This window comes from Thalassophryne amazonica, chromosome 16, assembly GCF_902500255.1.
Source record: "Thalassophryne amazonica chromosome 16, fThaAma1.1, whole genome shotgun sequence".
NCBI lineage: Eukaryota > Metazoa > Chordata > Actinopteri > Batrachoidiformes > Batrachoididae > Thalassophryne > Thalassophryne amazonica.
The window spans coordinates 13,163,716-13,288,040 of NC_047118.1; the positions used below are offsets into that span (position 1 = coordinate 13,163,716).

The 124,325-nt window shown below is 41.0% G+C and overlaps 2 protein-coding genes and 1 long non-coding RNA gene across 3 annotated transcripts; all 3 read right to left on the bottom strand.

Annotated features, from left to right (window-relative positions):
- Positions 1 to 15,082: 15,082 nt before the first annotated feature.
- On the bottom strand, positions 15,083 to 34,154 carry LOC117527513 (protein tweety homolog 3-like). Its single transcript, XM_034189902.1, has 4 exons — positions 33,965 to 34,154; positions 31,916 to 32,089; positions 27,820 to 27,895; positions 15,083 to 17,007 (listed from the first exon to the last, which is right to left on the bottom strand). Exons 1-4 carry the CDS (start codon positions 34,012 to 34,014, stop codon positions 16,906 to 16,908), a joined length of 402 nt encoding a protein of 133 aa, XP_034045793.1. The 5' UTR covers positions 34,015 to 34,154; the 3' UTR covers positions 15,083 to 16,905.
- A 5,128-nt stretch (positions 34,155 to 39,282) lies between these two features.
- LOC117527514 lies at positions 39,283 to 40,538 on the bottom strand. Its single transcript, XR_004565547.1, has 2 exons — positions 40,452 to 40,538; positions 39,283 to 39,336 (listed from the first exon to the last, which is right to left on the bottom strand). It is a non-coding gene; the product is annotated as an uncharacterized LOC117527514 (long non-coding RNA).
- Positions 40,539 to 49,819: 9,281 nt separating this feature from the next.
- ttyh3a (tweety family member 3a) lies at positions 49,820 to 116,785 on the bottom strand. The gene is made up of 13 exons (XM_034189901.1): positions 115,958 to 116,785; positions 89,710 to 89,879; positions 81,907 to 82,018; positions 81,543 to 81,763; positions 77,665 to 77,760; positions 72,712 to 72,784; positions 62,523 to 62,598; positions 61,354 to 61,409; positions 59,855 to 59,947; positions 59,103 to 59,195; positions 56,013 to 56,149; positions 53,964 to 54,137; positions 49,820 to 49,942 (listed from the first exon to the last, which is right to left on the bottom strand). Exons 1-13 carry the CDS (start codon positions 116,081 to 116,083, stop codon positions 49,849 to 49,851), a joined length of 1,521 nt encoding a protein of 506 aa, XP_034045792.1. The 5' UTR covers positions 116,084 to 116,785; the 3' UTR covers positions 49,820 to 49,848.
- Between the last annotated feature and the right edge of the window lie 7,540 nt (positions 116,786 to 124,325).

Here is a 124,325-nt window from a genome sequence, read left to right on the forward strand (position 1 = left end):
GCTGTGGCACACAAAAATAGCTATGGTCTGGGTGGTTGCCTTCCAGGACACAAGATGGTCCATAGCATGCTGGATGCAATCAGTTGTAGCCTGATGACATGGAACAAATGTATCACAGTGGCGGTGTCATAATTTGATATGGGTCTTATCTGGAAAGCCACAGGCTGGGTTGTAATAGGTATGTTTTTAAAGCCCCTGACAAACTGATTCTATACGCTCGTGTTCGTTTTTGTCTAACAAAAGAAATTTTCCCAGCCGCAAAATGCGCACCTTGCCAGCTGAAGTCTGCGTTTTGGCGTGTTCAAAACTTTGGGCGGATATCAGGCGATGAACTTTGCCACTGCTTGCGTGTTTTTTTGTCGTTTTGTCCTCTGCATGTCATTTATTTTTCCTGCTGTTATCCAACAGTTCATTCTGGTGTTCTGATTGGTCAAATGTCCAGCAAGCAGAGAAAGGACCGACACAGTAAGTGCAGGTCCATGTCCGGAAGAAATAGACAGCACAATCTCTTTCTGTCTCTCGCTCGCTCAGTCTTTCTCTCAGGAAACATGACGACATGATTTCAGCAGTGGTGGGCACAGCTAACCAAAAACTTAGCTTCGATAACCGTTAATCCGCTAACTGAAAGGTTAACTCTTATAAAGCTAAACTGATAAATCCCTATAAAATCTACCAAAAGTTACAGAAAAGTTAAACCCATAACAACGGGTCAGCGTTTCTGTCTCATCAGACTTCTCTCAGCAAAAGAGACCTGGTGATCAGAGAGAAAGAGAAAAAAAGGATAATTTCTCTTCACACCATACAGACCTGCCAGTCATTTCACTGGAGTCTTGCGCAGGCAGGCTGTTTTGACTTATGGTTATAATAATAAAAAAAATAATAATAATTCTGGACAGGTTATTGAAATTAACATCATGTCTGTCATTTTACTAAGTGAAAATATCAATCAATCAATCAATCAATCAATCAATCAATTTTTTTTATATAGCGCCAAAACACAACAAACAGTTGCCCCAAGGCGCTTTATATTGTAAGGCAGGCCATACAATAATTATGTAAAACCCCAACGGTCAAAACGACCCCCTGTGAGCAAGCACTTGGCTACAGTGGGAAGGAAAAACTCCCTTTTAACAGGAAGAAACCTCCAGCAGAACCAGGCTCAGGGAGGGGCAGTCTTCTGCTGGGACTGGTTGGGGCTGAGGGAGAGAACCAGGAAAAAGACATGCTGTGGAGGGGAGCAGAGATCGATCACTAATGATTAAATGCAGAGTGGTGCATACAGAGCAAAAAGAGAAAGAAACAATGCATCATGGGAACCCCCCAGCAGTCTACGTCTATAGCAGCATAACTAAGGGATGGTTCAGGGTCACCTGATCCAGCCCTAACTATAAGCTTTAGCAAAAAGGAAAGTTTTAAGCCTAATCTTAAAAGTAGAGAGGGTGTCTGTCTCCCTGATCTGAATTGGGAGCTGGTTCCACAGGAGAGGAGCCTGAAAGCTGAAGGCTCTGCCTCCCATTCTACTCTTACAAACCCTAGGAACTACAAGTAAGCCTGCAGTCTGAGAGCGAAGCGCTCTATTGGGGTGATATGGTACTATGAGGTCCCTAAGATAAGATGGGACCTGATTATTCAAAACCTTATAAGTAAGAAGAAGAATTTTAAATTCTATTCTAGAATTAACAGGAAGCCAATGAAGAGAGGCCAATATGGGTGAGATATGCTCTCTCCTTCTAGTCCCCGTCAGTACTCTAGCTGCAGCATTTTGAATTAACTGAAGGCTTTTCAGGGAACTTTTAGGACAACCTGATAATAATGAATTACAATAGTCCAGCCTCTGAGACAAGACCTTTCTGATTTTAGAGATATTGCGTAAATGCAAAAAAGCAGTCCTACATATTTGTTTAATATGCGCTTTGAATGACATATCCTGATCAAAAATGACTCCAAGATTTCTCACAGTATTACTAGAGGTCAGGGTAATGCCATCCAGAGTAAGGATCTGGTTAGACACCATGTTTCTAAGATTTGTGGGGCCAAGTACAATAACTTCAGTTTTATCTGAGTTTAAAAGCAGGAAATTAGAGGTCATCCATGTCTTTATGTCTGTAAGACAATCCTGCAGTTTAGCTAATTGGTGTGTGTCCTCTGGCTTCATGGATAGATAAAGCTGGGTATCATCTGCGTAACAATGAAAATTTAAGCAATACCGTCTAATAATACTGCCTAAGGGAAGCATGTATAAAGTGAATAAAATTGGTCCTAGCACAGAACCTTGTGGAACTCCATAATTAACTTTAGTCTGTGAAGAAGATTCCCCATTTACATGAACAAATTGTAATCTATTAGACAAATATGATTCAAACCACCGCAGCGCAGTGCCTTTAATACCTATGGCATGCTCTAATCTCTGTAATAAAATTTTATGGTCAACAGTATCAAAAGCAGCACTGAGGTCTAACAGAACAAGCACAGAGATGAGTCCACTGTCCGAGGCCATAAGAAGATCATTTGTAACCTTCACTAATGCTGTTTCTGTACTATGATGAATTCTAAAACCTGACTGAAACTCTTCAAATAGACCATTCCTCTGCAGATGATCAGTTAGCTGTTTTACAACTACCCTTTCAAGAATTTTTGAGAGAAAAGGAAGGTTGGAGATTGGCCTATAATTAGCTAAGATAGCTGGGTCAAGTGATGGCTTTTTAAGTAATGGTTTAATTACTGCCACCTTAAAAGCCTGTGGTACATAGCCAACTAACAAAGATAGATTGATCATATTTAAGATCGAAGCATTAAATAATGGTAGGGCTTCCTTGAGCAGCCTGGTAGGAATGGGGTCTAATAACATGTTGATGGTTTGGATGAAGTAACTAATGAAAATAACTCAGACAGAACAATCGGAGAGAAAGAGTCTAACCAAATACCGGCATCACTGAAAGCAGCCAAAGATAACGATACATCTTTGGGATGGTTATGAGTAATTTTTTCTCTAATAGTTAAAATTTTGTTAGCAAAGAAAGTCATGAAGTCATTACTAGTTAAAGTTAATGGAATACTCAGCTCAATAGAGCTCTGACTCTTTGTCAGCCTGGCTACAGTGCTGAAAAGAAACCTGGGGTTGTTCTTATTTTCTTCAATTAGTGATGAGTAGAAAGATGTCCTAGCTTTACGGAGGGCTTTTTTATAGAGCAACAGACTCTTTTTCCAGGCTAAGTGAAGATCTTCTAAATTAGTGAGACGCCATTTCCTCTCCAACTTACGGGTTATCTGCTTTAAGCTACGAGTTTGTGAGTTATACCACGGAGTCAGGCACTTCTGATTTAAAGCTCTCTTTTTCAGAGGAGCTACAGCATCCAAAGTTGTCTTCAATGAGGATGTAAAACTATTGACGAGATACTCTATCTCACTTACAGAGTTTAGGTAGCTACTCTGCACTGTGTTGGTATATGGCATTAGAGAACATAAAGAAGGAATCATATCCTTAAACCTAGTTACAGCGCTTTCTGAAAGACTTCTAGTGTAATGAAACTTATTCCCCACTGCTGGGTAGTCCATCAGAGTAAATGTAAATGTTATTAAGAAATGATCAGACAGAAGGGAGTTTTCAGGGAATACTGTTAAGTCTTCTATTTCCATACCATAAGTCAGAACAAGATCTAAGATATGATTAAAGTGGTGGGTGGACTCATTTACTTTTTGAGCAAAGCCAATAGAGTCTAATAATAGATTAAATGCAGTGTTGAGGCTGTCATTCTCAGCATCTGTGTGGATGTTAAAATCGCCCACTATAATTATCTTATCTGAGCTAAGCACTAAGTCAGACAAAAGGTCTGAAAATTCACAGAGAAACTCACAGTAACGACCAGGTGGACGATAGATAATAACAAATAAAACTGGTTTATATCAGTTATATGTTTTAGTTTTAAAGTAATGCACAAATTTTGAAGGTTTTAGTGTTTAGACACACGTGCCGCAATGCATTATGGGTACATTAGTTTCCTGACGTCAGTGGCTGGTTGGTCAGTATAACACACAGTTACTGAAACTTGTGCTGGGTTTTACAAATAACCACCACTGGATTTCAGAGCACCAAACTCTGCTCAAATGCAGTATATTTGTCTGTAAACCACGAAAATACTATAGATGAAGAAAATAATAGATGAAGAAAACCATACACAGACACACAAAATGGATTAGGCTAGGTATAGTGCCACTGGATTTTTTTAAGATTAAAGTCATTAAAAGAATTTCTTTGGCACCACTATAATTTTATTCTTTAGCATTTAGATAAGGGATTCATAATATGATATTGTCAGTATGACCAAAATTCATGTTGTCTGTAAATAAACCCCTGAGGGGGGGGGGAATTAAAGGGATCTGATGCTATAACCAACATTTGGTACATTTGGAAGTGATTTTCAAGAAATCTTATGGATGTTAACGTAAGATGGGCCACAGGTAATCTCAAAACCTCACACATGCACACACGCGCTTCCTCCTTTAGTCTGTCTGCATGATGGTGATGAAGTAAAAGACAATATTCACTATGGAATTCCCCCCAGATAAATATGTCTTCTTCAATAAAATGAGCTGTAATTTTGCAACATGTTATGAAAATAAACCTATATTATAATGCTCAGATTTCAGAAGAAACTAAATTTTCTCAGTTTTGTGCAATTTGAAAGGCCCTGTAGCTTTTAAAATAAAAACTGTGCATTAAAAACCATGACTAGAGTTATGGCCTTCAGGAAAAATGGTTTAGATTTTTCCCTGGGAGCAACCCCTTTGGTTGGGTGTGAGGGGGCATGGACATCCAACCCAGTCTCATGTTTTTTCGTGCCCCTGTTATGTAAAGCGCCCCATTTTTGTACCCCCCGGCACAAGCCCATAGATTAATGTACTTTTCATAACCCAGTCTCATGAACAGCCATGATACTGGGTTGGGGCATCCAACCAATACACCAGAACAGAACAGATGCAAACAACACAATCATGAAAGTTCCAATTTGGGATCTGGTTCTCAGATACCCTTGGCTTGCAAATTTAGCTTCAGGGCATTTGTACTTGATGACCCCAAGTTTATAATCTAATACATAACTTCTGCTGGTATTGTCAGGATTTCCTTTGGATGAAGAACTCTAAAGCACTGTAGTTAGAATGCATGGCACGCTGCCTGCGCTGTGATTTAGACTGATGGGTATTTTTAAATGAATGCTCGTTTTGTGCAGCTTTAACTCTCGGCCGTGTCTCCTGCAGCTGCTCGGTAATGAATTGAGAGTCAGAAGGACAGCAGTGGGCCAACCGTCTGGAAGCGAGCCTAGCCAGACGCAGGAAGTAAGCGTGTGTGTGTGTGTGTGTGTGTGTGTGTGTGTGTGTGTGTGTGTGTGTGTGTGTGTGTGTGTGTATGCGTGCGTTCCTGCACGAGGGGGGATTTCAAAGCATGCAAGAACCCCCATGCACCCCCTTCACTCTTCACCTCAAAGCATTAGTGATGCATTCCTACAGTCCAACTACAAGCAGTCATTCAATTTCCTCAGCGGTGACACTGTGTGAAATCTCATTCACATCTCGGCCAGGAGGAAAGACATGGCATCTTTAGACAGAAATTCAAAAATTTTTATTTTCAACTTCCAATAAAAATCTGAGTAAATATGCTGCAGCTAAAGACTACAAGGTCAGAGATCTTTCTGCTTTGGTTTGGAACATGGAATCCTTCATAGTGCAGGGGATAAGAGAATATTTAGAGGGGAATCTTGCAAATGGTGATAAAAGTATCAAATTTGGCAGAAATACTCCTCAGACAATCCTCTTTTGAAAAAAACGATTGGCCACTTGAATTTTCAATCGGTGGTCAGGTAGGGGTCAATTGACCCCTACCTGACCACCGATTGAAGAACACAGAAGTCAAAATTAAAAGATGCTCCAATCATATTGAAGAATATTCCACATTATTTACCTGATCATAACGATTTCAAAAAGGTACAGTTTGGACTATCTGTGACTGAATTCTATGGAGTTACGGGATAAAAACAGCAAGAATGGTGACAAAGGTCAGTTTCATTTTGTACAGCGGTCAAAAGTTAAAGTTGCTCCAATTTTGGTAAAAAGTGATGCAAATTACTAGTTGAATTAACACAGTTTTTAAAAAGGAATAATTTGGACCATGTATCATCCTTACTTATCACATTACAGGGTAACATATGTCACATGTCATAGAATCCAATAAACGTAGACCTTGTTTGACCTTTACTTTGGAGATCAAGCATTCAACACTGTCAAAACTATTCCATTTATTAATCCTATTAGCTCAACCAATAATTTGCATCACTTTTTACCAAAATTGGAGCAACTTTAACTTTTGACCCCTGCACAAAATGAAACTGACCTTTGTCACCATTCTTGCTGTTTTTATCTTGTAACTCCTTAGAATTCAGTCACAGATAGTCCAAACTATACCTTTTTGGAATCTTTATGATCAGGCAAATAATGCAGAGTATTTTCCAATATGATTGGAGCATCTTTTAATTTTGACCTCTGTGTAATTCTTCAATTGGCCCCTACCTGACCACCGATTGAAAAGTCAAGTGGCTAATTGGTTTTTTCAAAAGAGGAGTGTCTGAGGAGTATTTCAGCCAAATTTGATGCTTTTATCACCATTTGCATGATTGTTTCACTTACCTGCTGCACTATCAAATTTCCAGATTATTCTGCCTTGTTCGGATGAGAGCAGTTGGTGGGCGACATGTCGGGGGGGGTAGACTTGTGGTTTGGTGGTGGCACTGATCCCACACCTGCTGTCTGCTCCCAGAGGCCACAGGTGGAAAACTGTCTTTTCTGCGTTGCTTGGAGCTGGTGCTCCATCACAGCAGTACACCAAAACACACGGACATACATTAACAACATACTCGTATGTGCAGTCACATGAATCAAAACCTACTGCTCTGATTTTGCAAAATGTAACTGGGTAGACGTGATGATCCAACCATGGATTGAAAATTTTAGTACTTTGAAGGAATTCTTGAACATGTTGATGTCCATTTTCTATGATTAAGCCTCAGCCAAAACTAGCTTCAATGTCTACAAAATAAAATGATTCTGGTCAACCGAACATCACTTATTGTGTTGTACAAACTAAACAATGGGCTGCTCTGTTCTTTCCGGTCCAACAATGATAACGTTTTACACCTGCTGCCTGAAGGAATGTCCAAAACTGAACATCACCAATGTTCAATGGATTTACAGGAGAATGAAAGCACCAGCTTGCAAATAAGATAAAGGGTTTATGTTTCACTATATATAGATATATACAGTTGTGCTCAAATGTTTACATATCTTAGCAGAATTTTTGTGTGTTTTTTTTTTTTTTTGGCCATTTTTTCAGAGAATATGAATGATAACACAAAACTTTTTTCACTCGTGGTTACTGGTTGGGTGAAGCTATTTATTGTGAAACAACTGTGTTTACTCTTTTTAAATCATAATGACAACACAAACTACCCAAATGACCCTGATCAAAAGTTTACATACCGCTGTTCTTAATACCGTGTGTTGCCCCCTTTAACATCAATGACAGCTTGAAGTCTTTTGTGATAGTTGTGGACGAGGTTCTCTGATGGTAAAGCTGCCACTGTATACATCTTGGACATCAATTATGAAGAAATACAAACAATATGGCACTCTATGGTAAATCTGCATGAAGTAGACAGTTCTCAAAAACTGAGTGACTGTGCAAGAAGGAGAAGAGTGAGGAAAGCCACCAAGACACCCAGACAACCCAGAAGAAATTATAGGTTTATACAACCCCTGGCAAAAATTATGGAATCACCGGCCTCGGAGGATGTTCATTCAGTTGTTTAATTTTGTAGAAAAAAAGCAGATCACAGACATGACACAAAACTAAAGTCATTTCAAATGGCAACTTTCTGGCTTTAAGAAACACTATAAGAAATCAAGAAAAAAAGATTGTGGCAGTCAGTAACGATTACTTTTTTAGACCAAGCAGAGGAAAAAAATATGGAATCACTCAATTTTGAGGAAAAAATTATGGAATCACCCTGTAAATTTTCATCCCCAAAACTAACACCTGCATCATATCAGATCTGCTCGTTAGTCTGCATCTAAAAAGGAGTGATCACACCTTGGAGAGCTGTTGCACAAAGTGGACTGACATGAATCATGGCTCCAACACGAGAGATGTCAATTGAAACAAAGGAGAGGATTATCAAACTCTTAAAAGAGAGTAAATCATCACGCAATGTTGCAAAAGATGTTGGTTGTTCACAGTCAGCTGTGTCTAAACTCTGGACCAAATACAAACAACATGGGAAGGTTGTTAAAGGCAAACATACTGGTAGACCAAGGAAGACATCAAAGCGTCAAGACAGAAAACTTAAAGCAATATGTCTCAAAAATCGAAAAATGTACAACAAAACAAACGAGGAACAAATGGGAGGAACCTGGAGTCAACGTCTGTGACCGAACTGTAAGAAACCGCCTAAAGGAAATGGGATTTACATACAGAAAAGCTAAACGAAAGGCATCATTAACACCTAAACAGAAAAAAACAAGGTTACAATGGGCTAAGGAAAAGCAATTTTGGACTGTGGATGACTGGATGAAAGTCATATTCAGTGATGAATCTCGAATCTGCATTGGGCAAGGTGATGATGCTGGAACTTTTGTTTGGTGCCTTTCCAATGAGATTTATAAAGATGACTGCCTGAAGAGAACATGTAAATTTCCACAGTCATTGATGATATGGGGCTGCATGTCAGATAAAGGCACTGGGGAGATGACTGTCATTACGTCATCAATAAATGCACAAGTTTATGTTGATATTTTGGACAATTGAAAGGATGTTTGGGGATGATGAAATCATTTTTCAAGATGATAATGCATCTTGCCATAGAGCAAAAACTGCAAAAACATTCCTTGCAAAAAGACACATAGGGTCAATGTCAATGAGCAGATCTGATTTGATGCAGGTGTTAATTTAGGGGATGAAAATTTACAGGGTGATTCCATAATTTTTTCCTCAGAATTGAGTGATTCCATATTTCTTTCCTCTGCTTGGTCTAAAAAAGTAACCGTTACTGACTGCCACAATCTTTTTTTCTTGATTTCTTATAGTGTTTCTTAAAGCCAGAAAGTTGCCATTTGAAATGACTTTAGTTTTGTGTCATGTCTGTGATCTGCTTTTTTTCTACAAAATTAAACAACTGAATGAACATCCTCTGAGGCCGGTGATTCCATAATTTTTGCCAGGGGTTGTATGACTGTGACTGGAGAAATTGTGCACTGTGCATGTATTGCATTTTGTATCGCCAGTTATACAGCGTCATGATAAAGAGGTATAGAGGAGGATTTTCTTCAAAAGAAGACCTGAAAGTTTAGCTACAAATTGCCAGAAGGTGCATCTGAGATGCAAGCTTGGATTTGATCTGTTTTGGTGAAAGAAAATCCTTTTCTGCTCTACTCGGTTTTTAGACCGTTGACTTCAGAAGTGTACTGGCATTTGGTGAAAGTGTTAAACTTGTAGAGACATTCATGCCTCTGGGTCCTCGGCCTTTGAAACACCTGATGCCTGGGAGAAGCTTATGGACTCATGAAGTCACTGGACAGAGGTTTTTGGCAATGCTGATATCTTTGCAGGAGAACAAAGGTCCATGCATTTAGGGTCCTGGTACTTCCTTTTTTACTGCACGTTTATGAGACTTCTTGGATGCTAACTAGTGACCTAAGGTGATGACTGAATGTTCTGTCTCTTCAAAGAATCCCTGGGCACTGCTGTAGGACTAAGATGAAGCATACTACTTGTGTTGTGAGGGAGTGTCATTTTGTATGTGTTGTGTTTCTTGGTGCATGATCCAGCACACAGATGCGAGTGTTGTGAACTCCAATGGTTGGAGAATGCCCAGGAGACACCTACAGTAGTGTTCAGAATAATAGTAGTGCTATGTGACTAAAAAGATTAATCCAGGTTTTGAGTATATTTCTCATTGTTACATGGGAAACAAGGTACCAGTAGATTCAGTAGATTCTCACAAATCCAACAAGACCAAGCATTCATGATATGCACACTCTTAAGGCTATGAAATTGGGCTATTAGTAAAAAAAAGTAGAAAAGGGGGTGTTCACAATAATAGTAGTGTGGCATTCAGTCAGTGAGTTCATCAATTTTGTGGAACAAACAGGTGTGAATCAGGTGTCCCCTATTTAAGGATGAAGCCAGCACCTGTTGAACATGCTTTTCTCTTTGAAAGCCTGAGGAAAATGGGACGTTCAAGACATTGTTCAGAAGAACAGCGTAGTCTGATTAAAAAGTTGATTGCAGAGGGGAAAACTTATACGCAGGTGCAAAAAATTCTAAGCTGTTCATCTACAATGATCTCCAATGCTTTAAAATGGACAAAAAAAAAACAGAGACGCGTGGAAAAAAAAAAACGGAAAACAACCATCAAAATGGATAGAAGAGTAACCAGAATGGCAAAGGCTCACCCATTGATCAGCTCCAGGATGATCAAAGACAGTCTGGAGTTACCTGTAAGTGCTGTGACAGTTAGAAGACGCCTGTGTGAAGCTAATTTATGTGCAAGAATCCCCCGCAAAGTCCCTCTGTTAAATAAAAGACACGTGCAGAAGAGGTTACAGTTTGCCAAAGAACACATCAACTGGCCTAAAGAGAAATGGAGTAATATTTTGTGGACTGATGAGAGTAAAATTGTTCTTTTTGGGTCCAAGGGCTGCAGACAGTTTGTGAGATGACCCCCAAACTCTGAATTCAAGCCACAGTTCACAGTGAAGCATGGTGGTGCAAGCATCATGATATGGGCATGTTTCTCCTACTATGGTGTTGGGCCTATATATCGCATACCAGGTATCATGGATCAGTTTGGATATGTCAAAATACTTGAAGAAGTCATGTTGCCTTATGCTGAAGAGGACATGCCCTTGAAATGGGTGTTTCAACAAGACAATGACCCCAAGCACACTAGTAAACGAGCACAATCTTGGTTCCAAACCAACAAAATTAATGCCTCACAGATGTGAAGAAATCATGAAAAACTGTGGTTATAGTAATTCACAGGATTGCTAAAAAAGCAGTTTGAACATAATAGTTTTGAGTTTGTAGCGTCAACAGCAGATGCTACTATTATAGTGAACACCCCCTTTTCTACTTTTTTTTTTTTTTACTAATAGCCCAATTTCATAACCTTAAGAGTGTGCATATCATGAATGCTTGGTCTTGTTGGATTTGTGAGAATCTAATGAATCTACTGGTAGCTTGTTTCCCATGTAACAATAAGAAATATATTCAAAACCTGGATTCATCTTTTTAGTCACATAGCAGTACTATTATTCTGAACACTACGGTATGTTTAACCAGGCTGTTGTAGACACAGATGGTTATTTTTGAGAGGTGGAATTGTGGTGGTTGGCATCCAGAACCCGCGATTCATGAAAAAGAGAAACACAATGTGGGTCAAACCTTTGTGAAGAGCTGGTCCTCACATCAGGGAAGAGTTGATTAAATTTTGGACTAGATATGGATCTGCATTCAAATTTTTAATCTTTATCGCCATCCTTGTGAGCGCTGTCATCCCCCCCACCCCCACCAAGAACCTGCTTTATGATGTCATAAACAGTTTACGTCAGTTGAAGGTTCAATACAACCCACTGTCCAAATACTTATGGACCAATCTGCATGTATTTGGCTCTAAATGTGAAAATGATAAGATCATAATTTAGTATTTAAAAATAAAAACTGTATAGATACACACAGAAGTCCAAACATGCAGTGTTCTGTAGCTGTGATTCAAGAATTCAGCGATTTCGTGATATGTCAAGTGCACCACCTTTTGGTCGGTCTTATTTCCACCATGTGAGGGGCCGAACAGGATTTCTGAATTGAATTGATTTTGGCACACATGTTCTGAACCATGTATGGTGACAAACAGCACTTACAAGCCAAAAAATGTTGATAAAGTAATAGTTTGCATCATCTGCCATGTTTAGTTATCAAAAAATTCATAATGTAATTAAATAAAAGTCCATGATTACATTCTAGCTAAAAGAAGATCCACTCATCCAGATGTGCAGAAACAACCTCATGGCCTAAGAACATGTCCACAATTAGTTTCACAACAATCAAACAAATGGACAAATAAAAGCAACTTGTGTACAAAGAAAACACGTGTTTGTGTGCCATACTGTAAGGTTTCAGACATTTTGGAATTTCGATAACAGTGTTTTTATTTTATTTGCATCAGTGGATCAACAGGAAATTCAACAAAATCTAAAACCAAATGTAACTTTGTTTTCCTGTTTCACGAAATAAACTTAAATGCTAGTAATACTGGGCAACAGTTTCGTCCAACATGATTAAACTGAAGATCCAGTCATCCAGATGTGCAGAGAGCAGAAGACGTGTGTTTGCGTGTGTGTCACACTGTAAGAAAGGTTCAGACACTTTGGAATTTCCATAACAATGTAGCATTTTATTTGCATCAGTGAGTCAACAGGAAAATTCAACATCAAAATTTTAAACTAATTATAACTTTTTCTGTTTCATGAAATAAACTCTTAAGTGTTCAGGTTTTATATCACAGCCTCCACCTAAACAGAGGACTGCTGGGAAATCTCTCACATTGTGAGGTATTTTCCTGCCAAAGAGCCAAAAATAACACAAACACCACCAAAAATATAAATCCTGAACTGTTCTTCATTGATGCCACCTCCTTTTGAAATTTGTCTTTCTGTACTTCCAGCTGCTTTTGGAAGCTGACTTCTCAGTCTTCCAGCTCTTTTTTGGTGGTGGCCTCCTGGGCTTCCAGCTCCCCCCCCCCAAGTTTCCTCTGTGGCTTTCAGGTTTATCTTAATAATTTTTAGTTCTGTTGTGAAGTTACATCTGGCAGCATTCAGCGCCTTCTGAAGATGCACTCATTCCCTTTTTAGCTGGGACAACTTTTGAAGATCAGCTAGTGTTTTTGGGCTTCACAGGGACTTCATTTGGATTTTTCTGCTTTGGTCATTCTCATTCCATCACTTTAGATTAGAATATAGAACATATATCCCCTTTGTTCATCTCATTATTGTGCTGTGTATAAAAAAGGATAACAAATGAATATTTGGATTCCAGTACCAGAGGTCGCACAGAAATCTTAAAAAAAAAAAAAAAAACCCAGAAGAGCGCCCCCTTTGGGATATCAGTCAACAGCCAAGTGTAGCTGCCAGTAGAACGTCTCCCTCAGAGATGCCACTGAGCATCCCAGGAGAGCAGCAACAAGGTTTCTCTCTGGCTTTTGACCTGTGAGAATGTTTTTGCAGGCCTGAGTGTTAATCCAACCCCCAACTCCCAAGAGTTTTCTACAGGCTGGAGAACCACCCATAGTCCTGGATGCACTTTAACATCATGGCCAGAATGTGATCACATAGAAATTAACTTCTAAATTAATCAATAATAAGCTGTTCTCAAATATCAAGACTTGAAAGAAAATGCAGTTTACAACAGATGTAACAGGAAATTAAATGGTGAAATTAGGAAATCTTACCTCTTTCCGAGTTGTCTTGAGACATTTTCTGATCATCGTCCAGACAATCAGTCGTTGACAATTTTAATTTTTTTCAATTTATTTTCATTTATATAGTGCCAAATCACAAGAGTTGCCTCAAGGTGCTTCACACAGGTAAGGTCTAATCTTACTAACCCCCAGAGCAGCAGTGGTAAGGAAAAACTCCCTATGAGGAAGAAACCTTAAGGAGACCAGAATCAAAGGGGTGACCCTCTGCTTGGGTGATAGACATAAATTACAGAATGATTCACAAAACAAATATACAGGAAATGCTGTCGGTAGTAGAACCTTAAAATCAGATCTCACTGGGACAGGAAGCCAGTGAAGAGATGCCAAAATGGGTGTAATGTGGTCGAACTTTCCGCTTCATGTCAGAAGTTTGGCAGCAGCATTTTGAACCAATTGGAGAGCCCTAATGCTAGACTGCGGTAAACCAGAAAATAGAACATTGCAGTAGTCCAATCTAAAGAGATAAATGCATGGATCAGGGTCACAGCATCAGCCATAGACAGGATGAGACGAATCTTCACTATATTTCGCAGGTGGAAGAAAGCAGTTCTCATATTTCTAATGTTAAGGTCAAAGGACAATGTAGGTTCAAAAATTACCCCAAGGTTCCTCACTTTGTCAGTATGATGTATGACACACAAGCCTAGGCTAAGCGTTAACTGGTCAAATTGATGCCGATGTCTCACTGGACCAAGAACCATCATTTCAGTCTTATCAGAGTTTAAAAGTAGGAAGTTTCTAGACATCCAACTTCTCACTGATGCAAGGCAATCTTCTAAGGATTTTATGTCTTCTAAGGATATTACTTATTTATCCAGCAATATGTGCCAGATAAATAAATTCATTCATTCATGTGGATAAGATTACGAGCAATCGTACCAGCAATTATCGGCATGTATAACTATGTATCATCAGCATAGCAGTGAAAGGTAATCACAAAGTGCCACAATATGTGCCCAAGGGGTGTTATATAAAGGGAGAAAAGCAGGGGGCCCAAGACAGACCCCTGTGGAACCCCAAATCTCATGTCACTAAGGTTAGAGGTAGTTATTGTTCATAACAGTGAGAACTACTGTTCAAGTATGATGTCAACCATGCAAGGGCACTCCTAGTAATCCCAAAATGATTACTGGGAGTGATAGATTGCTGATAAATATTTTAGGAAGGTTAACGAAGGTAGATAGTCTAAGCTTTCTCACTGCTGTTTTCAGAATGATCCTATGGCTTTTGTGCACTTGTAACTAACATTTGTTGCTCTTTGCGCTTAATGACATTACAAAGGTCACTATGTTTTATCAGAGGAGGCTAAGCACATATAGTGCTCTGCCCCCCACCAAAAAAAACCCCCACACTCCTGTAATAAGTTACTTACAAGCATTATGATAAACTGAGCCACCCTCAGCCCATATGAGGTAGCGTTGCTTAAATAATTGTTTTTTTTTCCAGTAGAAATATTTATCCAGACATTATCTGAACTGAGAAACCCCACACGAATCCTCTGCTGTTCAATTTTTTATTTTGAAACACAGCATTCAAGCTCAATATAATCACAGGTCTGACATGAACAGTTTCGAAATAGGAAAAATTTTTGAATAAAAAAAGTTTCAATCTACAGTGATTTAAAAAAAAAACAAAACCTTTCATTCAAAACCCTACACACAAATCACGTTTCAAGAGATTTTTTTTTTTATCTTTATAACTGTTTATAGTCTGATCAACAGCCTTGACAAAAAGACTACATCAGTGTAATTACATTTTATGGAGCATAAATGAGTATTATGTGAAAATATCTGGCTCATTCCAATACACAAGCAACCAAAAGCTGTCAAGTTTACAGACAGATCTAAGCAAAAATAATAAAAAATAAAAGATATATAGAAAATAAAAGTGGTTATGCTTCAGTCATTGGCACAGAGAAGCGAGCTGAAGCAGCATGATAAACACTTTAGTGCACGTCTGAAGGATAGTCATGCTTAAACAGGAAAATTAACACAACGAATAAAAACAAACCCCAACTGCAACTCCTTCAGTGCCCACTCTCACCTGCTTCATTTAGTTTTCGAAGAAGTAAATGCTAAAACACATTTTTTAAATGCTGCAGTGCCTGTGCCTTTTTTTTTTGTGAAATGCACGAATTTATCCATGTTGGAAATGACAGGAGTAATCAGCTCACAGGGAACGTTAGTAAGAAAACTGTCTTGCTCAAACCCACCGGATTTGCCGAAGACGTTGTCAGTAAGAAATAAACAGGACACAGCACCTGATCTTTAATAATAATAAAAAAAATCCCTCCTCACCTTCATATGACTGTATACATTGCTGCTCACAGTAGTATAATTTTTAAAATGTTAGGCTGAACATGGTCATCCTGCTGAGACTCCCGTCAGATGTGACCCCAAAGAGCAGCTCATCGGTTTCTCCTCATCAAATCCTCTGAGACGATGTGCCACAATAACATTGACGGAGTTCACAGCTTCAAAATCTGATACAGTCATTGACGTGGAGTAGTGGCTCAACGTATTCATAATAACAACAACAATAATAAATGCCACTTAAAACAACAGTGTCACAAGAAGAAACGTACATTTTTGATTCCAGACCTGCACGACGTGCAACGCTGCAGAAATGCTCACTGACATGAGGTTTAAGACATGCTGTGCTTGTCAACTTTATCTCAGAAACAAAATAAATCTTAACGGTTAACCGCGGCAGCAAGCAGAAAAGCCAGAGGAATTATGAAAATTAATCTACTCAACCAGATAAACAGTGTCGGCTGAGGTTTTCAACTCAACTGCATTCAACTGTGTTCTGGGAGAGATTATGGTGTAAGACATTTTTTTTCCTCATTGTTCCAGAGTGAAGAGTGAGAGCAGTACAGTACTTTATAAAACATGAACAAAACGACAGCCAGTAGTAATCAGCGTTGGCTCAACACAGATATGCCTCATTGGATATGAGACTGTAATTAGCCTGTTACATCGGAGGGTGGAGACAAAGCGGGGAGAGCACAGTTGGAAAACTCAAGAGACAGAAAGAATAAGGCGTGACCATCGGCTCATTATCCAACATAACTGAGTCCATTTACAGCGGCGACCATGTATTCACTGTACTGAAAAAATATGCAAAACTCAAGAGTCCACTAAAAAGAAAAGGAAATAAAAACTAGTTGCACTCCTGATGTATGAGATGAACGTTAACTGGCTCATGGCAATTCTTAAGTTTTGCTTTTGTAAAGTTTGGTTCTCCGACTTTAAGAAAGAAAACAGAGGGAAAAAAAAAAGTAGGGGTGGGGGAACTGCACGGATGGAAAACTTCACAGACGTCACTATTGTGGATGAGGCGTTTCCCGCGCTGCCTCGCTCCCGGCAGAGTTGTTGGCATCTGGTCGGCTGTTGGCCAGATACTTGGCCCGCATGCTGGAAGTGTACTGTGGGTAGAAATGGAAGAGGAAGATAAGCAGGCTCACGAGTTCACACTCCTAACTTAAAATTCTTAAACAAATAATGGAGATTTTTCATGTCTTTCATCATTTTAAACACTTTACATTCAGGATTTTCTCATTATATGACTAATGCCAAAAGGCACACGTATCAAAGACTGGGAAAAGCAGAACCAACATCAGAGAAAATCCAACATACATTTGACTTTTGAAGGGTTTTTTCTCTGAAATGCTGGCAGCTACATGAATCCTAAACACGTCAATAAAAGAGGAACACCACAGCAACAGTGACGGGGCACAAGGATGTCAGAATATAAATAACAGTACAAAAACATACAGTGACTCTACAGCCTGTATCTCACAGAACGGCGAATGCTGAAGAATGTAGCAAATTTTGGATTTGATCAAGGTTTGTAAAAGGTTCCAAAACAGGTTGCAAACAGTACTTGTTGCACATAATTCAAAAATTATGTGCATTCCATTATTTGTTTTTCTGCAAACAGATGCAAACTGTTAGTGCAAAACAGTAAGTTTTACAACTGTTAAACAGTTCTTTTTCTTCCTCTTTTTTTCCTTCTCTTCTGAAGCAGCCAGACAAAGCAATTCTTCCTTAAAGTGCCTTGACACATAACCAAGACGCCTTACGAATGTCATTTTTCTGTCATTCGTAATGTGACTTAACGCATCTGAACAGGTTTCTTAATAGTGCGTGTTGGTGCGTGATATTCTTGATATTCGTGGAGCATGTTTTTGCCTGTTAAAAAATCTTCCACAAATTTCACACACCACCCTCATTTCGTCTCACATCGTGGAGGTCGCAACTGAGCGTATTGATCCGTCTTGATGAGTAGTGATCCTTAATAGAACGTGACAACATTCGTAGTGGTTCCTGTGATGGTTCTTGGAGCCCAAACTGTCACGCGTTATTACGTAGTGACACGGAAACTGTCAAGTTTTGACACAACTTGTAACACAGCGTCACATTTCACTGTGCGCCACGACGAATCAGTTTTCTGTCACGTGCACACAATTAAACTCGGCTCCAAATGTCGTTCCACAGTTCCTGCTGAAGCTCCTCAGGATGCTCCTGCAGGTGTTCCACCTGCTGTTGTAACCGATGAGCGGGAGAACGAGTCTGAGCCAGAGGAGGAGAGGAGCCTCACGTGCAGCCAGACATCTCTGCACCTCCTCCAGTCCGGCGGAGGAAGAAGCAATTAAACCTTGCTGCATCGCATTCAGTTTGATTGCTGACACCAAGTCGGCTAAAAGTCTCATTTCAGTGCTCTTCAGCGCGCTCCTGCAGGTGTTCCACCTGCTGCATGTGCCTGATGCCGCATGAAACCACACATCTGGCTCTGTCCGTCTCCTCCTCGTCTCTGCTCCACTCCATGGCACAGAGCCCAACTACGCATGCAGTCACAAAGTTCTTCTGAAAAACTGGAGTAATCTGAATTCGGTTGGATGAATATGGGTGTGTGGAGACAATTCACCTCATTCACAATGTGACAGAACTTAACGATGTGCTGTTACGCGCAATAGCGCGCAACAACACGGAACACTATTCTTGACCGTGTGGAATGGTTCCTGATAATTCTCCAGCAACACGTGCCATTAATCGTAACGCGTGGTAACAGATTGCAGCAGTTCCTGAGGACACCTGACGCCTCTGCCCTGAATCATCACATTCGTGATCAGCGGCCAAGAATGTGAACTTCGTGGCATTCGTGACTTGTCGTCGTTATGTGTAAATGCAGCATTAAGGGCAACAGCACACTGGGCTTCTTCCTGACATAAATTCATTTAGCATATTCTGGAAATCCATCTTCTACAGTGCCCTCCAAAGGTATTGGAACACTTGGTATTTCACACATTTGAATTTGTTTATGCCATTTCAAATATAAGAAATAAAAATTTCTGTGATTATCTTCCTTTAACTCAAACTCAAAGCAAATCTCTACAACTTACGTTAATTAAAAATATAAAAGTCAAGATGATGGGTTGTATACGTAATGGGCTCCTTTGTTATAATACCTGTAAATAATCAGTTTTATTGCCAGTTTTCTTCAGACAAGTCAGGGGATGGATACATGAACATTTCCAAGTCACTGAATATGTCTTGGTCATTTTTTAAATCAATTATGAAGAAATCCAAACAGAAGTGGTATAGAGGAGGATTTTCTTAAAAGAAGACCTGAAAGTTCAGCTACAATTTGCCAGAAGGTGCATCTGAGATGCAAGCCTTGATTCAATGTTTTGGTGAAAGAAAATATCACTTCATCATGAAGCTGTATAACTGATGATACAAAATGCAAAACATGCACTATGCACAATTTCTTCAATCACAACCAGAGAAGTCTGTAACTTTGTCTGGGTTGTCTGGGTGTCTTGGTGCCTTTCCTCACTCTTCTCCTTCTTGCACAGTCACTCAGTTGTTGAGAACTGTCTACTCCACACAGATTCACCATAGAGTGTCATACTGTGTGTATTTCTTCATAACTGATGTAAATAAAGTCCAAGACATATTCAGTGACTTGGAAATGTTCATGTATCCATCCCCTGACTTGTCTGATGAAAATGGCAATAAAACTGATTATTTACAAGTACTATACCAAAGCATTCCATTACTTATGCAACCCATCATCTTGGCTTTTATATTTTTAATTAACTTATATCAAGTTGTAGAGATTTGATTTCAGCTTGAGTTAAAGGAAGATAATCTTACAATTTTTTTTATTTTTTTGTATTTGAAATACAAAAAATGTGAAATACCAAGTGTTCCAATTCTTTAGGAGGGCACTATAAATCTATATAGCTTCTGTAGGCAAGTCTTTTGAGCCTTCCACAGTGGTCAGGAAAAATCTGAATGCTGGGGAGGGTTTGATTGGCCTGACATTCGCCTAGCATCTTAACAGGAGTTGGCAAAAGGTCCCAAACATTCCCAAACAGCGGCCACAGTGACAGAGTTGCTAATCGTCACAAACACTGTCGCCAACATGCTAATATTCGCTAATGTTTGCACAGTGTTATTCGAAAACACTTTCGTAAACAGTCGCACTAATGTTGTCAACTGTTGCTAATGATAACCCCACTTTTTGCCAACCAAGTTGGCAAATCCAAAAATCGCAATGTTCCTGAGCGTTTGCCACTCCATGAGATACTAACCTACAGGTATCTATGCTGCGCTCAACTTACCTGGGAACTAGGACCTAAATATAAATGCTTTTTTTGTTGTCCTTTGCTCTGATCAAAAATGCATTAAAATGATTGACTTAACACTGGGTCCTTACTTCGATGGCAGATGCAAAAATGACTGATGAGCACCATTTGCTATTTAAACGTTCTGAAATTCAGGTGCCAAACCAGGTGCTGGGGGAAAAGGGGGTTGGATTTACAGTGTACATTACTCTTGTGTGTATGGTAGAAAGACCATACCGATACCCAACCAGAGTGTCACCCCTACCAACCTTTAAAACTGGAAAACTAGTAATGACACTTGCACTGGCCTTTGTACCGGGTGTAAAATTGAGCCTATTACATTTTTTTTTCAAGGTGTATTGGTGATAAAGGAAGATAATCTTACAATTTTGTTATTTTTTGTATTTGAAATACAAAAAATGTGAAATACCAAGTGTTCCAATTCTTTAGGAGGGCACTATAAATCTATACAGCTTCTGTAGGCAAGTCTTTTGAGCCTGTATGGTAGAAAGACCATACCGATACCCAACCAGAGTGTCACCCCTACCAACCTTTAAAACTGGAAAACTAGTGATGACGCTTGCACTGACCTTTGTACCAGGTGTAAAATTTGGCCTATTACTTTTTTTTTTTCAAGCTGTAAAAGGTAAATGGACTGCATTTATATAGTGCTTTTCCATCTGCATCAGACGCTCAAAGCGCTTTACAATTATGCCTCACATTCACCCCGATGTCAGGGTGCTGCCATACAAGGCGCTCACTACACACCGGGAGCAATAGGGGATTAAAGGCCTTGCCCAAGGGCCCTTAGTGATTTTCCAGTCACAAAGTTGTATTGGTGGTAACACATTTGTGAACTAACAGAAGCAGCTCACCTATTAAATTATCCATCTAGTCGGTCTACAGCACCCCCACGGATTCTTAAAAAGTCTTAAAATGCAGTGAATTTGTTAATCTAAAAAACAAAAGACCTTAATTGGTATTAAAATGTTTTAAATCAGTCTTTCAAAAGTCTTAAAAATGCCAAGACATGGGAAGTAGGATTCTATTCACGTTTTCTTCTGACTAAAAGTATGTCCCTTCGGCTGCTCCCTTGTTTGCACTCGGGGTCGCCACAGCAAATCCAAGTTGGATCTGCATGTTGAATTGGCACAGGTTTTACGCCGGATGCCCTTCCTGACACAACTCCACATTACATGGAGAAATGTGGCAGGGGTGGGATTTGAACCCGGAGCCTTCTGAACTGAAACCAAGCGCATTAACCACTTGGCCACCACCCCTGCTATGTTTTCTTCTGACTATGCAAATAAAAATTTCAAAATGAAGGTACCATCTATCATGCATGTCTATAATTTAGTGGAAGTCTCTCATAAGGCTACCCAAAGTGATATAGTAGAATGAACTTTCAACTAGTTAGACGTAATACAGGATTATTGTATTGTTGGTCTTAACTTTCATTCTGAATAGCATTAAAAAAAGACATTTTTTTTAATCCATCTGTCCTTAACTACTGTTAGCAAAATGGGGGCTAAAAATGAACATTTTAAGGTTTTTAACTTCTCAGAACAGCAGGATGTGCTGCTATGTAATAAGTGGAATCAACAACCATGTCTACATGTGAACAATTTCTTTAAGAAAGCAGGACTTTTTTTTTTTAAATGGCAAAGAAATGCTACTTAATTACTTAACCCCAACTGAAAACTGGTATCAGTCACATCTAGCTCAGGGATCTGAAATCTGACTTTTCCCCTTGGAATGTTGACATCACATCTTACTTTTCCTACTCGAACCCTTCAAGTTGAACGCAGCATTATTTTACCATTTGTTGCAACCTTCATGCACAGATACAACTACGTGGATGTCCCGTTAAAGGATGTCAGCGCCAAGTAGTAAAACATGACTTACCTTCACCCGTCAAGAAAAGACTGCACCATTAAACATCTGAGACTACAGGCCCAGTCTGGACGATCAATGGTGCATGGTCTAAAGGGCACAGGGCAAGTGCATTTGGGGTGCATCCAACTGCACAGTGCTATTTAGAGAGCAAGTAATCTGACTGCAAAGTAGGATGCAATTAAGGTTACTTAATTGGTTACTTAATTAACAGACTGTCATGTGCCATCCCCTTTAAGAGCTAGGGTGCACCAGAACCTGTGGACCCAAGTCAGAGGTTTGCTGGTAAGTTAATGGATATCTGTGTTTGCAGCAAAATGAGCAAATGGAGAGGAGCCACCAAAGCTCCCTGAGGTGAAGCAATAAGGTGATATTAATTATTTTTCCATGAATGTTTGCAGGCTCATTCAATTTAATTGTCACTATGTGTACATAAAGAAAGTACATGTATCAGGCACCCACCTCTATAAGGTATACCTGAATATTACACTGCGTAACTACCAGTAATACACTTGGCTCCACTTTAGACCAGGCTTTTCTCAGACCTTGGGACAATTGCTTTCTGCTGCATCACAACAGCAATACACCAACACTGCACCTGACTACACCTCACTTTAAGACCAACACGCCAATGGGTGCACAAATGAGTGCAAGTAAACTTGTCATTCAGAGAATGCGGGGCCTGAGCATGAAAATAACAGACTGCGTAGTGTGGAAACCAGCAAGGACACTTGCACTGTATGCCATTTTGTGCCGAGTGGAAGACAGGGACCTGTAGTTTAATTGTCCCGTAGGACAGTACTGTGCAAACATCTCCAGCATTTCTGTATGAATGTATATTTTGATTATTTATTTTCATTAGAATATTATTAAAAATATCCAAATGTTAACTAAAGATAAACAAAATGTTAAGAAAATTTGTGTGTTTTGCTGAAGAAAAAACATATTACACCAAGAGACATTTTCAGAAAAACCTGGTTAATTTGTTGGTTTACAGGCCAATGTATGATTCCACAAAGACAATAAACAGGGAATATGAATCAGTCAACATGATGTTCCTGTTGGCATGGTTCACCCAAACAAACTTGCTTTGAAAGGTAAAGGGTTGTTAATGTTGAACAATATTGTGTGTATATATATATATATATATATATATATATATATATATATATATACACACACACACACGAGGTCTATTAGAAAAGAAACCAACCTTTTTATTTTTTTCAAAAACTATATGGATTTGAATCACGTGTGATTGCGTCAGACAAGCTTGAACCCTCGTGCGCATGCGTGAGTTTTCTGACGCCTGTCGGTTGCGTCATTCGCCTGTGGGCAGGCTTTGAGTGAGCACTGGTCCACCCCCCTTGTCGGAATTCCTTTGTCTGACTTCTTCCTGAGAGACTGGCGCTTTGCTTGATCAAAATTTTTTCAGAAACTGTAAGGCACATCCAAGTGGACACCATTCGAGAAATTCAGATGGTTTTCGGTGAAAATTTTAATGGCTGATGAGAGATTGAGTGTTACTATCGCTTTAAGGACAGCCCACGGCGCCGGACAGCGCGCCGCGCCCCGAGCCGCCGTCGTCAGCCTGTTTCGAGCTGAAAACTTCCCCAGGATGTCGTGAGAGAACAGAGTTTCAGAAGAGGTCGGCATCAGCAGTTTATCACTGTTAAAGGAGATTTTGTAATGAAAGACGTGCGGACGGATTCGCGCGTCGCCACCCAGCCGCTCATTGCGTGGCGCCACAGCATAACACCTCCGTTGGAAGCATTACAGGACAAATTTGAACATGCACAGCTGTTAAACAATTTCTCGGATACTCACTCGACTGAAAGCCATCGAAAACCGCCTGAATCTTACGAATGGTTATCAACACGGAGCTGCATGGCGCAAAGCAACACCGTGATGAAGCCTCACAGGACATGTTGGGGCATGTCCAGGCTCATCCACAATTTCTCGGACAGTCACACGACTAAAAAGCAACCGACAGCCGTCTGAAATCCATCTCAAAGCCGTCCTGTGAGACCAACACGGAGGTGGTTTTGTCCCGCGCCATGAGCGGCACGGTGGCGCATCCCTCCGCTTCTTTTTCCATGAAAAAACTCCTGTAACAGTGGAATGTACCAAAAAAGTGCTGATGTCCACGCCTTATGCCTTCTTTGTGGAAGGCAGACGACGTCCGGATCAACAAAGCCTTCACGTTGGAAATGATCTGGGTTTCAGCCTGTCGATCGGCGCTTTGAGTGCGCCGCGCTCTCAGACGCTGTGGGCGGTCTTTAAACCGGCTGGATCACTCCTTAATCTGTGTAATCCCCATAAAATGGTCCCTGAAAGCCATCTGAATTTTCCGAATGGTGTCCATTCGGAAAATTCTCCGTCTCTCAGAGTTTCTGGAAAACAATTTGATGCAGCAAAGCTCCAAATTGTTCAGACATTTATTCGCAATAAAAATCAGACGAGAAGGGTGGACCACTGCTTACACAAAGCCTGCTCACAGGCGAATGACGCAACCGACAGGCGTGAAAAAAACTCACGCATGCGCACGAAGGTTCAAGCTTGGCTGATGCAATCACACGTGATTCAAATCCATATGGTTTTTACAAAAAATAAAAAGGTCCGATACTTTTCTAACAGACCTCGTATGTGTGTGTATATATATATATATATATATATATATATATATATATATATATATATACACACACTCAACAAAAATATAAACACAACACTTTTGGTTTTGCTCCCACAATATCACCATTTCCCTCAAATATTGTTCACAAACCAGTCTAAATCTGTGATAGTGAGCACTTCTCCTTTGCTGAGATAATCCATCCCACCTCACAGGTGTGCCATATCAAGATGCTGATTAGACACCATGATTAGTGCACAGGTGTACCTTAGACTGTCCACAATAAAAGGCCACTCTGAAAGGTGCAGTTTTGTTTTATTGGGGGGGGGGGGTACCAGTCAGTATCTGGTGTGCCCACCATTTGCCTCATGTAGTGCAACACATCTCCTTCGCATAGAGTTGATCAGGTTGTCAATTGTGGCCTGTGGAATGTTGGTCCACTCCTCTTCAATGGCTGTGCAAAGTTGCTGGATATTGGCAGGAAATAGTAGACACTGTCGTATACGCCGGTCCAGAGCATCCCAAACATGCTCAATGGGTGACATGTCCGGTGAGTATGCCGGCCATGCAAGAACTGGGACATTTTCAGCTTCCAAGAATTGTGTACAGATCCTTGCAACATGGGGTCGTGCATTATCCTGCTGCAACATGAGGTGATGTTCTTGGCACAACAATGAGCCTCAGGATCTCGTCACGGTATCTCTGTGCATTCAAAATGCCATCAATAAAATGCACCTGTGTTCTTCGTCCATAACAGACGCCTGCCCATACCATAACCCCACCACCACCATGGGCCACTCGATCCACAACACTGACATCAGAAAACCGCTCACCCACACGACGCCACACACGCTGTCTGCCATCTGCCCTGAACAGTGTGAACCGGGATTCATCCGTGAAGAGAACACCTCTCCAACGTGCCAAACGCCAGCGAATGTGAGCATTTGCCCACTCAAGTCAGTTACGACGACGAACTGGAGTCAGGTCGAGACCCCGATGAGGACGACGAGCATGCAGATGAGCTTCCCTGAGACGGTTTCTGACAGTTTGTGCAGAAATTCTTTGGTTATGCAAACCGATTGTTTCAGCAGCTGTCCGAGTGGCTGGTCTCAGACGATCTTGGAGGTGAACATGCTGGATGTGGAGGTCCTGGGCTGGTGTGGTTACACGTGGTCTGTGGTTGTGAGGCTGGTTGGATGTACTGCCAAATTCTCTGAAACGCCTTTGGAGACGGCTTATGGTAGAGAAATGAACATTCAATACACGAGCAATAGCTCTGGCTGACATTCCTGCTGTCAGCATGCCAATTGCACGCTCCCTCAAATCTTGCGACATCTGTGGCATTGTGCTGTGTGATAAAACTGCACCTTTCAGAGTGGCCTTTTATTGTGGGCAGTCTAAGGCACACCTGTGCACTAATCATGGTGTCTAATCAGCATCTTGATATGGCACACCTGTGAGGTGGGATGGATTATCTCAGCAAAGGATAAGTGCTCACTATCACAGATTTAGACTGGTTTGTCAACAATATTTGAGGGAAATGTTGATATTGTGTATGTGGAAAAAGTTTTAGATCTTTGAGTTCATCTCATACAAAATGGGAGCAAAACCAAAAGTGTTGCGTTTATATTTTTGTTGAGTGTATATATATATATATATATATATATATAAAATTTAATACACAAAAGCTTCTCATTATGTTTGATTTTGCCAAGTAATGTACATCCATATTTTGGACAATTTGGTGATAAAATATATTTATTCTTGCTGTCATGTTACTGATTCACTACAGCAATGTCTAATAGCTCATTTAGTGTTGGCATGGCCGCATGACAAAACAGACATCAGGCCAAAATCTGCCCCATGAAGAGTTCCTTCATCTAAACTGGCTTTTATGACAGTCACTCATCCATAAAACCAAACAGCAGCATGTCCTTCTGTGAACAAGTCTTCAATATTGGATCATGGATGCTTTAAAATTAAATACATTCCAACTAAAGAGGAAACACAAAGAAAATACACATCAACAGTTCAGGATTCTTAACCCTTCATTCACTCAGGGCTGAGCTGCAGATTAGATGTTGTTTCCAATACAGTTGTGATGCCGGGGGGGGGGGGGGGGGGGGGGTATGGGGAACAAACGCCAGGTAGAACATTTGCAAGAGTCGGGACAGAGGGGGAGTTGGAGGGGTGAGGAACCCAGCAGCCCTGGTTGGATGTGGAGTAAATTTGGCTTTGGGTAGGTGGTACAGAGGAGAACAGGCCGGTAGGTGAAGGAGGCAGGCATGACTTGTACCTGTTAGCATAGCAGATGAGGTTACCAAAATGATCTTGAACTCTCCGAAGGCTTTAACTGCCAGCTGAGACCGCTGTTACTGTCCGTGGCAGTCAAATACAACTGTATGGATTTGTAAAAAAAATAAGACAGAGTGTAGAAGAGATGCACAAAACAGCGTCTATGTCTAAGCAGACACCAGGAAGGGCAGGAACTCTGGTAGCGGTTCAGACCAACGAGGAGCAGGAAGGAATGACTGAAGTTTCCTTCTAATGTGCAGTCTGTTTAAACCTCCAAACGCTGCCCACGTTTTTATGGGCTACAGAAAACAAGAGTTCAATATTTTTATACTATGCAGTGATGCACCAAAACTGACTGACGCAAGGTATTTTATCTATCTATATAAAAAGAGCTGCAGATGTATTCAATGCTCTTGTGAGCTGCTTCACTCATTTACTGCACTACATTATTAAGTGCCTTAAAATGAAAACATTTGAATTCAAAAGCAGCATCAGCAACGTTACACTAAAATAAAAACATTTAGCAGGTTCAGCGTCATAACTATAGAATAGAAGAACAAAGAAGTCCAATTAGTTCTACACAGTAACATTTGACAATCTGTAAAATTGATATTAGATAATTTATGGCTACAATTCAATTTTTGTTCGTGTTTCATAAGAGGAGGAAAAAAACAAAACAATTTAGATGGATTAGTGCATCGCAGTTTACATGTCATCAATTTAATGGTACAAACTAATGCAGAGGTTCTCGTATCAGCCATTGTTCCTCTAAATGTTCGACTTACAGAGGGGGGAGGAGACTCTCGTCCAATCAGAGGTGTGTTTTCACAGCGGGAGTTCTGAAAGTTGGCGTTCTGAGCCCTGTGGAAGAAAATGCGCATATGTGTAGATAAAACATTCATGCTCAGTTGTGACATTTTTCATCCTTTGTAATGTGCAAGTTATAACAGATCATGATTTTAGAGCTTAACTAGCAAGCCACATTCATACACTGACCAAAAATATAAAAGCAACACTTGTTTTTGCTCCCATTTTTCATGAGCTGAACTCAAAGATCCAAAACATTTTCTATATACAGTAGTGTTCAGAATAATAGTAGTGCTATGTAACTAAAAAGATGAATCCAGGTTTTGAGTATATTTCTTATTGTTACATGGGAAACAAGGTATCAGTAGATTCTCACAAATCCAACAAGACCAAGCATTCATGATATGCGCACTCTTAAGGTTATGAAACAGGGCTATTAGTAAAAAAAAAAAAAAGTAGAAAAGAGGGTGTTCACAATAATAGTAGCATCTGCTGTTGATGCTACAAACTCAAACCTATTATGTCCAAACTGCTTTTTTTAGCAATCCTGTGAATTACTAAACTAGTATTTAGTTGTATAACCACAGTTTTTCATGATTGTTTCACATCTGCGAGGCATTAATTTTGTTGGTTTGGAACCAAGATTTTGCTCATTTACTAGTGTGCTTGGGGTCATTGTCTTGTTGAAACACCCATTTCAAGGGCATGTCCTCTTCAGCATAAGGCAACATGACCTCTTCAAGTATTTTGACATATCCAAAGTGATCCATGATACCTGGTATGCTATATAGGCCCAACACCATAGTAGGAGAAACATGCCCATATCATGATGCTTGCACCACCATGCTTCACTGTCTTCACTGTGAACTGTGGCTTGAATTCAGAGTTTGGGAGTCATCTCACAAACTGTCTGCGGCCCTTGGACCCAAAAACAACAATTTTACTCTCATCAGTCCACAAAATATTCCTCCATTTCTCTTTAGGCCAGTTGATGTGTTCTTTGGCAAACTGTAACCTCTTCTGCACGTCTTTTATTTAACAGAGGGACTTTGCGGGGATTCTTGCAAATAAATTAGCTTCTAACTGTCACAGCACTTACACGTAACTCCAGACTGTCTTTCATCATCCTGGAGCTGATCAATGGGTGAGCCATTGACATTCTGGTTATTCTTCTATCCATTTTGATGGTTGTTTTCCATTTTCTTCCACGCGTCTCTGTTTTTTTGTCCATTTTAAAGCATTGGAGATCATTGTAGATGAACAGCCTATAATTTTTTGCGCCTGTGTATAAGTCTTCCCCTCTCCAATCAACTTTTTAATCAAACTACGCTGTTCTTCTGACCAATGTCTTCAATGTCCCATTTTCCTCAGGCTTTCAAAGAGAAAAAACTGTTCAACAGGTGCTGGCTTCATCCTTATATAGGGGACACCAAAATTGATGAACTCACTGACTGAATGCCACACTACTATTAGTGTGAATACCCCCTTTTCTGCTTTTTTTTTTTTTTTTACTAATAGCCCAATTTCATAGCCTTGGTCTTGTTGGATTTGTGAGAATCTACTGAATCTACTGGTACCTTGTTTTCCATGTAACAATAAGAAATATACAAACAAACCCAGATTAATCTTTTTAGTCACATAGCACTACTATTATTCTGAACACTACTGTACACAAAAGACCCATTTCTCTCAAATATTGATTGCAAATCTGTCTACATCTGTTAGTGAGCACTTCTTCTTCTTCTTACTTATAAGGTTTTGAATAATCAGGTCCCATCTTATCTTAGGGACCTCGTAGTACCATATCACCCCAATAGAGCACTTCGCTCTCAGACTGCAGGCTTACTTGTAGTTCCTAGGGTTTGTAAGAGTAGAATGGGAGGCAGAGCCTTCAGCTTTCAGGCTCCTCTCCTGTGGAACCAGCTCCCAATTCAGATCAGGGAGACAGACACCCTCTCTACTTTTAAGACTAGGCTTAAAACTTTCCTTTTGCTAAAGCTTATAGTTAGGGCTGGATCAGGTGACCCTGAACCATCCCTTAGTTATGCTGTTATAGACGTAGACTGCTGGGGGGTTCCCATGATGCACTGTTTCTTTCTCTTTTTGCTCTGTATGCACCACTCTGCATTTAATCATTAGTGATCGATCTCTGCTCCCCTCCACAGCATGTCTTTTTCCTGGTTCTCTCCCTCAGCCCCAACCAGTCCCAGCAGAAGACTGCCCCTCCCTGAGCCTGGTTCTGCTGGAGGTTTCTTCCTGTTAAAAGGGAGTTTTTCCTTCCCACTGTAGCCAAGTGCTTGCTCACAGGGGTCGTTTTGACCGTTGGGGTTTTACATAATTATGTATGGTCTTGCCTTACAATATAAAGCGCCTTGGGGCAACTGTTTGTTGTGATTTGGCGCTATATAAAAAAAAAATTGATTGATTGATTGATTGATCAGGAATCTTCTGCACTGATGAAGCCCTCATCACTGACCTGCAGCAGCCGGAGGAGGAAAAAAAAAAAGATCTCGAACCCACACCAGATGAAGAAATCGTCACCATCCAGGAAGGAATTACACTTCAAATGGTCCAAACTATTATAATACGGCAAGGTAAGCTGCTTTTAAGTTTTTCTGGTCAACTCAACTCAGATAACTCGCGATCCGATTTTGTGGACCCAAACTCGCCTGAGTTAACGGGGCTCACCTGTAGATGCTAAAAAAAAAATTTCACACTTAAACCTGTTTAAAAATTTAAACTGAAACATGTCATTTTCAAGTGATGCTACCTGTGTTAATGAAGGAAAACAACAACAACAAAATGGGGAACGAGTGCTTGCTATCCATTTTTGGATAGCAAGCATCATTATGGACTCTGATTTTAAACTTGACAAGCTGTCAATGGGGTTGTTAAATTTAGTTTTATCATCTTCGTCTTTTAGCCAAAATTAAATCAACTTTATCCTTCTCAGATTTTGAGCGCGTCATGCATGCTTTTATCTCGTCACGTCTGCACTACTGTAATTCACTCTATCTCGGAATAAATCGAATACCCTTAACAGATTGCAGTTAGTCCAGAATGCTGCTGCGCGCCTTTTAACAAGGAGCAAAAAAAAAACAAAAAAAAAAAAAACATGTTCATATCACACCTATTCTTGCATCTTTGCATTGGCTCCCTGTTAATCTTAAAATCAATTTTAAGATTTTATTATTATAAAGCCTTAATGGATGGGCCCCCACAGTACATTGTGGACCTCCAGCAAATTTATTCTCCGTTGCGCGCTCTGAGGGCCAGTTCCAGCTCATGGTGCCAAAGACCAGGCTTAAAACCAAGGGGGACAGAGCCTTTTCTGTGGCAGGTCTCAGACTTTGGAACGCTGTATCCATCCACGTCCGAACTGCCCCCACAGTGGAGTGTTTTAAGTCTTGTCTAAAGACCCTGGCTTTTAGCTCCGTGTGAGTTGTATGGTCCTCTGTTGTCTTTTAGTGTTTTATCTTGTACTTTTATGATATTTTATTATGGATTTTACCTATGGTTTGATTTTGTACTTTTCTAATGATATAGTCATTTATTTATTCATGGTTTTAATGTATTTATACTATTTTCATGGTAGGAGCACTGTTTACTCAATTTTTGTGCAGCACTTTGGTAACATTCTGTTTGTAAAATGTGCTATAGAAATAAAGTGGAATGGATTGGATTTTTGATTTGAGTCCAAAATTGGAAAATGAGTCATTATCCATTTTTTCATTTTGGTTTTGAAAAGAAATATATATTTAAAAAATGCTTTTCCTGTTTTTGGTTCATATTGAAAAACAAGTGATCCACTGATTCGGCAGCATAAAAGGTTTTCACTCAAGTCCTGTCGTGTGCGTGAAACCAGCCACCTCCCTAGTCGTATAAACTAAGCTGAATACTGGCCTCAGGTTTCACAGTCACTACAGCTGGACAACAACAGCTGCACCCTTCCTCTGGGTGCATTAACGTGACCTCTGAGCTCACAGGAAGCACAAAAACACTGTGTAGGAGAGGTTATCAGCTGCTTCAGTCTTTGTCTGAGTGAAACCTTAAACTGAAGTTATGAAGACTTACATGTACTCTGTGACGGGCGCGTTGCTGACGGTGTGCGCGGCAGCGGGGATGCTGGTCTCGCTGCCATAGCTGCTGCCACAGCTGTACAGACTGGGCATGTGGACCCGGTAGAGGTTATCATGGTTTTGTCTTCCTCCATGACTCAGAGACTCATCCTCACTTTCCTCCTCACTCCTGCAGATAAAACAAACAAACAAAAAGCGTTCGACAACCACCAGGGGGAGCCCCTCTATAATTTAACTAACGGGAAGGGGGGAGCATTAAAGCGCCACATGGTCATGTTTTGATACAGTTTAATGAACAAGATGATCCGAGAGTAAAGGAGATGCAGCTCCTTAGAATGTGTTGTGTTCTGAATAGAGCAGAACAAAGACATGAAATTGTTCAATTCAAAAAAGAAAATGGTCTGTTTTTGCAGAGAGCACAGTTACAAACAGCCTGCCTCCCTCTAGTGGACCCACAGTGGGGTTTTCCTGCATATTTTATTGGTGAAATCATCAAATCCAAATCTACACTACTGTCACCAAAGACATGGCTCATTCTGAGAGTTGTAAGTCAACATTAAAACTGCACTGTGGCTCATCTGAAGCTGCAATTCAAGATTGAGCGAAACAATCTGGTGCTCATTTGTCATTGCAGCACCAAAAGAGAACAAGCTTGGCTGAGAGAAACTACTTGGTAGCATGTAAGTCTCTGCTTTGTGACTGGAAGCTCTGACTGAGATCATAATGAACAACATGCCCCCCTGATGGTTGGCAGAGATTTTGCTAATTATAAGCTGCAGCTGAGATGACGACTGAGCCTGGAAACAACTGTGCTCCCAGTCATTCTGAATACCTCATCAGCTGCTGACAGCAGAACAAAATCTGAATGATTTTACCTGTCTGCTGCACAAAAACTCCAGCTCAGGCTGTAGGCTTGATAGATTTAGGTTTACTTTATCCTAATAGGAGAGATAAAAGTCCATTTCAATTGTTTTATCAACTTTTGTGTTTGTGTACAGAAAAAACCCTGTTGCTGAGCTGTATTACTTACTGTATACACTTGACAACACTCGTGTAGCATAATCACAAACTTATCTTGTCCCTACATGGGGAAAAAAAAAAAACCTCTAAAAGCTGTTCTGTCAACTTCTAAAGATTGCTCATTTTCTACAAATGAACTAACCAGTTCTGCTCACAGTGGACTCATGTCTTTGCAGACATTATTCACATTAAAAAGCGGTGTTTTATTTCTTAAATTGTAAACCTTTGACAAATTACTGTTGGGCTGATAGCATAGTTTATTAATGAGTATCCTGTTAACCATTACTGCTCTCAGTGTGAAGCTAACATTAGCCTGACACAGGCACAGAAAAAAGCAACATTAAAGTGGCACAATGTCTATAGGACCTGCAAGAGATAAACTTCTCAGCTTTTGTAAAACCCAAGTAAGTTAGCCATAAGGGCAGGGACACAACTGTAATTTGATTTGTGGCTGTCAGCCCATCTTATTTTCATCAAAAGTTAATTTCTTAAATGAAAAAACAGCCGAAACCTTGCCACACATTTCAGTAGCTTTTGTCACCATCTAGTGAGCGATGTGAGCATTTCAGGGCTTCTGTACATTTCCTACTTGAAACCCAAAATTCAGTATAAAAGGCATTTATAAATTTCAGAAATGCTTGAGTTTTGGCAGGCAGATCTTTGACATCCCAGCATTAAAGTATAACAATTTAAAGAGTTTTACGGTTCTTGACTTTTAGCATGTGGACTGTTTTACCGTACAGATGGAAGGACAGACAGAAGGACAGCAATATCTCTTGACAAGCACAATTTACAGTTGTGAATAATCCAAGTTGCATCACTTAAACAGAGACTCAGCAGACCTGCAGCTCCTGTCTGTGACCCATCAGCAGCCTTCTGATTTACACTCAGCTAACTTATTCCGAGGCACCGACCCGCGTGACCACGGAAGGTGTCTACAGAGACGCTTCTGCTCGTCTAAAGCAACAACATGGCATCTAATGTGAATGCAGATCAGATGCTGAATAAGAGAGTGTGATCTTACTTCTTGATGTGCCAGGTGTGGGGCACACTGCACACTATTGAGCTGAACATGAGAGCAGTGACAAAGGAGAAGAAGACCAGGTAGATGACGCCTTCCACTCCGTCATAACACAGTCCCGTCAGTGCCTGGACATAGTCCTGGGGAGGAACAAAAAAGAAAGAACAACATAAACCTTGCAGAGCAGCACAAAACTGTCTATCTCGGCTTTCAGTGCTTACCAGTCGAGTGAGTATAAGAGAACTTGTGGAGAGCTAGACATGTCCAAACTTGTCCTCTAACACTCCGAAACAGAGGTGTTCCTTTGTCTCGCTTCATCAGCGAATCGGTCGTGACGCGCGAAGCCTCCGCGCGGCTTTCCATGACAAAATCTCTTGTTAAAAGTGAAATCTGCTGGAAATGGCTGATGTCCAGGTCTTGTGATAACCAGAGAAAGAGCACACGACGGTCTCATATCCACAGAGCCATCAGCTTAGAAATGATCCAGTGGTTTGTGCCGCGACGTCGCAGCTCGGAGCGTGGCGCACCGACTGTCCTTAAAGGGGTCCTTAACCTGTAGTTAAAGTCCTTATTCTCTGTTGAAGCCCGTAAAATTTTCACCAAAAGCCAGATAACTTTTTCGAATGGTTTCCAGGTGCCAGTCTCTAACAGCTTCTGAAAAAATTTCATTCCGCCATTTCCAGACAATGAAAATCCGACGAGGGTGCGGGACCACTCCTTCCACAAGGCGTGCTCACAGGCGAATGACGTCACCGACAGGCGTGGAAAAACTCACGCATGCGCATGAGGGTTCAAGCATGTCTGACGTAAAACATATGAATGAAATCCATATAGTTTTTTAAAAAAAATAAAAAGGACCGTTACTTTATGGACACACCATGTATCTTGTCTTGTGGTGTACTCCATTGAATATAGGTTGAAGAGGATTTATAAATCATTGTATTTTGTTTATTTACATTTTACACAACATCCCAACTTCATTGGAATTGGGGTTGTAGGATCAAATTTGAGCAATCAGGATATAAGACTGTTAGAAAAGCAATCAGAGGAATAAACTTGCTCTCCTCCTATATTATTGTATAAATTGTTTACTGTGGAAATATGTGTAATAACTACCCAATATATTATACCTTTATCTCAAATATTCACCAGATGTGCTTCATTCATTAACAATAACACTTCAAACACAGCAATTAAACCACAGTCTCACTCTATGTGAACCCTGAACCACAAACCCATCAGTAGTCTCATTTCAACTTACTAAAACCATGTCCTCCTCAAACATTCTATTTTGGTAGTACATAGGATAGTGTCACTGATATGTGGTCAGTGTCGCTCCTGCGCTATGCAATGATGTTTTAACATGAGCGATTTGAAAATGGCACCTTCATTTTATTTTATTGCGAAAAGTAACGCACCATCCAAAGTATGGGGTCTGATCACCAGTCAAGAATTGCAGAGAAAACGCTGCACGAACATAATATTAACGCTACACTGGCAAGGTGTATACTAGGGGCTGCCAAGACCGTCATTCAGTTGACCACTTAACTATACTCCTCTGCAATGACATTTTAAGCTTAACATCAGCACAAGCGTGCAAGAGGGGCAGACTCTGTGCGCGCGCGCACACACACACCACTTGCCTCATGTTATACAACACTGGGAAAGCAAAAGGCAAAAACTGACTGGAAAGATTACACCAGCAAGGAGAAGGCTTAAACCTGGCATCACATGAGACAAACCTGTCAGGATGCATAACACCATCAGGTCATGGAACGTGCATTGTGGACATGAGATGGTATTCAATTTTAATTTATTTTCATTTATATAGCACCAAATCACAACAGAGTTGCCTCAAGGCGCTTCACACAAGTAAGGTCTAACCTTACTAACGCACAGATCAGCAGTGGTAAGGAAAAACTCCCTCTGAGGAAGAAACCTCAAGCAGACGAGACTCAAAGGGGTGACCCTCTGCTTGGCACATGCACAGACAAAAATTACAGAACAATTCACAAACGAATATACAGGAAATGCTGTTGGTGCACAGGACAGGAGGGTCACAAGCACAAATACCACACCCATCTCTGGATGGAGCTGCACCTTAAACAGAGAGAAAAAACAATCAGGCATCAGAAAGACAAGAATTACAGTATAATTTACCAGAATTAATCAACAAGAAAACAGGATATACTAAGGTGATTGCCGCTTCACTATTCGACCCAGATTTTAGGTAAAGTTGAGGCCGCGGCACGCTCCGTTTACTAATAAAATTAATAAAAGAGTAAAAAGCATAGAACTATAGTATGCCAATATGCCAGCCATACGAAAGGGAACATAAGTGCATCTTAAGTCTAGACTTGAAAGTCTCCACAGAATCTGTTTTATTGATGCAGGGAGATCATTCCACAGAACAGGGGCATGATAAGAGAAAGCTCTGTGACCCGCAGACTTCTTCACCCTAGGGACACAAAGTAGTCCTGCACCCTGAGAACACAAACCCTGGACTGGTACATAAGGTTTAATTAGGTCAGCTAGGTAGGGAGTGCCAGTCCATGAACAATTTTATAGACTAGTAGCAGAACCTTATTATCTGATCTCACTGGGACAGGAAGCCAGTGAAGGGATGCCAAATGGGTATAACGTGGTCGAACTTTCTTTGTATCAAAAGTCTGGCTGCAGCATTTTGAACCAATTGGAGATCCCTAATGCCTGGAGTGATGATGGTGAACTGTTTTTTTTTTTTTTTTTTGGCATGGGAAACAGCAGACAACAAAAGACTGATTGCTGGGATTCAACTTTCATAATATACTGTCAACTTACAATAAATAAATTCTTTATTCTTTATTTATTTATTTGACAGGGACAATGAAATCAAACATCGTTACAAAACAAAGTTTTGCAGCTGATGCGATTTACACAGAGTATAGCTACTGCTAGTTTTCAACTCCTGTCCCTGGTTGAAATAAATAAAAATAAATGAAGTAGTGCAACCCCTAGTGTGTACCACACAACAAAACAGCACACAGAATCAATCCAAGGCCAGATATGGTACAAGTGCACGCTAAGTGTCCCTCACAGGCCAGCTCACATGTGCAGGCTGCGGCAGTCCACCAAGGCAGTGAGCTGATGTAGGCTGACCTCTGTTATGTTCAGCACCCCCTGGATCTGTTCCAAATTCCCCTGGAAATGACAGAAAAAAACAACTTGTACTGTCACAATAGGCTTAAGTTTGACCTTAACTTTTGTATATGCCATTACACAATTATGTGACCCTTTATAGTTCCTGTATCTCCATGGTCTCCATACATTGCAAAAGAACATAAGTCAGAAGTGAACCAAATTCACAATTAATTACATGTATGCTTTACATGCAACTGACTTTATCTGATATAATTTACTGGATTGTGTCCCTTTAACCCTCCACTTTTCACTACAGGTTGAGCATAAAATAAGCCTGATTGCCTGAGATATTTTCCCCCAACTAAATCAGCACTGTGTGTGGGAGTGTGAAGTAAAATATCTTCCTCTGTTCACAGTGTCAGGGTTCATTTATCCCTCTGTCAAAACAGTGCAAGTACCATGACTAGACAAAGGCACAGCGGTGTATTGTAACAGCCCAGTGTAAGCCGAATAAATAGGTATAATACTGGTCCCAGGTGGGCTATCAGCACATCTTTATGTGGACAGGTGCACTTCAGTAATTTGGTTACAGTCACTGAGCTATTCAGTCACCAGAAACGGTACAATACTGCGTGTCAGCTTGTGTCCTAAGGGAAACATGTAAAGTAACAACTGGCCTGTAAAGGATGGAGAGTGTGGACAGTGCTGAAAAACAAACCTTCGTCTGTGTGTACTCTCTGGTGGCAGAGCGCAGCAGTTCAGACACATCATCCTGCATCTCCACTAATGCTTTGTGGCTCCCAGAAAGCTTCTGAAGTAGAAACAAAACAAAATTAAACCACCTATGTACATTGCATTTGGAAGTATTCACAGTGCTTCTCTTTGTCCACATTTTGCTATGTTACAGCCTTATTCCAAAATGGAGTAAATTCCTTTTTTCCCCTCAAAATTCTACTCACAACACCCAACAATGACAACATGAAAGGTTTTTTGAAATGTCTGCAAATTTATTAAAAATAAAAAGTATTCACACCATTTACTCAATACTTTGTTGATGCACCTTTAAAGAATTACAGCCTCAAGTCTTATTGAATATGATGCCACAAGCTTGGGGCATCTATCTTTGGGCACTTTTGTCCATTCCTCTTTGCAGCACCTCTCAAGCTCCATCGGTTTGGATGGGGAGTGTCGGTGCACAGCCATTTTCAGATCTCCCTAGAGATGTTTCAATCAGATTCAGGTCTGGTCTCTGGCTGGACCACTCAAGGACATTCACAGAGTTGTCTTGAAGCCACTCCTTTGATATCTCGGCTGTGTGCTCAGGGTCATTGTCCTGCTGAAAGGAGGAACCATCCCCCAGTCTGAGGTCAAGAGCACTCTGGAGCAGGTTTTTAGCCAGGATGTCTCTGTACATTGCTGCATTCATCTTTCCCTCAATCCTGACTAGTCTCCCAGTTCCTGCCACAGTAAAACATCCCCACAGCATGATGCTGCACCACCACGCTTCACTGTAGGATGGTGCCTGGTTTCATCCAAACGTGCTGCCTGCCATTCACACCAAGGCTTCAATCTTTGTGTCATCAGACCAGAGATTTTGTTTCTCATGGTCTGAGAGTTCTTCAGGTGCCTTTTGATAACTCCAGATGGGCTGCCATGTGCTTTGTGCTCAGGTTAGATGGGCAGCAAGCTCAAGGAAGAGTCCTGGTAGATTCGAACGTCTTCCATTACAAGATGATGGAGGCCACTGTGCTCATGGAGCCTTCAAAGTAGCAGAAATTTTCCGTACTTTCCCCAGATTTGTGCTCGAGACAATCCTGTCTCGGAGGTCTACAAACAATTCCTTTGACTTCATACTTAGTTTGTCTCTGACATGCACTGTCACCTGTGGGACTTATATGTAGACAGGTGTGTGTCTTTCCAAATCATGTCCAATCAATGAATGTACCCCCAGGTGGGCTCCAATAAGCTGTGAAACATCTCAAGGATGATCAGTGGAAACAGATACACTTGAACTCACTTTTGAGCTTCATGGCAAAGACTGAATACTGAAGTACATGCAAACTCTTAAACAGTTAAAAGTTTGTACACCAATAATGCACAAGTTGAATACCACTGGACAACCATAGATTAATCTCAAGTCAAAGAAAAGAAACGTAGAAATTCTAACAAACTTGAAACAATCAGTTTTATGTGTGACAACTGCTGGAAGGGGTTACTTTGTTCCAAACTGCAAGTAAGGTAGTACTGCAGGATATCTGTGAGAAAACAAGCAAGTCAACACAACAAAAGTTGGATAATGTAGAGGTCTGGTTTGTGTTATTTATCTATATCTCAGCTACATCACCATTGTGTAAGATCTGAGCTGCTGGGCTCAGCAGAAATACAGACTGTACAACACTTCAATGCCCTGACTGACATCCCACAAACGCATCACTGTGGCTGTTTCTGAAGAATGAGGAAGCAGTCAGAGTTCTGTCAGTTGATTCCAGGACAGAACAAGAACAGTTCCCTTTATTATATTGGCGATAACTGCTTACTCGTGTCCAAGAAGCAAGACGACACCCCAATTATAGTCTAAGACCCTGCAGAGTAGTTTTTAAAATTGTTTTAGCTCTTTCTTGCTTTGTACTCCACCGCCTCTGGCACAACTGTAACTGCAGTTACATGTAATGAACTAATCAACTGCTCCAAGCTCACAATTTCTGCAATGCTTTGCATAAACATGTTTCCCCCTTTGATGTAGCCACAACAGAGTGACAACCCCCAAATAACCAACAATGAGAAGATTCACCCTTTTATGATTCAGGATTCAACAGATCCTCCTGAAGAAGAAGAAAAAAAGGTGACAACAGTGGTGAGAGTTATTATGAAAATTACACATGAAGAGACTTGAACGATGCTGGGAGCACACCCTTACACAAAAATAGAGTTTTAATGATGGCTTTTGGCCATCAGTTATTTTTTCTAAAATAAAAATTTTCTCAATCACTGAGAAAAAGTTCAGATGTGAGAGCGTGACTCAGAAGCTTCATCCAAATCCCCAAACATAAACCTGTGAGACACACCAACCACACAAGGTGCAAGTGATGTACACACACAATGCTGCATATGAGCTGCTTTCTCACGCAATGCCTCTCAATCCATAAGGAAATTCCGGCTCAGACAAGCACGTCTCAGCTGTCCCACGTACGCCCACAAACACATGGATGCAGAACTATTAGAAGCAACAGATTTCCTGACGCGTGACTTCGATTATGCATAAGCAATTCATCCCGTCTCTCTGCTCTATGTGAAGTGCTGCAACTCAAACGTGAGCAAACAGCAATGGATGAAGAGCACAAAATGGACACTTTCTGCATACGACTCGCACCTTGATTGAGGACTCCATACTGATCTGCCACTTTGGTGACATATACGTCAGGAGAGACACAGAAGTCACTGGAGGTCTAAAACAAGAAACAAAGACTTTAGACTGACCTTGAAATACAAACGAAGCATTTTTGTGAAAAAATTATATATATATATATATATATATACACTCAACAAAAATATAAACGCAACACTTTTGGTTTTGCTCCCAATTTGTATGAGATGAACTCAAAGATCTAAAACTTTTTCCACATACACAATATCACCATTTCCCTCAAATATTGTTCACAAACCAGTCTAAATCTGTGATAGTGAGCACTCTTTGCTGAGATAATCCATCCCACCTCACAGGTGTGCCATATCAACATGCTGATTAGACACCATAATTAGTGCACAGGTGTGCCTTAGACTGCCCACAATAAAAGGCCACTCTGAAAGGTGCAGTTTTATCACACAGCACAATGCCACAGATGTTGCAAGATTTGAGGGAGCGTGCAATTGGCATGCTGACAGCAGGAATGTCAACCAGAGCTGTTGCTCGTGTATTGAATGTTCATTCTCTACCATAAGCCATCTCCAAAGGCGTTTCAGAGAATTTGGCAGTACATCCAACCAGCCTCACAACCCCAGACCACGTGTAACCACACCAGCCCAGGACCTCCACATCCAGCATGTTCACCTCCAAGATCGTCTGAGACCAGCCACTCGGACAGCTGCTGAAACAATCGGTTTGCATAACCAAATAATTTCTGCACAAACTGTCAGAAACCGTCTCAGCGAAGCTCATCTGCATGTCGTCTCATCATGGGGTCTCGACCTGACTCCAGTTCATCGTCGTAACCGACTTGAGTGGGCAAATGCTCACATTCGCTGGCATTTGGCACGTTGGAGAGGTGTTCTCTTCACGGATGAATCCCGGTTCACACTGTTCAGGGCAGATGGCAGACAGCGTGTGTGGCGTCGTGTGGGTGAGTGGTTTTCTGATGTCAATGTTGTGGATCGAGTGGCCCATGGTGGCGGTGGGGTTATGGTATGGGCAGGCGTCTGTTATGGACGAAGAACACAGGTGCATTTTATGATGGCATTTTGAATGCACAGAGATACCGTGACGAGATCCTGAGGCTCATTGTTGTGCCATACATCCAAAAACATCACCTCATGTTGCAGCAGGATAATGCACGGCTCCATGTTGCAAGGATCTGTACACAATTCTTGGAAGCTGGAAGCTGAAAATGTCCCAGTTCTTGCATGGCCGGCATACTCACCTGACATGTCACCCATTGAGCATGTTTGGGATGCTCTGGACCGGCGTATACGACAGCGTGTACCAGTTCCTGCCAATATCCAGCAACTTCGCACAGCCATTGAAGAGGAGTGGACCAACATTCCACAGGCCACAATTGACAACCTGATCAACTCTATGCAAAGGAGATGTGTTGCACTGCATGAGGCAAATGGTGGTCACACCAGATACTGACTGGTATCCCCCCCCAATAAAACAAAACTGCACCTTTCAGAGTGGCCTTTTATTGTGGACAGTCTAAGGCACACCTGTGCACTAATCATGGTGTCTAATCAGCATCTTGATATGGCACACCGGTGAGGTGGGATGGATTATCTCAGCAAAGGAGAAGTGCTCACTATCACAGATTTAGACTGGTTTGTGAACAATATTTGAGGGAAATGGTGATATTGTGTATGTGGAAAAAGTTTTAGATCTTTGAGTTCATCTCATACAAAATGGGAGCAAAACCAAAAGTGCTGCGTTTATATTTTTGTTGAGTGTATATATATATATATATATATATATATATAAAAAAAGCAAACATCAATCAACATTTATTTCTGTGACCCTTTAGAGCAGCCAGATGTGTCCAAACTGATTTACAGTAAAATCAAAGATCAAGAATTCACAAAATAAAAAAATCATACAATAGAGTTAAAAAGACACAAAAACAAAACATGTCACAGCACCACTAGGTAAAAGCCAGTTTAAATAAATACGTCTTGAGCTTTGATTTAAAAAGTGCTAGGTCAGAAATAGTGCATAAATCAGGAGGCAACTTTTTCCACAGCCTGGGCCAGCTACCGCAAAAGCACGATCACACCAGAGTTTGTATTTGGACCCTGGAACATCTAAGTAAAGCACCAGATGCCCGTAATGTCCTACTGTAAGTGTGGAGAGTTAAAATTTCAGAGAAGTAGGAAGGAGGAGGCCAATAATAGCTTTAAAAACAAACGTTAAAATTTTAAATTCAATTCTAAAACTAACTGGAAGCCAGTGGAGTGAGTAGAGTACAGGTGTGTAATATGCTCACGTCTGGAAGTGTTTGTTAAAAGACAAGCAGCAGCATTTTGCACAAGTTGGAGGCATAAAGGAGAAGACTGGTTAACCCTCTGGGGTCCGAGGGCATTTTTTGGACAGTTCACTTGCCTGGCATAAATGTTTTAATTATTGCTGTTAACAGCTCTCCCTGCATCCCACAATCAAGTGTTATGTCTCTTTTTTGCAGAAAAACCTGTACTTTCAAAATATATATGCTACAGTTGGTTTTATAAGTGTAATAAAGGTTTACAATCAGAAATAATAAAGGATAAAGTAAAGCGGAAAATAATTTCCACACATTTATTCAAAACACACAGCAAACTATAATAAACAACTGTTTTGACACTTAAAGGTTTTGAGGTCTTGGTGAAAGACTGTACCACAAAAAGGTTTTCAAACAATAAACACAAATGCACATACCCCCACGGATTCTTAAAAAGTCTTAAAATGCAGTGAATTTGTTAATCTAAAAAACAAAAGACCTTAATTGGTATTAAAATGTTTTAAATCAGTCTTTCAAAAGTCTTAAAAATGCCAAGACATGGGAAGTAGGATTCTATTCACGTTTCTTCTGACTAAAAGTATGTCCCTTCGGCTGCTCCCTTGTTTGCACTCGGGGTCGCCACAGCAAATCCAAGTTGGATCTGCATGTTGAATTGGCACAGGTTTTACGCCGGATGCCCTTCCTGACACAACTCCACATTACATGGAGAAATGTGGCAGGGGTGGGATTTGAACCCGGAGCCTTCTGAACTGAAACCAAGCGCATTAACCACTTGGCCACCACCCCTGCTATGTTTTCTTCTGACTATGCAAATAAAAATTTCAAAATGAAGGTACCATCTATCATGCATGTCTATAATTTAGTGGAAGTCTCTCATAAGGCTACCCAAAGTGATATAGTAGAATGAACTTTCAACTAGTTAGACGTAATACAGGATTATTGTATTGTTGGTCTTAACTTTCATTCTGAATAGCATTAAAAAAAGACATTTTTTTTAATCCATCTGTCCTTAACTACTGTTAGCAAAATGGGGGCTAAAAATGAACATTTTAAGGTTTTTAACTTCTCAGAACAGCAGGATGTGCTGCTATGTAATAAGTGGAATCAACAACCATGTCTACATGTGAACAATTTCTTTAAGAAAGCAGGACTTTTTTTTTTTAAATGGCAAAGAAATGCTACTTAATTACTTAACCCCAACTGAAAACTGGTATCAGTCACATCTAGCTCAGGGATCTGAAATCTGACTTTTCCCCTTGGAATGTTGACATCACATCTTACTTTTCCTACTCGAACCCTTCAAGTTGAACGCAGCATTATTTTACCATTTGTTGCAACCTTCATGCACAGATACAACTACGTGGATGTCCCGTTAAAGGATGTCAGCGCCAAGTAGTAAAACATGACTTACCTTCACCCGTCAAGAAAACTGCACCATTAAACATCTGAGACTACAGGCCCAGTCTGGACGATCAATGGTGCATGGTCTAAAGGGCACAGGGCAAGTGCATTTGGGGTGCATCCAACTGCACAGTGCTATTTAGAGAGCAAGTAATCTGACTGCAAAGTAGGATGCAATTAAGGTTACTTAATTGGTTACTTAATTAACAGACTGTCATGTGCCATCCCCTTTAAGAGCTAGGGTGCACCAGAACCTGTGGACCCAAGTCAGAGGTTTGCTGGTAAGTTAATGGATATCTGTGTTTGCAGCAAAATGAGCAAATGGAGAGGAGCCACCAAAGCTCCCTGAGGTGAAGCAATAAGGTGATATTAATTATTTTTCCATGAATGTTGCAGGCTCATTCAATTTAATTGTCACTATGTGTACATAAAGAAAGTACATGTATCAGGCACCCACCTCTATAAGGTATACCTGAATATTACACTGCGTAACTACCAGTAATACACTTGGCTCCACTTTAGACCAGGCTTTTCTCAGACCTTGGGACAATTGCTTTCTGCTGCATCACAACAGCAATACACCAACACTGCACCTGACTACACCTCACTTTAAGACCAACACGCCAATGGGTGCACAAATGAGTGCAAGTAAACTTGTCATTCAGAGAATGCGGGGCCTGAGCATGAAAATAACAGACTGCGTAGTGTGGAAACCAGCAAGGACACTTGCACTGTATGCCATTTTGTGCCGAGTGGAAGACAGGGACCTGTAGTTTAATTGTCCCGTAGGACAGTACTGTGCAAACATCTCCAGCATTTCTGTATGAATGTATATTTTGATTATTTATTTTCATTAGAATATTATTAAAAATATCCAAATGTTAACTAAAGATAAACAAAATGTTAAGAAAATTTGTGTGTTTTGCTGAAGAAAAACATATTACACCAAGAGACATTTTCAGAAAAACCTGGTTAATTTGTTGGTTTACAGGCCAATGTATGATTCCACAAAGACAATAAACAGGGAATATGAATCAGTCAACATGATGTTCCTGTTGGCATGGTTCACCCAAACAAACTTGCTTTGAAAGGTAAAGGGTTGTTAATGTTGAACAATATTGTGTGTATATATATATATATATATATATATATATATATATATATACACACACACACACGAGGTCTATTAGAAAAGAAACCAACCTTTTTATTTTTTTCAAAAACTATATGGATTTGAATCACGTGTGATTGCGTCAGACAAGCTTGAACCCTCGTGCGCATGCGTGAGTTTTCTGACGCCTGTCGGTTGCGTCATTCGCCTGTGGGCAGGCTTTGAGTGAGCACTGGTCCACCCCCCTTGTCGGAATTCCTTTGTCTGACTTCTTCCTGAGAGACTGGCGCTTTGCTTGATCAAAATTTTTTCAGAAACTGTAAGGCACATCCAAGTGGACACCATTCGAGAAATTCAGATGGTTTTCGGTGAAAATTTTAATGGCTGATGAGAGATTGAGTGTTACTATCGCTTTAAGGACAGCCCACGGCGCCGGACAGCGCGCCGCGCCCCGAGCCGCCGTCGTCAGCCTGTTTCGAGCTGAAAACTTCCCCAGGATGTCGTGAGAGAACAGAGTTTCAGAAGAGGTCGGCATCAGCAGTTTATCACTGTTAAAGGAGATTTTGTAATGAAAGACGTGCGGACGGATTCGCGCGTCGCCACCCCCCGCTCATTGCGTGGCGCCACAGCATAACACCTCCGTTGGAAGCATTACAGGACAAATTTGAACATGCACAGCTGTTAAACAATTTCTCGGATACTCACTCGACTGAAAGCCATCGAAAACCGCCTGAATCTTACGAATGGTTATCAACACGGAGCTGCATGGCGCAAAGCAACACCGTGATGAAGCCTCACAGGACATGTTGGGGCATGTCCAGGCTCATCCACAATTTCTCGGACAGTCACACGACTAAAAAGCAACCGACAGCCGTCTGAAATCCATCTCAAAGCCGTCCTGTGAGACCAACACGGAGGTGGTTTTGTCCCGCGCCATGAGCGGCACGGTGGCGCATCCCTCCGCTTCTTTTTCCATGAAAAAACTCCTGTAACAGTGGAATGTACCAAAAAAGTGCTGATGTCCACGCCTTATGCCTTCTTTGTGGAAGGCAGACGACGTCCGGATCAACAAAGCCTTCACGTTGGAAATGATCTGGGTTTCAGCCTGTCGATCGGCGCTTTGAGTGCGCCGCGCTCTCAGACGCTGTGGGCGGTCTTTAAACCGGCTGGATCACTCCTTAATCTGTGTAATCCCCATAAAATGGTCCCTGAAAGCCATCTGAATTTTCCGAATGGTGTCCATTCGGAAAATTCTCCGTCTCTCAGAGTTTCTGGAAAACAATTTGATGCAGCAAAGCTCCAAATTGTTCAGACATTTATTCGCAATAAAAATCAGACGAGAAGGGTGGACCACTGCTTACACAAAGCCTGCTCACAGGCGAATGACGCAACCGACAGGCGTGAAAAAAACTCACGCATGCGCACGAAGGTTCAAGCTTGGCTGATGCAATCACACGTGATTCAAATCCATATGGTTTTTACAAAAAATAAAAAGGTCCGATACTTTTCTAACAGACCTCGTATGTGTGTAATATATATATATATATATAATATATATATATATATATATATCACACACTCAACAAAAATATAAACACAACACTTTTGGTTTTGCTCCCACAATATCACCATTTCCCTCAAATATGTTCACAAACCAGTCTAAATCTGTGATAGTGAGCACTTCTCCTTTGCTGAGATAATCCATCCCACCTCACAGGTGTGCCATATCAAGATGCTGATTAGACACCATGATTAGTGCACAGGTGTACCTTAGACTGTCCACAATAAAAGGCCACTCTGAAAGGTGCAGTTTTGTTTTATTGGGGGGGGGGGTACCAGTCAGTATCTGGTGTGCCCACCATTTGCCTCATGTAGTGCAACACATCTCCTTCGCATAGAGTTGATCAGGTTGTCAATTGTGGCCTGTGGAATGTTGGTCCACTCCTCTTCAATGGCTGTGCAAAGTTGCTGGATATTGGCAGGAAATAGTAGACACTGTCGTATACGCCGGTCCAGAGCATCCCAAACATGCTCAATGGGTGACATGTCCGGTGAGTATGCCGGCCATGCAAGAACTGGGACATTTTCAGCTTCCAAGAATTGTGTACAGATCCTTGCAACATGGGGTCGTGCATTATCCTGCTGCAACATGAGGTGATGTTCTTGGCACAACAATGAGCCTCAGGATCTCGTCACGGTATCTCTGTGCATTCAAAATGCCATCAATAAAATGCACCTGTGTTCTTCGTCCATAACAGACGCCTGCCCAATACCATAACCCCACCACCACCATGGGCCACTCGATCCACAACACTGACATCAGAAAACCCGCTCACCCACACGACGCCACACACGCTGTCTGCCATCTGCCCTGAACAGTGTGAACCGGGATTCATCCGTGAAGAGAACACCTCTCCAACGTGCCAAACGCCAGCGAATGTGAGCATTTGCCCACTCAAGTCAGTTACGACGACGAACTGGAGTCAGGTCGAGACCCCGATGAGGACGACGAGCATGCAGATGAGCTTCCCTGAGACGGTTTCTGACAGTTTGTGCAGAAATTCTTTGGTTATGCAAACCGTTGTTTCAGCAGCTGTCCGAGTGGCTGGTCTCAGACGATCTTGGAGGTGAACATGCTGGATGTGGAGGTCCTGGGCTGGTGTGGTTACACGTGGTCTGTGGTTGTGAGGCTGGTTGGATGTACTGCCAAATTCTCTGAAACGCCTTTGGAGACGGCTTATGGTAGAGAAATGAACATTCAATACACGAGCAATAGCTCTGGCTGACATTCCTGCTGTCAGCATGCCAATTGCACGCTCCCTCAAATCTTGCGACATCTGTGGCATTGTGCTGTGTGATAAAACTGCACCTTTCAGAGTGGCCTTTTATTGTGGGCAGTCTAAGGCACACCTGTGCACTAATCATGGTGTCTAATCAGCATCTTGATATGGCACACCTGTGAGGTGGGATGGATTATCTCAGCAAAGGATAAGTGCTCACTATCACAGATTTAGACTGGTTTGTCAACAATATTTGAGGGAAATGTTGATATTGTGTATGTGGAAAAAGTTTTAGATCTTTGAGTTCATCTCATACAAAATGGGAGCAAAACCAAAAGTGTTGCGTTTATATTTTTGGTGAGTGTATATATATATATATATATATATATAAAATTTAATACACAAAAGCTTCTCATTATGTTTGATTTTGCCAAGTAATGTACATCCATATTTTGGACAATTTGGTGATAAAATATATTTATTCTTGCTGTCATGTTACTGATTCACTACAGCAATGTCTAATAGCTCATTAGTGTTGGCATGGCCGCATGACAAAACAGACATCAGGCCAAAATCTGCCCCATGAAAGAGTTCCTTCATCTAAACTGCTTTTATGGACAGTCACTATCCATAAAACAAACAGCAGCATGTCCTTCTGTGAACAAGTCTTCAATATTGGATCATGGATGCTTTAAAATAAATACATTCAACTAAAGAGGAAACACAAAGAAAATACACATCAACAGTTCAGGATTCTTAACCCTTCATTCACTCAGGGCTGAGCTGCAGATAGATGTTGTTTCCAATACAGTTGTGATGCCGGGGGGGGGGGGGGGGGGGGGGGGTATGGGGAACAACGCCAGGTAGAACATTTGCACGAGTCGGGACAGAGGGGGAGTTGGAGGGGTGAGGAAACCCAGCAGCCCTGGTTGGATGTGGAGTAAATTTGGCTTTGGGTAGGTGGTACAGAGGAGAACAGGCCGGTAGGTGAAGGAGGCAGGCATGACTTGTACCTGTTAGCATAGCAGATGAGGTTACCAAATGATCTTGAACTCTCCGAAGGCTTTAACGTGCCAGCTGAGACGCTGTTACTGTCCGTGGCAGTCAATACAACTGTATGGATTTGTAAAAAAAATAAGACAGAGTGTAGAAGAGATGCACAAAACAGCGTCTATGTCTAAGCAGACACCAGGAAGGGCAGGAACTCTGGTAGCGGTTCAGACCAACGAGGAGCAGGAAGGAATGACTGAAGTTTCCTTCTAATGTGCAGTCTGTTTAAACCTCCAAACGCTGCCCACGTTTTTATGGGCTACAGAAAACAAGAGTTCAATATTTTTATACTATGCAGTGATGCACCAAAACTGACTGACGCAAGGTATTTTATCTATCTATATAAAAAGAGCTGCAGATGTATTCAATGCTCTTGTGAGCTGCTTCACTCATTTACTGCACTACATTATTAAGTGCCTTAAATGAAAACATTTGAATTCAAAAGCAGCATCAGCAACGTTACACTAAATAAAAACATTTAGCAGGTTCAGCGTCATAACTATAGAATAGAAGAACAAAGAAGTCCAATTAGTTCTACACAGTAACATTTGACAATCTGTAAAATTGATATTAGATAATTTATGGCTACAATTCAATTTTTGTTCGTGTTTCATAAGAGGAGGAAAAAAACAAAACAATTTAGATGGATTAGTGCATCGCAGTTTACATGTCATCAATTTAATGGTACAAACTAATGCAGAGGTTCTCGTATCAGCCATTGTTCCTCTAAATGTTCGACCTTACAGAGGGGGGAGGAGACTCTCGTCCAATCAGAGGTGTGTTTTCACAGCGGGAGTTCTGAAAGTTGGCGTTCTGAGCCCTGTGGAAGAAAATGCGCATATGTGTAGATAAAACATTCATGCTCAGTTGTGACATTTTCATCCTTTGTAATGTGCAAGTTATAACAGATCATGATTTTAGAGCTTAACTAGCAAGCCACATTCATACACTGACCAAAAATATAAAAGCAACACTTGTTTTTGCTCCCATTTTTCATGAGCTGAACTCAAAGATCCAAAACATTTTCTATATACAGTAGTGTTCAGAATAATAGTAGTGCTATGTAACTAAAAAGATGAATCCAGGTTTTGAGTATATTTCTTATTGTTACATGGGAAACAAGGTATCAGTAGATTCTCACAAATCCAACAAGACCAAGCATTCATGATATGCGCACTCTTAAGGTTATGAAACAGGGCTATTAGTAAAAAAAAAAAAAGTAGAAAAGAGGGTGTTCACAATAATAGTAGCATCTGCTGTTGATGCTACAAACTCAAACCTATTATGTCCAAACTGCTTTTTTTAGCAATCCTGTGAATTACTAAACTAGTATTTAGTTGTATAACCACAGTTTTTCATGATTGTTCACATCTGCGAGGCATTAATTTTGTTGGTTTGGAACCAAGATTTTGCTCATTTACTAGTGTGCTTGGGGTCATTGTCTTGTTGAAACACCCATTTCAAGGGCATGTCCTCTTCAGCATAAGGCAACATGACCTCTTCAAGTATTTTGACATATCCAAAGTGATCCATGATACCTGGTATGCTATATATAGGCCCAACACCATAGTAGGAGAAACATGCCCATATCATGATGCTTGCACCACCATGCTTCACTGTCTTCACTGTGAACTGTGGCTTGAATTCAGAGTTTGGGAGTCATCTCACAAACTGTCTGCGGCCCTTGGACCCAAAAACAACAATTTTACTCTCATCAGTCCACAAAATATTCCTCCATTTCTCTTTAGGCCAGTTGATGTGTTCTTTGGCAAACTGTAACCTCTTCTGCACGTCTTTTATTTAACAGAGGGACTTTGCGGGGATTCTTGCAAATAAATTAGCTTCTAACTGTCACAGCACTTACACGTAACTCCAGACTGTCTTTCATCATCCTGGAGCTGATCAATGGGTGAGCCATTGACATTCTGGTTATTCTTCTATCCATTTTGATGGTTGTTTTCCATTTTCTTCCACGCGTCTCTGTTTTTTTGTCCATTTTAAAGCATTGGAGATCATTGTAGATGAACAGCCTATAATTTTTTGCGCCTGTGTATAAGTCTTCCCCTCTCCAATCAACTTTTTAATCAAACTACGCTGTTCTTCTGACCAATGTCTTCAATGTCCCATTTTCCTCAGGCTTTCAAAGAGAAAAAAACTGTTCAACAGGTGCTGGCTTCATCCTTATATAGGGGACACCAAAATTGAATGAACTCACTGACTGAATGCCACACTACTATTAGTGTGAATACCCCCTTTTCTGCTTTTTTTTTTTTTTTACTAATAGCCCAATTTCATAGCCTTGGTCTTGTTGGATTTGTGAGAATCTACTGAATCTACTGGTACCTTGTTTTCCATGTAACAATAAGAAATATACAAACAAACCCAGATTAATCTTTTTAGTCACATAGCACTACTATTATTCTGAACACTACTGTACACAAAAGACCCATTTCTCTCAAATATTGATTGCAAATCTGTCTACATCTGTTAGTGAGCACTTCTTCTTCTTCTTACTTATAAGGTTTTGAATAATCAGGTCCCATCTTATCTTAGGGACCTCGTAGTACCATATCACCCCAATAGAGCACTTCGCTCTCAGACTGCAGGCTTACTTGTAGTTCCTAGGGTTTGTAAGAGTAGAATGGGAGGCAGAGCCTTCAGCTTTCAGGCTCCTCTCCTGTGGAACCAGCTCCCAATTCAGATCAGGGAGACAGACACCCTCTCTACTTTTAAGACTAGGCTTAAAACTTTCCTTTTGCTAAAGCTTATAGTTAGGGCTGGATCAGGTGACCCTGAACCATCCCTTAGTTATGCTGTTATAGACGTAGACTGCTGGGGGGTTCCCATGATGCACTGTTTCTTTCTCTTTTTGCTCTGTATGCACCACTCTGCATTTAATCATTAGTGATCGATCTCTGCTCCCCTCCACAGCATGTCTTTTCCTGGTTCTCTCCCTCAGCCCCAACCAGTCCCAGCAGAAGACTGCCCCTCCCTGAGCCTGGTTCTGCTGGAGGTTTCTTCCTGTTAAAAGGGAGTTTTTCCTTCCCACTGTAGCCAAGTGCTTGCTCACAGGGGGTCGTTTTGACCGTTGGGGTTTTACATAATTATTGTATGGTCTTGCCTTACAATATAAAGCGCCTTGGGGCAACTGTTTGTTGTGATTTGGCGCTATATAAAAAAAAAATTGATTGATTGATTGATTGATCAGGAATCTTCTGCACTGATGAAGCCCTCATCACTGACCTGCAGCAGCCGGAGGAGGAAAAAAAAAAGATCTCGAACCCACACCAGATGAAGAAATCGTCACCATCCAGGAAGGAATTACACTTCAAATGGTCCAAACTATTATAATACGGCAAGGTAAGCTGCTTTTAAGTTTTTCTGGTCAACTCAACTCAGATAACTCGCGATCCGATTTTGTGGACCCAAACTCGCCTGAGTTAACGGGGCTCACCTGTAGATGCTAAAAAAAAAATTTCACACTTAAACCTGTTTAAAAATTTAAACTGAAACATGTCATTTTCAAGTGATGCTACCTGTGTTAATGAAGGAAAACAACAACAACAAAATGGGGAACGAGTGCTTGCTATCCATTTTTGGATAGCAAGCATCATTATGGACTCTGATTTTAAACTTGACAAGCTGTCAATGGGGTTGTTAAATTTAGTTTTATCATCTTCGTCTTTTAGCCAAAATTAAATCAACTTTATCCTTCTCAGATTTTGAGCGCGTCATGCATGCTTTTATCTCGTCACGTCTGCACTACTGTAATTCACTCTATCTCGGAATAAATCGAAATACCCTTAACAGATTGCAGTTAGTCCAGAATGCTGCTGCGCGCCTTTTAACAAGGAGCAAAAAAAAACAAAAAAAAAAAAACATGTTCATATCACACCTATTCTTGCATCTTTGCATTGGCTCCCTGTTAATCTTAAAATCAATTTTAAGATTTTATTATTTATAAAGCCTTAAATGGATGGGCCCCACAGTACATTGTGGACCTCCAGCAAATTTATTCTCCGTTGCGCGCTCTGAGGGCCAGTTCCAGCTCATGGTGCCAAAGACCAGGCTTAAAACCAAGGGGGACAGAGCCTTTTCTGTGGCAGGTCTCAGACTTTGGAACGCTGTATCCATCCACGTCCGAACTGCCCCCACAGTGGAGTGTTTTAAGTCTTGTCTAAAGACCCTGGCTTTTAGCTCCGTGTGAGTTGTATGGTCCTCTGTTGTCTTTTAGTGTTTTATCTTGTACTTTTATGATATTTTATTATGGATTTTACCTATGGTTTGATTTTGTACTTTTCTAATGATATAGTCATTTATTTATTCATGGTTTTAATGTATTTATACTATTTTCATGGTAGGAGCACTGTTTACTCAATTTTTGTGCAGCACTTTGGTAACATTCTGTTTGTAAAATGTGCTATAGAAATAAAGTGGAATGGATTGGATTTTTGATTTGAGTCCAAAATTGGAAAATGAGTCATTATCCATTTTTTCATTTTGGTTTTGAAAAGAAATATATATTTAAAAAATGCTTTTCCTGTTTTTGGTTTCATATTGAAAAACAAGTGATCCACTGATTCGGCAGCATAAAAGGTTTTCACTCAAGTCCTGTCGTGTGCGTGAAACCAGCCACCTCCCTAGTCGTATAAACTAAGCTGAATACTGGCCTCAGGTTTCACAGTCACTACAGCTGGACAACAACAGCTGCACCCTTCCTCTGGGTGCATTAACGTGACCTCTGAGCTCACAGGAAGCACAAAAACACTGTGTAGGAGAGGTTATCAGCTGCTTCAGTCTTTGTCTGAGTGAAACCTTAAACTGAAGTTATGAAGACTTACATGTACTCTGTGACGGGCGCGTTGCTGACGGTGTGCGCGGCAGCGGGGATGCTGGTCTCGCTGCCATAGCTGCTGCCACAGCTGTACAGACTGGGCATGTGGACCCGGTAGAGGTTATCATGGTTTTGTCTTCCTCCATGACTCAGAGACTCATCCTCACTTTCCTCCTCACTCCTGCAGATAAAACAAACAAACAAAAAAGCGTTCGACAACCACCAGGGGGAGCCCCTCTATAATTTAACTAACGGGAAGGGGGGAGCATTAAAGCGCCACATGGTCATGTTTTGATACAGTTTAATGAACAAGATGATCCGAGAGTAAAGGAGATGCAGCTCCTTAGAATGTGTTGTGTTCTGAATAGAGCAGAACAAAGACATGAAATTGTTCAATTCAAAAAAGAAAATGGTCTGTTTTTGCAGAGAGCACAGTTACAAACAGCCTGCCTCCCTCTAGTGGACCCACAGTGGGGTTTTCCTGCATATTTTATTGGTGAAATCATCAAATCCAAATCTACACTACTGTCACCAAAGACATGGCTCATTCTGAGAGTTGTAAGTCAACATTAAAACTGCACTGTGGCTCATCTGAAGCTGCAATTCAAGATTGAGCGAAACAATCTGGTGCTCATTTGTCATTGCAGCACCAAAAGAGAACAAGCTTGGCTGAGAGAAACTACTTGGTAGCATGTAAGTCTCTGCTTTGTGACTGGAAGCTCTGACTGAGATCATAATGAACAACATGCCCCCCTGATGGTTGGCAGAGATTTTGCTAATTATAAGCTGCAGCTGAGATGACGACTGAGCCTGGAAACAACTGTGCTCCCAGTCATTCTGAATACCTCATCAGCTGCTGACAGCAGAACAAAATCTGAATGATTTTACCTGTCTGCTGCACAAAAACTCCAGCTCAGGCTGTAGGCTTGATAGATTTAGGTTTACTTTATCCTAATAGGAGAGATAAAAGTCCATTTCAATTGTTTTATCAACTTTTGTGTTTGTGTACAGAAAAAAACCCTGTTGCTGAGCTGTATTACTTACTGTATACACTTGACAACACTCGTGTAGCATAATCACAAACTTATCTTGTCCCTACATGGGGAAAAAAAAAAACCTCTAAAAGCTGTTCTGTCAACTTCTAAAGATTGCTCATTTTCTACAAATGAACTAACCAGTTCTGCTCACAGTGGACTCATGTCTTTGCAGACATTATTCACATTAAAAAGCGGTGTTTTATTTCTTAAATTGTAAACCTTTGACAAATTACTGTTGGGCTGATAGCATAGTTTATTAATGAGTATCCTGTTAACCATTACTGCTCTCAGTGTGAAGCTAACATTAGCCTGACACAGGCACAGAAAAAAGCAACATTAAAGTGGCACAATGTCTATAGGACCTGCAAGAGATAAACTTCTCAGCTTTTGTAAAACCCAAGTAAGTTAGCCATAAGGGCAGGGACACAACTGTAATTTGATTTGTGGCTGTCAGCCCATCTTATTTTCATCAAAAGTTAATTTCTTAAATGAAAAAACAGCCGAAACCTTGCCACACATTTCAGTAGCTTTTGTCACCATCTAGTGAGCGATGTGAGCATTTCAGGGCTTCTGTACATTTCCTACTTGAAACCCAAAATTCAGTATAAAAGGCATTTATAAATTTCAGAAATGCTTGAGTTTTGGCAGGCAGATCTTTGACATCCCAGCATTAAAGTATAACAATTTAAAGAGTTTTACGGTTCTTGACTTTTAGCATGTGGACTGTTTTACCGTACAGATGGAAGGACAGACAGAAGGACAGCAATATCTCTTGACAAGCACAATTTACAGTTGTGAATAATCCAAGTTGCATCACTTAAACAGAGACTCAGCAGACCTGCAGCTCCTGTCTGTGACCCATCAGCAGCCTTCTGATTTACACTCAGCTAACTTATTCCGAGGCACCGACCGCGTGACCACGGAAGGTGTCTACAGAGACGCTTCTGCTCGTCTAAAGCAACAACATGGCATCTAATGTGAATGCAGATCAGATGCTGAATAAGAGAGTGTGATCTTACTTCTTGATGTGCCAGGTGTGGGGCACACTGCACACTATTGAGCTGAACATGAGAGCAGTGACAAAGGAGAAGAAGACCAGGTAGATGACGCCTTCCACTCCGTCATAACACAGTCCCGTCAGTGCCTGGACATAGTCCTGGGGAGGAACAAAAAAGAAAGAACAACATAAACCTTGCAGAGCAGCACAAAACTGTCTATCTCGGCTTTCAGTGCTTACCAGTCGAGTGAGTATAAGAGAACTTGTGGAGAGCTAGACATGTCCAAACTTGTCCTCTAACACTCCGAAACAGAGGTGTTCCTTTGTCTCGCTTCATCAGCGAATCGGTCGTGACGCGCGAAGCCTCCGCGCGGCTTTCCATGACAAAATCTCTTGTTAAAAGTGAAATCTGCTGGAAAATGGCTGATGTCCAGGTCTTGTGATAACCAGAGAAAGAGCACACGACGGTCTCATATCCACAGAGCCATCAGCTTAGAAATGATCCAGTGGTTTGTGCCGCGACGTCGCAGCTCGGAGCGTGGCGCACCGACTGTCCTTAAAGGGGTCCTTAAACCTGTAGTTAAAGTCCTTATTCTCTGTGAAGCCCGTAAAATTTTCACCAAAAGCCAGATAACTTTTTCGAATGGTTTCCAGGTGCCAGTCTCTAACAGCTTCTGAAAAAATTTCATTCCGCCATTTCCAGACAATGAAAATCCGACGAGGGTGCGGGACCACTCCTTCCACAAGGCGTGCTCACAGGCGAATGACGTCACCGACAGGCGTGGAAAAACTCACGCATGCGCATGAGGGTTCAAGCATGTCTGACGTAAAAACATATGAATGAAATCCATATAGTTTTTAAAAAAAATAAAAAGGACCGTTACTTTATGGACACACCATGTATCTTGTCTTGTGGTGTACTCCATTGAATATAGGTTGAAGAGGATTTATAAATCATTGTATTTTGTTTTATTTACATTTTACACAACATCCCAACTTCATTGGAATTGGGGTTGTAGGATCAAATTTGAGCAATCAGGATATAAGACTGTTAGAAAAGCAATCAGAGGAATAAACTTGCTCTCCTCCTATATTATTGTATAAATTGTTTACTGTGGAAATATGTGTAATAACTACCCAAATATATTATACCTTTATCTCAAAATATTCACCAGATGTGCTTCATTCATTAACAATAACACTTCAAACACAGCAATTAAACCACAGTCTCACTCTATGTGAACCCTGAACCACAAACCCATCAGTAGTCTCATTTCAACTTACTAAAACCCATGTCCTCCTCAAACATTCTATTTTGGTAGTACATAGGATAGTGTCACTGATATGTGGTCAGTGTCGCTCCTGCGCTATGCAATGATGTTTTAACATGAGCGATTTGAAAATGGCACCTTCATTTTATTTTATTGCGAAAAGTAACGCACCATCCAAAGTATGGGTCTGATCACCAGTCAAAGAATTGCAGAGAAAACGCTGCACGAACATAATATTAACGCTACACTGGCAAGGTGTATACTAGGGGCTGCCAAGACCGTCATTCAGTTGACCACTTAACTATACTCCTCTGCAATGACATTTTAAGCTTAACATCAGCACAAGCGTGCAAGAGGGGGCAGACTCTGTGCGCGCGCGCACACACACACACTTGCCTCATGTTATACAACACTGGGAAAGCAAAAGGCAAAAACTGACTGGAAAGATTACACCAGCAAGGAGAAGGCTTAAACCTGGCATCACATGAGACAACCTGTCAGGATGCATAACACCATCAGGTCATGGAACGTGCATTGTGGACATGAGATGGTATTCAATTTTAATTTATTTTCATTTATATAGCACCAAATCACAACAGAGTTGCCTCAAGGCGCTTCACACAAGTAAGGTCTAACCTTACTAACGCACAGATCAGCAGTGGTAAGGAAAAACTCCCTCTGAGGAAGAAACCTCAAGCAGACGAGACTCAAAGGGGTGACCCTCTGCTTGGCACATGCCACAGACAAAAATTACAGAACAATTCACAAACGAATATACAGGAAATGCTGTTGGTGCACAGGACAGGAGGGTCACAAGCACAAATACCACACCCATCTCTGGATGGAGCTGCACCTTAAACAGAGAGAAAAAACAATCAGGCATCAGAAAGACAAGAATTACAGTATAATTTACCAGAATTAATCAACAAGAAAACAGGATATACTAAGGTGATTGCCGCTTCACTATTCGACCCAGATTTTAGGTAAAGTTGAGGCCGCGGCACGCTCCGTTTACTAATAAAATTAATTAAAAGAGTAAAAAGCATAGAACTATAGTATGCCAATATGCCAGCCATACGAAAGGGAAAATAAGTGCATCTTAAGTCTAGACTTGAAAGTCTCCACAGAATCTGTTTTATTGATGCAGGGAGATCATTCCACAGAACAGGGGCATGATAAGAGAAAGCTCTGTGACCCGCAGACTTCTTCACCCTAGGGACACAAAGTAGTCCTGCACCCTGAGAACACAAACCCTGGACTGGTACATAAGGTTTAATTAGGTCAGCTAGGTAGGGAGGTGCCAGTCCATGAACAATTTTATAGACTAGTAGCAGAACCTTATTATCTGATCTCACTGGGACAGGAAGCCAGTGAAGGGATGCCAAAATGGGTATAACGTGGTCGAACTTTCTTTGTATCAAAAGTCTGGCTGCAGCATTTTGAACCAATTGGAGATCCCTAATGCTGGAGTGATGATGGTGAACTGTTTTTTTTTTTTTTTTTTGGCATGGGAAACAGCAGACAACAAAAGACTGATTGCTGGGATTCAACTTTCATAATATACTGTCAACTTACAATAAATAAATTCTTTATTCTTTATTTATTTATTTGACAGGGACAATGAAATCAAACATCGTTACAAAACAAAGTTTGCAGCTGATGCGATTTACACAGAGTATAGCTACTGCTAGTTTTCAACTCCTGTCCCTGGTTGAAATAAATAAAAATAAATGAAGTAGTGCAACCCCTAGTGTGTACCACACAACAAACAGCACACAGAATCAATCCAAGGCCAGATATGGTACAAGTGCACGCTAAGTGTCCCTCACAGGCCAGCTCACCATGTGCAGGCTGCGGCAGTCCACCAAGGCAGTGAGCTGATGTAGGCTGACCTCTGTTATGTTCAGCACCCCCTGGATCTGTTCCAAATTCCCCTGGAAATGACAGAAAAAACAACTTGTACTGTCACAATAGGCTTAAGTTTGACCTTAACTTTTGTATATGCCATTACACAATTATGTGACCCTTTATAGTTCCTGTATCTCCATTGGTCTCCATACATTTGCAAAAGAACATAAGTCAGAAGTGAACCAAATTCACAATTAATTACATGTATGCTTTACATGCAACTGACTTTATCTGATATAATTTAATGGATTGTGTCCCTTTAACCCTCCACTTTTCACTACAGGTTGAGCATAAAATAAGCCTGATTGCCTGAGATATTTTCCCCCAACTAAATCAGCACTGTGTGTGGGAGTGTGAAGTAAAATATCTTCCTCTGTTCACAGTGTCAGGGTTCATTTATCCCTCTGTCAAAACAGTGCAAGTACCATGACTAGACAAAGGCACAGCGGTGTATTGTAACAGCCCAGTGTAAGCCGAATAAATAGGTATAATACTGGTCCCAGGTGGGCTATCAGCACATCTTTATGTGGACAGGTGCACTTCAGTAATTTGGTTACAGTCACTGAGCTATTCAGTCACCAGAAACGGTACAATACTGCGTGTCAGCTTGTGTCCTAAGGGAAACATGTAAAGTAACAACTGGCCTGTAAAGGATGGAGAGTGTGGACAGTGCTGAAAAACAAACCTTCGTCTGTGTGTACTCTCTGGTGGCAGAGCGCAGCAGTTCAGACACATCATCCTGCATCTCCACTAATGCTTTGTGGCTCCCAGAAAGCTTCTGAAGTAGAAACAAAAACAAAATTAAACCACCTATGTACATTGCATTTGGAAAGTATTCACAGTGCTTCTCTTTGTCCACATTTTGCTATGTTACAGCCTTATTCCAAAATGGAGTAAATTCCTTTTTTCCCCTCAAAATTCTACTCACAACACCCAACAATGACAACATGAAAGGTTTTTTGAAATGTCTGCAAATTTATTAAAAATAAAAAAGTATTCACACCATTTACTCAATACTTTGTTGATGCACCTTTAAAGAAATTACAGCCTCAAGTCTTATTGAATATGATGCCACAAGCTTGGGGCATCTATCTTTGGGCACTTTTGTCCATTCCTCTTTGCAGCACCTCTCAAGCTCCATCGGTTTGGATGGGGAGTGTCGGTGCACAGCCATTTTCAGATCTCCCTAGAGATGTTCAATCAGATTCAGGTCTGGTCTCTGGCTGGACCACTCAAGGACATTCACAGAGTTGTCTTGAAGCCACTCCTTTGATATCTCGGCTGTGTGCTCAGGGTCATTGTCCTGCTGAAAGAGGAACCATCCCCCAGTCTGAGGTCAAGAGCACTCTGGAGCAGGTTTTTATCCAGGATGTCTCTGTACATTGCTGCATTCATCTTTCCCTCAATCCTGACTAGTCTCCCAGTTCCTGCCACAGTAAAACATCCCCACAGCATGATGCTGCCACCACCACGCTTCACTGTAGGGATGGTGCCTGGTTTCATCCAAACGTGATGCCTGCCATTCACACCAAAGGCTTCAATCTTTGTGTCATCAGACCAGAGAATTTTGTTTCTCATGGTCTGAGAGTTCTTCAGGTGCCTTTTGATAAACTCCAGATGGGCTGCCATGTGCTTTGTGCTCAGGTTAGATGGGCAGCCAGCTCAAGGAAGAGTCCTGGTAGATTCGAACGTCTTCCATTTACAGATGATGGAGGCCACTGTGCTCATTGGAGCCTTCAAAGTAGCAGAAATGTTTCCGTACCTTTCCCCAGATTTGTGCCTCGAGACAATCCTGTCTCGGAGGTCTACAAACAATTCCTTTGACTTCATACTTAGTTTGTGCTCTGACATGCACTGTCAACTGTGGGACCTTATATGTAGACAGGTGTGTGTCTTTCCAAATCATGTCCAATCAACTGAATTTACCCCAGGTGGGCTCCAATTAAGCTGTAGAAACATCTCAAGGATGATCAGTGGAAACAGGATACACTTGAACTCAATTTGAGCTTCATGGCAAAGACTGAATACTGAAGTACATGCAAACTCTAAACAGTTAAAAGTTTGTACACCAATAATGAACAAGTTGAATACACTGGACAACCATAGATTAATCTCAAGTCAAAGAAAAAGAAACGTAGAAATTCTAACAAAACTTGAAACAAATCAGTTTTATGTGTGACAAACCTGCTGGAAGGGGTTACTTTGTTCCAAACTGCAAGTAAGGTAGTACTGCAGGATATCTGTGAGACAACAAGCAAGTCAACACAACAAAAGTTGGATAATGTAGAGTCTGGTTTGTGTTATTTATCTATATCTCAGCTACATCAACATTGTGTTAAGATCTGAGCTGCTGGGCTCAGCAGAAATACAGACTGTACAACACTTCAATGCCCTGACTGACATCCCACAAACGCATCACTGTGGCTGTTCTGAAGAATGAGGAAGCAGTCAGAGTTCTGTCAGTGATTCCAGGACAGAACAAGAACAGTTCCCTTTATTATATTTGGCGATAACTGCTTACTCGTGTCCAAGAAGCAAGACGACACCCCAATTATAGTCTAAGACCCTGCAGAGTAGTTTTTAAAATTGTTTTAGCTCTTTCTTGCTTTGTACTCCACAGCCTCTGGCACAACTGTAACTGCAGTTACATGTACTGAACTAATCAACTGCTCCAAGCTCACAATTTCTGCAATGCTTTGCATAAACATGTTTTCCCCCTTGATGTAGCCACAACAGAGTGACAACCCCAAATAAACCAACAATGAGAAGATTCACCCTTTTATGATTCAGGATTCAACAGATCCTCCTGAAGAAGAAGAAAAAAAGGTGACAACAGTGGTGAGAGTTATTATGAAAATTACAACATGAAGAGACTTGAACGATGCTGGGAGCACACCTTACACAAAAATAGATTTTAATGATGGCTTTTGGCCATCAGTTATTTTTTCTAAAATAAAAATTTTCTCAATCACTGAGAAAAAGTTCAGATGTGAGAGCGTGACTCAGAAGCTTCATCAAAATCCCCAAACATAAACCTGTGAGAACACCAACCACACAAGGTGCAAGTGATGTACACACACAATGCTGCATCATGAGCTGCTTTCTCACGCAATGCTCTCAATCCATAAGAGAATTTCCGGCTCAGACAAGCACGTCTCAGCTGTCCCACGTACGCCCACAAACACATGGATGCAGAACTATTAGAAGCAACAGATTTCCTGACGCGTGACTTCGATTATGCATAAGCAATTCATCCCGTCTCTCTGCTCTATGTGAAGTGCTGCAACTCAAACGTGAGCAAACAGCAATGGATGAAGAGCACAAAATGGACACTTTCTGCATACGACTCGCACCTTGATTGAGGACTCCATACTGATCTGCCACTTTGGTGACATATACGTCAGGAGAGACACAGAAGTCACTGGAGGTCTAAAACAAGAAACAAAGACTTTAGACTGACCTTGAAATACAAACGAAGCATTTTTGTGAACAAAATTATATATATATATATATATATATATACACTCAACAAAAATATAAACGCAACACTTTTGGTTTTGCTCCCAATTTGTATGAGATGAACTCAAAGATCTAAAACTTTTTCCACATACACAATATCACCATTTCCCTCAAATATTGTTCACAAACCAGTCTAAATCTGTGATAGTGAGCACTTCTTTGCTGAGATAATCCATCCCACCTCACAGGTGTGCCATATCAACATGCTGATTAGACACCATAATTAGTGCACAGGTGTGCCTTAGACTGCCCACAATAAAAGGCCACTCTGAAAGGTGCAGTTTTATCACACAGCACAATGCCACAGATGTTGCAAGATTTGAGGGAGCGTGCAATTGGCATGCTGACAGCAGGAATGTCAACCAGAGCTGTTGCTCGTGTATTGAATGTTCATTTCTCTACCATAAGCCATCTCCAAAGGCGTTTCAGAGAATTTGGCAGTACATCCAACCAGCCTCACAACCCCAGACCACGTGTAACCACACCAGCCCAGGACCTCCACATCCAGCATGTTCACCTCCAAGATCGTCTGAGACCAGCCACTCGGACAGCTGCTGAAACAATCGGTTTGCATAACCAAATAATTTCTGCACAAACTGTCAGAAACCGTCTCAGCGAAGCTCATCTGCATGCTCGTCGTCCTCATCGGGGTCTCGACCTGACTCCAGTTCATCGTCGTAACCGACTTGAGTGGGCAAATGCTCACATTCGCTGGCATTTGGCACGTTGGAGAGGTGTTCTCTTCACGGATGAATCCCGGTTCACACTGTTCAGGGCAGATGGCAGACAGCGTGTGTGGCGTCGTGTGGGTGAGTGGTTTTCTGATGTCAATGTTGTGGATCGAGTGGCCCATGGTGGCGGTGGGGTTATGGTATGGGCAGGCGTCTGTTATGGACGAAGAACACAGGTGCATTTTATTGATGGCATTTTGAATGCACAGAGATACCGTGACGAGATCCTGAGGCTCATTGTTGTGCCAAGAACATCACCTCATGTTGCAGCAGGATAATGCACGGCCCCATGTTGCAAGGATCTGTACACAATTCTTGGAAGCTGGAAGCTGAAAATGTCCCAGTTCTTGCATGGCCGGCATACTCACCTGACATGTCACCCATTGAGCATGTTTGGGATGCTCTGGACCGGCGTATACGACAGCGTGTACCAGTTCCTGCCAATATCCAGCAACTTCGCACAGCCATTGAAGAGGAGTGGACCAACATTCCACAGGCCACAATTGACAACCTGATCAACTCTATGCAAAGGAGATGTGTTGCACTGCATGAGGCAAATGGTGGTCACACCAGATACTGACTGGTATCCCCCCCCCAATAAAACAAAACTGCACCTTTCAGAGTGGCCTTTTATTGTGGACAGTCTAAGGCACACCTGTGCACTAATCATGGTGTCTAATCAGCATCTTGATATGGCACACCGGTGAGGTGGGATGGATTATCTCAGCAAAGGAGAAGTGCTCACTATCACAGATTTAGACTGGTTTGTGAACAATATTTGAGGGAAATGGTGATATTGTGTATGTGGAAAAAGTTTTAGATCTTTGAGTTCATCTCATACAAAATGGGAGCAAAACCAAAAGTGCTGCGTTTATATTTTTGTTGAGTGTATATATATATATATATATATATATATATATAAAAAAAGCAAACATCAATCAACATTTATTTCTGTGACCCTTTAGAGCAGCCAGATGTGTCCAAACTGATTTACAGTAAAATCAAAGATCAAGAATTCACAAAAATAAAACAATCATACAATAGAGTTAAAAAGACACAAAAACAAAACATGTCACAGCACCACTAGGTAAAAGCCAGTTTAAATAAATACGTCTTGAGCTTTGATTTAAAAAGTGCTAGGTCAGAAATAGTGCATAAATCAGGAGGCAACTTTTTCCACAGCCTGGGCCAGCTACCGCAAAAGCACGATCACACCAGAGTTTGTATTTGGACCCTGGAACATCTAAGTAAAGCACCAGATGCCCGTAATGTCCTACTGTAAGTGTGGAGAGTTAAAATTTCAGAGAAGTAGGAAGGAGGAGGCCAATAATAGCTTTAAAAACAAACGTTAAAATTTTAAATTCAATTCTAAAACTAACTGGAAGCCAGTGGAGTGAGTAGAGTACAGGTGTGTAATATGCTCACGTCTGGAAGTGTTTGTTAAAAGACAAGCAGCAGCATTTTGCACAAGTTGGAGGCATAAAGGAGAAGACTGGTTAACCCTCTGGGGTCCGAGGGCATTTTTTGGACAGTTCACTTGCCTGGCATAAATGTTTTAATTATTGCTGTTAACAGCTCTCCCTGCATCCCACAATCAAGTGTTATGTCTCTTTTTTGCAGAAAAACCTGTACTTTCAAAATATATATGCTACAGTTGTGTTTTATAAGTGTAATAAAGGTTTACAATCAGAAATAATAAAGGATAAAGTAAAGCGGAAAATAATTTCCACACATTTATTCAAAACACACAGCAAACTATAATAAACAACTGTTTTGACACTTTATAAAGGTATTTTGAGGTCTTGTGTGAAAGACTGTACCACAAAAAGGTTCAAACAATAAACACAAATGCACATTTTGAACAATATATACAAAATGGTCTATGCGTTTTCTTTATTTCTTCTCTATTTTTACAAGACTTTCTTCTTCTAATATTTTCTTCTCTACAAGAGTCAAGACAGAAGTCAGACTACCAGAGCAAGAATTTTAGCTGAGGAAACTTCTGTGATTTGAAGCGAAAAGTCCTCGTGTCAAGCAACCCAGTCCAGTCGAAGATTCAAGCTTCTCTACTATGAATACGCCAATGTGAAAGGGGCTTTATGGTCTGAGGAGCGGCCTCTCCCCCCGCTCTACTGATATGGTAAACAAGTGCTTTACACTGAGAAAGCAACAGAGTTATCCAGTAACATTCACATGCAAACTAGTGGAGCAATCCTGATAGTTAAACACTGAGCATGTGAGATTGTATGAGAGGCTGTCTGTCTGCTCTGTGTGCTCACTTTCACTGGGCGGAATGGTGCAGGATGCACTGGAGCACCCAGGGGGCTATTCAAACGGGCCAACTAGTAACATATCACTCCTGAAAACGATCTTTGGCTTATCACATGAGGTAAATCTGCCCTATGATTGGATTTTGGAAAACCGTGTGACGGTGAACCAATTCCGATTGGATGCTCACATTGCGCATGTCATCACACAGCTTCTATGAGGAGTACAAAGATGGCTGATGGCTGGCTCGAAAGTCCGCGGAGTTACTTTTTTTTTTGCTGAAAAGTTAAGTTTCTATCTCATGATTAAAAAGATAATCATAATTTAGTAAAGCTTGGTCTTAGCCGTCGTATACAACGGCGTCGGCCCCAGAGGGTTAACACCAGCATGACGTGCCTTACAGTAATCAAGTCGACAGCTGATGAAAGCATGAATGGCCATCTCAACATCACGTACATTTTGAGAGCCACATCCTGTTAAGTTTCAGATTTTATAAAATTACAAATTGTAATATATAAAGACTTAAAAAACAGATAGTAAGAATTTCTGACAGTAAAATGGAGGATTCCTTGTTTGTGGAACTGATATTTAGAAATCTGAACTACATTTGAATAACAGTGCAAGGTGTTTTGTTTTGAATTTGATCACCTTTTAAATTAAAAGTCAGTCATGCAGAAGTAGCACTTGTCTCACAGAGAGAAGGTCCGGAGTTCAAATCCCACCCATCTCACAGTCTTCTTGTATATCTGAAGTTGCTTCAGGGAGGGCATCAAGCATCAAACTTGCAAAAACAATTCCATGCCAGATGCACTGTGGTGACCCTGAGCAAAAATGGGAGCAGCTAAAAGACTTACACGCGTGTCTTGTAAATTCTGGCTACGGGACATACTGACGCGCTAGATTCTAATCCAATTACATTTGTTCTGCAAATCTGATTGGTTAATCATGTGAGATTTCAGACCATAAAATAGCGAGTAGACAGTGGTAAAATATTTGACGGTTTCACATTTCTCAATTTATTTATAAAGCACTTTAAAATGCACCAACAACCAAAGCGCTGTACACAAAAAAACAGGCAAGTTAAAATAATTTAATAAATAAAAAGTTACAGTTAAAAGCAAAAACACACACACACACAAAAAAAAACAGCGTCAAGCTGTGTTAAAAACAAATAAAAGAATTTTAAAATCAATTCTAAAACGAACTGGGAGCCAATGAAGTGAGGCCAAAACCGGTGTAATGTGCTCGCACCTTCTAACACCAGCCAAAAGTCGAGCAGCAGCATTCTGCACCATCTGTAGGCGAGTAAGCAGCGTCTGATTCAGCCCAATATAAAGTGCATTGCAATAGTCCAGGCGATTAGTGATAAAAGCATGGATTAAAATCTCAAAATGATGTCGTGAAAGAAATCGTTTCACCTTGGCCAGTTGTCTAAGTTGACAGAAACTAGACTTGACCACTGACCTAATCTGAGCATCGAATTTAAGATCACTGTCCAGCTTTACACCCAGGTTTATTGCTGTCTGTGTCAGATACTGACTCATGGGACCCAGATCCACATTGATTTTGGAAGTGTCACTAGGTCCAAACAGCAACACCTCAGTCTTTTTATCATTCAGGTGTAGAAAATTTATGGACAACCATGCCTTAATGTCACCAATGCACTCTAAGAGATGGTTCGTAGAGTATGCATTTTGCTGCTTCAGTAGCAGATACATTTGACAGTCATCAGCATAAAAATGAAAAGAGATGTCATGTCTCCTAAAAATTGATCCCATTGGGAGTAAATACAAAGAAAAAAGAAGCAGACCAAGTATGGAGCCTTGAGGCACCCCACATGCAAGGGGCGCTGCACAAGATTCAGCAGCTCCAATACGGACACAAAAACTTCTCTCAGAGGTAGGATCTAAACCAATCTAAAACACCACCCTTAATGCCCACCCAGTTTTCCAGGCGAGACAAGAGGATCTGATGGTCCACTGAATCGAAGGCCACTGTTAGATCCAACAGGACCAAAACAACACAGTGACCAGAATCAGTAGCTATACAAATGTCATTAAAAACCCGCAGCAGTGCCGACTCGGTACTGTGACGGGATTTAAAACCAGACTGAAACAACTCCAGGGTGTCATGATTATTAAGAAAAGAACTCAACTGGCAGTATACAATTTTCTCCAAAATTTTAGAGAGAAAAGGAAGTTTGGAAATTGGCCTATAATTGGACAATTCAGAAGAATCCAAGCCAGATTTCTTAATAAGTGGGGTCACCACTGCATTCTTGAAACTGGTACGCACTATACCATTAACAAAACTCCCATTAATAATATTCAATACATACGGTGCCAACATGGAAAAAGCCTCTTTAAGAAGACGAGGTGGCAAAGGGTCATTTGGAGAACCAGCAGGCTTCTTATGACCAAAAATCTCTCTCAAAGACAGCAAACTGACAGACTCAAACTGGTCAAAAACAGCTGAGCATGTCACAGAGATAGAAGGGTCATAAGCAGGAGAACTAATGAGGGCCCTAATACAACCCCTGGCAAAAATTATGGAATCACCGGCCTCAGAGGATGTTCATTCAGTTGTTTAATTTTGTAGAAAAAAAGCAGATCACAGACATGACACAAAACTAAAATCATTTCAAATGACAACTTTCTGGCTTTAAGAAACACTATAAGAAATCAAGAAAAAAAGATTGTGGCAGTCAGTAACGGTTACTTTTTTAGACCAAGCAGAGGAAAAAAATATGGAATCACTCAGTTCTGAGGAAAAAATTATGGAATCACCCTGTAAATTTTCATCCCCCAAATTAACACCTGCATCAAATCAGATCTGCTCATTGACATTGACCCTATGCCATGACATTGACCCTATGTGTCTTTTTGCTAGGAATGTTTTTGCAGTTTTTGCTCTATGGCAAGATGCATTATCATCTTGAAAAATGATTTCATCATCCCCAAACATCCTTTCAATTGTCCAAAATATCAACATAAACTTGTGCATTGATTGATGATGTAATGACAGCCATCTCCCCAGTGCCTTTACCTGACATGCAGCCCCATATCATCAATGACTGGAAATTTACATGTTCTCTTCAGGCAGTCATCTTTATAAATCTCATTGGAAAGGCACCAAACAAAAGTTCCAGCATCATCACCTTGCCCAATGCAGATTCGAGATTCATCACTGAATATGACTTTCATCCAGTCATCCACAGTCCACAATTGCTTTTCCTTAGCCCATTGTAACCTTGTTTTTTTCTGTTTAGGTGTTAATGATGCCTTTCGTTTAGCTTTTCTGTATGTAAATCCCATTTCCTTTAGGCGGTTTCTTACAGTTCGGTCACAGACGTTGACTCCAGTTTCCTCCCATTTGTTCCACATTTGTTTTGTTGTACATTTTTCGATTTTTGAGACATATTGCTTTAAGTTTTCTGTCTTGACGCTTTGATGTCTTCCTTGGTCTACCAGTATGTTTGCCTTTAACAACCTTCTCATGTTGTTTGTATTTGGTCCAGAGTTTAGACACAGCTGACTGTGAACAACCAACATATTTTGCAACATTGCGTGATGATTTACTCTCTTAAGAGTTTGATAATCCTCTCCTTTGTTTCAATTGACATCTCTCGTGTTGGAGCCATGATTCATGTCAGTCCACTTGGTGCAACAGCTCTCCAAGGTGTGTTCACGCCTTTTTAGATGCAGACTAACGAGCAGATCTGATATGATGCAGGTGTTAGTTTTGGGGATGAAAATTTACAGGGTGATTCCATAATTTTTTCCTCAGAATTGAGTGATTCCATATTTTTTTCCTCTGCTTGGTCTAAAAAAGTAACCGTTACTGACTGCCACAATCTTTTTTTCTTGATTTCTTATAGTGTTTCTTAAAGCCAGAAAGTTGCCATTTGAAATGACTTTAGTTTTGTGTCATGTCTGTGATCCGCTTTTTTTCTACAAAATTAAACAACTGAATGAACATCCTCCGAGGTCGGTGATTCCATAATTTTTGCCAGGGGTTGTACCAGCAACCTTTTTAAGAAAAAAACTCAAAATTCTCACACAATTCAGTGGAGCTCTCGAGACAATCCATTTGTGGTGCACTTAAAACAGAATTTACAATCTTAAAAAGAACATGAGGATTGTGACAGTTCGAATCAATAACATCAGAAAAGTACTTAAATTTAGCAGCCTTCATAGTTTTCTGATAAAAACGCCAACAGTCACGCAGTAAGTGGAAGGACAACTGAGATCTGTCCTCCTTCCACCTTCGCTCAGCTCTCCTACACTCGTGCCTGACAGTGTGCGTAACATCATTCATCCAAGGCTCAGATCGACGTTTGGAAGATCTACGTTTCAATGGAGCTACAGTATCTAAGACAGTCTGACAGATCAAGTTGAATTCAGAGGTGAAGGAGTCAACATCTAAATTAAAGCCGAGACACTCAGAAGAACTGATCACAGCGTTAAAAGCAGTGGAGAACTGAGCAGCAGTGGAAGAATTAAGAACACGACCGCGCTGAGTAGGAGCACAAGATTTCACCATATGACAAAACGGAGGCATGTCAAAAACAATAGGCATATGGTCCGAAAAAGCAGCATCATAAACCTCTAAATTAGAGACCGTAAAACCATAAGTTAAAACGAGATCAAGAATGTTCCCATGTTCCTGTGTCGGACGAGACACAGACTGCACAAAATTAAAAGAATCAATCAAATCTAAAAAATCATTGGCCAGCGGCTTCAGAGGACAACAAACATGAATATTAAAATCACCAGCTATTAAAATCCGATCATAGTTTGGCATTATTTGCGACAGAAGATCAGCAAAATCACTGATAAAATCTTTGTTATACTTAGGGGGTCTGTAAACAACAGCGCACCACACTGGGAGGTCAGAGCGAAGTTCAAATAAGTGAGATTCAAAGCTGGAATAAGATGTTGCCATATTGACCCGTTTACACTTATATTGTTCTTTGTAAACAGTCGCAGTGCCTCCGCCGTGTCCAGACGTTCTCGGAGAGTTAAAATACATGCAGTCGGGTGGCATAAGTTCACAGAAAGCACTTGACTCACCAGCAGTCATCCAAGTCTCAGTAACACAGAGAAAATCCAATCCACGGCCATAAAAAAATCCTTCAGGATAAAGGTTTTGTTAGCCAGCGATCTCGCATTTACCAGCGCTATCCTGACAGGAGCCGGAGCATTCGCCGACTGTCGGGCCTGGGCGAGAGGCCGCAGATTCCGTAGATTCACCCCACGCCCACTGCGGTAAGGAAAGGAGAGATTTGCCGGTTGCACCTCATCCGAGCCGACCACAGGATCCAAAGAGGAGGCAATCGGATCAAGAAAACGCCATGAAATACAGCGAAGAGATGCCAACCCAATATCTCCAGAGAGAGCAACAGGAGAACACGCCAAACTGGCTTTAGGTTTCGTCAGCCTGCAGCTACGTCTCCCACGATGTCTGCGCCTTCTACATGCAGACCAAGCTGGAAAACGGCAGAGGTAAGCCAGTATACCCACAGGAGGTGAAAAGTGGAAGATCCTCTGCCCATCTTGACCAGCCCGTCCCCGCCACTCACATGATTGATGTATATTTAGGAGTGATTGACGATCATAAACCAGTAGACAGTTGACATTCCATATAAGCAGCCAAAACAGCAGGAAAACTACCACAGTTCGTAGGGACAGACGGCAAAACGCAAACACTGGCGCCATCTTGAAAGCGTCACTGACAGACATTTGATGTATAACTCCGCGACCTGACCGCGTTGCAGGGCAGGTGTCAATAATGGCGCTGTCAGCTGAGAGCGAGAGAAACTGCCGGAGCAATGACGATGCTGAAATACATGGATTTAACTTACAAAATACAAAAGTACTTATGTGGATTCTGATACAGAATTACTCAATGCAGTTGATGAGATAGAGAACTCTGTGGATCTGCTCACAGAATTTCCAGTTTGGCATGAATACTCTGTTGCTACGGTAAGCTTTGCCGACCGATTTACTTACAGAAAAATAAACCATGCAAACGATGGAATTGGATTAGGATGGGATTAACCCCCTTGTGTCTGATGATTTGCAGACATTAATGATGGATGACAGTCGCAAATTGAGTTGTACCACCTCTGCTGACGCATCGCCGGTAAAACTCAATTTGCAACCGTAGATTCCAGCATTAACGTCCGCAAATCATCAGACACAACAGGGTTATTTCCTAAATCATCTATAACTATAAACATAACCTGAAAATGGCAAATAAATAACTAAGGTAGGAATATTTTGGAGAGAATACTGAATTTCTAAGAATTGCTGACTCTCTATGAACGAAAGAAACCGTTCAGCTTGTAGCAGCCACGCTTTTTTCGACATTACAACATTTGAAAATGGTGTTTTAGTTATTTATAAGTTCTAAATGTTATGTACAAATGTGCACTGATCTTGTTAACTCCTATAAAATGCTCTTTGAATGAGCTAACATTAGCTTCACACACAGACCAGTGGAGCTTCTGGAGATATTTCATTACATTTAAATATCCGAAGAGTTAGACAACTTAACTGAAAGACGAGTCAGATTTTAATCTCCCATCTGTATCTCTCCAGCAACTGACACTGCTCTCCATGTGCCAACAAAGAGCATTTGTGGAGTGATCCCTTTACTGCTCAAGACAGTGGATGCAGCACAGTCTTTTGAACCATCAACAGTGAGGCAGGGTGGCACTTTCTGTTGTCCTCAAACAATCTTTGTTTGAGAAGGAAAACCTCACACACAGCAAGCATACAGCTGTGACCACCTAAACTTTCCTTTGTAAACCATGTCTGCTCCTGAAACACAGAAATGTGGCATTTCCTGCAAAACCTTCATCGCTGCACTAGCGGCTGTTTTAAGTGTAATAAATAGTTTTGTTGAAGGCCAAATGCTGCCATAATTAGCTGACGAAACAACATTACTGTTACACAAATATGTTCAGTGAACTATGTTGCACTGGCTGCAAAATAAATCATGCTGGGACAGATACACTTACTGCAGAGACGGCCACCTCCAGCCCCAGGGAGGCCCAGCTGATTATCAGAGCCACGACCCCAAACAGGCACACTCTAGAGACAGCAAGAGGACACAACTACCTTTAATTTGCAATGTTACAGCAAAACAGACATAGCATTGCAATGTGCACAATCATATTTGCTTCTCAGCAAATTGCTGGAAGCATCATAGTCTAGGACCTAGCTTAGACATGTGTGCACATCATTTAGGAGAGGATAGCACACCTGTTCTAGACAAATATAATCCCAATGAACAACTTGGGATATGTGCCAAAATCTGTATCCGAGACAAACAGCCCAAAAATGACCACACCCTTTTTCATCCCGAGTGTTGTATTTTCTAAACTGCAGCAGCTACAGATTTTCCAATGTACTCAATATGTTCAGAATGACCAGCACATGTTTAGAAAGGTCATACAAGAGCATAAAATTTCTAATTTTGATATTTTAACCCCTTAACGCCTATTGTCGCATATATGCTACAATATTTGACTCAAATATGCAACATACCAAATTGACCAGTATGCCTGTTGTCGCCAATTTGCAACATACCATTATTATTATTATAGAGAGACGGCATCCATCCCACTTCGGATGGAGCAGCTCCCATTTCTAGAAATCTGGCCAATTTTCTTAAATCCTCCAAACCGTGACTATCCAGGGTTGGGACCAGGAAGCAGAGTTGTAGTCTGACACACCTCTCTGCAGCTTCTCTCCCCCTGCCATCCCCTCATTACCCCATCCCCGTAGAGACGGTGCCTGCTTCCAGACCACCAATAACCAGCAAAAATCTATTTAAGCATAAAAATTCAAAAAGAAAAAAATAATACAGCACCTTCAACTGCACCACAGACTAAAACAGTTAAATGTGGTCTACTAAACATTAGGTCTCTCTCTTCTAAGTCCCTGTTAGTAAATGATATAATAATTGATCAACATATTGATTTATTCTGCCTTACAGAAACCTGGTTACAGCAGGATGAATATGTTAGTTTAAATGAGTCAACACCTCCGAGTCACACTAACTGCCAGAACACTCGTAGCACGGGCCGAGGCGGAGGATTAGCAGCAATCTTCCATTCCAGCTTATTAATTAATCAAAAACCCAGACAGAGCTTTAATTCATTTGAAAGCTTGACTCTTAGTCTTGTCCATCCAAATTGGAAGTCCCAAAAACCAGTTTTATTTGTTGTTATCTATCATCCCCCTGGTCGTTACTGTGAGTTTCTCTGTGAATTTTCAGACCTTTTGTCTGACTTAGTGCTTAGCTCAGATAAGATAATTATAGTGGGCGATTTTAACATCCACACAGATGCTGAGAATGACAGCCTCAACACTGCATTTAATCTATTATTAGACTCAATTGGCTTTGCTCAAAATGTAAATGAGTCCACCCACCACTTTAACCATATCTTAGATCTTGTTCTGACTTATGGTATGGAAATTGAAGACTTAACAGTATTCCCTGAAAACTCCCTTCTGTCTGATCATTTCTTAATAACATTTACATTTACTCTGATGGACTACCCAGCAGTGGGGAATAAGTTTCATTACACTAGAAGTATTTCAGAAAGTGCTGTAACTAGGTTTAAGGATATGATTCCTTCTTTATGTTCTCTAATGCCATATACCAACACAGTGCAGAGTAGCTACCTAAACTCTGTAAGTGAGATAGAGTATCTCATCAATAGTTTTACATCCTCATTGAAGACAACTTTGGATGCTGTAGCTCCTCTGAAAAAGAGAGCTTTAAATCAGAAGTGCCTGACTCCGTGGTATAACTCACAAACTCGCAGCTTAAAGCAGATAACCCGTAAGTTGGAGAGGAAATGGCGTCTCACTAATTTAGAAGATCTTCACTTAGCCTGGAAAAAGAAGTCTGTTGCTCTATAAAAAAGCCCTCCGTAAAGCTAGGACATCTTACTACTCATCACTAATTGAAGAAAATAAGAACAACCCCAGGTTTCTTTTCAGCACTGTAGCCAGGCTGACAAAGAGTCAGAGCTCTATTAAGCTGAGTATTCCTTTAACTTTAACCAGTAATGACTTCATGACTTTCTTTGCTAATAAAATTTTAACTATTAGAAAAAAAATTACTCATAACCATCCCAAAGACGTATCGTTATCTTTGGATGCTTTCAGTGATGCCGGTATTTGGTTAGACTCTTTCTCTCAGATTGTTCTGTCTGAGTTATTTTCATTAGTTACTTCATCCAAACCATCAACATGTCTATTAGACCCCATTCCTACCAGGCTGCTCAAGGAAGCCCTACCATTATTTAATGCTTCGATCTTAAATATGATCAATCTATCTTTATTAGTTGGCTATGTACCACAGGCTTTTAAGGTGGCAGTAATTAAACCATTACTTAAAAAGCCATCACTTGACCCAGCTATCTTAGCTAATTATAGGCCAATCTCCAACCTTCCTTTTCTCTCAAAAATTCTTGAAAGGGTAGTTGTAAAACAGCTAACTGATCATCTGCAGAGGAATGGTCATTTGAAGAGTTTCAGTCAGGTTTTAGAATTCATCATAGTACAGAAACAGCATTAGTGAAGGTTACAAATGATCTTCTTATGGCCTCAGACAGTGGACTCATCTCTGTGCTTGTTCTGTTAGACCTCAGTGCAGCTTTTGATACTGTTGACCATAAAATTTTATTACAGAGATTAGAGCATGCCATAGGTATTAAAGGCACTGCGCTGCGGTGGTTTGAATCATATTTATCTAATAGATTACAATTTGTTCATGTAAATGGGGAATCTTCTTCACAGACTAAGGTTAATTATGGAGTTCCACAAGGTTCTGTGCTAGGACCAATTTTACTCACTTTATACATGCTTCCCTTAGGCAGTATTATTAGATGGCATTGCTTAAATTTTCATTGTTACGCAGATGATACCCAGCTTTATCTATCCATGAAGCCAGAGGACACACACCAATTAGCTAAACTGCAGGATTGTCTTACAGACATAAGGACATGGATGACCTTGTCTCACAGCGATGCTGAAAAACTAATTCATGCATTTATTTCCTCTAGGCTGGACTATTGTAATTCATTATTATCAGGTTGTCCTAAAAGTTCCCTGAAAAGCCTTCAGTTAATTCAAAATGCTGCAGCTAGAGTACTAACGGGGACTAGAAGGAGAGAGCATGTGTCACCCATATTGGCCTCTCTTCATTGGCTTCCTGTTAATTCTAGAATAGAATTTAAAATTCTTCTTCTTACTTATAAGGTTTTGAATAATCAGGTCCCATCTTATCTTAGGGACCTCATAGTACCATATCACCCCAATAGAGCGCTTCGCTCTCAGACTGCAGGCTTACTTGTAGTTCCTAGGGTTTGTAAGAGTAGAATGGGAGGCAGAGCCTTCAGCTTTCAGGCTCCTCTCCTGTGGAACCAGCTCCCAATTCGGATCAGGGAGACAGACACCCTCTCTACTTTTAAGATTAGGCTTAAAACTTTCCTTTTTGCTAAAGCTTATAGTTAGGGCTGGATCAGGTGACCCTGAACCATCCCTTAGTTACGCTGCTATAGACTTAGACTGCTGGGGGGTTCCCATGATGCACTGAGCGTTTCTTTCTCTTTTTGCTCTGTATGCACCACTCTGCATTTAATCATTAGTGATTGATCTCTGCTCCCCTCCACAGCATGTCTTTTTCCTGGTTCTCTCCCTCAGCCCCAACCAGTCCCAGCAGAAGACTGCCCCTCCCTGAGCCTGGTTCTGCTGGAGGTTTCTTCCTGTTAAAAGGGAGTTTTTCCTTCCCACTGTCGCCAAGTGCTTGCTCACAGGGGGTCGTTTTGACCGTTGGGGTTTTTACGTAATTATTGTATGGCCTTGCCTTACAATATAAAGCTCCTTGGGGCAACTGTTTGTTGTGATTTGGCGCTATATAAATAAAATTGATTGATTGATTATAACATAACATAAATTATTACCAAAATACCAAAATTACTATTTATTTTTGTGCAAAAGTATAATAAATAATCTCAACATTATTTACCATCAACTTAAAGGCAAAAACACACACAAAACATTTTTTTATATACAGATATATAAATTCAGGCGTTAAGGAGAAAACATTAGGTCAAACGATGTTTGAAAAAGAAACACTAATGTGGTGTTGTATTACGTTGTATTACTCGCTGTTGGGAAACTTTGCTGATAATCTTTAAAACATTTATGATCTCTAGATACTGCTGTCTGCTAAAGAAAAGTTTTGTTTTGTATTTTTCACTTTAAATCAATATTCCGTCGATAACAGTATGACTGAAAATAAAATTTCATTATATTTGGGAAATGCTCATTTTCTTTCGATGTACGGTAATAAGCTGAGCCACTTATTTTAGCCATTTCTCTTAAAATATCAAAATAGAAATTTTACACTTTTCTAGAACCCTCCCAAACACGTACTGATCATCCTGAACATTTTGAATACCTTGGAAAAGCTGTAGCTGCTGTTTAGAAAATACAGTTTACAAAATACAGCTGTATTTGAAGTAACGCTCGGGATGATAAAGGGGCGTGGTCATTTCCGAGCTGTTCATCCAAGAGAGAGATTTTGGCACATATCCCAAATTGTTCAATGGGGTCATATTAGTCTAGAACAGTTGAGTTATCCTCTCCTAAATGATGTGCACACGTCTCAGCTAGGTCCTCGACCATCTAGTGTTTTGTGTAGTTGAGACTAAAGTGCTTTTGCACCTCCAACATTTGTCTTAATCTCTAATCAATGCATCACAACTGCAACTAAATGACAAACGTACATGACAAAAAACTTACTGCGCTGACATTTTATGTGGCATGAATTCGTCTAGACTAAAATGTGGTGACAGGGTTGCCCTGATTGACTGATGTTTTCATGTACAGTAAGAGCTCTACTACCATTTTCCCCTCAAGTTTTGATGCACATGATGTCATGATGGACTCACACTACAAGCGTTCCCTTTGAATTTCGAATGAGACCAAACAGCACTAAAAGGCAGACAAGGACATCGAACAGGAGCACCCCTATGTAGCTCAGCCACCTGTGGAAACACATGGCAGTAAGATTAGAAAATGCCGTGCAGTAACAAGCATACAAACATTTTGAGACGTTTTCACCATGTATAGCATTAACTACGACATATGACAGCCAAAACCATTTTCTTTTCAATCGATTCAATACAAAAGCCATATGGAGAACAATAACTAGTCTTTCCTGCATTGAACAATTACCATTCATTTACAGTTGAACGTTGTCACCGACCTTGTTTATGGGTCTAGAGCCTTGAACATGGGCTTACAATGAATGCTGGGTTCATGTTTTAAACAAAGCACAAGAAAGCAGTCAAAGGCTTCCAAAATGGTAAAAAGGAAAAAACAAAAGGATTCTGCCTGAAATAGTCACTGTGATCCTCATTTATAGCCTGTAAAATGTCATTAAAGCACAATCTCACAAAAGAAAATGAGATGCTGCACACTGCTGCTTAGTTACGAGGTCTGTTAGAAAACTATTCGACCTTTTTATTTTTTGCAAAAACCATATGGATTTGAATCACGTGTGATTGCATAAGCCAAGCTTGAACCTTCGTGCTCATGCGTGAGTTTTTTCACACCTGTCGGTTGCGTCATTCGCCTGTGAACAGACTTTGTGTGAGCAGTGGTCCACCCCTCTTGTCGGATTTTTATTGCGAATAAAATGTCTGAACAATTTGGAGCTTTGCTGCATCAAATTTTTCCAGAAATTGTGAGAGATCTCCAGGTGGACACCATTCGGAAAATTCAGATGGCTTTCAGGGACGATTTTATGGGGATTACACAGATTAAGGAGTGCTCCAGCCGGTTTAAAGACCGCCCACAGCGGCTGAGACTGCGGCGCACTCTGAGCGCCAATCGACAGGCTGAAACCCCGCTGAAACAACCAGATCATTTCCAAAGTGAAGGCTTTGTTGATCCGGACGTCGTCTGACTTCCACAGAAATGGCAGAAGACGTGGACATCAGCACTTTTTCGGCACATTCCACTGTTACAGGAGTTTTTGTCATGGAAACAGAAGCGGAGGGATGCGCCACGGAGTCGCTCATGGTGCGGGACAAAAGCACCTCCGTGTTGGTCTCACAGGACGGCTTTCAGATGGCTTTCGGTGGCTTTTCAGTCGTGTGACTATCCGAGAAATTGTGGATGAGCTGGACATGCCAGAACATGTCCTGTGAGGCTTCATCACCACGTTGCTTTGCGCCATGCGGTTCCATCCCGACGCGCAAATTTCTCCGCACGTCTGTCTCAATGTGCCGAAAAAGTGCTGATGTCCATGTCTTCTGCAATTTCTGTGCTAGTCAGACGATGTCCCGGATCAACACAGCGTTCAGTTTGGAAATGAACAGCACATTCCACTGTTACAGGAGTTTTTGTCATGGAAAGAGGAGCGGAGGAATTCGCGCGTCGGGACAGAGCGGCATGGCGCAAAGCAACGCCGTGATGAAGCCTCACAGGACATGTTGGGGCATGTCCAGCTCATCCACCGTTTCTCGGATAGCAAAGCTCCAAATTGTTCAGACATTTTATTCGCAATAAAAATCAGACGAGAGGGGTGGACCACTGCTCACACAAAGCCTGCTCACAGGCGAATGACGCAACCGACAGGCGTGAAAAACTCACGCATGCACACGAAGGTTCAAGCTTGGCTGATGCAATCACACGTGATTCAAATTCATATGGTTTTTGCAAAAAATAAAAAGGTTGGATAGTTTTCTAACAGACCTCGTTTTTTTTTTTTTTACGGGTTTGAATTAACATCTGTTATGACACTCCAAGGCACACAGAGCCTGAACAAATAGATAAAAATGGCAATGATAGCTAATATTTTATTATCAAACCCTTATGATAATGAAATTTAATTGAGACTTGATGTTTCATATTTTGAATATGAGCTTTATTATAAGAAACTACAAATATGATCAACAACCAACCAACATACATAATGCTGTCATTATGCTATCTTCACCTGGGTTGGCAGTAGCCAAGTTGCATCACTCAGCATTGGCATAAAATAGACTTCTTGTATTTTTTGGCCATACTGAGCTAGCAGTATAGTGACCTTCTGTCTCTTGTTGCTGTTAAATTCCTAATCTGACTGACAACGAATTGCAGCCAGTTGCTTTTCCACTGTCTCTTATATCTCAAGGAGTGATGGGGATCCCAGCCATGCTTGACAGCAATGTAAACAATGCCCTCTCCTGGACAAACCACATAAGGCCATTATTTCTTTGTTTCATTTTTCTCTACTTGTTTATTTATTAAAATATAAGTTTTCAAATCGGGGCAACCCCACAGATACTGATACGTTCATGAAAGGCTCGTATTGGCTGATATTATCGACCAACCTATCAGTCCAGCTGTAACACAGAGTGACATCAAGAACACACCTAGACTGTCTCAACTACACACATAACTCTGGATATACAGGTGAACAAATGGAAAAGTCAAAGCAGCCGATAGATTTCAGAATGTAATCACATCAGGTGCCCAATGACATGCTACATAAAATAATGTTCATCATTGCAGTCTGTGCTTCCTATAAGATACTGAATCCATCAGAGCAGCTTTGGTTTATACTGCCTCATCAGGGGATTTCAACAGTCGAGTCTTCACAAGTCTGGATATATTGCCTCTGCCAAGTACATAATATTTATTACTTGAAATAAATATCTAGAATATTCATGTTACAATTATCCCAAAAATGCTGTCTTACAGAACAAGTCCATCTTCATGAGTTTATCTGTAATCACTCACTGGGCAGCAGCACCTGATGGACTAGGCCCAAGGTAAGGTTAGTGGCTAAGGTCACAGATCAAAGCCAATCATTTGATGCAAACGGATAGGAGAATGACTGTCAAATCAATGGTTACTTACACCCCGATTCCACAGAGCGCCGTTCTACTATGATCACCCTGCGAACCAAAAAAGTGCAAAAATGGGGATGAAACGGCTTGATTCAGCTTGCCTACTAACAGGTTGGCTAAGTGCAGACCTGGCAATTGGCTGGCTTATAAAGCACAGACCTGGCAACCAACCCCAAAAATGAAAGGAGCTGTGCCCTCAGCCAGAACTGCAACAAACGCTGCTTCGGCTTCACTGTGATGAACCTTCAGTTCCAACATATTGGCTGTGCAATGCCTTGATCTAGCTTTGATCCAGCACGCAGGTGCTTCATTGCTGAGGATCCCAGCAGCCAGAGAAGGACAAGGGGACACCCATGTTTCACTTCTCTACGACAGATAGATGGCTACTTTTGGGAAGTGAAGCTGGACCAGTTATATGCTAGGGTGACTGCCATACAGGATTCAAGGTGCTACTGTAGACTGATAGGTACGGCAATGTGTGGCACTATCCCATGCTCCCAAACAGGCGGGGGCATGAAAGTCGGAACAGGTTTCCCTGTTTCCAATCACTTCAGCAGGTGATTTCACAGAGTTTTACTGATGAGCTGAAGACATCATCAGTAAAACAAACTGCTGAGGCGATCACTTGCATGTATATCCTGCTGCACCGTCTCAGCCCTTAAAGGCACACTGTTGCCCAAACCTGGCCCAGAGTGACCTGTGTAATTGTTTTAAGTCATTATTTTGGGTACGCATGCTGACAGACCAACAAAGAATTTATCAGTCTAGAAAACCTCCTTTCAGGTAAGGAAGAGGATTTGTTGTTGTTGTTGGTAGACATGGTTAATCCAATGATTTATTTCGCCAGATATATTTTTTTGTGTATACGTATACGATTCTCTGACACTTTTTGATTTATGCATGGACTCACTCAATTAGCACCTCACCTGTACCAGTCATAGAGCTCAACAGTGACAGCCAGGTCCTCCAGGGAGATGCTGGCGCTGTCCCAGAAAGGAATCTCCCCCATCTGTCTGACCAGCTCATCCAGCTGGCCCTGCATCTTTTGAATGATGGACAGGTAGTCTGTGTGCTGAGCATACTGGGCCTCAAGCTGCTGCAGATTGTCGTCAACTGTCTGGTTCAGTGATGATGTACTGTTGTATACCTAAATCAATCACAGAGACAAAGCAGCGTCATGGCAGAGTTCCAACAGAATTCAACACACTGCTCTCAAACAGGAAATGCCCACGACAACAAAACATGATAAATTTTTAAACACCAGGGTATAATTTTTGCGCTCAGTCTTACCAGCTTCTGCACTCCAGTGATTGTGCGGTTAGCGTGGCGAAGAGAATACGTCAGTTGATTCACTCCATCACAAGTCTCTCCGTTCCCATAGAAACCGACAGCAATGCCAGCACTAACGAGGGACAAAAGGAACGGAGGGGAAGCCGTGGTTAGGAGGAGGAGGGAATAGCTCAATAAGACACGCTGAGACGGCACAGAGACAAGCTAGAGAGGGAAAGCAGCGTGTGAACTCCACATTAACCCTGTCGTTTCAGAACCCAGTCAACGGGGTCCTTTCAGTTTGAGCAGAAAGACTCCACACAGAACCATGGAAACAAAGAGGAATGGACCAGCTATGCCCCAAACCCCACACCATGAGTGACAAAGGCCATACTCAGAAAGGAGATCAGCTCTGATTTGCATCAATGTCAGGCTGCACTAAAGAATTCCACTGCACGGACATAAGCAGCTGGAAATGTGGAGAAAAACTAGTAAACAGATAGTAGTACTTCTGATGTCCACTGACAAAACTAAGATATATAAAAGATATAAATTCATCTCTGGGCAACATCAGGTTGTGTTTTCTCTCTTGTTATTAATGTCTATATTGTTACACAAACACAAGACTAATATTACATTTAACAAGTGGTTCTAAATGACAAGTAAATAAAAACAGACAAACGGAGTATTTAGAAATTTTTTGTGGGACGTGCCAGGAGGTTGCCTGTGTGACTCACTCATCAGGAACACATGTATGAGATATACTTTATTGATCTCACAGTGGAGAAATTATGTTTACACTCCAGTTACCTCAGACAGTAATTAGTCCACAATTATTACTTGGTTACTGTAATAATGGCACACATCAGAATTAAAGACAACACATACACATTTGACATTGTTTATGTGCACTAAGTTTGAAGAAGTCCGTTATCCGAATTGAGGCAAGTGGGTGAAGGTCATGCAGCAACCCTGAGATGCACCACCGTCAGCTTGGGGGGGGGGAGAACGGAGGCTGCAGCTAAAACTGCACCACCCCCGCCGAAGGGGGAAGGGGTGACGTTAGCACGCGCCGGAGAGGGGGGTGTTGATGGGGGATAGGAGGCGGGTGGGGAGGAAGAAAACAGTCGGGCAATTTGAACTCCAGGCTTGATAAGCCTGTAATGTTATGGTTTGAGCAGTGAAAAACACTTTTTAACAGTTCCACTTGCACAACCAAATCCCATTTATGAATTAAGAATATTCCCAATTATGAATTAAGAATATTCACTGGCCTCTGAAATCTCCAGCATCAACTGCAAGGCACGCATCTGCTCCAAGATGTCATCCAATTTGCATCTGAGTTCAAGAGTCATTGCAGTCTGAGAATGCACTGCCTTGCCAACCTCGTTAATCATGACGGACAAGCGAGGGGCCGTGGTTCTTGATGCCGCCGTCTTGCCAATTTTCCGGTAGATCAGGGCAGCACATAAGCCAAAAAGTGCCAGCCCTGCTACCATGAGACCAGTAAGTAAGTAAGTCCCTTCGGCTGCTCCCTTGTTTGCACTTGGGGTCGCCACAGCAAATCCAAGGTGGATCTGCATGTTGAATTGGCACAAGTTTTACGCCGGATGCCCTTCCTGACGCAACTCCACATTACATGGAGAAATGTGGCAGGGGTGGGATTTGAACCCGGAACCTTCTGAACTGAAACCAAACGCATTAACCACTTAGCCACCACCCCCCCCCCCCTGCTACCATGAGAACAAAAATGAATAAATCCTCAACGTCCTCAATGGAGAAAGGCGCCAAGCATGCCACATGTCAGGAACTCCAGGTGTCGAGAACATAGCCCGCAGGATACGTTCCATCTGGGCAGGTAGGATCCCCGGCCATGACCTTCTTGTAGAAAAAATGGTGTCAATAGCGTTCAAAGACCACCTGATCAATTCCATGGTTAATCCAATAGTAGTCCAATAGATCCAGAATCCAATATAATCTGAGGAATTCACAGTCTGGTGAAGTAGGGACTTGAAGGTTAAAGCAGAGAACAGAGATAAGGGAGAGTGGAGGAGATGCGACCGCCCTCGTCAGAGTCCCAAGCTGTATCCACCCAAGCACACACTATTAATTTCGATTTCAATTTATTTCCTTTATATAGTGCCAAATCACAACAGAGTTGCCTCAAGGCGCTTCACACAGGTAAGGTCTAACCTTACCAACCCCCAGAGCAACAGTGGTAAGGAAAAACTCCCCCTGAGGAAGAAACCTCAAGCAGACCAGACTCAAAAGGGGTGACCCTCTGCTTGGGCCATGCTACAAACATAAATAAATCCAACTAATGCTTAATAGTTAGGACTGATTATCTCTACAAGCTTTGTATGGTACAACTCCGACTTCAGTCGGAAGCTTCATTACAGAAGATTCTCGTAGGTGTAAAAACTGTAAAATAAAGAGGGAAAAGTTATAACAGGGTTTTTTTTTTTTTTACTGATCACCGGTTTATCCAAGAAGTCGTCTATTAAAGTAATTATATATATATATATATATATATATATATATATATATATATATATATATATATATATATATATATATATATATACACACACACAAATATACATACATACATATATATACACACACACACATACGAGGTCTATTAGAAAAGTATCCGACCTTATTATTTTTTTCAAAAACCATATGGATTTGAATCACGTGTGATTGCGTCAGACAAGCTTGAACCCTCGTGCGCATGCGCGAGTTTTTCCACGCCTGTTGGTTGCGTCATTCGCCTGTGAGCAGGGTTTGAGTGAGGAGTGGTCCACTCCCTCGGCGGACTTTCATTGTCAGGAAATGGCGGAATGATTTGGGCTTTTTTTCCATCAGAATTTTTTCAGAAACTGTTAGAGACTGGCAGCTGGAAACCATTAGAAAAATTTATCTGGCTTTCAGTGAAAATGTTACGGGCTTGGTAGAGAATAAGGAGTGTTACTGTCGCTTTAAGGACGGCCCCCAGCAGCTTGACATCAACCATTTTCCGGCAGATTTCACTTTTAACAAGAGATTTTGTCATGGAAAGCCGAGCGGAGGCTTCGCATGTCACTATGGATTCGCTACTCGAGCGAGACAAAACCACCTCCATTTTGGTCTCACAGGACGGCTTTGAGATGGCATTCAGACAGCTGTCGGTGGTTTTTCCATCGAGTGATTATCCGAGAAATTGTGGATGTGCCTGGACATGCCAGAACATCACGGCGTTGCTTTGCGCCATGCGGCACTGCCGCGACGCGTGGAATTCCTCTGCATGTCTGTCTCAATGTGCCGAAAAAGTGCTGATGTCCACGTCTTTTCACAATTCCTGTGCTAGTCAGACGACGTCCCGGATAAAACACAGCGTCCAGTTTGGAAATGAATGGCACATTCCACTGTTAAAGGAGTTTTTGTCATGGAAAGAGGACCGGAGGCTTCGCGCCTGCAGCTGTAACTACACCCTACGTCAGAGTGTATTTCATCAAGCAAGATATTCACCAGCAAATCATTTTGTGCCAATGCTGCACTGATATGCCAGTGTGGTGTGTTAGATGGCAAACAGGATTCCAATGAGAGGATGATGGAACATTCCACCATCGACTACAACATTTTGACCAAGTGGTACATTTCGCTGGGCATGATCCAGCATGCAGCTTTCTCAGCACTGAGGACTCCAGCAGCTGAAGAAGGCCTACGGGCTACCCACATCTGACCTGGCAAACAGATGGGTACTTTTGAGAGGTGGGGACGTGCTGGTTGCCTGTCTGGGTGGTTGCTATCCAGGACCCAATTCAGCTCTATAGTAAGGTGGATGCAGTGACAAGTGGCACCAACTCATGCTCCCAGACTTGACATGCTACCTGTGAAAGCAGCAGCCCCCTACTTTATCAGAATGCGGTGCCAAAAATTTAAAAAGTTCAAGTTTTTCCACTTGTCTCAGTGATAACAAACCAGACAGTCATTTTTAATGATGGTGAAAGGCGAACACCGAAAGATCAACTATTTTAGTTCAGAGACTATCAGTGTTATATCAGGTAAACAGGAATATCAGATTTTACATAACAGAGAGAAATTAAGCTACAATACAAAAAATAACATCCTTCTTAAGCAACAATCACAGCCAGACTTATTTTAATATGACACTGTCCAAAAAGCTATTACTCTTTTCTATGTCGCAATTAAGTAAATTATAGCCTGTCTCTTTTACACTGTAAAGTTGCAGTGGATCACATCATTACCAACCATGTGCCACCGCAGATGAAAACAATTCTGCTGTAACGAGTTTTGTAGCATCAACATGCAAAAGAAGCACAAGCTGGGTCAAGTATTCAGCGAACAGCACTCAGTGAATTTTTCTTTTTACCTGAAGTGTTGATAATCCCTCCTCTCACAATCTCCTCTTGACAGAGGTAAACTGGCGTGCACTGAAACAAACTCAATCTCCCTGCCTGGGATCTGAACATGTGAAAACTATACTGGCTGCCCATAGAAAACTACTGAAAACAAACAGCTGTGAAAACTAAATTAGCCAAATCTACTGGGATTAATCCAGTTTTCTCAAAAAAAGATGCGTGCATATGTACAAGTACGTGCACATGCAGCGATTGTAATTCATCTTTTGCACTCATCAGGTCGGCAAACATTTTGTACTACTCTGCTGAATCATTTGATGGCTCTCCAGTGGCCCATCTACAGGCAGTGCACAACAGGAAATAAAAGCATTGTTCACGGATCACTAAAACACGTGCAGACAGTGGGGTCCTCACAGTCAGAATGAAGCCACTGTCTGCTTCAGCACATCAATAAAACATTAGAATTTAATCAATGCACATCTGCATTACGTTGGCAAAACTCTGGCTTTTAACTCTGCACTTACACAAACACCGTTTATACAATCCCAATGGAACTGAAGAATATTTTTCAAAGTAAGCCATGATTACTTTATCTGCCTTCCTTTGTTTGCTACGGACACATTTTTATGTACATGGGCCGATATCCAGATGTGGCAGACGACATATTTTTATACAGGGTAGATTCAAGCCAAGACATCCGCACACAGGATAGTTAGAGTGAGATAATCATGTTCTTCAGCTTCAACACTTCCTGAAGCATCAGCAAAGGGTGGAAAATATCTTTGTTCACCACAGCACTTCCTTCCTTTTAAAAAAAAAAAAAAAAAAAGGGTAAATCTTTTAGTCATTTTCATGATCTCATGTGTGATAGTCTCCTTCATGGCGCAACATTTCCAAACAAAAATACAGATATCCAAATCAGTCGGACCAGCCATTAAAGGGACTTTTAATCAGCCACCTCCAGGGCACAAATTCTGTGCAATGCCCGACTGAGTACATGTGTGACTAGCACAGGTCACATACAGTAGTGTTCAGAATAATAGTAGTGCAATGTGACTAAAAAGATTAATCCAGGTTTTGAGTATATTTCTTAATGTTACATGGGAAACAAGGTACCAGTAGATTCAGTAGATTCTCACAAATCCAACAAGACCAAGCATTCATGATATGCACACTCTTAAGGCTATGAAATTGGGCTATTAGTAAAAAAAAAAGTAGAAAGGGGGTGTTCACAATAATAGTAGTGTGGCATTCGGTGAGTTCATCAATTTTGTGGAACAAACAGGTGTGAATCAGGTGTCCCCTATTTAAGGATGAAGCCAGCACCTGTTGAACATGCTTTTCTCTTTGAAAGCCTGAGGAAAATGGGACGTTCAAGACACTGCTCAGAAGAACAGCATAGTTTGATTAAATGGTTGATTGGAGAGGGGAAAACTTATACGCAGGTGCAAAACAATGATCTCCAATGCTTTAAAATGGACAAAAAAACCGGAGACGTGTGGAAGAAAACAGAAAACAACCATCAACATGGATAGAAGAATAACCAGAATGGCAAAGGCTCACCCATTGATCAGCTCCAGGATGATCAAAGACAGTCTGGAGTTACCTGTAAGTGCTGTGACAGTTAGAAGACACCTGTGTCTAATTTATTTGCAAGAATCCCCGCAAAGTCCCTCTGTTAAATAAAAGACATGTGCAGAAGAGGTCACAATTTGACAAAGAACACATCAACTGGCCTTTAAGAGAAATGGAGGAATATTTTGTGGACTGATGAGAGTAAAATTGTTCTTTTTGGGTCCAAGGGCCACAGACAGTTTGTGAGACGACCCCCAAACTCTGAATTCAAGCCACAGTTCACAGTGAAAACAGTGAAGCATGGTAATGCAAGCATCATGATATGGGCATGTTTCTCCTACTATGGTGTTGGGCCTATATATCGCATACCAGGTATCATGGATCAGTTTGGATATGTCAAAATACTTGAAGAGGTCATGTTGCCTTATGCTGAAGAGGACATGCCTTTGAAATTGGTGTTTCAACAAGACAATGACCCCAAGCACACTAGTAAACCAGCAAAATCTTGGTTCCAAACCAACAAAATGAATGCCTCGCAGATGTGAAGAAATCACAGGATTCCCGATTCACAGGATTGCTAAAAAAGCAGTTTGAACATAATAGTTTTGAGTTTGTAGCGTCAACAGCGGATGCTACTATTATTGTGAACACCCCTTTTTCTACTTTTTTTTTTTACTAAGAGCCCAATTTCATAGCCTTAAGAGTGTGCATATCATGAATGCTTGGTCTTGTTGGATTTGTGAGAATCTACTGAATCTACGGGTACCTTGTTTCCCATGTAACAATAAGAAATATACGCAAAACCTGGATTAAACTTTTTAGTCACATAGCACTACTATTATTCTGAACACTACTGTACAGTGTGTAATGTTTCCATCATGCAACAGGTGCAAAACCAGAACACAAACATCCAACGGTAAAGAAGGAGAGCCAAAGCCATTGAACCACTACTACATCAAAAAGGTACAACCAGAGACACAAGACTATGAACTACTGTCAGTAAGGACCAATGCCAAAATGTCACAAATTTGAGGAAGGGCAGGAGTGATTTCTGCAGTGTACTTTTTGCATTATGTCCCTTCTCCCGCTCTCTCTACCGAGACGTTACTCCTTTCCTAAACCAAATCTTTCATTGTGTGATACATGTGTGAAAGGACAATGTCCAGACGTGATTCTCTGGACATTCTGAAACAGGTCTACCAATATTGAGACTTGGGTTTGATTCCCAATTATAATACCTGTCTGTTTCCTTGGACAAGGCACTTCATCCACACTGTCCCAGTTCACCTAGCTCTGAATTGATATTGGCCATGGCTGGGGAAGTAACCTGTGATGGACCGAGGTCCTGTCCAGGGGGAGTTGTAGACTCTCATTCTCTTCACGTTACACAGTCCAGGAATAAGCACCGGCACCACCTGGTTTAGGGCCTGTATAGGATTTACTACTTCTCTTCTTTTGGCATCAGTTATATAGGCACCGCCACTGTGGGCAATGCATTCTTTTACTTTACGTCTGTAATTGTGATGACACATAACTGCAAAGTCCTGGAAGAACTGCTGATTCTTTGTCTTCATCTTTCAAGACTTTAGTCAAATCAACTGAAATCTGTGTGATCTTATCAGTTATCTAGATATGAGGATAAAAAAAAACAGCTTGTCTACCCTTTCTTCATGTAAATGGCCAAAACCTCAGTCAACCACAATTAATTAACAAATTCTTATCTGTCTGGAGCCCAATAAGCACAAACATCAAACATGGGAAGAAATACACGCACAAATTGCTAACAATTCCTCCAACAATACTCTCAAACAACTTTGGATATGAGTCACGACTCTCTGTATAATGAGCTATAAAAGTAGCTGTTTAACAGCGCGTTTACACTCACCTACATACAAGTGTCGCAACGATGACACACCAAGCTGTGCAGCAGCAATCAGCGTTTGGCTGATCCTCACTTTTGTTCCGCCGGCAGCACAGGCAACAGGAGTACACGAGCAGGAACAGAAGGTCCAGCACCAGACAGGCAAGAGCTACTCCTCCCAGTAACAGGATGGACTGGTGGACAGAAGCAGAGGGTTATGGAAACAACAGAACTGACAACACAGCAGGTTTCTACTTTCAGTGCAGAAAGGTTTTTTTCAGGTTAAACACTCACTACACATAACTCCCAAAATAATGTGTTTCATCAAGGAACAAGGTTTCAGGCTTAATGTAAATTATGTGCATAACAAAACACATGGATTATATGCAGGACGTCACATTTTTCTGTGAATCTCAATAAGAAAGAGTGGGCTTTGTTTTTAGGGTCCCCTTTGAGCAAAACACATGGTGAACTAATTTTGGATCGTAAAATCCACTCTTGATCTCTCAGAGACAACTGAAAAGGGGGGTGGGGAGCGTCTATTTTAAGCAAGAGATAGAGAGGGAGCTTTAAAAAATGCAATCAAAAAGGAAAATTGAGATATGAATAATTGCTGAATGCCTCCAAGAAAAATAAAAAGGCCAATGTCTCCTACGTACTGCAAAAGTTATTATTCACCAGCACAATTTCATCACAAATGCAGTGATATACTATGACAGTTAAAGCTCTGGACCAACAGAAGCAAAAAATAGGTCAAAGACAAGGAATGTGTGCAATTTACACTACTGGGACATATAGCACTGGTAAAATCCATAGTTTTTAAATGGAGTAACTTCTGTGAGAAATGCATCTATCCAGAACAGCAAAGACTGATTATCTTTGTAAGTGAGTATTTCTTTCACTGCAGTAATAAACATTAAATCCTTTTCAATCAAGGCTACTGAATCAATTCCAAGTATGGACAAGTGGTTTGCTGAGATCAACATTATGATCAAAGAGGCCCATGATGGTAGATAAGTGCATTTTATTAATGGTAATTTGGATGTGCAGAGACATCTTTATGCAGGGCTGTGAAATGAAAATTGTGAAATGCTCTCCATCTGCTCCCCTCCACAGCATGTCTTTTTCCTGGTTCTCTCCCTCAGCCCCAACCAGTCCCAGCAGAAGACTGCCCCTCCCTGAGCCTGGTTCTGCTGCAGGTTTCTTCCTGTTAAAAGGGAGTTTTTCCTTCCCACTGTCGCCAAGTGCTTGCTCACAGGGGGTCGTTTTGACCGTTGGGGTTTTTACGTAATTATTGTATGGCCTTGCCTTACAATATAAAGCGCCTTGGGGCAACTGTTTGTTGTGATTTGGCACTATATAAATAAAATTGATTGAATTGACTGAAATCCGAGGAAAATTTGCAGGGGGTCTTGGGGGGGTTCAGCGTCCAGGAGCCGGGGTCTAGGGCCCTGTGGGGCCCCAGAATTAAATTTTTATCTAATGATACTTTTTCAGCATCTCCTGGAAGAACAAATCTCAAAATTAGTGGATATTTAAATGATCTTACATTCAACCTTTTATTTGACCTGTCAATAATGATGTTGAAATAACAGAATATGACGTGGAAGTAGGACCTAGAATGATTTTCCTTTTAATTCTAAACCAAATTATGCATCAACTCAGAACAATTAAACTACATGAAATTTATGAAAAAACTTTATTTATGAAAAGACTGTTGCAGCATCTCAAAAACCACAGCTAAAGCTTGTAGGAGCTGCGGCACCCTTTTTATATTTACAAAATCCTGCGGCACACAACCAACCAAAATAATATTACAATTCTATTGCCTCTGGTTTTGCACAAAACCCAATTATCGCAATAGAAAAACGATACAGAAAACACCGCATTTCAAAAATCCTCAAGCATTTTGCGCTCTGATCTCAAGTGTTTTTTTTAGACGTGTCGACACTTTTATTCACAATAATCTGCCATTCTAATATTCACGGAGTGCAGAGGCTGCCTTCAGCGAACCCAGTTGTGAGCGAGAAGGCTCAAGTCTGACCACGGTGACATCAACGGAGGTCAGGCCGCCTTCCCCGCATACCTCCACAGCCAACGCGGTTTCTCCTTCCCCAGAGGAGCCATGCTCCGTGAGCAGCTGAGATTCACGCTGTAGTCAGCAACCCGTAACCATGGAGACGCAGAACGCTATGTGCGCAAGTATGTCTATTATACTATAGTAGAGCGCTTTGCTGCCATCTACTGGAATAAAAGAGCATTACATCATCTGCCACACTATTACAGCACATACACCCGATAATGGTGATATTTGATAATTGCCCACGGCACCCCTGACAATCGATCACGGCACCCTAGGTTGCCGCGGCACCCCGGTTGAGAATCACTGCCTTATAGTAAAAAGTCACTTATATTCTTGTGTAAATTCATGCAGCCTAAATCCATTCAAAGCTACAATGTCTATTTTACAATGAAAGAAAATCTAGATTAGTGAAAAAAGTCACATAATCTTATCTAAAATCCTGTTTGAACAGCAGAACGTTTATTTTCCAGGGAGAGAAAAATTCTTACCATGTTTCCTCAGAGGGGACAGTTCACTTTTCCCGTTTCTTTTATCTTTCAGGTGTGTTGATTAAGCCAGCAACGATTCCAGGGATTCTTGTACTTATAAGACTTTTTCAGTCTTTCTCACCATCTTCTCTCTGTGCGACGTCGCTCCATGACACAGACATGCTGCACAAATTTTCTTTTAAAAACTTGAAAGCTCTAAAAGTTTGGGATGTCCACATGCTACATTTAGCTTAAGTGCCACACAGGAGCCACACAGCATCGCCGCAGCAACCAACCAGTCCTGCTTTACGACAACTGTCGTAACAGCTACGCTTTGAGTGGCATTTTTCTTCTGCGAAACTCCACGGATTCGAGGAAACTGATTTGTATCTGTAACACACAGATCAGTGTCCGCGGACTTATAAAACTTACACGATGTCGTAAAAAAAGAGGACTTTTGCGATAAGCATTTTAAAAACTCAGTGATGTTCACGATTAAAGAGTACATCACTAACACCCCCCCCCATGATGAAATCTGTGGAATCCTGCGGATCCGTGGCATTTTCACAGCCCTGTTTATGAGATCCTGATGCCAATTACAGTGCCATTCATCCTCCGCAGTGGTGGGCACAGATAACCAAAGAATTAACTTCGATAACAGATAATCAGATAACTGAAAAGTTATCTTCGATAAAGATAAAACGATAAACCACCCAAAAATGTATCTGGAAGTTACAGATAACCGATAATCGATGCGGTTGTTGTCCATTCGACTGCTCCCGTTTTTGTGTTCGGGGTCGCCACAGCGGATACAACCAGATCCGCATTGATATTTGGATTTTATCCCGGATGCCCCTCCTGACGCAACTCCAGTGTTACCTGGAGAAACACACACAGCCATTAGTGTTCCAAAGAGGTCTCCCATCCAAGTACTAACCAGGTCCCGCACTGCTTAGCTTCTGAGATCTGACGGGATCAGGCTTACACAGAGCAGATTGGCTGCCGATAAATTCCAGTACTGTCTCCAGTACACTTGGAACTACTAAGAAGCTGATTTTGAGTTTTAACACCATGATCGCTTTTGGAAGCATCAAAAGTGACAACAGACCCAAGCAAAGAGTCAGCACTTCTGTCTTTGAGCATCCTGCCCCCTGCTGGAAGCTCCAGTTTACCACATGGCTTCCAGCACAGAAGCAACTAAGAGGAGCCACAATGCTCAACTCTCTACCCAATCACAACGCTACCGTCAGACCGAGGTCTTGGAAAATAAAGCAGTGCTGAGTTATGGTTTGGTGTATAAATAAAATGAATACTGATTGAATAACACCATTAATGTCAATTCTGTCATTTGTGCAAAGCTAAAATATAACATATCTTTTAATGTTGAATAATGCACTAATTCTGAAGTTTTTAACAAACACAAACAGATGGCATTCTGGGTAAAATGTGCCACCGGTAAGGCTGATTGGTTGATTCATTCTATGTAAACCAACACATTAATGTGAGGTGTGTCACATGTTGGTGTCTACAGATAAATGTGGTTTTGTAAAATATGCCATTTTTTATTTGTAAAAAAAAAAAAAAAAAAAAGACAAGTTGTAATTAGATAACTGTCTGATATAACTAGTGTCAAAATAAATAGAACACTGCCATGATCTACTGGTGCCAGTGTGAGTTTTGGCTCTTTTCCAGCTGATTTTTCTATTCGTGCTAGAATTTTTTGGATCACACAGAGTTTCAGGTTAATCGCCCATCCTGCATCGTTTTTTTTTTTTTTTTTTTTATAAATAATAAACATGTTTATTTCTGCTATAAACTTGGATATTTTAACATGACAAAGTGACAAAGTTTTTTAATTCGGCACACAAAATATTCAAATAGAAAAAAATGAACAATTCCACAAACAAACAGACAAAACTAGTGAGTCTGAAAGGGTGTGGGCTGAAGCAAAGCTTATTAGCACCCACCCCTGCTAGTACAAGTCCAACAATTCTAATCAGTCATATTTACATAAATATAAATTCACTACTACATGTCGACACACAGACATACACATCAATATACTATTCACTTATAATTATATTTATATAGTACCAGATCATAAGAAAGTCAAATCAAGGCACTTTATGCCAGTAAGGACTAACCTTACCAACCCCCAGAGCAAGCACTAGGCAACTGTGGTGAGGAAAAACTCCCTATAAGGAAGAAACCTCAAGCAGACCAGGCTCTTGGGGGTGACCCTCTGCTTGGGCTGTGCCACATATACATACATATATACTTTACAAACATAAATATATACATACATATACACAGTCACTTATATACATATACACCTACCCATATCTATATATCTACATACGCATATACATACCCACACATTCAAATATACAATAAGTCCCACTTATAAATTGAACATTCCATATAAATCAAATTATATTTGCTTCTTTATGATACTTAGACATAATGTTCTTTTTGAGTAGTTTCTTAAATCTCACTAAGGTACTACTCATTCTAACCTCTGTTGAACATTTGTTCCATTTCCTCACCCCAACCACAGACACACAAAAACCCTTTACATTTGTTCTTACTGGTGGTTTCATAAAAATTGCACAACCTCTTAAACTATATCTGGATTCCCTCAATCGGAACAGACTCTGGACATGTCTCGGTAAGGCTTGGTTTTTCGCTCGAAATAAAGTTTGAATTGTAATGTAATCGACCAAATCAATGAATTTTAATAAATTTAAAGACACAAATAGAGAATGAGTTGGTTCACGATATTGTTTATTGCAGATGATTCGTATGGCTCGTTTTTGCAAAAGGAATATTGGATTGGTATTTGATTTGTAAGTGTTTCCCCATGACTCAACACAATATGTCATATATGGTACCATCAGAGAATGATATAAAGTAAGTAACCCTTCTTGCGGCAGTAGGTCTTTGGCTTTATACAAAATGGCTATAGTTTTTGACAATTTTGATTTCACATAATTTATATGTGGTTTCCAGCTAAGTTTATTATCAATTATAACACCTAAAAATGTATTCTCTGTTACTAACTCAATTTCCTTATTGTTTATAGTTAAATGTTTACATTTGGGTGCCTGTTTATTTCCAAATATAATACATTTAGTTTTCCCAAGGTTGAGTGACAACTTATCAGCATCAAACCAAACCTTAAATTTTTCCAGTTCTTTCTCCACTATGTCCAGAAGCTGTTCAAGATTTTCACCGCTACAGAACACAGTTGTATCATCTGCAAAAAGGACACATCTCAGTGAACTCGACACCCAACTTATATCATTTATATAGATTATAAACAACAAAGGACCCAGCACTGAGCCCTGCGGCACCCCACATGTGACATCCCTGAGTTCAGAATTTGTATTATTGAATTGAACATACTGAAATCTGCCTTGTAAATAACTAGCTATCCATTCATATGCCAGACCTCTGATTCCATATTTCTGCAGTTTACTTAATAGTATTCCATGGTTAATTGTGTCAAACGCTTTCTGTAAATCAAAAAAACACCTATTGTGTATTGTTTATTATCAATTGCAGTTGCAATACTTTCCACAAAGTCCATCAAAGCATGTGATGTAGTTCGAGACCTTCTGAATCCATATTGTTCTTCACAAATGATGTTATGCTTCAGTAAATAATCATTTAATCTTTTAGCAAATATTTTTTCCAAAATTTTGGAAAATTGTGGCAGGAGTGATATAGGTCTATAATTAGAAAATGTGTGTTTGTCACCAGTTTTAAACAGAGGAATTACTTTGGCTATTTTCATTTGAGAAGGAAATTTGCCAGTACTTAGTGACATATTGCAAATATAATTGAACGGTTTTACTATACAATCAATAACTTTTTTTTAATAAAGCCATATCCAAATTATTAAAATCAGTCAATTTCTTACTTTTTGAACCATGAACCAGATCAAGTATTTCCCTTTCATGAGTACCACCAATGAACATTGAAACAGATTTGTTAAACGTTGAATTATTTACCCAGAAGTTATTAGTTGATGAGTCAATCTTACTGGCAAGATTTTTACCTACATTAACGAAGTATTCATTAAAGTGTTCAGCAATAGACTCGTCGTTATCAATCGTGATGTAGTTGTTACTCTGAAAAAATGAAGGATAATCTCTAGTTACTCTATTCTTTTTTACTATTTCATTTAATATGTTCCATGTGTTTTTGATGTTATTTCTATTTTTGACAAGTAACTCATTATAATATGTTTTTTTACTGAGTCTCATGATATTGATTAACTTATTCTTATATGTTTTATACTTACTTTCAGCTTCTTTAGTTCGTAGTTTTATGAATTGTTTATATAGTACGTTTTTCTTTTTACATGCCCTCTGAAGTCCCTTAGTTATCCATGGTTTGTTGCTATATTGATTTCTATATATTTTGTCAACAAATGGACAGTGTTTATTATACAAACTGGAAAAAATGGAAATGAAAGCATCATATGACCTGTCAACATCATCAACAAAAACATCTGACCAATTCTGACTTGATAAATCCTCCCTTAAATTATCAATTGTTTCAGGTGTTACTTTTCTACTCATGAATTTGATATTGGTTCGATACATACAACAACCCTCCAATGCAAAGACTGAGAAAACTGGCAAGTGATCACTGATATCACTGACCAGTAGTCCCCCACTAAGATTACCGGATATAACGTTAGTTAAAATATTGTCAATGAGAGTTGTTGAGTCCATAGTTATTCTGCTAGGATGAATGATGGTTGGAAACAGCCCTAAACAGTACAAGGTGTTTATAAATGAGGTAATTTGTGGATGATTGTGAGGGTTTAAAAAATCTATATTGAAATCTCCACAGACAAATAAATGCTTATTTCTGTTGATTTTGTTGTACATTCCCAAGATAATGTCTTCAAAGGTGTCAATATTTGTCCCAGGAGCTCTGTAAATGCAACTAACAACTATGTTAGTATACATGGAGTAACGAGCTGCGCTTAACATCACATGACCACGTCCTGATCGAATGGTCAAATGAAAATCAAACCTGTTTGATATTCTGGTCGGCTGTCGTGAGGGTATGCTGCTGCTGAAGCGCTACAAGCGTCCAAACTCTCACACTGTGCATGTGCAAACATCGCAGACCTGTCTTGTAGTTTGTTTGTTTTTTTAACTTTGATGTCTCCCATCAAGAGTTTTTGCAAATTAAGTTTGAAAAAAACCCCTCTGCTTATGTTTTGCTTCTGGAAACACGAGTCTGACGTGTGGTTTTTGAACGTACAATGTGTGTGAGAACATAAATCGTGCGCTCTGAACTTTTACACCGTGCGGTTCTGTGGTACAGCTGAGCTGGAACCGAGTACAGTGATTGAAAATATCAGGCCAGCTTCAGGGCCAATACTGCCATGAACACTACTGGCCAGTAGATGGCAGTAGAGACCTTGAAAACTTGCCAAAACAATCACCCCCCTATCACCCATAATGCACCTGGACACAGCATGTCCACACTAAAACCTTAAAAATTAGCGCATTACTTTAAAACTAAAACATATATCTGATATTTTCACTTTATAAAACTTCAGACATGACGTTAATTTAAATAACTTGTCTGAAATAAGTCTGGTAAAACTTGAACCATAAGTTAAAAATGTATGCCTCTGGGTGACTTTGGTGATACTGGCTGCATATCAGTATGGGAGTTAAAAGAAATTAGTTTTTTTTGTGACCAGTTCTCCTTTGCCTGCAGAGGATAGAGCAGTTTCTTCTAGAAGCAGCTCTCCTCTGTTTGCAGAGGGTAGAACTACACATCTGTTCACCTTTGTTTACCACGTTAACGGTCTAAAAATTATCAGACAAAAGTTTATCGGAAGATAATTACTCCGATAATGGTTTTCAAAGTTATCTGAAAAGATAATCCGATAATGAAAACTTCATCTTCGATAATTATTGGTTATTGGATTATCGGAACTGTGCCCACCACTGATCCTCCTCTATCACTTTATGCTGCAGCATGATGATGCATGAACCCATATTATAAGGATCTATCTCCTGAAATCATTCTGGTTTTGCAAGTCTTGCATACTCAGACATCTCACTCATTGAGCATTTTTGGGATATTTTGGATCAACGTTCCAAAGTTCCAATTCCTGCCAATATCCATCACCGTTGCCCGCCTGTTGAAGAGGCGTGGATCAAGATTCCACAGGCTACCAATCAAGCTGATCAACTCAATAGGCCGTTTTCCATTATACAGGTCTAGCACTACTTGGCTCGGCTGTATTTATTTTTTATTTATTTGTTGCTTTTCCATTAGGGATAGCACCTGGTTTTTTTTTTGTTTTGTTTTGTTTTTTTAAGTATCAGCTCAGGCAAGGTTCCAAGCGAGCTGAGCCGATACTAAAATGTGACATCAACAGACTGCTAAATACTGACTGGTCAGAGACTGTCGTCACTAGAAGCACAGCAACCATGCTTTTCTTCAGTTTCACGCAATTTTTTTAAATTTTTTTTAACTCGCGCTAAACCCCACCGTGGTCCATCAAAGAGTTGTGGACGTTTCTGTGTTTGGTGGCGAAGGAGAGAATCCAGTGAGAGCTGGACAGGGCAACCCGAAATGAGAAAACATTTCTGTTGCTCTACCAGTATGTGGCCACTCACGGGTACCACCGGACATCCCAGCAATGCAGAAAAATATTGAAAAAGCTTAAAGGGATTACATGACCATCAAGAACCACAACAGCCGGAGTGGGTCAGACCATAAGGGCTAGAAATGGTTCACCCAGATGGAGGCCATTTACGGCAACTGACTGCAAGCAACGGGAGGCAGGGTGACCTTGACTCGGCCATGGCTTAGCTGGAGGTGTGGATGGAGGATGGTAAGTGTTTTTGCGACTATATAGTCCGTAGTCTGCTTGAAAGTACAGTTTAACATTGCTTAGAGTGTATCCAGAAAGCACTTCACTTTTCCCACATATTCTTATGTTACAGCCTAATTCCAAAATGTATAAAATTCATTTATCCCCCTCAAAATTCTACACACAATACCCCATAATGACAAAATGAAAAAAGACTGGGATTTTTGCAAATTTATTCAGAACAAAAAAGCTAAGAAGTCACATGTACATAAGTATTCACAGCCTTTGCCATGAAGCTCACAACTGTGCATCCTGTTTCCACTGATCCTTGAGATGTTTCTACAGCTTAATTGGAATCCTTACTCATAAAAAGGGTGAATCTTCTCTTTGGGGTTGTCACTCTGTTGTGGCTACATCAAGGGGGAAAATCACATGTTTATGCAAAGCATTGCAGAAACTGTAAGCTTGCAGCGGTTGATTATTTCAGTACTGTAACTGCAGTTACAGTTGTGCCAGAGGCTGTGGAGTACAAAGCAAGAAAGAGCTAAAACAATTTTAAAAACTACTCTGCAAGGTCTCAGCTTGTAACTGGGGTGTCGTCTTGCTTCTTGGACACGAGTAAGCAGTTATTGCCAAATGTAATAAAGGGAACTTTTCTTGTTCTGTCCTGGAATCACTGACAGAACGCTTCCTCATTCTTCAGAACAGCCACAGTGATGCGTTTGTGGGATGTCAGTCAGGGCATTGAAGTGTTGTACAGTCTGTATTTCTGCTGAGCTCAGCAGCTCAAATCTTAACACAATGTTGATGTAGCTGAGATATAGATAAATAACACAAACCAGACTCTACATTATCCAACATTTGTTATGGTGACGTGCTTGTTGTCTCACAGATATCCTGCAGTACTTGCAGTGTGGAACAAAATAACCCCTTCCAGCAGGTTCGTCACACATAAAACTGATTTGTTTCAAGTTTTGTTAGAATATCTACACCTTTTTTTTTAAAGTTGAGATTAATTCTATGGTTGTCCAATGTATTCAGCTTGTTCATTATTGGCGTATAACCTTGTAACGGTTTAGAGTTTGCATTAGTGGTCAATTTTTATTTGGTCTTCCAAGGCACAAGAATAAATCAAAGGGCTTGTTTTGTTCAGCGGTGGGTACAGATAACCAAAAAAAAAAAATTAACTTCGATAACAGATAATCAGATAACTGAAAAGTTATCTTTGATAAAGATAAAACGATAAACCACCCAAAAATGTATCGGAAGTTACAGATAACCAATAAATTCCAATATTGTCATTTGCAACTACTAATAAACTGAATTTGAGTTTTAACGCCACAATGGCTTCTACTAGAATTAAAAGTGACAACAGAGCCAAACAATGAGGCCACACTTTTGTCTTTGAACATTCTGCCCCTGCTGGAAGCTCTTGTTTACTACACAGCTTCCAGCACAGAGGCACTCTGAGAGCAGCCACAAAGCCCAGCTCTCTGCCAATCACAACGCTCTGGTCAGGTAGAGGTCTTGAAAAATAAAGTCATGCTGACTTATGGTTTTGATTTATAAATAACATTAATACCGATAGAATAACTCCATTAATGTCAATTCTGTCATTTGTACAAAGGTAAAATATAACATATCTTTTAATGTTGAATAATGCACTAATTCTGAGGTTTTGTAGCAAACACAGACAGATCGCAAAGGATTCTGGGTAAAAGTGCCTCTGCTAAACACTGATTGGTTCAGTCATTCATTTTGTAAACCAACACGTTAATGTGATGTGTGTCGTGTGTTGGTGTTTACAGATAAATGTAAAGGAAGGACTCTCAGACCATGAGAAACAAAATTCTCTGGTCTGATGAGACAAAGATTGAACTCTTTGGTGTGAATGCCAGGCACGTTTGAAGGAAACCAGGCACCATCCCTACAGTGAAGCATGGTGGTGGCAGCATCATGCTGTGGGGATGTTTTTCAGCAGCAGGACCAGGGAGACTAGTCAGGATTGAGGGGAAGATGAATGCAGCAATGTACAGTGACATCCTGGATGAAAACCTGCTCCAGAGCACTCTTGACCTCAGACTGGGGCCACGGTTCATCTTTCAGCAGGACAATGACCCTAAACACACAGCCAAGATATCAAAGGAGTGGCTTCAGGACAACTCTGTGAATGTCCTTGAGTGGCCCAGCCAGAGCCCAGCCCTGAATCTGATTGAAGATCTCTGCAGAGATCTGAAAATGGCTGTGCACTGACACTCCCATCCAACCGGATGGAGTTTGAGAGGTGCTGCAAAGAGTAATAGGCAAAACTGCCCAAAGATAGGTGCACCAAGCTGATGGCATCATGTTCAAAAAGACTTGAGGCTGTAATTGATGCCAATGACAGCCTTTTATTTAATTATCAACTCTTATTTCCTGTATACCAAATGGCAAATGTCAGCTCTCCCAGGTTTTTCTGTGATCAAAGCCATACCCACGCACATACGAGGTCTGTCCGTAAAGTATCGTACCTTTTTATTTTTTTCAAAAACTATATGGATTTCATTCATATGTTTTTACGTCAGACATGCTTGAACCCTCGTGCGCATGCGTGAGTTTTTCCACGCCTGTCGGTGACGTCATTCGCCTGTGAGCACGCCTTGTGGAAGGAGTGGTCCCGCCCCCTCGTCGGATTTTCATTGTCTGGAAATGGCGGAATGAAAAGGACTTTTTTTCCATCAGAATTTTTTCAGAAGCTGTTAGAGACTGGCACCTGGAAACCATTCGAAAAATTTATCTGGCTTTCAGTGAAAATTTTACGGGCTTCACAGAGAATAAGGACTTTAACTACAGGTTTAAGGACCCCTTTAAAGGACGGTCGGTGCGCCGCGCTGCGAGCTGCGACGATGCGGCACAAACCACTGGATCATTTCTAAGCTGATGGCTCTGTGGATACGAGACCGTCGTGTGCTCTTTCTCTGGTTATCACAAGACCTGGACATCAGCCATTTTCCGGCAGATTTCACTTTTAACAAGAGATTTTGTCATGGAAAGCCGCGCGGAGGCTTCCCGCGTCACGACCGACTCCCTGATGAAACGAGACAAAGGAACACCTCCGTTTCGGAGTGTTAGAGGACAAGTTGGGACATGTCTATCTTGGCTTTCAGTGCTTACCAGTCGAGTGAGTATAAAAGAACTTGTGGAGAGCTGGACATGTCCCAACTTGTCCTCTAACACTCCGAAACGGAGGTGTTCCTTTGTCTCGCTTCATCAGCGAATCGGTCGTGACGCGCGAAGCCTCCGCGCGGCTTTCCATGACAAAATCTCTTGTTAAAAGTGAAATCTGCCGGAAAATGGCTGATGTCCAGGTCTTGTGATAACCAGAGAAAGAGCACATGACGGTCTCGTATCCACAGAGCCATCAGCTTAGAAATGATCCAGTGGTTTGTGCCGCATCGTCGCAGCTCGCAGCGCGGCGCACCGACCGTCCTTTAAAGGGGTCCTTAAACCTGAAGTTAAAGTCCTTATTCTCTGTGAAGCCCGTAAAATTTTCACTGAAAGCCAGATAAATTTTTCGAATGGTTTCCAGGTGCCAGTCTCTAACAGCTTCTGAAAAAATTCTGATGGAAAAAAAGTCCTTTTCATTCCGCCATTTCCAGACAATGAAAATCCGACGAGGGGGCGGGACCACTCCTTCCACAAGGCGTGCTCACAGGCGAATGACGTCACCGACAGGCGTGGAAAAACTCACGCATGCGCACGAGGGTTCAAGCATGTCTGACGTAAAAACATATGAATGAAATCCATATAGTTTTTGAAAAAAAATAAAAAGGTACGATACTTTACGGACAGACCTCGTATATATGCACACAGAGGCCACTTGGCTATTACAATATAGATAGCAACGGCTTGCAGTCATTACAGCATTGTACAATGGGCTTATTTACGAGCTACCTAGGAAGTTAGCAATAGCTACAATTTGCTTACCCTAATGCATCATCTCTTAGCAGCTTGTGTCCTCTCACCTTCGGCTTCATACTGTTGCATGGCTTCCAAAAGTCTCCTGTACTTTTCAAGTGTGTTTCGTCTCGCCGCCTGCGGCCTTCCCTTAAAAACCCACATAAGTCAGCACACCATCACCTCGATGTCCTCTACTGTTTATGTGTTTGGGTCACGTATACAACCCCTGGCAAAAATTATGGAATCACAGGCCTCGGAGGATGTTCATTCAGTTGTTTAATTTTGTAGAAAAAAAGCAGATCACAGACATGACACAAAACTAAAGTCATTTCAAATAGCAACTTTCTGGCTTTAAGAAACACTATAAGAAATCAAGAAAAAAAAATTGTGGCAGTCAGTAACGGTTACTTTTTGAGACCAAGTAGAGGGAAAAAAATATGGAATCACTCAATTCTGAGGAAAAAATTATGGAATCACCCTGTAAATTTTCATCCCCAAAACTAACAACTCCATCAAATCAGATCTGCTCGTTAGTCTGCATCTAAAAAGGAGTGATCACACCTTGGAGAGCTGTTGCACCAAGTGGACTGACATGAATCATGGCTCCAACACGAGGGATGTCAATTGAAACAAAGGAGAGGATTATCAAACTTTTAAAAGAGAGTAAATCATCACACAATGTTGCAAAAGATGTTGGTTGTTCACAGTCAGCTGTGTCTAAACTCTGGACCAAATACAAACAACATGGGAAGGTTGTTAAAGGCAAACATACTGGTAGACCAAGGAAGACATCAAAGCGTCAAGACAGAAAACTTAAAGCAATGTGTCTCAAAAATCGAAAATGCACAACAAAACAAATGAGGAACGAATGGGAGGAAACTGGAGTCAACGTCTGTGACTGAACTGTAAGAAACCACCTAAAGGAAATGGGATTTATATACAGAAAAGTTAAATGAAAGCCATCATTAACACCTAAACAAAAAAAAACAAAACAAGGTTACAATGGGCTAAGGAAAAGCAATCGTGGCCTGTGGATGACTGGATGAAAGTCATATTCAGTGATGAATCTCGAATCTGCATTGGGAAAGGTGATGATGCTGGAACTTTTGTTTGGTGCCGTTCCAATGAGATTTATAAAGATAACTGCATGAAGAGAACATGTAAATTTCCACAGTCATTGATGATATGGGGCTGCATGTCAGGTAAAGGCACTGGGGAGATGGCTGTCATTACATAATCAATAAATGCACAAGTTTATGTTGATATTTTGGACACTTTTCTTATCCCATCAATTGAAAGGATGTTTGGGGATGATGAAATCATTTTTCAAGATGATAATGCATCTTGCCATAGAGCAAAAACTGTGAAAACATTCCTTGCAAAAAGACACATAGGGTCAATGTCATGGCCTGCAAATAGTCTGGATCTTAATCCAATTGAAAATCTTTGGTGGAAGTTGAAGAAAATGGTCCATGACAAAGCTCCAACCTGCAAAGCTGATCTGGCAACAGCAATCAGAGAAAGTTGGAGCCAGATTGATGAAGAGTACTGTTTGTCACTCATTAAGTCCATGCCTCAGAGACTGCAAGCTGTTATAAAAGCCAGAGGTGGTGCAACAAAATACTAGTGATGTGTTGGAGCGTTCTTTTGTTTTTCATGATTCCATAATTTTTTCCTCAGAATTGAGTGAGTCCATATTTTTTTCCCTCTGCTTGGTCTAAAAAAGTAACCGTTACTGACTGCCACAATTTTTTTTCCTGATTTCTTATAATGTTTCTTAAAGCCAGAAAATTGCCATTTGAAATGACTTTAGTTTAGTGTCATGTCTGTGATCTGCTTTTTTCTACAAAATTAAACAACTGAATGAACATCCTCTGAGGCCGGTGATTCCATAATTTTTGCCAGGGGTTGTAAATTGAAGTGGTTAATGCTGTTGTGTGGGCCGCTGAAGAGGAGGTACTGCTGGCCCACCACCACCAGAGGGCGCCCTGCCTGGAGTGCGGGCTCCAGGCACCAGAGGGCGCTGCCGCCTTATGGGAGTAGCCTGGGTGACAGCTGTCACCCATCACCAGACACAGCTGTTCCACTCAGCACAGAGGTATATCAGGAGGACGGCGTCTCCACCTCAGTGCCGAGATATCGCCTAAGACTGAGGTAATATTCTCTGCATTTATATTCTGAACAACCAGCTAAACTTGTTAAACCTTTTCAGGACTGTTGACTACTGATAGCTTCATTGCTTGGATAAGTACTCACCTTCCTGCTGTACTTTGACAAGAGGTGGAGGCGGCTTCTCCCCTCTCCGTTACTGGGTGCTGTCGCATCCACACCTGTGTGTTGTTGCTCTCTCCCGCCAGCAGTACCGGATCCGACGAGCGGAGGCAGTGGCCACCTGGGAATTCGGGACTTGGCGGTTCCAGTATTTCCAGGGTTCGGTGGCAGAGGAGATCTGGGTGGTTCCGGTTCGACTGAGACGGACGTCTCCTACCTTCGAGCCTGCCCACACGACACCAGCGGATTCGACCCCAAATTGTTAATTGTTGTATTCGTTGTGCTCGTTTCACAACAGTAAAACTTGTTATTCACCTTTCTCCATTGTCCGTTCATTACGCCCCCTGTTGTGGGTCCGTGTACCTACACTTTCACAACAAATGCACTTGGTTTCAGTGCAGAAGGTTCCAGGTTCAAATCCCACCCCTGCCACGTTTCTCCATGTAATGTGGAGTTGCGTCAGGAAGGGCAACCGGTGTAAAACCTGTGCCAATTCAACATGCAGATCCACCTTGGATTTGCTGTGGTGACCCCAAGTGCAAACAAGGGAGCAGCCGAAGGGACTTACTTACTATACACTGACGTCACAGCAGTTTCGCGCAGCTCTGAGAACCCCGCTCACGTTGAGGAGGTTCTCAACTGTAATGGAAAAGGACATGCATGGTACCAAACTGAGTTGAGTTGAGCCGAGTAGTTCTAGACCTGTATCATGGAGAAAGGCCATATGTTGCATGAGGTAAATGATGGTCACACCAGACACTGATAGGTTTTCTGCCCCCCCCAAAACACTTAAAACCATACTGTAGTAGTTCAAAATGTTGATCAACTGCACATTTGTAGAGTGGCCCGTTACTGTGGCCAGTTCACACATCATCACAAAAATCATGCTTTTTAGCAGTATCTTTTTTGATATGCCACATCTTATGTGTGAATACAAGATTTGTGTTTTTGTTTTGGTTAAATGTACATCATTATACATATGTAATGTGCAATAAGGTGTACTACATCTGAGCTGTTTTCAAGAAGTGACCAAATCACAACAGCAGTTAATAAATGTCCTCTCTCTCTCTGCTTAATCAATAGGTCATAAAAACGTGAGCTGTTTATATTTCATAAATGTATTTTTAGTCTAATTTCTGACAAATACTTTTTCACTCTTGTCCTGTACCATGGCACGTCCCTTTATGTGCAGTTAAATATGGTTCATTTTAATCATTTTTGAAGTCAACAATTCTGTATGTGGATGCAGAAACTCCCATGTAAAAAGACAGTTTTAAGCCTGAAATGGTTTGTTTTATGATGCATGATGTATATCTAGACGCCTCCTGGTGTGACAAACACCCACAAGCCCATCTGTGCTGTGTGTCAAACACCTATAGTAGTACACACACGGTGTGTGGGAGAAAGCTATCAGGACCGAACCCATCATCAATCTCGGGTGTTTGCCTAATCTCTGCCTAAATGACATACCCAAAAGTAAATACTTATTACTCTTGAACAAAAGATGCGTCATTTATTTTGGCCTTTAAAATTTTCAGGAAAATAAGTTGGCTTATTTTGTCTCTTGTGATTTGGAGCATTCACACATGCCAATGTCAGTGTGACTTAACAAACGTGCACACCAGGAGCAACGTAGGAATCAAGGACTTTGCTGAAAAACACCTTCAAACTGAGAATCCTCTGGTCACTAAGTCACCTTTCTAACCTCCGGGCCACCACATAAGTCCAACATTTTCAGTACTGTCTTACATTTTATACATTACTCAAGAAGTCAAGAAAGTAATTAAAAGATTAATCAATGAACAAAATACCCAGTTGCGATTCAGTGCCTTAAATTTCTTATTTAATTATATAAACACGATAAATACTCAACTCTTTCGGCTAGTTAAATACATTTTATTGGCTTTTGTCTTGTTTCATACAAGTGGAAAATTAATTTTGCCTTTCAAATGGGTCTTTAGGGTGCATCTAAAGACCCTGCACTAACTGTCGCCTTTAAATCTGAAATTCATAATTTGATATGAATGCAGTGTTCAGCAAGTCTTCCTTTTCATACAGACTGAATCCTATTCAAAAACAAGTTTCAAAAGGTTCCTGAAAAGTATTTGGAGTTTGCCATCAATAACTTGCAGAAAAAAAAAAAAAAAAAAAAAAGATTTAGCAGTGGTACCATCTCTAGCCACACATTCTATCTATTCAGTAATTCTTGTTTTACTTTCTCTTACCATTGTATATTTTATCCTATGTTTGACCCCATTTGTCTCCATTATTTCCAGATTATTTTGGCAGATCTGACACTGATATGAAGAGGCACAGCACACCAACAAGTGCACAACATGCCTCATGTTGAGCAAGTGGTTGACAAACTACATGTAAATTCAATCACACCAGTTCATAATTTACCATAATCCATCCAGCATCCAGCAGGTGGCAGACAGGTCTATAAATATTACCAGGGTCACCTGAAAGGTTCTGTCTCCTAAACAATTATATTAATAACCTATATAATTCTTTATCACTTTTGCTTAAGTGCTTGCTCAAGGGGTTTGGTAAGGTTTGGCCTTACCCTTATGAAACTTGGCTTGGGCTGATTTATATTGTAATGTGGTGCTATATAAATAAGCCAAACAAAAAGCAAAATACTCACATGAATTGCGTATCTGCTTAAAGCTTGAAATGTTTCAATACTTTTCCACATAGTCTCCGTCACTTTCCACACACTTATGCCAACACTGGACACATTTTTGCATTGTTGTTGAAGAAATCAGGTGTCTTCTCTCCACACCAGTGATGCACAGCTGCTTACACCTCTGCATCCATGCATATTCTATACCCAAGGACTCCAATTAAGTGCCACAGGGAGTGTCAGCAGCCGAAACCTCTGAATCATTTGCAAAATGGTGTCTCTTTATGCATTCTTTCAACTTGACAAAAAAGTTAGAATCTGGAGGGCGTGAGATCCGGACTTACAGTAGGTGTGGGAAGAGCTCATAAAATTTGAGCTGCTGCAATGCATCCTGTGTTTGTTGACTCGTCTGTGGACGCATTACCATGGTAAAGAATTGTATCTTTTTCAGGATAAATGTCTCAGCTTTTGCAGTGTATTCGCCAGGGCTGTGAAATAAAAACTGTGAAATCTGAGGAAAATTCACAGGTGGTAGATTGTAGAATATTTAAAAAAAAAAAAAAAAAAAAAAAAATCAGGGTAAAATATCAATAACACACCTAATAATTAAAAGCCACACATTCTTGTGTAAATTCCTATAAATCCACTCAAAGCCACAATGTCTTTTTCCCATGAAAAAAGTCTACATTAATAAAAACTAGAGGTGCACCGATCAGGATTTTTTAGGCCGATCACCGATCACTGAAATTTTGATCGGCCGATACCGATCAAGTACATATTTGGATCATGCCCAAAATTAGAATATAGGTCTAATGTATAGGACTATTTTTGCATTAAAACTTAATGATGAAAACAATAAACATGCATTCAAATAAAGACACTAGAATAAACTGCCAACTTTTGTTTTATTACACTGGCTTTGTTCTACCAGCAAGCTTTTTTTTTCCATGTTTCATGTTGCTCAGGTTACAGCCTACAGAACGTTGAGAATGTAAAATACAGCCCTCATTTTATGGGGTTAAAATTGTCTCATTAATATTTGTAAATGCACACAGGGTGACCTACAAATAATCATTGATTTGTAAATGTGTTCAGATATCCACAAATGCAAATTTCATATTTGTAACTTGTAAATTGGTCTTTGCAAATAATGTTGTATTTGCAAATATAAAACTTAAATTTGTAAAAAAATAAATAAATAAATAAATAAAAAAATTACATTTGTAAAACTGGAAATTGTATTTGTGAACTGAGTTTCAGCATTTGTGGATCACCAATTACACGCATTCATCGCTTTCCTCTGTGACGTAATTGAGACATTCTTTTCGCGAAATCCACAGATCCACAAACAAATGCCTACTGATTCACAAATACACACTCATGCACACTGGATATCCACTAGATGGCAGTGTGGTTCCATTCATTACACAGCAGTCTATTTAGATCTCTCAGAACCATTTGACTCATTTTGACTTCTGATATGAGCTGGAGGGACATGGACTACATTAGATGATGGCGACTGCTCTCCTTGTCCGTCCAGCTCATATCAGAAGTCAAAATGAGTTTACCTCACAGAGGAAAGCAAAAACAAAAATAAACAAAATTGTGTTTCACTTTGAAGTTATTAATTCAAACTGGACTCTATCATTCTAACTTGACTCATCAGAGAGCCGCGCAGCGTTTGGAGCTGTGTGAACAGAACGGAGGACGATTCTCATTTCTTTCTCGCAACAAGACAGGAGTCTCAGTTAGTAACTTTAATCCGCACAAACGTGACTCACGATTGACATATTCAGGGATGAAAGTGGTGAAAACCAAAAAAAGCTGAAACCCAAAATTACCCCCCAACACCACCTGCACGAAAATGTTTGAATTCTAGAAGCTCTGAAATGCAATCTGGGATTATTCCAGACGATAAACTGCAGTGAGTGCAGCATCCATTTAGGTGAGAAAAAAAAAAAATACAACTTTCCTTATTCAAATTCATTCTAGTAGTATTCTGCTCTTACTAGGATGCAGCAGTTTTCTAGTTTGTCAGATAGTTCTGGAGGAAATCACTGAAGAAATTAACACATTAAAAATATGGTCTGACCGAAACAAACTGTCATTAAATAAGACAGGGATGAAATGGAGGTGTAAGAGTCACTAGGTGTTCACAGGAAACACATTTATTTCTGTATGTATGTATGTATTTATTTATTTATTTATGTTCATTGTTTTTATATTTTCTGTTGTGTTTCTATTCAGGTTCTTTTTGTCTCTTTCTCTAAAATTGTATATAATAAGCATTAGATTATTAATATATAAACAAAAATAAATTTAAGAAATATTACAATTTGAAAACAAATGCACCCGAACGTGATGACAGCTGCAAATGCGTAATGCTAACTTTTAACATTGAAAATGCCATAGACATGCTAACGCGTTAGCATCGCTGCCATTTTTAAGTTATAAAATACATCTATCAACTGTTTCAGAAGACCATAACAGGCCAGTTCAACATAGAAAAGGTAAATAATACTCACAGACGTATGCTCTTTAGGGTTTTAGCGGGGGAAAATTAAGCAAAAGAAAGAAAGTATAAACGAAGCAACAGATCGAAGCATTGCTTCAATCTGCGAACCACTGCTTCGATTGGTTCAAGGTTCAGAGCAAAGCCGAGCTGCAGAAAAGTTGATCACGGACCCGCTGCAGGGTCTGTAATCAATGTAGAGAAATTATCATTTTCCTGACAAACACCCCCCAAAACAACTGCCACTCTGAAGGGCCGATAACAGAATCGTTAAGCACAAAGCTTATTGATGTCGGTGGATCGAATCATTTCTTAACGATACCCGAAAGGAACCGGTTCTCGATACCCATCCCTAGTCGCAAGTGTTGCAAATAGCAAATTTCGTGTCTATTTTTGACACCGCAAAAAAAGTCCAGACCGGCGAAGCCATTTTGAAACTACACATGCTCGTGGCTGCGCGTGTCACGACAGGACCAAGCGCTCCCTGTGCTACTGCCTACACTGTTGTGATCGGTCCTTTTGATCGGCGCATTTTACCGATCAAGGCGTGATCGGCCGATAATGATCGGTGCCCAATCGATCGGTGCACCTCTAATAAAAACTAATTTACATTGTTGTGTAAATTCATGTAGCCTAAATTCATTCAAAGCAAGGGTGGGCAATCATGTGCCATAAAGGGCCGAGACATTGCAGGTTTTCCTTGCTACCAGTCACCTTCACAGGTGATTTCATTAATGTTCAGGTGTCTCAGCAGGTGATTTCATTGATGACCAGGTGTTTATGTGCAGGGGAGAAGCTCATCAGCAACCCACCTGGTGAGGTGATTGGTTGCAAGGAAAACCTGCAGTGTCTCGGCCCTCGTTGCCCACCCCTGATTCAAAGCCACAATGTCTTTTTTTCAATCAAAGAAAGTCTAGATTAATGAAAGAAAAAAAAAGGCACGTAATCTTTTCTGAAATCCTGTTTGAACAGCACGTTTATTTTCCAGAAAAAGAAAAAAATTCTTACCAGTTCGCTTTTCCCGTTTATCTTTCAGGTGTGTTGAAACCAGCAACGATTCCATGGATTATTGTCCTTATCACACTTTTTCAAAACGTCTTTCTCGCCATCTTCGCTCTGTCTGATGTCGCTCCGTGACACAGACATGCTGCAAAATTCTTCTTTTAAAAACCTGAAAGTTCTAAAAGTTTGCGATGTCCACATGCTACGTTCAGCTAGCTTCGCACAGGAGCCACACAGCGTCACCGCAGCAACCAACCAGTCCCGCTTTATGACAACTGTCGTAACAGACAGGCTTTGAGTGGCATTTATTTTCCTCGAAACTCCGTGGATCCGAGGAAACTGATTTGTATCTGTAACACACAGATCAGTGTCCACGGACTTATAAAACTTGCATGATGTCGTAAAAAAAGAGAATGCTTTGCGATAAACATTGTAAAAACTCAGTAACGATCACAATTAAAGAGTACAACACTGACACTCCCGCACCCCTCCCCATGATGAAATCTGCGGAATTCCGCGGATCCGCTGAGTTTTGACAGCCCTGATTTGCATATTGGTTGGCATTGACAGTGTTGCAATGTTCCAAAACTTCTGTGAGGATAATGCCATTGCAGTCCCCCTCCAAAAAAAGTCATCAATACTTTTCTCACTGGTGGGATGACTTTTAGTTCAAGCATGTCACACAATTTCATTATTTTATAGCTTTAAAAAAAAAAAAAAATTGCATCTTAAATCAGCATTAGTTTGAGTCTTCAACAAACACAAACTTCACAAATCGTAGGGCACCTTCACACATAGTCCGAATTTGGTCAATTTGCGCATAAAGTGCACATGAAGCAGCAAAACGTGTAGAATCGGAACTGCTTCTAACGCCTTGTACACCTGTTGCTACAACTATTTGCGCACATCAGCGGCTGAAAGACACCGAGCCCTCTCCTGGCAGATGTTGCCCAAATTCCTACTGACACGCATGAACATTTAACACCGCTCACGTCACTTAGAAAATGTGTGGCCATTCATACTATCATCAGGAAAACAGTCTGCAGACAATCACTGTCGAGGTGGATGTGAAATCTGTTTAAGTGCCCCACCACTGTGAAGTTGCCAAGTGCACGTGGCGTGCCAGAGCGTCGGCTCCCCCCACAACACGTGTGTGCGCGTCCTGCGCGCTCCCTCCGCAGGTGAGGCATCTCTCATCTGATCACAAAGTGACATTTTGGTCTGTGTGCTGACAGGACAGGGGGCGTGGCTGGCTGCCCACACCTGTTGTGACATCTCAGGTCCTGGACATCACAGCTGCAGCACACGTCCCGTGTTTTGATGGATGCGCGCGTGTGTGCTTGTGTGGAAATACATAAAAACATATATCACTTTTGTTTGGGAGGAGAAACGGACCGTCAGTCCGTCTGGACACGCAGCAGGCAATCTGAATGTCCCGTCTGACAGGACATTCGTGTTGGGCCGTGAGTGGCGGCCACAGGACCAGGACAAGCCAACAGTATGAGAAATACGCAACTTTCAGTCAGGTATCAGCAGAAATACGCCTTAACAAACACCGTTTGGTCAGTTATCACAGTGCTTTTAGCCATTTCATGCTCTTGTCACAAGACAGTGATTGTAGCGCAATGGTAATCAGAGCGTGTGGGTTTGAATCCTGTTTTGTTTTTTTTTTATTGAACCAGGGTTATTTAACCGTGAGCTTCTGGACTGCATCCACTTTTACGTATTATTTATATCAACCCAGTGATATTCACTAATTATACAGTATTATACTATACTAATTATACAGCTGTTTATTTATTTTCCTCCACATCAGCAGCGCGTTGTGGTGCACCTCGTCCCATGGAACACAGTGCGAGCAGCTGCAGCAGCTCGCAGTGTGTTCCTGCTCAAAAGACACTGTCAAGTGCACGAACCGTCGCACGGGCATCGGTCACGCCTGCCCGTCAGCACGTTTTGTGGTGCGCTCATAGGAGCTCTACCGCCATGAGTCGCCCTGAGTTGTACGCATTTGCACTATGTGTGAAGGGGCCCTTAGGAAGGTACACATGCCAAAAGCAAAATCAGGAAAACGATATACCGCTGAACTGAAGTTACATGATTACCTTCGTTATGAACCTTGTGAACAAATGGTATGCTGCACTCCCCCCACCCCCATTCTTTACTCATCATCAGGTTCCTTCTGGACCCCCACTGCCAGTTTAAACCTCTTTAATCCCAGGAATTTTTTTTTTGCAAGGGCAGTTCAGAATCCAGATGGGTGTTATGTGGTATTACAATGATTTAAGTCATCCTCTTAGATGGTTTACAACACTAAACACTGACAGCTGGTTGGTGTCTGGAAAAGGTCAGGACATGGATAACACCTACACACAGATGGTGGTATGATCAAAAGGTGAAGAGGAAGAACAGGTGCATGGAAAGTCAAACATTTTTAGTTCAAAGTGACACAAGAGTGTGGTCAACCATTTGCAGCCGGGGTCTAGGGCTCTGTGGGGACCCAGAATAAATTTTTTATCTAATGATACTTTTTCAGCATCTCCTGGAAGAACAAATCTCAAAATTAGTGGATATTTAAATGATCCTATATTCAACCTTTTATTTGACCTGTCAATGATGATGTTGAAATAACAGAATATGAAGTGGAAGTAGGACCTGGAATGATTTTCCTTTTAACTGTAAACCAAATTATGCATTAACTCAGAACAATTAAACTACATGAAATTTATGAAGACTGAGAAGACTGTTACAGCATTTCAAAAACCACAGCTAAAGTTTGGAAAATATTTGGAAAATCATGGTAAAATATTAATAACATACCTTATAGTAAAAAGTCACTTATTCCTGTAAATCCATTCAAAGCCACAGTCTTTTTCCAATGAAAGAAAGCCAACATTAATAATAAAAAAAGTCACATAATCTTGTCTAAAATCCTGTTTGAACAGCACAATGTTTCTTTTCCAGGGAGAGAAAAATTCTTACCATGTTTCCTCAGAGGGGACAGTTCACTTTTCCCGTTTTGTTTATCTTTCAGGTGTGTTGATGAAGCCAGCGACAATTCCACGGATTCTTGTCCTTATGAGACTTTTTCAAACAGTTTTTCTTGCCATCTTCTCTCTGTGCAACGTTGCTCCGTGACACAGACATGCTGCACAAATCTTCTTTTAAAAACTTGAAAGCTCTAAAAGTTTGGGATGTCCACATGCTAAGTTTAGCTTAAGCGTAGCACAGGAGCCACACAGCGCCACCGCAGCAACCAACCAGTCCTGCTTTACAACTGTCCTAACAGCTACGCTTTGAGCAGTATTTTTCTTACGCGAAACTCCGCGGATCCGAGGACACAGATTTGTATGTGTAACACACAGATCAGTGTCCGCGGACTTATAAAACTTACACGTCGTAAAAAAAGAGAACGCTTTGCGATAAGCATTTTAAAAACACAGTGATGTTCACGATTAAAGAGTACATCACTAACACCGCCACCCTCCCATGATGAAATCTGTGGAATCCAGCGGATCTGCGGAGTTTTCACAGCCCTGAAACACACACCTAGTGCTATTTGACCGGATCTCCTTGCTGATTGGCTAGTTCATATGATGTCATCGCAGAAAGGTATTTCAACATGGTGGCGTGTTGCGGTTCCCTCGGCATTGAGTGTTGGTGCTAATTTTTCATCTTTAAATGTTTTGGCTGCCATAAGCCTTGGCAACAAGAAAAAAGTTGATTGATTGATTGATTGATAAAGTCGTTTGAATCAGGACAGAAAATCACCTACTGCCGGAGGGATTCTCGGACGTCAAAAGCAGCTCGAGGGATTCTCGGACGCTAAAAGCAGCTCAAAAACATGGCATAGCCATGCCAAAATTATTTCCACCGGTGCTTTTCGCCATGCAGTGGAAATAATTTCTGGCACGGAGGAAATAATTTTTGCAGTCTTGGTAATTTTCTGTGTTGGGCGGGGATGATAAATAAAACCTGCAAATTCAAGACAGAATAAAAACGAAAATACAGAAGTCCACATCGGCACGTGTGTTTATCCTGTTTTTCTCTGTGGTGTCATGTCTGCAAAACCTTCGATCACCTTTAAAGTTCTTGCCCGACCGCGACCGTTCCGTCGTGAATAAATTTAGACACCCGGCAAAACAGCGCAACCTGCCATTTTGCCGGCGAAATATCGTCCAGTTCAACTTTCCGGAGGCCGCCACCTTGTTGAAATAAACTCTGCAATTACGTCATTTGAACTAGCCAATCAGCGAGGAGATCCGGTCAAATAGCGCTAGGTGCGTGTTTGCCATATCCGGCAAAATATCCACTGCCTTTTTAGTTTGAATTCACAAGACTGTGAGCACATTTTAAAGGCTTTGGATCTAACACTGCATTCTGCACACTTCCTCAAAGCCAAACACTAAAAGATGTGCATGATGATGACACTTGTTTTGCACAGGATGTCCCCAACACCCAGGGACATCTCCTGTAAGGCAAATACAAATGTTAAAGTGTGTTGTGTCGTTTTTACCTGCTGGTAAGTCCAGTCCTCTGGTCGGAAATCGCTGCTTGTTTGCTCGAACTTGAAGTCGAAATGGGGAAGTCTGTGCAGCAGGTTCACCCACCATGGTGGAGAAAAGCTCACCACTGCTGCCATGGCCAGTCACGGGCAATGCGATCAGCTCAGCACACAAACAAGCAAGGATGCTTGAAAGTAGCAGGCAACGGAGTCCGCCTCATAAATAGATCTGTATCCAGGATGGAAAACTGCAACACCGCTGATCTATTTCTACATAACCAACTTAGCGAGCTAGCTCACGTTAGGAAGGCTAACATCGTAGCACCGAGTAATAAAGGCCAGTGTTTTTATTATGACAGTCGAACTTTCATTATCATTACCTTGTAAATTTTCGCTAAAACATCTGCTATAACATTCCAAGCATTTCAGTAGAACTTGTTAGCACGGTCACAATAGCTTGCTAACGGGAACCAAGCCACCCCGCTAACGTGGAGTGACCTGCTAGCGAACTAGTTAGCACATTTAAATAATGACCGTTCTATAGCAACTCCAAGCATTGTAAACGACTCTACCAATTTTTTTTAACGTAAAATCGCCACTTGTTTTAAGGAAAGTAACCTGGAATCTGTTTTAGCTAACGCTAGCCAAAAAAAAAAGCAGCTGCTCAGTTCAGTCAGGAAGTCTTTGTTGTTCCACATCAGATGTTAGTCAGTGACCACATCCTGCTTCGTTCATTTACTAATTCCTCTTTTCGCGTCTTCAAGTTTCAGCCCATCGGCGCAGCTCAGATAAGCTCCTCCGCAAAAAGTCTCCATCATCATCGGAGCACAGTCACAGTCAGTGCGGAGACACACAAACAGAACACAGCCCACTCCGCTCACACGCGACGCAACAGCGACACCCAGCGGCGAGTGAAATGTTGGAAACGCCAAAGTGAAGACTGCATCAGGAAGAAGACACGAACACACACAACAAAATTAGCCCTCTGTATTTAATCCATCCCAATAGCAGGAGAAGTGGACAGCCGCAGCTTGGGGTAGAACTCGCCGTTTACACACACTACCTTGTTCAAGGGCAGTGAACGGCACGCAATCAGGCATCAACTTAATGGAGCCAGTCAGTGAGTGGGTCCATAAAATTCCCACTGTAAAAACGTCTTGACTCCTATTTTGGGCCATATTGGCATAACTTGCAGTTCAGGCAAGCATGGTGGATGAGTGGTTAGCACTGTTGCCTCACAGTGAAAAGGTCCTGGGTTTAAATGCCACCTAATTCTTTCTGTGGGGAAATTGCACATTCTCCCTAAGTTTGCATGCTTTCCATCCGGGTAAGCTCGGCTTCCTCCAAGACAGCAGTTTAGGTGTATTGAAAACACCTTGATGCCATTGTCTGAACATGCTCAGTAATGATTGAGGTGGGATTAAACCCTGGAACATTTTTCTGTTTCTATTGCATGTTCCTGAGCAGCTTTGAAAAAGTCACATTATATGTCCTGTAAAATGCTGTGGAAAACCTCCTTGCATCCTGGAAGGCAACCACCCAGGCAGACAACCATACTCCCACATTTTTAACATTCCGTACCGTGAATTATCACGTATTACAACAAAAATCTGCCATAAACTCGTAAACCAGCCCTCATGAGATACAAGAAAAAATAGGGCTGATAAATCATACACTTTTCCGATCAATTTCACTGCTCTGGAAACTGTGGCAATAAAATCAGGGCAATAGAAACCTTAAATCAATCAATTTCAATCAATCAATTTTATTTATATAGCGCCAAATCACAACAAACAGTTGCCCCAAGGCACTTTATATTGTAAGGCAAAAGTCATACAATAATTACAGAAAAACCCCAACGGTCAAAACGACCCCCTGTGAGCAAGCACTTGGCGACAGTGGGAAGGAAAAACTCCCTTTTAACAGGAAGAAACCTCCAGCAGAACCAGGCTCAGGGAGGGGCAGTCTTCTGCTGGGACTGGTTGGGGCTGAGGGAGAGAACCAGGAAAAAGACATGCTGTGGAAGAGAGCAGAGATCAATCACTAATGATTAAATGCAGAGTGGTGCATACAGAGCAAAAAGAGAAAGAAACACTCAGTGCATTATGGGAACCCCCCAGCAGTCTAAGTCTATAGCAGCATAACTAAGGGATGGTTCAGGGTCACCTGATCCAGCCCTAACTATAAGCTTTAGCAAAAAGGAAAGTTTTAAGCCTAATCTTAAAAGTAGAGAGGGTGTCTGTCTCCCTGATCCAAATTGGGAGCTGGTTCCACAGGAGAGGAGCCTGAAAGCTGAAGGCTCTGCCTCCCATTCTACTCTTACAAACCCTAGGAACTACAAGTAAGCCTGCAGTCTGAGAGCGAAGCGCTCTATTGGGGTGATATGGTACTATGAGGTCCCTAAGATAAGAAGGGACCTGATTATTCAAAACCTTATAAGTAAGAAGAAGAATTTTAAATTCTATTCTAGAATTAACAGGAAGCCAATGAAGAGAGGCCAATATGGGTGAGATATGCTCTCTCCTTCTAGTCCCCGTCAGTACTCTAGCTGCAGCATTTTGAATTAACTGAAGGCTTTTCATGGAACTTTTAGGACAACCTGATAATAATGAATTACAATAGTCCAGCCTAGAGGAAATAAATGCATGTATTAGTTTTTCAGCATCACTCTGAGACAAGACCTTTCTAATTTTAGAGATATTGCGTAAATGCAAAAAAGCAGTCTTACATATTTGTTTAATATGCGCTTTGAATGACATATCCTGATCAAAAATGACTCCAAGATTTCTCACAGTATTACTAGAGGTCAGGGTAATGCCATCCAGAGTAAGGATCTGGTTAGACACCTTGTTTCTAAGATTTGTGGGGCCAAGTACAATAACTTCAGTTTTATCTGAGTTTAAAAGCAGGAAATTAGAGGTCATCCATGTCCTTATGTCTGTAAGACAATCCTGCAGTTTAGCTAATTGGTGTGTGTCCTCTGGCTTCATGGATAGATAAAGCTGGGTATCATCTGCGTAACAATGAAAATTTAAGCAATGCCGTCTAATAATACTGCCTAAGGGAAGCATGTATAAAGTGAATAAAATTGGTCCTAGCACAGAACCTTGTGGAACTTCATAATTAACCTTAGTCTGTGAAGAAGATTCCCCATTTACATGAACAAATTGTAATCTCTTAGATAAATATGATTCAAACCACCGCAGCGCAGTACCTTTAATACCTATGGCATGCTCTAATCTCTGTAATAAAATTTTATGGTCAACAGTATCAAAAGCAGCACTGAGGTCTAACAGAACAAGCACAGAGATGAGTCCACTGTCTGAGGCCATAAGAAGATCATTGTAACCTTCACTAATTGCTGTTTCTGTACTATGATGAATTCTAAAACCTGACTGAAACTCTTCAAATAGACCATTCCTCTGCAGATGATCAGTTAGCTGTTTTACAACTACCCTTTCAAGAATTTTTGAGAGAAAAGGAAGGTTGGAGATTGGCTTATAATTAGCTAAGATAGCTGGGTCAAGTGATGGCTTTTTAAGTAATGGTTTAATTACTGCCACCTTAAAAGCCTGTGGTACATAGCCAACTAATAAAGATAGATTGATCATATTTAAGATCGAAGCATTAAATAATGGTAGGGCTTCCTTGAGCAGCCTGGTAGGAATGGGGTCTAATAGACATGTTGATGGTTTGGATGAAGTAACTAATGAAAATAACTCAGACAGAACAATCTGAGAGAAAGAGTCTAACTAAATACCGGCATCACTGAAAGCAGCCAAAGATAACGATACATCTTTGGGATGGTTATGCGTAATTTTTTCTCTAATAGTTAAAATTTTATTAGCAAAGAAAGTCATGAAGTCATTACTAGTTAAAGTTAAAGGAATACTCGGCTCAATAGAGCTCTGACTCTTTGTCAGCCTGGCTACAGTGCTGAAAAGAAACCTGGGGTTGTTCTTATTTTCTTCAATTAGTGATGAGTAGTAAGATGTCCTAGCTTTACGGAGGGCTTTTTTATAGAGCAACAGACTCTTTTTCCAGACTAAGTGAAGATCTTCTAAATTAGTGAGACGCCATTTCCTCTCCAATTTACGGGTTATCTGCTTTAAGCTGCGAGTTTGTGAGTTATACCACGGAGTCAGGCACTTCTGATTTAAAGCTCTCTTTTTCAGAGGAGCTACAGCATCCAAAGTTGTCTTCAATAAGGATGTAAAACTATTGACGAGATACTCTATCTCACTTACAGAGTTTAGGTAGCTACTCTGCACTGTGTTGGTATATGGCATTAGGGAACATAAAGAAGGAAACATATCCTTAAACCTAGTTACAGCGCTTTCTGAAAGACTTCTAGTGTAATGAAACTTATTCCCCACTGCTGGGTAGTCCATCAGAGTAAATGTAAATGTTATTAAGAAATGATCAGACAGAAGGGAGTTTTCAGGGAATACTGTTAAGTCTTCAATTTCCATACCATAAAATAGGGCGATACAAAAAAAGACATTGAAAATACCAGGCTTTGTCTCGCTTTGCTTTTCATCCAATCAGGATCCACCATTTCTCTGCCCCACCATTGACACACACCCATTTTGTGTAACCCTGGTGACAAGTGCAGGATCCTGATACAGGATCCAGATTATTTCATTCAACCAAGATGTCTGATCAAGAGTTTTAGCCTCCCAAGTAGGGAGAATTCTACAACTTGAGTCTCATACTGAAGTTGTGAGACATCAGTGAAGAGGACACTCATGATTTTATAGAGAGACATAAGAACATTCCATAATTTACATATTTACATAATTTAATTGCATTATTCATTCTACATGATTCATGTGTATGATTATTGTTCTTTATTTTTGTTGTAATACGTGATAAATATCTTATTACATGTCTGTTTATGTATCATGCCCCAATGTATCTGAATGAGCCTAAGTCCAAAGGATGAGGGCTCATACACATACATCAGGGCATGATACATAAACAGACATGTGATAAGGTATATTTACTGACCTGGGCCACTCAGTGGAAATGAGGCATGAAATAACCATCTGTCTGCTGCAGCCATGTGAAACGTGGGCATTCCCTTGGCCTTCTCCAGCTACTGGGGTCCGCAACACTCAAGCACCACGACTATCCATAGAGAAATGGGCCACATGGCCAAAATTTCAAAGCTGACACTCCCTAACACTGCGAGTGATACCCCTCATCATAGTCTCTTTAGTAACTGTTCATTTGATAAAAAATAAAAAATCATTCCGGGGGTACCCAAGGATACTTCGAAGACATCTAGTCATCACCTTAAGTCACTGGTTAGCATCCAACTTCTTACAATCACACATTGCATCTGGAAAGTATTCACAGTGCTTCATTTTTTACACTTTTTTTTTTTTTTGGTTACAGCCTTATTGCAAAATGGATTACATTATTTTTTTGCCTCAAAATTCTCCACACAGTACCCCATAATGACAATATGAAAAAAGTTTATTTTTGAGACTTTTGCAAATTTATAAAAAAATAAATGAAAAGAAGAAATCACCTGTACGTAAGTATTCACAGCCTTTGCCATGAAGCTCAAAATGTAGCTCAGGTGCCTCCTGTTTCCACGGCATGATTTGGAAAGGCACACTGCCTGTCTACATATAAGGTCCCACAGTTGACAGTGCATGTCAGAGCACAAACCAAGCATGAGGTCAAAGGAATTTTAGACAGCTAACACAGGATTGTCTCAAGGTACAAATCTGGGGAAGGGTACAGAAACATTTCTGCTGCTTTGAAGGTCCCAATGAGCACAGTGGTCTCCATCATCCGTAAATGGAAGAAGTTCAGATCCACCAGGACTCTTCAGCTGCCTGTCTAAACTGAGTGATCAGGGAAGAAGGACCTTAGTCAGGGCAGATCAAAAATCCAATGGTAACTCTGTCAGAGCTCCAGCATTCCTCTGTGAAGTGAGGAGAACCTTCTAGAAGGACAACCATCTCTGCAGCAATCCACCAAGCAGGCCTGTATGCAGTGTTGTAATGTAACGAAGTAGAAATACTTCGTTATTGTACTTAAGTAGAATTTTGATGTATCTTTACTTTGTTATTTACATTTCTGGCGACTTTCACTTTTACTCCACTACATTTCCTAAACAAAAAGTATACTTTTACTCTGATACATTTCCCATACCCATCTTCGTTACTCGTTACTACAATATAAAAGTACAACCCCAATTCCAGTGAAGTTGGGACGTTGTGTAAAATGTTAATAAAAACAGAATACAATGATTTGCAAATCCTCTTCAACCTATATTCAATTAAATACACCACAAAGACAAGATATTTAATGTTCAAACTGATAAAATTTATTGTTTTTGTTCAAATATTTGCTCATTTTGAAATGGATGCCTGCAACACGTTTCAAAAAAGCTGGGACAGTGGTATGTTTACCACTGTGTTACATCACCTTTCCTTCAAACAACACTCAATAAGCGTTTGGGAAAGAATTCCACCTACAAAGCTTCAACAATTAGTGTCCTCAGTTTCCATTCTTGCTTGACTTCAGTTGTTCAACAGTCCGTGGTCTCCGTTGTCATATTTTGCGCTTCATAATGTGCCACACATTTTCAATGGGTGACAGGTCTGGACTGCAGGCAGGCCAGTCTAGTACCTGCACTCTTTTACTACGAAGCCATGCTGTTGTAACACGTGCAGAATGTGGCTTGGCATTGTCTTATTGAAATAAGCAGGGACGTCCCTGAAAAAGACGTTACTTGGATGGCAGCATGTGTTGCTCGAAAACCTGGATGTACCTTTCAGCATTGATGGTGCCATCACAGATGTGTAAGTTGCCCATGCCATGGTCACTAACACACCCCCATACCATCACAGATGTTGGCTTTTGAACTTTATGCTGTAACAATGTGGATGGTCTTTTCCCTCTTTTGTCTGGAGGACACGATGTCCATGATTTCCAAAAACAATTTGAAATGTGGATTCGTCAGACCACAGCACATGTTTCCACTTTGCTTCTGTCCATTTCAAATGAGTTCAGGCCCAGAGAATGCGGCAGCATTTCTAGATGTTGTTGATGTATGGCTTTCGCTTTGCATGGTAAAGTTTTAACTTGCACTTGTAGATGTAGCAATGAACTCTGTTAACTGACAATAGTAGAGAAGCTTGAATCTTCGACTGGACTGGGTTGCTTTACGCGAGGACGTTTCGCTTCAAATCGCAGAAGCTTCCTTAGCTAAAATTCTTGCTCTGGAAGTCTGACTTCTGTCTGACTCTTGTAGAGAAGAATAAAACAGAAGCCATCAAAAGCTGGAGTTTTAAACCTAACCAGACCCCTCCTACTGAGAGGCAGACTGCTATAGGCCAGTGACAAAACAACAGCTCTAATTAGCAACTATTGTGCTCTAGTTAGCACACCTAATGACAGGACATCTGTCCCTCTAATGATGGGATGGATGCCTTTCTGATGGTTCCCTTGATGACGTGAATGACTCATTACCATGAACAAAAGACTGAAACTGCTTTGACCTGAGTACCCCATTGTAAACAGGGGATAAAGCGTGTCTCAGACCCCCTCCCCGGTTAAGGCTGGGTTTCAAACGTTTCACAAAGAATGCCTCCTTGACCCCTCTCTCAAACCATTTCTTCTCTCTGGCTAATATTTTAACTTCCTTGTCCTCAAACATGTGGTTAGTGTCTTTAAGGTGGAGATGAACCGCAGATTGAGGTCCACTGGCGCCCTCTCTGTGGTGCTGGTATAGCCTTTTGTGTAAAGGTTGCTTAGTCTCACCTATGTAGTGTTCGTTACAGTTTTCCTGACATCTGATAGAATACACTACATTGCTCTGTTTGTAACTCGGGATGATGTCCTTAGGGTGAACTAATTTCTGTCTCAAGGTGTTAACTGGTTTAAAGTAAACTGGGATTTTGTGCTGTCTGAAGATCCTCTGTAGTTTTTCCCCTACTCCTGCTAAATAAGGGAGAGACACTCCTCTTCTTCTTGTCTCCGTCTCCTGTCTATCTGGTCTCTTTGTTCTCTGGGACTTCTGCACTTTGTCCAGGGACCATCGTGGGTACCCACATACTGTGAGGGCTTTTCGGACACGTTGTTGTTCTTTAGCCCTTCCCTCTGCAGTTGTGGGCACCTGTAGGGCTCTGTGTTGAAGCGTTCTGATCACCCCGAGCTTGTGTTCAAGGGGGTGGTTTGAGCCAAAGAGCAGATATTGGTTAGTGTGAGTTGGTTTTCTGTAAACCCCTGTCTGGAGCTGCCTGTTCTCTCCAATCGTAACATCACAGTCCAAGAAGGCTAAATGGTTGTTTCTGGCAACCTCACGTCTGAACTTGATATTGGAGTCCACCAAGTTGATGTGTTCTGTAAAGTCCTCAAC

What these genes read in the sequence shown, in the direction of transcription:
- LOC117527513 (XM_034189902.1), bottom strand. Translation starts at nt 34,014, where the DNA reads ATGTTCAGCTCAATAGTGTGCAGTGTGCCCCACACCTGGCACATCAAG. An exon ending in GCGCCCGTCACAGAGTACAT is followed by an intron (nt 27,896 to 31,915) that starts GTAAGTCTTCAT and finishes TTTCTTCCACAG; the next exon opens with GGCTCAGAACGCCAACTTTC. An exon ending in GAGAGTCTCCTCCCCCCTCT is followed by an intron (nt 17,008 to 27,819) that starts GTAAGTCGAACA and finishes TTCTACCCACAG; the next exon opens with TACACTTCCAGCATGCGGGC.
- ttyh3a (XM_034189901.1), bottom strand. Translation starts at nt 116,083, where the DNA reads ATGGCAGCAGTGGTGAGCTTTTCTCCACCATGGTGGGTGAACCTGCTG. An exon ending in GTATGGAGTCCTCAATCAAG is followed by an intron (nt 61,410 to 62,522) that starts GTGCGAGTCGTA and finishes GTTGTCTCACAG; the next exon opens with ATATCCTGCAGTACTACCTT. An exon ending in AAAGTAACCCCTTCCAGCAG is followed by an intron (nt 59,948 to 61,353) that starts GTTTGTCACACA and finishes TTTCTACTTCAG; the next exon opens with AAGCTTTCTGGGAGCCACAA.